We start from the raw sequence: 144,179 nt of genomic DNA, 5'->3' as shown, positions 1-144,179 counted from the left end.
ATTTACTTTATATCCTGCAAGTCTGCCAATGCCATTTACCAGTTCTAACGTCCTCTTGGTGAACTCATTGTACTTTTTATCAATAGAATTAAGTCATCTGGATATATAAATGATTTGAATTTCTTCTTTCCTATTTCTATATCTTTTATTTCCTTCCCTTGTGTACTTGTTTGGCCCAGAACATACATTGCAATATTGATTTCAAGAAGAGAGTGTGTGCATCACTTTATAGTTCCAGATCATAGAGGAAATACTTTCAGTTGTTAGTCATTCAATAGGATTTGGCTCTGGGCTTCTCTAATGTATTTTTTTCCCTGAAGTAGGTGCAGTCTAAAAATATTCTGCTCAATACTTTTCTCATGCATGGATGCATTATTTTATGTGAATATGTTTTCTACATCTATTTAGATGACTATAATGTTTATTTTTTGATTGATGTGAATTATTGGAATTATGATTCACATTCATATTTTCTCTATTCCTAGGTTACATCTGAATTGATTATGATATCTGATCTTGTTTATATGTTTTTGAATTCTAAAATGGAATCTATTACGAGGAGTACGTTGCATCTATATTCATCAGACACTCTGGTCTATATTTTTTATTTGAACCACAGAGAATCAGAGATAAACGTAGATTTTCCAAATGTCAGTTCACTTTAAGAAATGCTGGCCTCATATGATGAGTTTGGAAAGTTTCTTTCCCTATCATTTTTTCAAATAATTTTAGAAAACATGGATTTTTTTTTTAATTTGATAGATTTTAGTAGTGGAGATATTTGGTACTGAACTTTTATTTGAACACTTTTGTGAGGTTTTTCAAAATGAAGAAATTGAACACAGGGGCCTCTATCAGAGGAATGTGCCAGAAGACAACTTTCAGCCAGCACATTTTATTAGAGGCTACAAGCAATTCAACAAGCTACCAAGCATGTAGGCACAGAAATACACTAACCAAAGTACACCATATGAACAGGAAAAGTCGAAACCTATGTTCTGAAGGACAACAGTCATGCAGTACCAGTATCCAGAATCTTATTTACAGTCTTGAGCTCCTGAAACCAGTATTTACCATTAGTTACAGATTACCCACCCTGCTGCCTTCTGCCATCACATTCCATAGGAAGGGTGTGCACTCACCCAGCCTGCACAGGCAAAGACAGAACTGCAGACATGTCCTATTCCAGGGGAATGTGCTCCCCTAAAAACATTTAGGAAGTATCTTCTACACATGTTATTTTTGACTTAATGTTGTTACTCACTATTGGTCTATTCAGGTATTTTATATATTCCTGGCTCAGGTTTGGTAGGTTATATGTATCCACAAAATAAACATTTTTTTTCAATTTTATAATTTACAGTTGCTGTTACTATTCCTTAGTGATCCATTGTATATCTGTGATATGAATTGCAGTGTCTCCTTTTTATTTTATTTACTTCAATCTATTTTATAAAACCTAGCTAAGAACTGTTATTCTATTAAAAATCAGAACTTTAACACACTTATCTTTTTTTTTTACTTTTTTTTTTGACAGGCAGAGTGGACAGTGAGAGAGAAAGACAGAGAGAAAGGACTTCCTTTTTTCTGTTGGTTCACCCCCTCCAATGGCCACTGTGACCAGTGCATTGCGCTGATCTGAAGCCAGGAGCCAGGCACTTCTCCTGGTCTCCCGTGCGGGTGCAGGGCCCAAGGACTTGGGCCATCCTCCACTGCATTCCCGGGCCACAGCAGAGAGTTGCACTGGAAGAGAAGCAACCGGGACAAAATCTGGCACCCTGTCCGGGACTAGAACCCAGGTGCCAGTGCCGCAGGTGGAGGATAAGCCTACTGAGCTGTGCCCCCGGCCAATACACTTATCTTTAATATTAATATTCCTTTTATTTCTGCTCTGATCTTTATTGTTCATTTCCTCGTATATTTGGTTTCTTGTTTTCTAGGATCCTCAAGATGGATACTCTGATTTCATATTTGTTTTCTCTGTTTAGATGTTTGGCCACATGAAACCACAGTTTAAATTTCTGTATTTCTGATAACAATACTGGCATACTAGTTGGCTGCCAAAAATGTACGCAGAGACAGGAGGATATTACCATGCTCTGGTTGCCACAAACCCAATACTGTAGAATGTGTTGTTTGATCAAAGCAACATTTTTCTTGTGGTTTTAGAGAATGAAAATTTAAATGCAAGGTAATAGCAGGTGCAGTTTCTCCTGAAGCTTCTCTAACTATCACACTGCCACTGCCTTGCTGTATCCTTACATGAGATTTCCTCTGTCCATGTACATACCTTTTTATAGGATCTTAGTTCAATTTGAATCAATGCTTCACAATTATAATATCATTTGATGTTAATTACATGCTTAGAGGTCTTTCTGCAAATAGGATCTCATGGATGGTTAGAAATTTATGAAATAAATTTTGGAGACAGCTGCTTTGGGCCATATACACATACACATACTATCATGAAAATGATGGGTGTATATAGATAAAATCAACATAACATTTTATAAATTTAATAAAATTTTATTAAGAATTTTCTTTTAATTGGCTTATAGATAAGATTGTCCATAAATTTAAGCTGCTAAAATGAATCAAAAATACATTTTAATTCATGTGACCTGAATTTGTGTATCATATGTTTTAAACGTGTTGGTAGAAAGAAACTAAAAACATTTTATATGGTTGTGCTTAAGTTTACTGGCTAAACAAACTACACCATGTTAGATATTTAAGAGGTGTTTCCAAATACATGATTCTTAAAATTTATAGAAGGCATTAGACCTTCTGGTAAAAGTTTTCTTAAGTTGTTATCTCATGGTTGAAACTGTTTGCTAAGTATTCATGTGATATTGCTATTGTCAGCAAGCGATCTAGGACTTGCTCCCTCATTTCTCTATTCTAAGCCCAACTTGTTCTTTCATTTCTCTATTCTCCTCAAGGTAGGAAACTAATTCTATTATGAAGGAATCTGTAGGATGCACAATTTAATCTTTAGACGTTATAAAAGAGATGGCTAACATTTTTCTGTAATAGCATAGCCAAAATAAGAGCTTAAATTATAATTTCATAGCTAGATTTACTTCACCATCAGCGAAGTAAACAGTAAGTAGAAAAAACCTCCATTTCAGACCAAAGGGAAAGAAAGTTTTAAAGTGAGAATATAATTTTCCTCATAGGCATTGTCTACCTTAGAAAAAGTACTACAGAACATGCATGTGACTATAGACTTGTAGTTCAGGCCACCGAAGATTAGAGATGGGACATGGGCACTCTCTTGACTTGCATCCTCTGGTCTGCTTTAACACAAACCAGGAGGAAAAGAAAGCTAGGCATCAGAAGCAATGGGTGGCAGGCCTATTAATGGCTGATCTGTACAGTGATCTGCCCTCAAGGAGACCCAACAGGCCAGTCCACTGCAGTGGCTTTCAATGTGGTAAGCCTGGGCTTCAGCAGAAGTCAGCTTGTGAAGTGCCCTGACAGCTCTGCCAAGAGTTGGATCACTGGAAATGGACCTGCCCTGGAGTCAAAGGATGCCCAGGTCAGAGCCACAGATCTTATTGGCTCTAAGCTGAAAAGCCCTTCACTCAGCCCAACTTCCAAAGTGACCACTGCAGCTGAGGGGATGGTCAAGTAGGGTCAGCAACATTGCAGGCAGAACTGTAAATTTCTTGTTAGAGATGCCCCCTGCCTTTACCTGGCCAGCTCTCCTCCCAGGCCAGCCAAGTAATGAAAGTCAACAGAGTGCCTTCCCCTAGGAGGTTCACACTCCCTTAGGATATAGCCCATGTGAAGAGATAGATAGGTCTGGGCCTCTTAACTTACAAGGCCTAAAGCCCACCAGATTATTACCAGGCCCCTTCTGTCAGGTTCTATTTGCCTCTCAATCAGAAAACTTAATTGTAGCTTAGACAGCACCTTTCTTAGCTCCTCTAATAATGACTCTGTCCTTTGTTCTAGACCCTGTCTAGCGCATTGGGCCTCATTCCTTTGTAATCATAACCTCTACTCTACCTCCAATGGCTCTACTCCCAACCTGTGTGTACTGATGGTCCTCTTACCCACTTAATGCTGTATAATTGTTCAGACCTGGTTAACGGCACTCTTAGGATTACTATCCTAAGAGTTACTTAGGTTACTATCCTCACTCTGTCTTTTATGACCTTGTCTAAATATGAGCAGAGTTGGCAAACTTGGAAGGCTTCCATAGCCTTGGCAACTCATGACGACAGCCTAGGGTGGTTACTGGCACCATAAACTAGAGTGTCAATTTGTTGGGTCAACAACAGGAGTCACTGTGCACTTGCTCTTCATGTGGGATCTCTTGTCCTTTTTTTTTTTCTTTTCATTTTCAATTCTTTTTATATACAGAAGTTCAGTTTAGTATATATTAGGTAAAGATTTCAACAGTTTGCCCCCATACAGCAACACAAAGTGGAAAAAAATACTGTTGGAGTACTAGTTATAGCATTAAAGACAGAGATCCTACATAATATTTTTTTAAAAAATTAATTAATTTTCTATGCCATTTCCAATTAACACCAGCTTTTTTTTCATTTACAATTATCTTTATATACAGAAGATCAATTCAGTATATAATTAGTAAAGATCTCATCAGTTTGTACCCACACAGAAACACAAAGTGTAAAAATACTGTTTCAGTACTAGTGATAGCATCACTTCACATTGGACAACACATTAAGGACAGATCCCACATGGAATGCAAGTCCACAGTGACTCCTGTTGCTGACTTAACAATTTGACACTCCTGTTCATGGCGTCAGTAATCTCCCTAGGCTCTAGTCATGAGTTGCCAGGGCTATGGAAGCCTTTAGAGTTCGCTGACTTTGGTCTTATTCCGATAGGGTCACAGTCAAAATGGAAGTTCTCTCCTCCCTTCGGAGAATGGTACCTCCTTCTTTGATGGCCCTGTTCTTTCCACTGGGATCTCACTCACAGAGATCTTTCATTTAGGTCTTCTTCTTTTTTTTTCTTTTCCATGGTATCTTGGCTTTCCATGCCTACAATACTCTCATGGGCTCTTCAGCCAGATCCAAATGCCTTGAGGGCTGATTCTGAGGCCAGAGTGTTGTTTAGGACATCTGCCATTGTATGAGTCTGCTGTGTATCCCACTTCCCATGTTGGATCTTTCTCTCCCTTTTTGATTCTATCAGTTAGTATTAGCAGACACTTGTCTTGTTTGTGTGATCCCTTTTACTCTTAGACCTTATAGAGCCATCGGTTGTGAACTGAAATTGATCACTTGGACTAGCGAGATGCCATTGGTACATGCCACCTTGATGGGATTCCCTTGGAATCCCCTGGCACATTTCTAACTCCATCATTTGGGGCAAGTCTGATTGAGCATGTCCCAAATTGTACATCTCCTCCCTCTCTTCTTCCACTCTGAAATTTAACAGGGATCATTTTTCAGTTAAAATTTAAACACCTAAGAATAATTGTGTGTTTATTACAAAGTTCAACCACTAGTACTAGAACAACAACAACAACAAATACTAAAAAGGATAAAGTATTACATTGTACATCAACAGTCAGGACAAGAGCTGATCAGGTCATTGTTTCTTATAGTGTCCATTTCACTTCAACAGGTTTCCCCTTTGGTGCTCAGTTGTCGCCGATCAGGGAAAACAAATGATATTTGTCTCTTTGGGACTGGCTTAATTCACTCAGCATGATGTTTTCCAGATCCCTCCATCTTGTTGCAAATGACTGGGTTTCATTGTTTCTTACTGCTGTATAGTATTCTATGGAGTACATGTCCCATAATTTCTTTATCCAGTCTACTGTTGATGGGCATTTGGGTTGGTTCCAGGTCTTAGCTATTGTGAATTGAGCTGCCATAAACATTAATGTGCAGATGGCTTTTTTATTAGCCAAATTAATTTCCTTTGGGTAAATTCCAAGGAGTGGGATGGCTGGGTTGTATGGTAGGGTTATGTTCAGGTTTCTGAGGAATCTCCAGACTGACTTCCATAGTGGCTTAACCAGTTTGCATTCCCACCAACAGTGGGTTAGCGTCCCTTTTCCCTCACATCCTCTCCAGCATCTGTTGTTGGTTGATTTCTGGATGTGAGCCATTCTCACGGGAGTGAGGTGAAACCTCATTGTGGTTTTGATTTGCATTTCTCTGATTGCTAGTGATCTTGAACATTTTTTCATGTGTCTGTTGGCCATTTGGATTTCCTCTTTCGAAAAATGCCTCTTGAGGTCATTGGCCCTTCTCTTAAGTGGGTTGTTTGTTCTGTTGTTGTGGATTTTCTTGATTTCTTTGTAGATTCTGGTTATCAACCCTTTATCTGTAGTATAGTTTGCAAATATTTTTTCCCATTCTGTCGGTTGCCTCTTCACTTTCCTGACTGTTTCTTTTGAAGTACAGAAACTTCTCAATTTGATGCAATCCCAAATGTTAATTTTGGTTTTGACTGCCTGTGCTCCTGGGGTCTTTCCCAAGAAGTCTTTGCCTGTACCTATATCTTGCAGGGTTTCTGCAATGCTCTCTAATAATTTGATGGTTTCGGGTCGTAGATTTAAGTCTTTAATCCATGTTGAGTAAATTTTTGTGTAAGGTGAAAGGTATGGGTCTTGCTTCAAGCTTCTGCACGTGGAAATCCAATTTTCCCAGACCATTTATTGAATAGGCTGTCCTTATTCCAGGGATTGGTTTTGGATCTTTGATCAAATATAAGTTGGCTGTAGATGTTTGGATTGATTTCTAGTGTTTCTATTCTGTTCCATTGGTCTATCCATCTGTTTCTGTACCAGTACCATGCTGTTTCAATTTAACTGCCCTGTAGTATGTCCTGAAATCTGGTATTGTGATGCCTCCGGCTTAGTTTTTGTTGTACATGATTGCTTTGGCTATTTGAGGTCTTCTGTGTCTCCATATGAATTTCAGCATCAGTTTTTCCAGATCTGAGAAGAATGTCTTTAGTATCTTGATTGGTATTGCATTGAATGTATAAATTGCTTTTGGGAGAATAGACATTTTGATGATATTGATTCTTCCAATCCATGAGCATGGAAGATTTCTCCATTTTTTGGTATCCTCTTCTAATTCTTTCTTTAAGGTATTGTGGTTTTCACCATAGAGATCTTTAACGTGCTTGGTTAAGTTTATTCCAAGGTATTTGATTGTTTTTGTAGCTATTGTGAATGGGATTGATCTTAGCAGTTCTTCCTCAGCCGTGGCATTGCCTGTGTATACAAAGGCTGTTGATTTTTGTGCATTGATTTTATATCCTGCTACTTTGCCAAACTCTTCGATGAGTTCCAGCAGTCTCTTAGTAGAGTTCTGTGGGTCCCCTAAATAAAGAATCATATCATCTGCAAAGAGGAATAGTTTGAGTTCTTCCTTCCTGATTTGTATCCCTTTAATTTCTTTTTCTTGCCTAATAGCTCTGGCTAAAACTTCCAGAACTATATTGAATAGCAGTGGTGAGAGTGGGCATCCCTGTCTGGTACCAGATCTCAGCGGAAATGCTTCCAACTTTTCCCCATTCAATAGGTTTTTGGCCGTGGGTTTTTCATATATTGCTTTGATTGTATTGAGGAATGTTCCTTCCATACCCAGTTTGCTTAGAGTTTTCATCATGAAAGGGTGTTGTATTTTATCAAATGCTTTTTCTGCATCTACTGAGAGAATCATATGGTTTTTCTTCTGCAGTCTGTTAATGTAGTGTATTACGTTGATTGTTTTGCGAACGTTGAGCCATCCCTGCATACCAGGGATAAATCCCACTTGGTCTGGGTGGATGATCTTTCTGATGTGTTGTTGCATTCTATTGGCCAGAATTTTATTGAGTATTTTTGCATCTATGTTCATCAGGGATATTGTCTGGTAGAACTCAGCAGTGAAATCATCTGGCCCTGGGCTTTTCTTTGTTGGGAGGGCCTTTATTACTGTTTCAATTTCTGTGTCAGTTATGGGTCTGTTTAGGTTTTCTATGTCTTCCTGGCTCAATTTAGGTAGGTTGTATGTCTCTAAGAATCTGTCCATTTCTGATAGATTTCCCTGTTTGCTGGCATACAAGTCCTTGTAGTAATTTCTGATGATTCTTTTTATTTCTGTGGTGTCTGTTGTTACGTTTCCATTTTCATCTCTGATCCTGTTGATTTGGGTCTTTTCTCTTCTTTTTTTAGTTAGTTGGGCCAATGGGGTGTCAATTTTGTTGATTTTTACAAAAAACCAGCTCCTTTTTTGGCTGATTTTTTGTAATGTTTTTTTGGATTCAATCCTGTTGATTTCTTCTTTGATTTTAATTATTTCTCTTCTCCTAATGGGTTTGGGTTTGGTTTGCTGCAGATTTTCTTGATCCTTGAGATGACTTGAAAGCTCATCTATTTGGTGCCTTTTGAATTTCTTGATGTAGGCACCTATTGATATAAACTTTCCTTTTAACACTGCTTTTGTTGTACCCCATAGGTTTTGGTATTTGTGCTTTTATCCTCATTTAGTTCCAGAAAATTTTGATTTCTCTTTTAATTTCTTCTATGACCCATTGTTCATTCAGGAGCATGTTGTTCAATCTCCATGTGTTTGCACGTGCTCTAGGGATTCCTGAGTTGCCAATTTCCAATTTCATTCCTTTGTGGTCTGAGAAGCTGCATGGTATGATTCTAATTCTTTTGAATTTGCTGAGACTTGCTTTATGGCCTAGTATGTGGTCAATCCTAGAGAAGGTTCCATGTACTGCTGAGAAGAATGTAAAGTCCTTAGATATTGGATGAAATGTTCTGTAGATATCTGTTAGATCCATTTGTCATTTAAATCTACTGTCTCCTTGTTGATCTTCTGTCCTGTTGATCTGTCTATCTCTGAGAGTGGAGTATTGAATTCTCCCAGTACTATTGTATTGGGGTCTAAGTCTCTCTTTAAGTCCCTTAACAAGTCTTTTAAATAAGCTGGTGCCCTGTAATTAGGTGCATATACATTGATAATTGTTATATCTTCCTGTTGAATGGATCCCTTAATCATTAAATAGTGCCCCTCTTTGTCTCTCCTGACAGTTTTTGTGGCAAAGTTTATGTTGTTCGATATTAAGATGGCTACGCCCGTTCTTTTTTCATTTCTGTTGGCATGGTCTATCTTTTTCCAGCCTTTCACTTTTATCCTGTATGGATCATTGTTGGACAGATGAGTTTCTTGGAAGCAGCAAAAAGATGGGTTTTGTTCCTTAGCCCAATCAGCCAATCATTGTCTTTTAACTGGACAGTTCAAGCCATTAACATTCAATGTGACTATTGATAAGGAGTAACTTTGCCCTGTAATTTGCCAAAGATATTTTCTAATATCTGGTTTGAGAATCCTGTGATCTTTTGCTGTGAGGTTTCCTTCCTTTACCTTCTTTCATATTGGTGACCGTGTTTCTGTGTTTCTGTATGTAACACATCTTTAAGCATCTTTTGCAGGGCTGGACGAGTGGCGACAAATTCTTTCAATTTCTGTTTGCTGTGAAAGGTCTTTATTTCACCTTCATTCACAAATGAGAGCTTTGCAGGATATAATATTCTGGGCTGGCAGTTTTTTCTCTCTTAGTACCTGGGCTATATCTCGCCATTCTCTCCTAGCTTGTAGGGTTTCTGATGAGAAGTCTGCTCTGAGTCTAATTGGAGATCCTCTGAGAGTAATCTGGCATTTCTCTCTTGCACATTTTAGGATCTTTTCTTTATGTTTCACTGTGGTGAGTTTGATTACGACGTGTCGTGGTGAGGATCTCTTTTGGTCACGTTTATTAGGGGTTCTATGAGCTTCCTGTACTAGGATGTCTCTGTCTTTCTCCAAACCTGGGAAATTTTCTGCTAGTATGTCACTGAAAATGCCTTCTAATCCTTTCTCCCTCTCCATGCCTTCAGGAACTCCTGGAACCCGAATGTTTGGTTTTTTAATAGTATCCTGTGGATTCCTGACAGTATTTTTTAGATTTCTGATTTCTTCTTCTTTTCTTTGATTTGCCTGTTTCCTTTCCTGTTGTCTGTCTTCTAATTCCGATATTCTCTCTTCTGCTTCACCCATTCTGTTTTTAAGGCTCTCTAATGTGTTTGTCATTTTATCTATTGAGTTCTTCATTTCATTGTGGTTTTTTGTCACTATCACAGTTTCATGTTCTACTAGTTGTTTCATTTCATTTTGATTCCTCCTTAATATTTCATTTTTGCGCAAGAGATTTTCTATCTTGTCCATTAAGGATTTCTGTAGTTCAAGAATTTGTTTTTGAGAACTTCTTAATGTTCTTATCAATTTTTTGAAATCTGCTTCTTGCATTTCCTCTATCTCTTCATCTTCATAATCTTGGATTGGGGTGTCTTGTTCATTTGGGGGCATCATAGTGTCTTCCTTGCTCTTGTTACCTCGGTTTCTACATTTGTTTTTTGGCATGTTGGAGATAATTTATGTGTTTTTTTTTTGTCTGTGGTGTTTTTTTTCTCGTTATACTATGCCTCTAAGTGGGCTGTCTGCTTTGATGGACCCTTAGAGGCTGTGATGGGTGTGGCCAGAGAGCTCCGCTTGATTCTTCAGGTTTAAGGCTGTGCAAAAAGCAACTCTCCCAGATTGTTCTCTCCCTTGCTCCTTGCTGGATTGCTCTCTCTCTTTCTTTTTTTCTTGACTCATTTGGGAAGTAATTCAGCACAGGTGAGTGGAATTGAGTCTAGTTGAAATCTTGCCTCTGTGAGTATTTTTTTGATCTATCCCTGGGACCTCACAAAGAGTTTATGCAGCCCTCAATGTGTTCTCATGATTCACCAAATTCCGAAGTTACTGAGTTTGTGGCTGCGCTTTAGATATGTAAAATGGCTCCTGCTCTTTGTTTTGCTCATTGAGTGACAAGAGAGGCCTCTGCTTCCCCCCCCTCCCGCCAATGTCTCGGGTTTCTGCTGTCTTTGTCTTACCTCCCTCCCGTTCCCGCGCTGGCGAGAGTCTGCGGCTCTTCTCCCGCGGTTGAGTTTCCATGCGGTAGGCTCCCTGTAGGTCCTCTGTGTCACATCCACAAGATCAGGAAGCGTTTCCTCTGCAGTTTTTTCTTGAGTCTTTTCCTGAGGCTACAGTAATTCCACTTTTATGAAACTTTATTTTCCCAAACTATGGCGCACGTCCTCACTATCCGCCATCTTGGCTCCGCCCCCTGGGATCTCTTGTCCTTAATGCACTGTACATTTTGATTTAATGCTATAACTAGTACTCAAACAGTATGTTTCACTTTGTGTTTCTATGTGGGTGCAAACTGTTGAAATCTTTACTTAATATATACTAAATTGAACTTCTGTATATAAAGAGAATTGAAAATAATCTTGATGTGAATGGGAAGGGAGAGGGTGCGGAGAGGGCACATTTGGGGGTGGGAGGGAAGTTATGGGAGGTGGAAGCCATTGTAATCCATAAGCTGTACATTGGAAATTTATATTCATTAAATAAATGTCAAAAAAATCAACATAAAAATACATAGGTGGTGTATTGGCTAATGGCAACATGTAAGCAAAGAACGATATGATGAATGTGTTTGTTATCCAATATTTGTAGTTTCTAATATATGAACTCTGCAGTATAAGAAGTAAAGCAATATAATAACTGTATTTTGTAATCCTACAGAACAGCCAATATGGGAATGTTGATCAAATACATTGAATATTTTAAAGTAGTGTACCTCAAAACTAGTACTTAGGAAAGATGCACTTCAAAAGTATATATCCAACAATAATGAAATAAAATTTTTAATTAATGTTTCTTATTTTCTCAAAATTATCCTCTCTTTTCCACATATTGAAAAACTGTTCATTTTCTGCTCTTTAAAAACATGTATAATATTTCAAATATCTTCAAACTTATCATTGGGTATATTTTCTCAACACATGCAATATTACCATTTTAGTGAACATGGGAGTGAGCATTACAGGATTTAAAATAAATGTGTATTGGGGCCAGTGCCGTGGTTCACTTAGTTAAATCTCTGCCTGCAGTGCCAGCATCCCATATGGGCACCGGGTTCTAGTCCTGGTTGCTCCTCTTCCAGTCCAGCTCTCTGCTGTGGCCAGAAAGGCAGTGGAGGATGGCCCAAGTGCTTGGGCCCCTGTACCCGCATGGGAGACCAGGAGGAAGCACTTGGCTTCTGGCTTTGGATTGGCGCAACGCACTGGCTGTAGCGGCCATTTGGGCAGTGATCCAATGGAAGGAAGACCTTTCTCTCTGTCTCTCTCTCACTGTCTAAATCTATCTTTCACATAAATAAAATAAAAATTAAAAAAATAAAAATGTGTATTATAACATATTCTTAGTACCTTCAAAGCCTCCAAGTCACATAAATAAAAAGTTGGGCCACTTATGTAAGATATTTGACTGAGTTTAATTCTTTTTAACTAATATGCCATTATCAAGTGACAATTAGAAATATAAGTAATTCTCTGATTATGTAAGCATTAATTTGTATGTCTCCTAGAAAAAACATTTGACATCACTGTTTGAGTAGCTAAATGGGCCTTCACTGAAATAGAGTTTAAAAATTATTTTTAATACTTACTAATTTAAAAGCCAGAGTGACAATGAGAGAGCAGGAAAGACACAAAGCTCTTCATTCACCAATTTATAGCCATAATGACTCCAGTGGCCTAGGCTTGGGCAGGCCAATGTCAGGAACCAAGAACATCTATAAGAGAGAACCAAATGCTTTTGCCAATGTGTTTCAGGGTTTCCCCAATGTTCTCTTTTAAGTTGTCCATGTCTGTTTTTTACATTGTGATATAGCAGCTTTATCATATTTTTATTAAAATGGAGAAATAAATATGTGATATGGTAAAATTGCCATGATTATAAGACATTAGATCTATCAAAACTTATAGCAAATTTGTTTCCAGCCTTTGTGATTCTATAACATTGATGTATTTATTACATGAGTCAGATTGGAACATAGAGTCTTCTAAACCATTGTGGGATATGAAACTTGAAATTGTCTTTATTGGTCCTATATATGATACTGTGCATTGAATTTAGTACTAACTTGGAAATAAACACAGTATTTTTTTAAGGATTTATTTTTCATTTATTTGAAAGAGTTACAGAGAGAGGTAGAGACAGAGAGAGAGAGGGCTTCCATCCGCTCGTTAACTCCTCAGATGACTGCAATGGCCAGAACTGGGCCGATCCAAAGCCAGAAACCAGGAACTTCTTCCTGATTTCTCATACGGGTACAGGAGCCTGAGGACTTAAACCATCTTCTACTGCTATCCCAGGCCATAGCAGAGAGCTGGCATGGAAGAGGAGCAGCCAGGACTAGAACCCGGTGCCCAAATAGGATGCTGGTGTTTCAGGCCAGGTTTAACCCACTGAGCCACAGCACCAGACCCATAAACATAGAATTTTGCAGTGGAAAGTGTTCACTAGTGCTAAAAAACAAGTTACTGAATATTTTTTTTGTGTGAATTGCTACAATAGTGTGGGTCCTAATAACATTTTGGAGGCTGAATGGGATTCATGGGCAGGACCAGGAACCTGTAGGGAACAGAATCTGCTACAGGTTCTTGTTTTATTTTTGTTGTCTTTTTATAAGGTTATTTGGTTTATTTTCAAGTCAAAGTCACAAAGATAAAGGAAGGCAAGAGAGAATGAATATGAGAATCTTCTATCATCTGGTTCACTCCCCAAATACTCAACAATTGCCAGGGTTGAGCAAGGTGAAAGCCAGGAGACAGGAGATTCATCTAGGTCTCCCACTCAAGGCTTTGGGCCATCTTCCCTTGCAATCCCTGGCAATTAGCAAAAATTTGGGTTGGAAATGGAGTTGCTGGGTTGCTGGGACTCAAACCATGATCCATATGAGATTCCAGCATTGCAGCTGTTGGCTTAACCTGTTAAGCCACAAAGCCAGCTCCCATCACAGCTCTGCACACATTTCTCTCAGCCTGTTTATAGATTCATGTTGTCTTGCAGACTTTCCAAAGTCACATCATACAGCAAATCATTGCATTGTTAATTTTCACTTTATGCTACTCAAAGTAGTTTCAATTAAATTATTCATCAATAATATAAAGTATAGTCAATTACAAGATTTTCTAGTTTTTCCATATGTGAATAGTTTTCCAAATAAAAATAAATTCTATATTTGACAGATAGAAAAACACAAAGTAATCGAGGTAGGCCAAGAATTGTGACAGAATTGTGGCATAATTGATTAACCCACTGCCTACAATGCTGACATTCCATATTTAGGCTGGTTCAAGGTTTATCTTCTTCACTTCAAATTCAAATCCCTGCTAATGCACCTTGGGAAGCAGAAGAAGATGTCCCAAGTGTTTGGGTCACTGACACCCACTTAGGATACCATGATGATGCTCCTTGCTCCTGACTTCAGTGTGACCCAGCTCTGACAATTGAGGCTATCTGGGGAGTTAACCGCTGGATAAAAGATATCTCCCTCTCTTTCTTTCTTTTTAAAGATTTTTATTTATTTATTTGACAGGTAGAGTTACAAATAGTGAGAGAGAGACAGAGAGAAAGGTCTTCCTTCCATTGGTTCACCCCCTAAATGGCTGCTACAGCCGGAGCTATGCCGATCCGAAGCCAGGAGCCAGGTGCTTCCTCCTGGTCTCCCATGTGGGTGCAGGGGCCCAAGCCCTTGGGCCATCTCCATAGCCTTCCTGGGCCACAGCAGAGAGCTGGACTGGAAGAGGAGCAACTGGGACTAGAAGCGGCACCCACATGGGATGCCAGCACTGCAGGCAGAGGATTAACTTAGTGCGCCATGGCACCGGGCCCGTCTTTCTTTCTTCCTTTCTTCCTTTTTTCCTCTCTTTCTTCTCTCTCTCTCTCTCTCTCTCTCTCTCTCTCTCTCTTTCTTCTCTTTCTCTCACTCTCTCTCTCTGTCTCTCTCTCTTTCTTCTCTTTCTCTCTTCTCTTTCTCTCTTCTTTCTCTTCCCCCACTCTCTCTCTCAAGACTGCCTCCTAAATAAAGGAAATAAATCTTGAAAAAGGAAACATAAAAAAATTACTTATAAATTGATTCATTCCTCCCAAATACCTACAGTAGCCCAGACAGACACAAGGCTGAAGCTAAGAGACAGGCCTATATATAGTTCTGTATTCCAAAATGAATGGAAAAGCCCAATTACTTGAATCATCATGAATGCCTCACATCTGTATTTCCAAAAACCTGGAATCAGGAATGAAAGCTCAGAGTTAAATTAGGTACTTTGAAGCAGAAATACAGGATTTTAACTGGTTTTAAACTTAAATGCCTACCTTCTATTTTTTTCTCAACTACTGTACCTGTTCTTCTGAAAATTTCTTTTTTTTAAATTTTTTTTTGACAGGCAGAGTGGATAGTGAGAGAGAGAGACAGAGAGAAAGGTCTTCCTTTTTGCCATTGGTTCACCCTCCAATGGCCACTGCGGTCAGCTCATCGCGCTGATCCGAAGCCAGGAGCCAGGTGCTTCTCCTGGTCTCCCATGAGGGTGCAGGGCCCAAGCACTTGGGCCATCCTCCACTGCACTCCCTGGCCACAGCAGAGAGCTGGCCTGGAAGAGGGGCAACCGGGATAGAATCCGGCACCCCAACCGGGACTAGAACCCGGTGTGCCGGCGCTGCAAGGAGGAGGATTAGCCTGTTAAGCCACGGCGCTGGCCTGAAAATTTCTATCATGAGTTTGTTATGATTTCTTGTCATTCTTCTTGTATTATTCTACTTTCTTCTTAACATAACCCATCCAAATATTCCATACATTCTCCCATTTATCCCATCCTGTAGTTATTCTTTTCAGATCTGACCCTATTGGTTATGACACCCGCACTTCCCTCCAAGGTAGCTTCTCCCACAACCTTCTGAACATAGTTGCTATTTGGTGTTGAATACTTCTGTATAGCTATCCAGGCTATATTGCATTTCAGGCTGAACATGTCTAAAATAAAAGCCATATGATTAATTTCTGAATTTACATGTAGAAGCTATGAGCTAGATTTTGCTAAATCATCATAATGGGATTTTCTCTATTTTCCTTCCACTTTCTCATGTCTAAATTCATCTGGTTTCAAATCCTGATATTTTCTTGTGGTTTTTTTTTGCTGTTAAATATTTATTGTAATATCTGAAACCTATAAAAAGAGTAAGAAAACATATGTATCATTGTATTTATAGAATTGTTTACGAATTACATTAAATCTGTTCTCTTGATATTTGTGAAATAGAATATAATTAATATCATTTTCATTATAAAAATGAGAAATGCCACTTTTGACAAACATCTGAAAATATATATTAGCTCAATGCTGAGCTTTTATTTCTTCCTGATATGGAGTGACAGACCTAGGAGTCAGTGGAGAAAAGCAGTCAGTATTTAGGAGGTCCATGAGAACCAGAGTCAAAAGAAAGATTCATAAATAAAGGATACATAGAACATGAATCTGATAGATTTTATTTGTGTTGAACATTGTCCTGATGACTAAGATGCCTCTTCAGTGGTGAGTCTGTGTCACAAGAGCTTAAGTTGTCAGTTGGAATGCCCACATACCATATCAGAGTTCTTGACTTGATCCCCACTACTCTTCTTTTTCTCCACTTCCTGCTAATGTGCATCCTGGAAGGCAGCACATGATTGCTAAAATATTTGAATCCCTACCTCCCAAATGGGTGACTGAATCAAGTTGAAGTATACTTGCCTAATTTTGGATGAAGTGATTTTTGGACAATGAATTGGAAGGTGGAAGATTTTCTCTCTGCCTTTTAGTCAAAATGAAAACAAATAAATAATAATTTTGAAAATAATGCCTCTGACATCACCTGAATTCCAAATAGATTGTGTGTGTTTAAGTCCTGAATCTGCTTCCAATTTCAGCTTTCTGCTAATGCAGACTCTAGGAGGCAGCAGGTGATAACTCAGTATTTGAGTTTTTGTCGACAACCCAAGAGACCCAGATTGAATTTTAGGCACCTAGAATAAACCTGGCCCAACCTTGGCTTTTTGTAGGCATTTGGAGAGTAAAAAGCTGATGGAATTTCTATGTCTCTGCATGCATCTATCATAGCAAGAGATTATGGATGAGCAATCAAATATTTTGTATGATAAAATGTATAACCTACCATTTGACATTTTAAAATGTACATTTTTGTGGTTATTTTAAAGTGTACATTTTGTGGTTATTTAGTACATTCCATTCATCTAAATTTTTTTTTTTTATTTTCCCCAGGTAAAACTTTGTGTGCCTCAAAACATTAAATCTCTGTCCTCCTCCAGTCACTTCATTATTTTATAACTCTATGAATATGTGTCGTCTGTTAACCTCATATAAGGCAAATCACAAAATAGTTGTCAGTATGAAATGGCATATTTTATGTAGCAGTATTCCTTCACAGTTAGTCCGTACTTCAAGATTCTTTTTAGTAAAGTTTTCTAATAATTCATAGTGTGTTGACATGCTTTGCATATGATTTGTTGGGAACAATTCCCTATTTGAGGCATTAAGAAGGTGGAAGTTTAATCTTACAATGGTGTTCAGATTTAGATCCTTTGAGAGTTTAGTAGGATTAGATAAAGTCATCAGGTTGGGTTCCTCAGGATTGCTTAGATTCTGACACCTTTAAAAGAAGTCAGAGACTATTGGAACAATCCCATACTCCCTGTTTCCTTCTTTGTGATGCCCAACACTGTCTCTAAACTTTCTGAGGCCATTAGCAGGGAGCTGGATCAAAGTGGACACCTGATGCATGAGCCTGTGTCTGTATGGGTTGCTGGTGATGCATATAGTGGTTTCACCCACTGTGCAAAAGTACCAACCTCATGGTTTTAGTCTTGATTTATGGCTTAGCGTGTGTTCTATCTGGGTTCTATAGAGTGATATACAAACATTAGTTAACTACACTGTCATTTATGTTTACAATTGATCATTATCAATTTGTTTTATTAATTACTATAAAATTAATATAAATTGTTTTACACTATTTGTAACTTTTTTAGTACCCATTTAGTTTTATGGACTTTGTTTCTTGTCCTTTGAGCCTTTGTTTTTAGGTTCATTAACATTGATTATATGAATCTGATGTATAATCTAGGCTGTGTAGCCAACTCTGCATGGGTATCTTTTCCCATCTTTTCACTTTCAGTCTGTTTTTGTCTTACTTTTTAAATGTGCCACTTTCAGAAAGCATACAGAAATCTTCTGGTCCTTTAATCAAATTTGACAACTACTGCCTTAATTTTAGTCCATTCAATTCTGAGCTAATTATTAATATAATTGAAATAATTTCTTTAATTTGATGACTTATTTTCTGTTCCTCTGTTTCTCATTTATTACCTTAGTTTTGTTTTGTGAAAGATTTTAATGATCATTAACCAATTATATTATTTATTCATTGGGATACAAATAAAGAAAGTCTCCCTCAATTGGTTTACTTTCCAAATGTGGACAATTGATGGGTCTGGACCTGACTAGAGCCAAAGGCTGGTAGTTCATTCCAAGACTTCCTCAAAGGTGGCTGAGCCCTGGTTTCTTGAGCCATCACCACTTCCTACCAGTGTCTGTTCATGCAGGAAGTTTGTGTCGAGTCAGAGATGGGAATCAAATTTAGGTACTTCAGTATAGTACACAGGAATCTTAACTAATTCCCTAAGTACAAAGCTAAAAGCTTAGGTAGAACAGAAAAAAAAGTGCCACAGAAAAAACTAAACCTGTAATTAGTTCTTGAACTTTCTTTCTGCAGAATTACAAGAAAATAAGTATCTGTTTAAAATGCACTACCTATGGCATTGTGTTATAGCATCTTTGGCAAACAAATGCACTGCATTTTTGCATTAGTTTCCTTTGATTTACAAATAATTATGTACTTGAATTTGTTACTTATTGATGTTTGGATTTGCAATATGAATATCACACATGGCACTCTTTCATATACATTATTGGGATATTTCAATTGAATAGTTCTATTTATGACTGCTATACACTGTACTATTTTTATCAAATAATGACCCAATATATGAATATTTCACATGGTGTTATAAATCTTGCTTCAAATATTCATATACCTGAATAAAATAATAGAATAAGAATGCTTGAAGTTCTTTATATTATCCTACACATATGATTATCCTTTTTAATGATCACAATCATTTCCTGTAAATGAGGAGTGGAGGACATCTGACAGTCATTTGTCTGGACTTGCCAAAAAAATTTAATGCAGTAAATCTATATCAGGTTAATTTTTTAATTTGATACAATTTTATGCCCTGCAAATGTTATAAATCCAAATGGCCCTCACATAAAAGAGGTTCCCCACCATGCAATTCTAAATATTAATCTTGCATCATTTTCTTTCAGACTAGAGGAGTTATTTGATCATCCTATAGCGTAAGTCTGCAATGATTATGAAGCTATTTTATTGTTCTGAAATGTCTTTTACCTGAATCATATATTAATATTTATTTGAAATACTACATAACAAAGAATCTTTTAAACGCTGGTTCATTCCACACATACTTGTAACTGATGGAGCAAGAACAGGGTAAATCCAGGAGACTGGACTCCAATCTAGATCTCCAATCTAGGACCCAGGTACTTGAGCCATGATATATGGCCTTTTGAAGACAGCATTGATACGAAAGTAAAATTTATGCACGGGCAAGTATCTTGACAATGGATGTGAGCATACCAAGTAATAGCTTGATCCATTGTACTCAAGATCCCTGCACCTGTTCATGTAATATTTTATAATAGTACCCACTAGACATAGAATCAGGCATGGAAGGATACTTTCTTTCACTACATTTATGTATTCCCATTGTTTCTGTGGACAAGCCAGCTGCCAAATGTATATGGTTTTGACCTCGTATGTCATTAGCTATTGGGCCTTTAATGATTTAATTGCTTTTTTTTTTTTTGCATTTGGATCCCTTCAATTTGTTGTTATTTGCCTAGAGTAGTTTTCTAGTTATGTATGCTGATATGCTGATTGGAGGTTTATTGAGAATTTTGAATCTCTAAATTTATGTCTTGTAACTTTTGACATGTTTTCTTTTTTCCTTTTTTTTTAACAGGCAGAGTTAGTGAGAGAGAGAGAGAGAGAGAGAGAAAGAGAAAAAGGTTTTCCTTTTCCATTGTCTCACCCCTCAAACCCCCAGCGGGCTGCGCCAATCCGAAGCCAGGAGCCAGGTGCTTCCTCTTGGTCTCCTACGAGAGTGCAGGGTCCCAAGGACTTGGGCCATCCTCCACTGCCTTCCCTGGCCACAGCAGAGAGCTGGACTGGAAGAGGAGCAACCGGGACAGAACCGGTGCCCCATCCAGACTGGAACCTGGAGTGCCAGCACCACAGGCGGAGGATTAGCCTAGTGAGTTGTGGCATCAGGCAGACATGGTTTCAACAATCATCCTGAATCATAATATGGCAAATCACATCAGAGAGATAAAATAAGAGATGAAACACACAGTCTCAGGCCTTTTAACATTGGTGCCAATCCATCCCTAAAAATAGAAACTGCTACTTTGGTTATTAAATTCCCAACACATGCTATTTGGTGATATATTAGCCATATTTCATTTTGTGTTATATATTGTTTTCCTTTTTTTTTTGGACGTGAAATATGTTGATTAGCCTACAAGTAAGTTTTCACTCTAGTAACTGTATTTTAAAATTGTCGGTTTTTTTTGTTGTTTGTTTGTTTTAGTTCTTATCTATCACTCTCAGCTAACTCATGTTATTTTTACGTACTGGAAGAGAGTTGGAAATCATTCAGCTGCCTTGTTTTCTATGTGTAATATCTGTCTTAATTTAATTGTCTTTTTAATGATTTTCCCCCTGGAGTATGAGGCAAATTTTGCTATTTTCTGTGAGTAATTGTTCTAAATATTGCAAACCATGTGTTGTAGAATTTGTGGATACTGTTAGATTCCTCTGAGTGTTTACATTTTCAAGCCTGTAGGCTTCTTTGTTGGCAAATTTTAGCTTTGTAATAATTGTTTTATGGTTCTCAGTGGTCACTTTGATTTTTGATCTACCTTCAAAAATATTATGACTCTTCATGAGGGAGTAATATTATAATACTATAATTCCAGTTACTTTTTTCAATTTCTCTTATATACTTGTAATGTATTTTATTTCTACCACCCAATTCATTTTTTACTATCTTTGGTCATATGGCAAATGACTTTAAAAAGTATGATAATTTGAGAGAAAAATATTAGTACCATCACATTTACAATTCTCAGTGTCTATTTTTATCCAGATGTTTATGAGTTTTTTGATTGGAACTTTTTGTAAATTTTGAAAATGGTAATCCTTGTTATAAGGACTTTCTTGCTTTCTTTTCTTTCTTTCTTTTTTTTTTTTTTGGACAGGCAGAGTTAGACAGTGAGAGAGAGAGAGAGAGAGAAAAAGAGAAGGGTCTTGCTTTTCTGTTGGTTCACCCCCAAATGGCTGCTACAGCCAGCGCACTGTAGCTGGTGTGCTGCACCAATCCAAAGGCAGGAGCCAGGTGCTTCCTTCTGGTCTCCCACGTGGGTGCAGGGCCCAAGGACTTGGGCCATCTTCCACTGTTTTTCTGGACCACAGCAGAGAGCTGGGCTGGAAGAGGAGCAACTGGGACAGAATCTGGCACCCCATCTGGGACTGAAATAGGAAAAGAACCTGGGGTGCTGGCTCCACAGATAGAGGATTAGCCTAGTGAGCCATGGCGCCAGCTTCTTATTTTCTTTTGCTTTGTAAAATTTGGATACCCCCCAAAGTTTTCATTATTCTGATATTAAGGATATCCTCACATTCTTAACATGCCTTTCAGGTTCAGGTATTAATTTAGAAAAGACTTCAAACTCACATTCCAGTTTACTATTGAAAAGAATCCACAAAGAGTTAAATAGTGAGGCCGGCGCCGTGGCTTAACAGGCTAATCCTCCACCTTGTGGCGCCGGCACACCGGGTTCTAATCCTGGTCGGGGCGCCGGATTCTATCCCGGTTGCCCCTCTTCCAGGCCAGCTCTCTGCTATGGCCCGGGAAGGCAGTGGAGGATGGCCCAAGTGCTTGGGCCCTGCACCCTCATGGGAGACAAGGAGAAGCACCTGGCTCCTGGCTTTGGATCAGTGTGATGCGCCGGCCACAGCGGCCATTGGAGGGTGAACCAACAGCAAAAAGGAAGACCTTTCTCTCTGTCTCTCTCTCACTATCCACTCTGCCTGTCCAAAAAAAAAAAAAAAAAAGAGAGAGTTAAATAGTGAGCTGCATTTCGCAAAGACTGATCTATGTAGCTTGGCATTCTACTTGTTTTCCCTTAGTGAACTGGTTCTTTTGTTACCTAGTTCTCCCAATCACAATTCTTGGCAATGCACACAGGAGTTTGAGAGCCAGTGAACTGAAAGACCCTAATCCCCGCTGGGTCCTTTAGATCGGGACCCCAGACTCAAAAATCCTCAGACCAGACGATGCAAATGCAAGAGGCGGCTTTATTTACGTTTTGCGCAAAACGGACCCCTCCCTCCTGAGAGAGAGTGAGGGTCCTGGACAAGGGTTACAGGCAGTATTTAAAGGCAAAAACCACGAAGTTATCTTAAGCAAGTGAATACAAAGGGGAAGGGGGTTTTTGTTTAGAATACAGCATTCCTGCTTATCTCAGTACACATCAGGTTTACTTATCTTAACCATTGCACAAGGGGGGTTTCCAAACTGCTATTCCCTGTTATCTGCTAAGTTGCAGTTTTCCAGAAACTAACTGACCTTTCTTGAAACTTCCTAGTTTTTTAGCAGGTAAATTTCTCCCAATCACAATTCTTGGCAATGCACACAGGAGTTTGAGAGCCAGTGAACCTCATTTGAATCTGTATTAGCATCCTTTTTAACATTTTGTCTCATAGAAGTGAATGAGGAGCCATTTATTGTTGTCTTTTTTCTGCAGATTATTCAGAGTGAGCAGGTACCACAAGAACAAGTACCTGCCACCATAAATCACATTATAAAAGTGCACACAATGTGGCTTAAAGTCATGATGTAGATGAAAACATTGATTTCCAGTGAGACTTTCTAAGTATTGTGAGAACTATCCTGGCTTGGGATCAGCTCAGCTCTGGCTTTTGTGGTCACTTGGGGAGTGAACCAGTGGATGGAGGATTTCTTTCTCGCTCAGTCTCTACCTCTCTCTGCAACTCTGCCTTTCAAATAAATAAAAATAAATCTTTAAAAAATTTGGAATGAAAGATTTTCCTTGGAACAATTGCAGCCTGAATGAAAAGGAACTGATTGGGTGTGGGTTTTTTTTTTCCATCTCAGTGCAGCTAAATTACAGGGATCTTCTGCTTTTACACACCTATAAAGAATTATAACTCTATGCACCCTAGTTTTCAGACTCAGCCATAGAATAATTCTGCCTACTTTGTGAGTCAATTGAGCAACTCAAATATATCTTTAAAAGGCTGAAAGATAAAAATAGTTCTTGTTTTTGATGTACACTTCTCCCTTAATAGAGACTAGGTTGCTGCACATTCCAGCTGATATTCTTTTCCTACTTCTACTTTTCTTGGGAAATATCTATTGACAGGAAAAACCTTTCTATCATAATGTGAAAAAAATCTTAATATTTAACAGGAAGTTGCTCTTAAAAACTTACCCATTGCTTTGAATTACTTAACTCAGGCATTTCCAACACCTACAGCAGTTTCATGGTTCTTTATATTCACTTGCTAAAAGGGTAATTTACAACTGATTAACTCTAGAATACCTGCTGGTATGTAGTTACCTATGACAAAGCCAAATATATACAGTGACTAATAAAACCTGCTGCACTAGCAATAAAGCAGTGAGATCACACAAACACATATCAGAAGGATTTATGATCAAACCAGATAGTTCCACAATCTTCATAAGGGAGCACCCATCACCTCCACCATGTGGGAATTTGTGATAATGATCTGCCTTCTCTTACAGTGCTCTTACCCTTGATCTATTTTTGCCCAATTGCACTTTTCTCTAATGGTGAAATCTACTTCTTCCAGAATTCAACATTTTAATGTAGAATGATGGTGTTAGGTAGGAAGTCAGTTATGAGCTTATGTGTGTGTGACAGGCCTAAAGAGAAGACATCTATATGCATCTGCATCTCAAAGTCATACTAACAATGTTTCAGGGGAAGCCCAGATTTCGCATCCTGCCTGCCCTGCCCCCTTCTACCTGATAACCTGCCAGGTGGAGGCCCTCACCCCTCCTGCTTCCTGCCTGATAAATCTTCCACAATCTCCCAGGTGCAGCCCAGTATCCGCATCTCAAACACCCTGCTCCCTTCCTCAGGTCTGATAACATTTGCATCCATAAAGTCCTTTGTTTCAGACCTTCCACAGGAAGAAGCTTCTTAACATTTACATCCATTAAGTCTTTCTTTCCAGGTGGAAGCATGTGAAGACAAAGACCTACTTCTTTAAAAACCCCAGCCTAAATGTAGACTGGGCACTCTCTCTCAGGTCCTGTCTGGAGAGGTGCCCATCCATTTTTATGGATGTCCCTACCCTAATAAACTTTGCTACTTTTACCTCCCACTACTCTCTGTCTCACGCCTGAATTCTTTCTTGTGCGAAGACAAGAGCCCTGCAATTTCTCCGGTAACAATGGTAATGTGGGAATTCTATCCATTGTCAATGACTAGAAGCTAACCTCTAGCTCCTCAAATGAAATTTGCCAATGAATTAACAAGAAATTTTAATTCCAGGCCTAGGCAGAGACCAAAAACTGACACAGCTTAAAGTTACAGAAGACTGACATTCCTCCCTTGAACTCCCTTAAAAACTAAGTGTTCTGAACATTTTTTCGTTTGTCTTTTGGCCATTTGGATTTCCTCTTTTGAAAAATGTCTATTGACATTGCCCCATCTCTTAAGTGGGTTGTTTGTTTTGTTGTTATGGAGTTTCTTGATCTCTTTGTAGATTCTAGTTATTAATCTTTTATCTGTTGCATAGTTTACAAATATTTTTCCCATTCTGTTGGTTGCCTCTTCACTTTCCTGACTGTTTCTTTTGCAGTACAGAAACTTCTCAATTTGATGCAACCCCAATTGTCAATTTTGGCTTTGACTATCTGTGCCTCCAGGGTCTTTTCCAAGAAGTCTCTGCCTGTGCCTATATCTTGCAGGGTTTCTCCAATGTTCTCTAAAAATTTGATGGTGTCAGGTCATAGATTTAGATCTTTAATTCATGTTGAGTGGATTTTTGTGTAAGGTGTAAAGTGGGGGCCTTCCTTCATGCTTCTGCATGTGGAAATCCAGTTTTCTCAGCACCATTTGTTGAATAGAATGTCCTTGCTCCAGGAATTGGTTTCAGATCCTTGAGCAAATATAAGTTGGCTGTAGATGTTTGGATTGATTTCTGGTGTTTCTATTCAGGTCTATTGCAGTATCCATCTGTTTCTGTACCAGTACCATGATGTTTTGATTCAACTGCCCTGTAGTATGTCCTGAAATCTGGTATTGTGATGCCTCCAGCTTATTTTTTGTTGAACAAGATTGCTTTAGCTATTTGAGGTCTCCCGTGCCTCCATATGAATTTCAGCATCATTTTTTTCTAGATCTGAGAAGAATGTCTTTGATATTTTGATTGGTGTCTCATTGAATCTATACATTGCTTTTGAAGAATGGGCATTTTGATGATATTGATTCCTCCAATCCATGAGCATCGAAATTTTTCATTTTTTTGTTTTCTTCTTCTATTTCATTCTTTAAGATTTTGTAATTCTCATCATAGAGATCTTTGACATCCTTGGTTAAGTTTATTCCAAGGTATTTGATTGTTTTTGTGGCTATTGTGAATGGGATTGATCATCTTAGAAGTTCTTTCTCAGCCATGGCATGGCCTGTGTATACAAATGCTATTGATTTTTGTGCATTGATTTTATATCCTGCTACTTTTCCAAACTCTTCTATGAGTTCCAACAGTCTCTTAGAGTTCTTTGTATCCCTTATAAAAAATCATATCATCTTCAGCCTGGCTGAAGAGATCATGAGAGTATTGTAGGCATGGAAAGCCAAGACACCATGGAAAAGAAAAAAAAAGAAGACCTAAATGAAAGATCTCTGTGAGTGAGATCCCAGTGGAAAGAACGGGGCCATCAAAGATGGAGGTACCTTTCTCTGAAGGGAGGAGAGAACTTCCACTTTGACTATGACCCTATCGGAATAAGATCAAAGTCGGCGAACTCTAAAGGCTTCCATAGCCTTGGCAACTCATGACTAGAGCCTAGGGAGATTGCTGATGCCATAAACAAGAGTGTCAAATTGTTAAGTCAACAACATGAGTCACTGTGGACTTACATCTCATGTGGGATCTGTCCTTAATGTGTTGTTTAATGTGCAATGATGCTATAACTAATACTGAAACAGTATTTTTACACTTTGTGTTACTGTGTGGATGCAAACTGATGAAATCTTTACTAATTATATACTGAATCGATCTTCTGTATATAAAGATAATTGGAAATAAAAAAAACTGGTGTTAAATTGGAAATGGCATAGAAAATTAATTAATTTTTAAAAAATATCATGTAGGATCTCTGTCTTTAATGTGCTGTACACTCTTATTTAATGCTATAACTAGTACTCCAACAGTATTTTTTTTTCACTTTGTGTTGCTATATGGGGGCAAACTGTTGAAATCTTTACTTAATATACTTAATATATACTAAACTGATCTTCTGTATATAAAGAGAATTAAAATGAATCTTGATGTGAATGAAAGGGGAGAGGGAGCGGGAAAGGGGAGGGTTGCGGTTGGGAGGGAAGTTATGGTGGGGGGGAAGCCATTGTAATCCATAAGCTGTACTTTGGAAATTTTTATTCATTAAATAAAAGTTTAATAAAAAAAGAATCATATCATCTGCAAAGAGGGATTATTTGACTACTTCCTTCCATATTTGTATCCTTTTAAATACGTTTCTTGCCTAATGGCTCTGGCTGAAACTTCCAGTGCTGTATTTGAAGGACTTCTAAAAATTTACCTGCTAAAAAACTAGGAAGTGAACAACCCTGACAATGGTCACGCCATCTTAGGGATCTCTAGTAAAACAGTTCCTGGAAATTGGGCCGAAACCATGAGTCAAGGGCAGGCAGCTGCAGTTTGAGATAACGGCACCAGATAAAGGCATGGGAAGCACCCAACCGCCCCTTATCTGTGGGTCCCGGCAGATGGCAAAAGTATGCAAGGTATTTTCTGCATGCCCCCACCCCATTGTCTTATTGAAACCCTGTAACCACGCTTTTTTTCTGCTTCTGTATCCCCCTGCCCTGCTTGCTTAAGAAATTGCCCGAACTACCCCCTTCCCTAGCCCCTTACCCAGTAACCATTAACATATCCAATGAAATTGTAACACGACTAGATATGCTAATGTTGTGGTTTTAAGCTTTAAAAACCCTGTAAAGCTGATGTTCGGGGCCGCTCTCTCTGCACTACACTAGAGGGTGCTGCTGAGATGGCCCATTTGCAAATGAAATAAACTTTCCTCTGCTTTTGCATCGATTGGAGTGGAGTCCGTGCTTCTGGGGTCCGGTCAATTTGTGGGACACCTGCTTAAGGGGTCTTACATTTCTTGGGGGCTCATCCGGGATTTGGAACCCCAGATCCACCCTCCATCTCCCAATCGGAGGTAAGTCTTTTCTGTTCCGTGTATTTTTGTGTGTTCTATTGTTTGTCTGTACGGGCGATAGAGCGTCCGGGCGATAGAGCGCCAAAAGAGTGGGGAGCCAGTAGTAAGCAGGGACAGACGTGTCCGGGACCCCTGGCTTCAGCCCTGGGGGACGCCCCAGCGGTGTATTGGGGGGAAGGGAAGGACCTTGTCTCCCTCCTCCCCCGGGAAAGGCTGATAGAGCGGCCGACCCCATCTGAAGTTCTTGTTTCAGTTTTGTTCCGTTCGGTTGTTGCGCGCAGTGTCTTCGTGAGTCTTGTAATTGTCTTCTGTGTCATAATTTACTTGCCTTTTATCCTCAATATGGGACAGGGACTAACCACACCTTTGAGCCTTGGCTGGACTGCGCGCTCAGCTCTCTGCGTCTTTGCTGGGCTGCCCGCCTAGCTTGGTCGGGTGTGGCCTCTCCGCTCGGGCCTCCCTCCTTCCTCCTCCCCCGAGTCTCTCAGGCTCTGTCTTGAGAGGTGCCCATCCATCCTTACAGATGTTCCTTCCTAATAAACCTTGCTGTTTTGCCTCCCGCTGCTCTCTGTCTCACGCCTGAATTCTTTCTTGCGCGAAGACAAGAACCCTGCAATTTTGAGAAGACATCGGAGGTCAGTATTCCTTCCCTCAAGCGGGACCGGATCTGTGGAAGTGACCGTTGAGTGTCCGGCACCCCACAGCTCTCCGAGAACGCGGAGTCCCCCCGGCCATGGCTTAGCTATGGCCGAAACTCCAGAGGGATTGTAAGGAACGGGAGGGCGATTAGGAAGGGCAGTTGCCTGAGAGCCTGGAAACCCCCTGAGCTCGCTTTGGCTTCCCGGCGGCCGGACTGCGACCTGAGGATCAGGTCTCTCTCTTGGAGGGACGCCTGGTCATGCTGCCTACTGCTACGCGAGCAGGGCTTAGCTTCGGTCGAGGCTAATATTGGCCCTCCAGGTAAACTCAGACAACTAGGTAGTGGGCACACTTGAGCGATAGGAGATTTCAAACCCCGCTCAGCCCCCAGACACCAGGGCCTTTCCCTGTGCTCTCCTCCAGCTGAGATTTGTAGGGAAAGGTGAGGGCAGTCGCTCACATCTTGTCCTCTGTCACTTTCCGCCCTTCTCCCGGGGCTCCCTCCCCCACTCTTTGCTCTCTTCAGGAGAGAGTAGGAGGGAATTCCACCTAGGGATAAGCTGTTACCAGTTAACCCTTTCCAACCTGGTAAAAGGCTGTCCGTCTTTGCAGCTTATGGTAGCTTTGGTGCATCTTAAAGTTTTTGTGAGCTATTACTGTTGCTAGGCTTTGATTGTCTGAGGACTAAATCTGGAAAGGAGCTAAAGTTAACTATCTGTTTTAATTGACTGAGTGTTTACAGTAGTCCTAATTGATCTGGCTTTGGCTAAATTATAGGAGGTTCCCAGCACTCTTGGTGAAATGGCGCACCTACCCAACCCCACGGGCCAGTCCACGTGGCCTGCTGCACCCAGGCAGGCTTAGCCAGATATCCCTATGGAAAGCGCCCCCCCCCCCCAGGGCTGCTTTTTTTTCCTCTTCTGGAGGAATTTCCAATTCAATACTACTGCTGGCCTTACCTAAGGAAGCCAGAACCTTAAGCCATTAACCCTTTCCAACCTGATGGGTTTTTCTCTTTGTAGTTAATGGAAGCCTAAGCAATGGTTCATATGCTGATGTCTAGTTCTTTTCTGTGCCGCTGTCCCTGACTTATCTGATGAGAGTGTTCCTTCACGTGCCATGAAGGTTTCACGTTTTTCTATTGCCATTATGAGTCTTGATTGGGAAAACTGCAACGCAAAGTTGTTTATGTTGTTTATCTGTTTTCAGTGTTTGAGTGATTACCCAACTGATCAGAAGTGTACTAATTGTTGGCTAAACCGCTTGACTCTAACAGCTTAAATTCTAAACCGAGTCTTCCAACTTTGGGCTTCCAGTCGGATCCCTGGAACTCTCAAAGAATGAGACTCTAAAATTTGTTAAAGTAACAGCTGCTTGAGTCAATTCAGATTATGTGAAATGTATTAAAATGTTGTAAATGGTGTCAGACCTATGCTGTATTCATGTTTTTGCTTTCCAGCTAAAGTGGTCTTATAAAAATAAGAGTAAATTTGTGTGTATACAAGCCTTTATGTTGTTAACATTGATTCAGAAAATTAAGTTAATGCCAAAGCCCTTTGGTTTGCTTGGTAGCTCACTTGCTCGGTTTTACATGTCTTTGATATGCTTTAAACATGTTTCTCTTAACGATAAAGATCTTTTCAAAGTTGTGTCCATGTTTGCTGTCCAGGAGGAGTTATTCTTATGTTATTCATTAATAACTCGGTGTCTTAAGCCATCTAGGCATCAATGCTAAGCAAAATGTGGAAAAATGTATTGTACTTTTCACATCTTAAATTCGATAAGAGAGACTGTTTGAGTTTGTTAACATGTATTCTCATAGATTGTCTATACATAACAATTCAAGACTATGTAAAAGTAACTACAGGTGTAAAGTTTCAAAAGGTGTGAGCAAGTCATAAAAAGTTTTAAAAGGTTTACAACTTTAAAATTGTTTAAGTTAAGTGCTAATGCCAAAATTACATTGACCTAAAGTTAAAGTCTAATCTTCTGTTACAACAATGAGGTTTTTTAAAAAAAAAATTGTGCACTAATGTTAGTAAATATCTGGAAATGGTCTAAGTCGTAAATCTTGGAATCTGTTCTTGCAAAAACTGTAATGTCTATTTTAACAGTGTCTGCTTAATTGGTTGCTCTGCCATTTCTAGAGTTAGGTCCTGTAAGCTCTTTTTAACTCTGTTAAATAGTTCTAAATTATGTGAACCCTTATGTTCAAGGTTTTTATTTCTGGTTTATTCAACAAGAGGCATAAAATTCATGTTCTGCCAAAGTAATCTATTGTGTACTCTACTGTCTCTGTTAAGTTCAAATTAATGAAAAGTATTGTTAAGTATTGTGATCAGATCTGGTTTAAAAGTGTAAAAATCACCCTGACTAATGAATGGATATCATTTCAGGATGTTAAGGAATTCTGTTTTGACCAGATACTCTAAGTTCTCTTGGCACCTTTAACAGACTTTCTGAAAATCCAAGTTCTAAATTATCCGGACTTTTGACATCCCCAGAGGGCCCCTGGAGATGTCAAAAAGAGATCTCTCATCTTGCAGAGATAATAACCAATCGGCTTTTTAAATTAGAAGTGGTGCCAAGATGTGAAATGATGCTAAACTTCAGCTATAAACGTGTTTCTTTCTAGCTGCTCCAGTCTCTGGCTCAGAAGCCAGATCCTTTAAAGAGGGACTGATAAAGTCTCCGTCCAGTTAATGCTGAACAACCAGGCATTGCTAGTTCAAATGTATTGCTAGTTTAAATGTGAATCAAATGGGAGGTCTAGCCAAAAGGGAGAGAGTGTTCCAAAAGAGACTTGGAGACGATGGGAGATGGTTATGCGGCAGGTGCTAGAGAACCAGGTTCCAGGAGTCCAAGAAAACTCTAGTGTCCACAGGCTACACGGTGAAAGCCCGGAAGCCCAGGAAGTCAGTCTGGAGATCCGACTCAGCTGCCTCACTTCTCCTCTCTTCTCTTCCAGAAGGGAAGTTACTACAGTTCTGCAGGACTCTCCACTGTGATGTACGGTTTGATCCCCAGACCTTATGTAAGGAATGGTTGACCTTTTCTATAATAATGCCTGGCCACAGTATGGAGGACCAAACAGCATAGCCAGAATAAGAGGTTAAACTATAAAATAATGTGACAGCTAAATTAATTTTTTCAGTATACGTGGTAAATGGGCAGGACTCCCCTTTTTAGACCAAATTGAGGGATAAATAAAAAGTTGTACTGATGACCTCAAAGGATGCAAGCAGGTCACCACAGTTGATCTTACCTAAAAGGTCATAGTTCTCCTCATGGGCACGGTCTTAACTCGCAGGAAAATACTAAGTGTCAGAATTTGCCCATGACCATAGTTTTTTTTTTTTTTTTTTTTAGCTCACCCTAATATTAAAGAAATCAGGGTTGGGTTGAGCACCCCCTTGACTGACATAGAGGCTGCCTCCTTGGTCTACTTTATTAGAGACCAGGAGAACGAGGAGCAAGCTGGCAGCAGGAGCGATATAAGGATAGGCAACAGGCCAATCAATGGCTTTCTGCACGGTGATCTGCCGACAAGGAGACCCAGCAAGGCCAGGGCACCCCAAACAGCACCTGTTGCTGATATAAGGAGCCAGGGCATTGGGCAAGCAGCTGCCGCAACAGAAACTGCCTTCTGTCAGCTCTGCCAAGAGCTTGGTCACTGGACACGGAACTGCCCTGGGTGTCGAAGGACTCCTGGTTCAGAACCGCAGACCTTGTGGCCCCGAGCTAAAAAGCCTTTAGCTCTGCCCAGCCTCTGCCCAGCTTCTAGCTCCAGCCACTGCTATTGAGGGGATGGCCTAGGGTCAGTGAAACGCAAGTTGCCTATTTCTACCAGCCTCCTATTAAAGCTCTCCTCCTAGTCCAGCCAGGTAATGCAAGTCAACAGGGTGCCTCCCTTAAAGGAGATTCACATCTCTTGCAATTCTCTTCCAGCACCCCCTGGATAGGTCTGGGCCTCACACACCCAGCCAGGCCTTAAACGTCTATCCAATAGTATTGAGCTTAGAGAAAGTCCTCCCTGCCAGTCCCAGGGGAAAGTGGTCCCCTCCACTCCTGTACTGAGGCTATAAACTTGATCTATGCCAGCAGAAGGGACCTAAAAGACAGCCCCCTGACTAATGCAAATAAAGTTTGGTTCATAAATGGAAACAGCTTTGTCAGACAGGACCTGCTTCTCAGGGTATACAACAGTTACAGCATGGCACGTTATCGAAACGTGCTCTGCCCCCAGGAACTTTTGCTCAGCTAGCAGAACTGATTGCCTTAACCAGAGCTCTAGATCACACAAGGGATTTTTAAGGCATCTTACTCTACATGGAGACCTTAGTCTTCTGGTAAGGTAAGAAGAGCCAACCAGGCTCTATGAAAAACATCAAGTATAGAAATGTGTGCTTGGTAAAAAAGGTTCAGAAGAAAAAAAGTGTTGTTGGTAAGAAGGGTTAAAAAGAAAAAAGCTTTTTATATAAGGAAAGGACATGGTTTGTAAGAATGACTTTATCCTTATGGCTAGTTTACTCTAGACTGGAATAAAAATGGTAAAAGTAAGTTAAAGAGGGTGTATGAAAGTCACAAAAGGTTAAAAAAAAGTATTAAACATGCTAACTGCTACTCCAGGGGGTATCTGTGCCATGCTCCAGGAAAAATGTTGTTTCTGGGTCAATTCAACTGGACAGGTACAAACCCAAATTTGTACTTTTCCTGGACAATTCCAAACAGCTCCAGGGCCAGGTCGAGCAGGGCTGGGATTTCTGGCCTAACATCTGGTCATGGAAATCTTGGCTATTTCCTCTCCTTGGCCCAATAACTTCTGTAATCTTGCTGCTTCTCTTTGGACTGTGTGTTTTTAATGCCCTTGTTCGTTTTGTCTCTAGCAGACTAAGAGTTGTTAAACTCCAAATTGTCGTCAGATAAGGCTTCCAGCCCATCCCACTGGATGACCTGAGCAGCCCCCTGGACCGAGCAGCACAGCCTTTCTAAGGCTACTGTCACACACCATAAGACAGATAGCAAGAGGAAATACCCAAATCTCCCTCGACGCCCACATGCCAGCTTTGAAGAAGTTACAGAAGACGGAACTCCATCCATAATCCCAAAAAATTTTTTTTGGGTATTCCTCTTGAGGGGAAATGTTAGGTAGAAAGTCAGTTATGAGCTTATGTGTGTGTGACAGGCCTAGGGAGAGGACATCTATATGCATCTGCATCTCGGGGTCATCCTGGCAATGTTTCAGGGGAAGCCCAGATTTCGTGTCCTGCCTGCCCTGCCCCCTTCTACCTGATAACCTGCCAGGTGGAGGCCCTCACCCCTCCTGCTTCCTGCCTGATAAATTTTCCACAATCTCCCAGGTGCAGCCTAGTATCTGTATCTCAATCACCGTGCTCCCTTCCTTTGTTTCAGACCTTCAAGAGAAATTTTAACTCACCAATATCAGAGTCTAAGAACAGAGGATATAACAGAGACAGGGGTTAAGGGTGATCCCTAAAATTTTAAGATTAAAATTGGTCAAAAACAAAAAGGGGGGAATGAAGGACTTCTGAAAATTTACCTGCTAAAAAACTAGGAAGTGAACAACCCTGACAATGGTCACGCCATCTTAGGGATCTCTAGTAAAACAGTTCCTGGAAATTGGGCTGAAACCATGAGTCAAGGGCAGACAGCTGCAGTTTGAGATAACGGCACCAGATAAAGGCATGGGAAGCACCCAACCGCCCCTTATCTGTGGGTCCCGGCAGATGGCAAAAGTATGCAAGGTATTTTCTGCATGCCCCCACCCCATTGTCTTATTGAAACCCTGTAACCACGCTTTTTTTCTGCTTCTGTATCCCCCTGCCCTGCTTGCTTAAGAAATTGCCCGAACTACCCCCTTCCCTAGCCCCTTACCCAGTAACCATTAACATATCCAATGAAATTGTAACACGACTAGATATGCTAATGTTGTGGTTTTAAGCTTTAAAAACCCTGTAAAGCTGATGTTCGGGGCCACTCTCTTTGCACTACACTAGAGGGTGCTGCTGAGATGGCCCATTTGCAAATGAAATAAACTTTCCTCTGCTTTTGCATCGATTGGAGTGGAGTCCGTGCTTCTGGGGTCCGGTCAATTTGTGGGACACCTGCTTAAGGGGTCTTACATTTCGAATAATAATGGTGAGAGTGGGCATCTCTGTCTGGTACCAGATCTCAGTGGAAATGCTTCCAACTTTTCCCCATTCAATAGAATGCAAACAACCCACTGAAGAGAAGGGCCAAGGACCTCAATAGACATTTTTTAAAAGAGGAAATCCAAATGGCCAACAGGCACATGAAAAAATGTTCAGGATCATTAGCAATCAGGGAAATGTAAATCAAAACCACAATGAGGTTTCACCTCACCCCAGTTAGAATGGCTCACATTCAGAAATCTACTAACTACAGATGCTGGCAAGGATGTAGGAAAAAGGGACACTAACCCATGTTGGTGGGAATGCAAACTGTAAAGCTACTATGGAAGTTAGTCTGGAGAGTCCACAGAAACCTGAATATAACCCTACCATACAACCCAGCCATCTCACTCCTTGGAATTTACCCAAAGGAAATTAAATTGGCAATCAAAAAAGCCATCTGCACCTTAATGTTTATTGCAGCTCAATTCACAATAGCTATGACCTGGAATCAACCTAAATGCCCATCAACAGTAGACTGGATAAAAAAATTATGGGATTTGTACTTTATAGAATACTATGTAGCAAAAGTAATGAAATCCAGTCATTTGCAACAAAACGGAGGAATCTGGAAAACATGTTGAGTGAAATATGCCAGTCCCATAGGGACAAATATATTTCCTCCCTGATTGGTAACAACTAACTGAGCACCAAAAAGAAAACCTATTGGAGTGAAATGGACACTATGAGAAACAATGGCTTTATCAGCCCTTGTCCTGACTGTCGAGGAACAACTTAATACTTTATCCCTTTTAATATTTTTTTGTTCTACTTAATACTATTGGTTGAACTCTTTAATTGACACAAAATTATCCTTAGGTGTTTATTTTAACTGAAGATCCCTGTTAAATACAAAAGTGGGAATAAGAGAGTGAGGATATGTACAGTTTGTCAATGCTCAATTGGACTTGCCCCTAATGGTAGAGTTAGAAACGTGCCAGGGGATTCCAATACAATCCCATGTATTGGCATGTACTAATGCTATCTCACTAGTCAAAGTGATCAGTTTCAGTTCATAGTTGACCATAATGATAGGATTAAGAGTCAAAGGGTTCACATAAACAAGACTAATGTATGTTAATACCAGCTGATAGAATTAAAAAGGAAAGAAAGATCCAACATGGGAAGTGGTATACACAGCAGACTCATAGAATGGCAGACGTAATAAACAACACTCTGGCCTCAGAATCAGCTCTTAAGGCATTCGAATCAGGCTGAAAAGCCCATGAGAGTATTTCAGGCATGGAAAGCCAAGACACTCTGTCAAAAAAAAAAAGAAGACCTAAATGACAGATCTCTGTGCGTGAGATCCCAGTGGAAAGAACGGGGCCATCAAAGAAGGAGGTACCTTTCTCTGAAGGGAGGAGAGAACTTCCACTTTGACTATGAGCTTGTCTAAATAAGATCAGAGTGGCGAAATCAAAAGGCTTCCACAGCCTAGCGTGATTACTGACACCATAAACAAGAGGATGGGAGAGGGAGCGGGAGTTGGGAGGTTTGCAGGTGGAACGGAAGTTATGGGAGGGGAAAGCCACTGTAATCCAAAAGCTGTACTTTAGAAATTTATATTTATTTAAGAAATAAATATACTACACTACACTACCTAAGCCCACAACTGCCATTCAGCTACCAGGGTTTTGCTGACCAGAATTATCCAACATGGCTGAAGGCTTGAAACCCTTACTTTATATTGGTCACCTGTCACCTGTCACCTGTTCCTCACTTGGCTCTCTGGTTTCTATTTGGGCATACTAAGCATTTCCTTAACCATAGGTCAAATGTCTACACTGAATTGTGATCAGAGAAAATTATTTCAGTCAATAAGATATATGCTATTTGTGACCTAGCATATGGTTTTCTGTGGAAAATGTTGTGTGCACATTTCAGTAGAATGCTTGTTTTCTTGAATGGTGTGATATCAGTCAATTAATTGTGTCATTTTATAATGCTCAAGTCTTCATTATCCTACTCAGGCTTTTTCATAGTTTTTTTTTAAGATTTATTTATTTATTTGAAAGTCATATTTACACAGAGAGGAGAGGCAGAGAGAGAGAGGTCTTCCCTCCGATGGTTCACTCCCTAACTGGCTGCAATGGCTGGAGCTGCACGGATCTGAAGGCAAGAGCCAGGAGCTTCTTACAGGTCTCCCACACCAATGCAGAGGCCCAAGGACCTGGGCCATCTTCCACTGCCTTCCCAGGCCATAGCATAGAGCTGTATCAGAAGAGGAGCAAAAGGGACTAGAACCGGTGCCCATATGGTATGCTGGAGCTTCAGGCCAGGGCATTAACCCACTGAGCCACAGTACTGGCCCACATTGTTTTTCTGTCCATTATTGAAAATAGGATATTGGCATCTCCAAATACTGTTTTAGAATGACATTTGTCTTCTTTTTCATAAAAAAGCTGGGCATTTTTGTTAACAAAATATATATTTGTAATTTTATCTAAACTTTTGTTACTATGAAGTGCCCACTATATATCTGCTGTACCACCTTTAATTTTAAAGTCCTTGGTCTATTGTTGAGGTGGCCACCAGTATAGCCATCTATTTTGTATGTCTTTGCTTTACCTTTGAACTTTTCAACTCTTTGTACCTGTTTTTCAGATTTTTTTCCTCCTTTATGCACTACATGATTTTATCTTTTTTGTTATCTGAAACCGACATGAAAGCATCTGACTTTTTGTAAGATTTCTGTCTTTTTAAAAATGCATAGTAAGAAATAAGTATGTTGGGAACAGATATTTTTAAATCCATGATTTAATTTCTCAAATCCCCACAAAATAAGACAAGCCACATTAAAATAAGGACCTAGGAATCCCTACCAAGTCTCCCACATGGGTAACCATGCAAACACTTTGACCATCAAGCATTGCCTACCTGTCACATTAGCAGGAAGATTAACCAAACCAGAGAGTCCCATATGGGATTCAGACATCTCAAGCAGTGACTTAACGCACTGTGACAAATTTATCACCCAAATCTTTGCTTTTTTAAAAAAAAAATCTGATAGCAGTTTCACATAGTTAGAGACAGGGTGTAATTTTGTTAGATAAAGAAGCATATTTGTAAATTTAGTAAATATATTTAATTGAGCTGGAAACTTCAATAAAAAAACCACTTGGAATTCCACTTCTTGAAAAATTATTTTCACTGGACATTAATCAAATGTAGCTTAACCAGATATCTTCTTAATGGCAGGGCCCAATAAGCTGGAGATATGTGCTCATCTCACAAAACAAGTTTATACAAAGGTCTATAATATAAACTCTACAATGAAAAAGACCATTTGCATTTTTCCTCTTGCTAGAGTTGAAAAAACCTACCTACAAAACCAATTACAACATAATTAAAAGATGTAATAACTAGCTTAGACTATTAGGAACAGATGATGCTGGTATGAATAACATATATTATTCTGTAACTCTTATAAAAAGAATCTTCCAGTTGGTGTTTGTGTTATCAGCAAGAGGGTTAGTTAACATGTGATAGAATGAGTACTTAGGCAACGTAGAATGCACAGAGCATTTTGCTACTATGAAAACAAATACCATCTATTCACAAGAGAACCAATCAGACTGTTACACAAAGCTTAATGAAAAGACTCACCACACTTGTGAATATAAAACATTTAATTTAAAAATGTTAACACATTATATGATAGTGATTATAAAAGCACAGAGTATACTCTGTATTTACTTATTTATTTAACAAACCTATAAATTCACAATGCTTAAGACCAGTATCTTCAACATTGAAAAACCAGACATTCTGTCATAGTGATATATCATCAGATTTAACAGCCCAAATTATTAAACACTTGATCAAAGTCATAACAAGTTTTATTAGAAAAGGATACTGTACAGCTTTATTTATCAATTCCAGCAGCTAATAGCCACCCACAATGTCATTAACATACAGAAATATTCATCATGTGGAGCAGGAAATATGTATGCCTAATGCATAGTAATAACTTGTCACTCCTGAGCAACAGCTCTGAACACTTTTCACATTCATCCTGAGTGAAAAATGGAATTACTTTTCACAATACAAATACAACACATTATAAAAAATCTGCTGCAAAAAGTTATAATTAATTAAAATGCTTTACAGATTTTACTATAAAATGTCATGAAAAAACTACCTACACTGAAACTCTCTCTCCATATCTAGTGAGCCAATCCAATGTCTTTTTGACATAAGCTGACTCTCTTAGTATGGATGGAACACAGGTTAGTATTTCCAAACAAACCCATCAGGTATGCATCCTGGTCTCCTGAAGCATACAACTCTGAAATCTGTGCTATAAAATTTCAGGTCAGTCAAGAAATCCTGGACAATCTCTCACCAACTTTGGCAAAGGCAGCTTTCAGATGAATAACATAGCTGATTTCTGTAACAATTTATCTCTTGAAGTGCCAGAGTCCCACGTCCATATCAATGAGGTTTCTTCACCCTATTAGTAGAGGGAAAACTTCCTGGCAGCTATAGTTTGCAGTTATCTGCAGGGGGCTTTCCTACCAGTGCACTTATAAACAGTTTTCTTGGTTTTATCTATGTTCTTTTAACTAACACCAAATTCTCAGGCTGCTTCTAGGACTACCATAGCATTTCTGCTGCCCAGGGAAGTGCCACAGTCACCAAATAAAGAAAAGACAAGCTCCCAATGAACACAACCTCGCTGCATTCAAAATGTGTTGTTTTGATGAGTGTATACATTCTGGATTGATCAGCTCAGGAAAATTATCATATCTATTAGTTCTTGTACTTTTAAAAGCAATTCTTTTTAAGAAGCTATTTGTTTACTTATTTATTTGAAAGTTGCAGTTACAGTGAGAGGGAGGGAGGAAGGGGGGGAGAGAGCAAGAATGAGAGAGATCTTGCATTCACTGGCTCAATCTCCAAATGGCTGCACTTACCAGGGCTGGGCCAGGCCAAATCTAGGAACCAGGAATTTTATCTGGGCCTCCCACATGGGTACAGGGGTCCACACACTTGGACTATCCTCCACTGATTTCCTAGGAACCCTAGCATTTGGCTGGGTCAGAAGTGGAACAGCTGCATTCTAACCAGTGCTGCCTTTAATGGTATATAGATGAAGATTGTATCCAAGGATGGTTTCAAACATACAGGCTAGGAATTTCAGTCCGTGTGTTAGAGTGGTTAAGTTGCAATGTTGAATGTTCATGTATAAGATAAAGACTTATGCCCACCCAGACTCCTAAGGCCAGTCAAGGACCCTTGAGTACTCTGTTCTGGAATGTTTCTGAATAACATTTAAGAAAGAACTCAATGCTAGACTAAGACCTGTATGTTCTTGTCCCAAAATAAAGTCTCCTTAGATAAATAAAAACATACACATATAGCTAATAATGGTCCCAATATATATTGCATAGATAGGTGAATGGGTCTGACACAGTGAAACATAGAAATAAGTATTGCAAATAATCATATTTATTTATATATAAAGTCATTTGTATCTAAAGAATGTGCAGTCTCTTGCCATAGGGAATACAGGAAATCCATGAATGACATTTTGTAAGTGTGTCATGCATTGACATATGCATTATTGAAAAAAATGTAAAATATTTACAAATCTCTAAAACAAGAATATAAAAATAGAAGCATACACACAAAAATTACAGAGCAACAACACAAACAAATAATATGTAATATCTATGATAAGCATCTTTTTTCATTCAGGAAATTGTTTTATGGGTCCTGTTTCCCTCTACTGAGCGCCATTGAGGTAGAGAATAACTAGGGTGGGGGTCATTTGTTGTCAGTTCCAGCTGTGACCTGGCTGACAAGACACTCTATGACCCAATCTCTTACCCAAGTCCCATATGGAGATAGTGGAGTTTGTGAACCACTCAGCTGAATCAATAGTAAATCCTTATCCCCCTCCACAGATTCTAGTAAAACTAGTTTTTTGTTTTCTGTTTTTGTGTGAGCCCTAACTTCACATTTCTTTTATATACCCTTATCTTGACATAGAGTCATAAAATCACGCACCCAAGGATTCCCTTCCATGATTAGTTTTTCAGCACAAATCCAGTTGTAAAATGATCTTATAATTCAGATAGCCATTTTATGGTCAAGCTTCCCAAATTCAAGGGGGCCCCGGGGCCAAGCATTGTGGCAGAAATATAACCTTCTTCTTTTATCATAGGTTCATAAGTAATGATAGACCAAATTCTCTAGAATGCAGTCAAACAGCTGTATTCAGGGATAGAGTTATCATTTATCACAATGGCAAACTCATAAAAAACAAACAGGACAATTAATGAAAAAAAGCACTAAAAAGACTAATACTGGGAATGAAACCAATGCTTGATTATCATATCCTAGTTAATTGTAAGCCAAGTAATATGAGTAACCTGGCCCTCTGGTGATGAAAATAATTACATCCAACCAGAAGTCCTTCAAGGAGACAGAAAAAGGCAATTGCTTTTTATGGATCAGTCACTTCCACTGCACTTACTGTAAACACATTAAAGCTACATGGGCCTGACCTAGAACTTGCTGTTAGTTAAGAACACCAGGAATGGGTAGCTAAATGAATCTCTGGGTGTTTCTTTACCCACAGTTTGCAGAAGATCACAGTTTCCTGTAGAGACTTGATGCCTGTGTCAGGTTTTGCATGTTTCCTTGGACTATTTTATAGATATTTTATATAGCTAGATACACATTAACTACATAGTTCTATTTTGGGGATTTAAAAGCTATTTTTACCCATATGATTTATTTGAAAGTAAGACGTGTACTTATCCATATGTACCTATACATAATATAGGTACATATATAGGTACTTATGGGTGTCTTACATAGTATGAATAACCTCATATCCCTGATTCAGAAACATATGTTTGAATAAATTTGTATATTTCATGGACTCCTCTGCATATTTACATTTTATGTATAAATTTATGGTACTTCCATTTATATAAATTTACCAGCATATACAAATATATGCATATCTATAAGTTGTACACTTACTTCTTTATAATTATTTATGTATGAGTTTACACAGTGTGACCATTTTATAGCAAAAGCCCATGCAGGTCTCTCATTAAATCTGAAGCTGTAGGATTGTAGACAAAAGGACCTTTAGAATAAGTCCTCTGCCTATGTGTCTAATTCTTTGTCTTGGGTGTGCACATCAGCATCCTAACACTGATGGAGGATTCAAAATGGTCATATAGAGAAAACTAATGTCTACCTCTTCATCTAGTGGAGAAACTCCAAAGCAGCTGTTTGAACAGATGAATTCCTGAGGAAGATCACCTAAATATAGTAATAAAACTATAGAAATACAGTAGGACTGAGAGTAGTCACAGCAAAACACAAAGAACAGGAAGAGAATGAAGTGAAACTGCAGTGTCTGTAGCCCTTGGCCATGGGACTGGGGAATCTCAGTTGCAGGGGGAAAGGATGATTGGGACAAGATAAGTGGAGCTCATTTGTGTGAATCCCTGACATGAGCATCCCTCCTTAGATTAAAATCCAGTCACTGTAGTCACGTAGTTAGGTAAGGAAGGCCTCCTGAAAAACTCACAGCTCCTTTATTTCAGAGAAGGAATTTTCATTGGCCCTTCCCCCAGCTCTCAGAGCAAGGCAGTATTATTGAGGCACCACCTTGAGAGGAGTCACTGTTATTATCCACGCTGTGCTGGAAGACAGCAGCCCTCCCCTATCCCCTTCCCATGGCCTCCAAGGTCATTCCTCTATTCTAGCAAGGCCAACTGAGCCCAACATGTCCAACTGTGACCAACAGAACAACAGTGCTTCCAGCACCCTAACCTATACAGTGATATGCAGTGCTTCAGACAGTGTGGGGCAGAATATCTAAGAAAGGCAGGCTCTGAGACTCTGGAAGTAGAGAAGCCTGCTCCCTCAGACCTGGGCTCCATCTCCTTCCACTGATTCCTTCCCACGGCCACTTCATGTTCTTGCTAAAACCAGGAATTCGATCAGGGTTCTCATGTATGGATCCTCATAGCTCTCTGCACACTGAAGTCTGATCTGGTGGCAAGAGTTCAGTGTACAATAGGGAATTGTCAGTGCTGTGAATGGTGTGCACAGCTGGGTGCTCATCCATGGCATTGTGTGCTTACTCTGAACAGTGAAGCAGCCTATTCCTATTGGTATGGTCAGTGGCTTGAGAATAAACTCCACATGTATCACCTCCAGCAGCCCTCTCAATTGATAGTAAACTGGGATGCTGCCCCTTCCTCTTTTGGGTGTCACTTTGTAGCCCTGCCTCTCATGTAGTGACTGGAGTTCTCTGCTTTATGCAGAGAACTCATGTTCACATTCAGTTACCCACTGCATGTCCTTGTTGCCCTGGATTATGCCTTCTGTGCCTTTAATTCCTTGTTATCTGGGATTTGAAAGTTGGCTCTCCAGACCATGATTAACACAGCTTATCACTACAGTTTGCTAGGTTCTATAACCCACTTTCTGTACTCTGCCAGGCACAACACAGCACAAGTAAGGCCTGCCACCAACACCTTAGACATTCTTCACACCAGTCCCCCCTCATGAGACAGTGTGGCATCTATGTAACATGGGTCTTAGTGACAGCACTGAGACACAGAAACAACCAAGAATACTATATAACAACAATCAACTGTAGCAAATAAAGGCATAAGGAGATTATACCACAAAATCTACCAAGAACTAAAGTTAAAACAGTGTACCAAATCAATACTTAGAGACACATCTCCAGGAAAAGCCTTCAACCAGCAAAATACATTCTCTAAAAGCAATGGAAACAACAACGCCCCAGATACATAAAAATCAATGTAGAAACACAAGGGTCATATCCTGCTGCAGTAGCCAACCCTGTGTAAAAATGACTATCAGGGGCCAGCACTGTAGTGTAGAAGGTAAAGCCACTGCCTCCAGGGCTGGCATCCCATCTGGGCCCCGGTTTGGGTCCCAGCTGCTCCATTTCTGATCCAGCTCCCTGCTATGGCCTGGGAAAGCAGTAGAAGAAAAATGTTCAGATCAGGATTCAGATTTAAGTCTGTCCTATGCCAGCAATATGCTCTATTGATTACTTCATTTATGTAGTCTGTTTTGAAATCAACTTTATTTTTTTAAGGTTGTTTTGGTTGTTCTTGGATTACTTTGCCAATTTCTGTAAAAAAATCTTAACAGATTTTAAAGATACTGTATTGAATCTATAGATTAATATCATCTTAACAATGTTAAGTGTGTAAATCCATAAACATGGTCTTCATTATTTATTTATTTAGTTCTTCATTAACATTTTTTCAGAAATATCTTGCAGTGTTCATTATTTTTCTTGTACTTTTAATTCCTAATATAACTCATTTGGTGTTCTACTAAATCCAACTGTTTTAATTCCATATTTCAGAAATTTCATTGCTAATATATGGAGATGAAATTCATTTTTGTATCCTCACTGAAACTTATGACACGTAGTTTTAGGAGATATTTCCCAATCTGAATGTCTTTCATTTTCTTGCTCTATTGTGTTGGATAGTACTTTCAACATAAAGTTGAATAAAGGTAGTGAGGGCAAATATCCTTGTCAAATTTCAGACTATACAAGATAACTACTCAGTGTTTCAGCATGGAAACTTAATATTGGCTTGAGGGGAGGGGGTTGTTGTTTCTGTTTTGCTTTGTTTTGTTTTTGGTATCCCTCATCAGATTGAGGAAGCCCCTTTTTATTTGTCATGAATACAACATTTTTTATTATGAAGGATATTAAATTTTGATAAATACTTTTGTGAATCAATTAAGATAGCCATAGATCTTTTCAAAATCATTTTTATATCTATATGGTGTATTCCATTTTCAGATTTTAAATCATGACCTGAATGTAAATCCCGTGTAATGTACAATTCTCATTGTATATTGCTAGGTTTCATTTGCTAGCTGTATTTAAGATTCTTTAATCTATATTCAAAAGAGATGTTGATCTAAATTTACTTATGAATTTTTGTCAAATTTTGACATTAAAGAAATGTTGGCATCATCCAATAAAGTTTGAAAATATTCCCTTCTTTGGGCCAGCTCTGTGGTTTAGTGGATAAAGCCACTGTCTACTGTGTCAGCATCCCATATGGGCACAGGTTCAAGTCCCAGCTGCCCCACCTCTAAACAAGCTCCTTGCTAATGAGACAGGGAAAGCCGTGAAAGATGATACAAGTTTTTGGGCCCCTGCACCCACATGGATGACCTGGAAGAAGCTCCTGGCTTCTGTCTTCATATTGGCTTAACTCTGGCCATTGTGTCCAGCAAATGGAAGGCCTCTCTCTCTCTCTCTCTCTCTCTCTTACTGCCTCTGTCTGTAACTCAGTCTTTCAAATAACTAACTAAATAGATAAATCTGAAAAAAAAGGAAAATGTTCCCTTCTCTCTGATCTTCTTTATTTTATAGAAACTTAATTATACTTACATATGGAAATCTTTCTCCTATGAAGTTTTACTTCTTCTTCACCATGTTGACACTATTCTTGCTATATTCTTAATAGTTCTATTCATATTACTAACCCCAAAATACATTGTTAAGTCTATTTGTGCATTATGTGTATATTAAACATAATAAGAACAATTATGTTTAGAGTTTGTTACATTAGACTTATTACTCATGATTTTTGTCTTCTATATGTATTCATTAGATTCAAGTTACCACCTGATGTCCTTTTCCTAGTCAAATAAAGCTTTACTCCTGCCCTCCTTCCTAAGACTGTTATTGTTGAATAGATCACATTTCTGTTCTGGTCGAACAATGCAATTAAATACATGATATTTTAGACAACTGTATTTAAAGCATCAGTAAAGAGATGAGATGGAAACAAATGTGGTTTTATACTTTAATAACAAAATTTATTATAATTTAGGCCGGCGCCGCGGCTCAATAGGCTAATCCTCCGCCTAGCGGCGCCGGCACACCGGGTTCTAGTCCCGGTCGGGGCACCGATCCTATCCCGGTTGCCCCTCTTCCAGGCCAGCTCTCTGCTGTGGCCAGGGAGTGCAGTGGAGGATGGCCCAAGCCCTTGGGCCCTGCACCCCATGGGAGACCAGGATAAACACCTGGCTCCTGCCATCGGATCAGCACGGTGTGCCGGCTGCAGCGCGCTACCGCGGCGGCCATTGGAGGGTGAACCAACGGCAAAAGGAAGACCTTTCTCTCTGTCTCTCTCTCTCTCTCACTGTCCACTCTGCCTGTCAAAAACAAAAACAAAAAAAAAAACAAAAAACAAAATTTATTATAATTTATAATTTAACTATAGTTAAACAATTCAGGCAGAGATCATTTTTGAATGATTCATTCTGACTTCAAGAAGGCATTTGTTTTTTATTCATTTGAAAGGCAGAGTTCCAGAGAGGCAGAGGGAGAGAGAGAGAGAGAAAGAGAGAGAGGTCTTCCATCCACCAGTCCACTCCCCAAATGGCTGCAATGGGCAGAGTTGGGCCAATCAAAAGCCAGGAGTCAGGAGCCAGGGGCTTATTCTGGGTCTCCCATGTGGATGGATGCAGGCATATAAGGACTTGGACCATCTTCCACCACATTCTCAGACACGTCAACAGGGAGGGTGATCAGAAGTGGAGTAGCTGAGATTGAAACTGGCTGCCCACATGGGATGACAGCACTGCAGGCAGTGGCTTTACTTGCTACACCACAGCCTTGGAATCACACACTTCTAGCTTTTCTCCATTGATTCTTTTTAAGTTGGCTGGCCTATAACCCTGCACATTGTTCTTAACTAAGAACTATTTTTAGGGACGATATTTTGGTACCATGGGTTAAGTCATTGTTTGCAATTCTGATACCCCATATCAAAGTGCTAGTTTATGCCCCTACTGCTCACTAATAAGTAAATGAATAAAAGTTAAAACAATAAATTACTTATCAGATTGTAGAAAATCTAGAAGTATGACAAAACATGTTTTTGGCCAATTTGCGAACAGATATATACAATCTTTTATATTGCTAGTAATGCAAACCAGAACAAACCTGGATGGGTAATTTGGTAAATGGTAATAATGCTTTATATATATTTCTGCCCACATAAGAGAGTGTTTCAATAGCTATGGGACATACAGTAAAGTACTGTGCAGCAGCATAAAGAATAAAGGTATTTTTATTTTGGTGCAGTGAGTTAAGTCACAATGTATGCCATCAATATCCAATATTGGAATCCCTATTTAAGCCCCAACACCTCTCCTTATGATCCAATTTCCTGTCACTGTGCCTGGGAATGCAGTGGAAGATGGCCTAAATATTTGGGACCCTGCCACTCAAATGGAAAAGCAGAATCATGTTCCTGACTCCTGACTTTAGTCTGACACAGAGCTGGTTGTGTTGTTGTGGCTATATGTGTGTGTGTGTGTATATGTATATGTATATACACACAATATTATATATAACAATATATAACATGTACAATATATAATTTATTTATAATATAATATATTATAATATTATATATTACAATCTATAACATAATCTATAACATATAATCTATAACATATATATATAATCTATCGCTGTCTATACTTTTCAAAAAAGTTCTATAAAAATAAGGACAATAACTGACATATAAGGTGATTTTCAGGATTTATTGCTAAATACAGAAAATTTATTGCAAAAGATTATCCATAATGCTCTTGTTTTCATTAAGAAATCAAAGGGGAGCAGTTGGTTAGCTTAGCAGTTAAGACAATAATTATGATGCCTTCAACCCATATCTGAGTACCAGGGTTTGATATCAGAGATATCATCCAAGTTTGGTTTATTCCCTAAATATCCATAAAAACCAGAGCTGACCCAGGACAAAATCTGGTGTGAGGAACTCATCCAGGCCTTCCATGTGGGTGGTAAGGACCCAAATAATTAATTTGTCCCCTGATGTTTCACAGGGTACAATTATTAGGAAGCTAGACTCAGGAATACAACCAGGACTAAATTTTTAAACACTCTAATATGGGATCAAGGTATCATAAAGGCATCCTAATTGCTAAACACAATACCTGCTCCAAAGTTTCTTTCTTTCAAAAACATAAGGAAAATTAATGAATTCTTATCCAGAGTAACAGTGAAAAATGTGTGAAAAATGAAAAAAAAATCATAGTGAAAAGGGAGACATTACAACTGATGCTACAGGGATACAAAAGATCATAAGAGAATATCATAAATGAATATAAACCAACAAAATTGATAATCTAGAGGGAATGGGTGTACCTCTAGGAACATGCAGCCTAACAAAGCTGAGTCAGAATGAAATAGAGAACATGAACAGAACACCACCCTTGTAAGAGACTAAACAAACAATAAGACTAAAGTAAATCTAGAACCTGTACACTCTGTACTGGATTCTATAAAATATGTAAATAAGAAATTATAACAATCCTGTAATTTTTCTGAAAGAGCCAGAGTAGAATGTAATTACACATTCACTTTTTGAGATCAGCTATTCTGATTCAAAGGCCAAGTGACAGGGCTGACATTTCCAGGTAGTAAGTTAAGCCCACACTAGCTGTGCAGGCATTACTAAGAGAAGAAAGCTGCAGGCCAGCTTCACTGACACAGATGGAACATTTTTTACAAAGGCTGAACAAATTCAACAGCACGTTAAAAAACATGCTCAAATCAGATTTTCAGAAACGCAACAATTACTCACCATCTGTAAATCAATTAACATAAACATTAACATAGTAAAGAGCAACACACATGATTACCTCAATAAATGCACAAAATACATTTGACAGGACTAATTTTACTCATAAGAACTTCTTTAAAAATAGCTGCAGAAGGAACTTGACAGATTCTGCTAGCTTCACCTCCTCCATCTCTGGACACCCATTCCCACACACTGACAATTTCATGGCTTCTGAGTCCTCTTGCTTCCGCTTCACAGAGCAAGGGACCCTGAGCCACTCCAGAGTGCCCTGTGCAATTGTCTGGATACTTCTGTTATATGAAGATCTAGCATGGTTACATATGGAGGCCCAGCACACTTGATTGTAGTTTAAAAACTCAGTGACAATTTGTAACATCCCAGCTGCTGTAGTCAATGCACAACCACCTTCACAAAGTGGGGAGTAGTCAATAAGAGTTGTGCCAGGTCACAGGAGTCAGCTACCATGGCTCAGGTCTGAAGCAGGCTCCTCCAAAGATGGATTCTTCTGACTGTGGGGAGCTCTTCAGTTCTATGTTCCTGCAGGGATATTCTTATGCAGAGTTTGCAATGCATTTGCAGAAATTCTGCTTCAGGTGTGTTACAATGTACTGGCCATAAATATTTTCTAATTAATTATATTGGTGCACATATATTGGCGCTTTAGGAATTGCTTAATCATAAGATTTGATATTCAGCTTTAACAGATATTGTCAACAGTTTCCCAAATGAGTTTCACCAATTTACTCTCCTATTAGCAGCATTGGGTTATTCCAGTTGCTTCATCCTTACTATTTCCATGATTATTTTGTATGCACCTGCTGTCTAATTTTTCTGTTGCCATATTTGTGTTATTTTCCATACAATCTAAAAATACAGAAGTTTGCATAGGCAACAATTGAAATGTTAATGCCATTTTAAATTTTTTCACTTAAAAATATAAACTAGAGGTTATTGCTCGGTAGTTTAAATGTTCCTTGTTTCTTACTTATGTCTTTGAATTAGCAGAAACTCCTAATTTTAATAAAATTCAGTTTATTGATACTTTCTGTTTAAAAAAAACTTAGTATTCTGTATAACCTTTTACAAAGTTGTAGCCCTCTGTGCAAGATGTACTAAGTAATTTTCTCGAACACTGCTGTTCAATAGAACTTTCTGACATTGGAAATTTTCATAAATAAGATTTAATGTTCAAATATGGCTAGTGAAATGGAGGGATTTTATTTCAAACACTGATAATTTTAATTAATTTAAGCTTAAATTTAGATAGATACATTTGGTTACTGCCTGCTGTAGGTTTAGAACCTTTCTTGTTTTAATTTACACAGTTAGATATTCGATCCCTTAAATAGGGTTTTTTTTTTTTTTTTGGACAGGCAGAGTGGACAGTGAGAGAGAGAGAGAAAGGTCTTCCTTTACCGTTGGTTCACCCTCCATTGGCCGCCGTGGCCCGTGTGCTGTGCTGATACAAAGGCAGGAGCCAGGTGCTTCTCCTGGTCTCCCATGCAGGTGCAGGGCCCAAGCACTTGGGCCATCCTCCACTGCACTCCTGGGCCACAGCAGAGAGCTGGCCTGGAAGAGGGACAACTGGGACAGAATCCGGCACACCGACCGGGACTAGAACCCGTTGTGCCGGTGCCACAGGTGGAGATTAGCCTATTGAGCCACGGTGCCAGCCTCCTTAAATAGCTTTTTGAATATTGTATAACATAGGAGTCAGTATTGATTTTCCCATTTTTACATCTAGTTGAATTTTCCATATATACATCATTATTTAATAAAAAGACTACCGTTATTTCACTATGTACTGTAAGTGACATCTGTGTTACAAAGGAAGTGACCATATACATTTTCTCTGCTTCTCAGCTACTGTATTCCTTAGGTCCATGTGTCTATTTTAGTACCAACTGCATTCTCTGTTAACTACAGCAACTTTCAATCTGAAATCACTTGCACTTGTGTAAGGTCACTAGTTTTCTTCTTCTGCTTCCTGGTTATCATAGGTATTTTGTACCTTTGTACTGTAGAAATAACTTGTCATTTTTTCCCAAAATTCCTTTTCTGATTTTAATTGGCACTATATTGAATCTGTAGAAAATCTTGGTTTTAACTACAATGTTTTAATTGCATTTTATTGAATGTATAACATGGGCTTTACTGACATATTGCTAATATTCTTCCATTTATTATATTCATTATTTTCTCTCAATTATTAAATATGCTTGCAGGAGAATGTTGTAGAAATATTGTAAGATTTCATTAGCTATCATATTTAGTACTACTTTTTAAAATTTTTATTTATTTATTTATTTATTTTATTATTTGACAGGTAGAATTATAGACAGTGATAGAGAGAGACAGAGAGAAAGGTCTTCCTTCCATTGGTCGACTCCCCAAATGGCTACTATGGCTGGTGTTGTGCTGATCCAAATCCAGGAGCCGGGTGCTTCCTCCCAGTCTCCCCAAAGGGTACAGGGACCCAAGCACCTGGACCATCCTCCGCTGCCCTTCTGGGCCACAGCAGAGAGCTGGACTGGAAGAGAAGCAACTGGTACTAGTACCCGACACCCCAACTGGGACTAGAACCCGGGGTGCTGGCGCTTCAGGCAGAGGAGTAGCCTAGTGAGCCACGGCGCCGGCCTATTTAGTACTACTTTAAAAGGAATTTTTAAATATTTATTATTTCAAATATCTGAAAGACAGAGACAGATCTTCTATCTGTTGATTCACTCCTAAACTGCCTGCAACAGGCTAACCTCAGAAGACTGTAACTCATTTTGGGTCTCTCACATTGGTGATAGGGACCCATATACTTGATCCATCAACACTGCCTCCCAAGGCACATGTTAGCAGGCACCTGGAATTAGAAAAGGAGCTGGAATCTGAATCCATACACTTGGATATAGTGTATGGGTATCATAACTACACCACTAAATCTCTCTTCATTATTTGGCAATATAATCATAAAATTTGTATTGTAGGCATATAGAAATAAAATTGAGTTTTTATTAATTTGTATCCATGGTACCTGCTAAACTTCCTTAAAATATTTTAGCTTATTATTTTATTTTTAAAATATTTTATTTATTTATTTGAGAGGTAGAGTTACAGATAGTGAGAGGGAGAGACAGAGAGAGGTCTTCCATCCTTTGGTTCACTCCCCAGATGGCCTCAATGACCAGAGCTGTGCCGATCTGAAGCCAGGAGCCAGGTGCCTCTTCCTGGTCTCCCATGCGGGTGCAGGGGGCCAAGGACTTGGGCCATCTTCTACTTTATCCCCAGGCCACAGAAGAGAGCTGGATCTTAAGAGGAGCAGCTGAGACTCGAACAGGCACACATACGGGATGCTGGCACTGCAGGTGGAGAATTAACCTACTGCACTACTGTGCCGGCTGTTAGCTTATTATTTTAGATTTGCTACATATACTGTCATGACATATCCACATGATTTTAATTTAACTATCATTGTTTTTACTTTCTTACCATATATTTTCTTTGTTAAGGGCTCTGTATTATAATATAGAATAATGATAATGGGTAGTCATGTAATATTCTTGGCTTTAGAGAGGATTTTTTAAATATTTAAAATAAAATATTAGGTTAGGTTTTCTTCAAAGTTATTTTACAACATTAGGGATCCCTGTCCTATTCTAGTTACTAAAGACTTTTTTTTTCAATTTATCATGTTTTTCTGTTAATGGAAGTGGCTGTATGATTTTGTTCTTTTATTAATATCATGATTTATACTGGTTAATTACAAATTGTAAAATATTTTGTTGGTTAATATTTAAACCCATCTTCTAATATATCCACGTTGATTGTTACTAAGTAACCTTTGTGTAGTCGTCATTATGGCATACTTGGTAAAGCCAGTGCCTATGATGCCGGCATCCCATATGGGCACCAGTTCCTACCCCAGCTGCTCTACTTGCAATGCAGCTCTGGGCTACTGGCCTGGGAAGAGTGGTGGAAGATGGCCCAAGTTCTTGGGACACTGCCACATGAGTGGAAGATCCGGATGAAGCTTCTGGCTCTGAGCATCAGCTTGCTCCAGCCCTGGTTGTTGTGGTTGTGTAGGGAGAGAACCAATGGATGAAAGATACCTTTATGTCTCTTCTTACCTCTCTGTTCCTCTTACTTTCAAAATAAATAAATAAATATTAAAATTAACCTTTGTATCATGGAATTTAGTTTCCTAATGTTTTGAATTCTAAAAATCAATGTTGGGCCCAACACTATGGTATAGTATGTTAAGAGTCCACCTGCAGCACTGGCATCCTGGATCAGTGCCAATTTATGTCTTGATTGCTCCACTTCCAATCCAGCTGTCTGCTCTGGTCTGGGAAACAGAGAAGATTGGCTCAGATACTTGGGCATCTGCACCCACATAGGAAACCAGGAAGAAGCTCCTGGCTACAAATTGGCTCACCTCCAGCTGTTGTAACCATTTCTGAATGAACTCACAGATGGAAGACCATTTTTTTCTGCCTCTCCCTTTCTCTGTGTATAACTCTATCTCTAAAAATAAATAAAAATAAAACATGTATACAATACAAAGTGGCTTATAATTGCTTGCTCATCAAAATTTGGTATCAAGGCTCTGTTGACCTCATACAATAAATTAAGAAGGGCTGCTGCATGTTTTTAAGATTTATTTATTTGAAAAGTAGAGTTCCAGAGAGACAGAGGCAGAAAGAGAAAAATAGAGAGAGAAGAGAGAAATAAAGAGAGACAGAGAGATATCTTCCATTCACTGGCTCTCTCCCCAAATGTATGCAAAGGCCAGAGATAGGCCAACCCAAAGCCAGGCCCGGGAGCTTATTTCAGGTCTCCCACACAAGTTCAGGGGCCCAAGGACTTGGGCCATCTTCTACTGCTTTTCCAAGCCATAGCAGAGAGCTGGATGGAAGGGAACAACCAGGACTTGAACCAGTGCCCTTATGGGATGCTGGCACTGTTGCTTTACCCACTATGTCATAGCACCAGTCCAATGGCTAATGTGTTTTTGATTGATTAGAACTTTCCTTGTTGTGGGGTGCACAGATTAAAAACACATTGAGACTTTTGAGGTCAAACTAGGAGTTTTTATTAGCCATCTGGCAGCTGCCTTTTTAGAGAACAAGTCTGGAGAAGACAGCACTGAGTTGGAGTGGCAGGAGGTTTTTAAAGGCAAAACCTACTTTTTATCAGTCATTTAATCATGTATCTGGGCTTGTGCAAGCAGAAAGAAGGCATACAGAAGCCAGAAGTAGTTAGCCAATCAGCCAGTTTCTTTGTAACCTTATTGAAAAATTTAACAATTCAATTATTCAATTGTTCCTGGTCAGGGTCAGGCATGGTGTCACTGACCTTGGTGCTACCTGTGTTATCTTGTGGCTTTGTCATTATAAAGCAAGCAGATGTACAGAAGCCTGAACTGGGCCAGTTACAAAGTAACATTTATTTTTATGAAGTATAGGCCCTGTTTTTAAAACAACCAAGCAAAATAACCTAGAGTCTATAACCTCTCAGGTGAGCTATACCTTGTAGAAAGTTTAAACTTTTGAGTCACCTGTCACAGCCTTGGTCCATGTCGATGCCAACAGCCAAATGCTACAAACTGGGAGACTTAAACCAGCAGAAATTTATTTCTTAGAGCTCCTTTTTCTTAGAGTTGGGATGGCAACAACCAACTTTGGCAGGTTCCTTTATAGTGAGGGCTTGTTGCTAGGTTCTTCTTAATGTGCTGTCCCAATGTGAAAGAATCAAGGTAGCTCTTAAAGCATCTTAAATCAGGCCATTAATCTAATCCATGATACCTCTGTACTTGAGACCTTATCACCTCACTAAAACCTAAACTCTTCCTACTGTAATAGTGGGAGGTTAGGATTGCAGCATATAGAACATACTGCAAAATGACAGCTACTTTGTGTAAATCACTATTTGGTTTTCCTCCCATAATCTGGAAGAACTAAGAGTAATGTAGCTTTAGAATTCTCTTCTAGAAATGTTTTAAATTTAAATTTCAATATCTGTAATAATTATACAACTAAATCAAATTACGTTTTTTATATTTGTTTTGTAGTATTTTCCTATAAGTTTGTGCATTTAGTCTAAAGTATAAAATTCATGGGTTAAATATGTCCATATTTCTTATTGTGTTAATGTATTCTTTTTGTTTACATATGAGGTATTGAAAAACTTATACTGAAGTGTTCAGCTATCAAAAGTGACTTGATTATTTCTACTTGGAGTCTTGCTTCATATGTTTGAGGCCTATTTTATCTACAGTGTTACTCAAATTTAAATTTGTAATAGCTTTCTGCAAAATATAAAATTATGAGATTATTCATTCATTTCTGCTTCTGCTGATAGTTCTTGTTTGACTTAAATATCATTCTTGAAAAGCATTTTCCGTGGGTCAAGAACTATAGGATGGCATTTATTTCTTTTTTATATATTGAAACAAAATTATCTGTATTTCCATTTTGCCTTAATCAGCTGCTATATAGGTAATTCTTTTTATCTTCCATTTTTACTAATTTTGTTTTCTTGTATGTCAATATTCTGTTAAATGTATCCTTTCAGCTTTAACCTTTGGTTACCTGATTTTTATTTAAAATATACTAATTAGTGTTCTGCATTTCCATTTTTGTCTCATTTTGCCAATTTATCAGTAATTTCTTTTAAAAATATTTTATTTATTTATTAGAGAGGTAAACTTACAGAGACGGAGAGAGGTAAACTTACAGAAAGATGGAGAGACAGAGAGAAAAGTCTTCCATCTGCTCCATTTGCTGGTTCACTCCCCAAAGTGCCACAATGGCCAGAGCTGAACTGATCCAAAACCAATTGGTAGGAGCTTCCTCTGGGTCTCCCACTTGGGTGCAGGGTCCAAAGCACTTGGGCCAACTTCTACTGCTTTCCCAGGCCTTAGCAGAGAGCTGGATCAGAAGAGGAGCAGCCAGGACCCAAACCAGAGCCCATATGGAATATCAGTGATGCAGGTGGAGGCTTATCCTACTATAGAACCGCATCAGCCCCTCAATAATTTCTTTTTATCTCCTAGTTTGAGTAATTTTGTTTTCTTGTATGTCAAGATGCTGTTAAAGTATCCTTTGAGTTTTTAAATTTGATCATGTTTTCTATTTAAAATGTTCTAATTAGAGTGTGTTTAGCATAGTGAATATGATACCTGTCTTCCACATTGGACTACCTAGGTTTTATTCCTGACTCTAGCTTCCTTTTCTTTAGGATTTATTTATATGATGGACAGAGTGACAAACCAAAGGAAAGATACAGAATCTTCCTTCTACTGGTTCACTCACCCAGATGATTCCAATGGCTAATGCTTTGTCCAGGCTGAGACCAGGAGGCTGGAACACTATCCAGGTCTCCAATATGGATGGCAGGGATCCAAGCCCTCGGGCTATCTTCTACTGTTTTCTTGGGTGAATCACCAGGGATCTGGATAGGAAGAGGAGAAGCTTAGGTTTCAATCAGCACTCAGATATGAGATGTGAGCATTACAGGCAATCACTTAACCTGTTGCACCACAATGGCTTGTCCCCTTGGCTCCAAATTTTGAATCCAGCTTCCTGGTAATGCAGACCCTGAGATGCAGAGGTAATGGTTCACATAATTGGGTTGTAAGCTCTCAAACTTTTTAAACATAATTGGGTTGTAAGCTCTCAAACTTTTTAAATAGAAACCTTAATCATTCAAAGTTCTATATATTTAGTTTTTTTTTTGTTTCCTGCAAATACTTTTAAGACTGCTTTTTTATTTTTTAATCATTTTAAATGTCCATCTGATAATTTCAGTCTGACTTCTACCAATGTGTTTCTGCTGGGCATTGTTGTGACTCAGTCTGCTCATGTGTCCATATTTTCATATGTGCCAGGTTTTCTTTGACTTCTAATGGTCATTACCCTGAACATAATGTTTTGGGATGTCCTGATATCTTGTATGAATAGTGTTTGCCTTGGAGATAGATTTTTGTTACTTATGCCAGAGCTTAAATCCTACTTCTTGTACTCCACTTTGGTTCAACTTCAAGAGTTGATGATCCTTGGATGCTTAGGCTATGTATTCTCAGCTGTAAATATGTAGGGGCTCAGTATCCAGATACCAATTTTTGAAACTCTTTTACCAATTCAAACTTCTCAGGAGTTACTTAGGCTGAATAATAGATGAGCTTACTATTGGTATACCTTTACCTGGAGAGCTTTGTCCTTTAGGTTTCCAAATGAATGTGGTTTGGGAATTCTGTTAGACTCCTCACCTTAGGTACATACTACTACTTAATTTCCATCTTCCTTACCCAACATGTTATCTGAATGTATGTCCAAGTGTGTGTTGACAAATAGTTTCAAAACAAAAAGTAAGCTCTATATTCATTCCTTTTTTAAAAGATTTATTTATCTATTTAAAATGCAGACTTATCCAGAGGGAGAGAGAGAGAGAGAGAGAGAGAGAGAGAGAGAGAGAGAGAATCTTCAATCTACCGGTTCACTCCCTAGATGGCTCCAACAGCCATAGCTGCACCATTCCAAATCCAGAAGCCAGGAGCTTTTTCCATGTCTCCCACATGGGTACAGGCGCTCAAGGACTTGGACCGGATCAGAGGTGGAGCAACTGACACTTGAACAGGTGCCCATATGGGATGCCAGCACTGCAGGCAGTGGCTTAACCCACTGTGCCATACTGCTGGCCCATCTATATTCTTCTAATCTGAGAGCTACATTACTCCAATCCTAGCAGTTCCCCATTCTCTTGTCAGATTTTTCTATGGTTTAAGGCTGATTGTTTTATGGGGCCAGCACTGTGGCATGTTATGCTAAGCCTCTGGGATGCCAGCATCCCATATCAGGTCCTATACTGTTTGTTCCTCTTTCAATCCAGCTGTTGACTGATGGCCAAGTACCATCAGTGGAAGATGGTCCAAATGTTTGGGCCCCTGTACCCACATGGGAGATCCAGAATTAACTCCTGTCTCTTGGCTTCAGATCATCCCAGTTCTGGCAGTTGTGGCCATTTGGGGAGTGAATAACACATATGAAGAAATTGGCAAATGCTAGCACTTCTTAGGTTTACAGTGTCTTGAATATACATGATATGTAAAAGGAATAATGGGTACAGATTTTAGAATCTGTAAATACCATCTCCCACTAAAAGTAATCAAGAATCTTCAAAGAAATAACTGACTCTAGGTATGGACAGGAAGTACACTAGAACATTGTGTGATTTCTGAAACCAGGGAAACTTTCAAAAACCTCATGGCTTGCTTGGGGCCACCACTGTGGTGTAGCAGGTAAAGCTGCTGCTGCCTGCAGTGCAAGCATCCCATATGGGTGCTGGTTTTTGTCCAAGCTGCTCCACTTCTGATCCAGTTCTATGGCCTGAGAAAGCAGTAGAAGATGGCCCAAGTGCTTGGGACCCTGCACCCAGAAGAATCTCCTGGCTCCTAGCTTCAGATCTGTCACAGCTCTGGCTGTTGTGGCCAGTTGGGGAGTGAAATAGTGGATGGAAGAATTCTCTCTCTCTCTCCCTCTTTCCGCTTCTCCTTCTCTCTGTGTGTAACTCTGACTTTCAATTAAATTAATAAAAATCTTTAAAAAAAATCCTCATGGCTCGTGACAAATAATAGACAGAAACCAACTATAAGAGGTTCCAACTGGTCTGAGAATTATGCAAATAAGGAGAATAATGATGACAATGAATTAAGATACATTATATATTCATAAATATCAGTTATATAATTTCATAATGAGACTGTATAAAAAACACCACCACCAAAACAACTCAAAGGTACCTGCAAATGAAATTAGATATCAACTTAAAGTTTTGTCGCTTAATAAATAAATAAAACCTTTTCTCATGTATTTTTTGCTGATAAAGGAAAAATTAGCTAAAATAGAAATGTAAAAATTGGACAGCTATCCTTTCATAATCCATGCAATAATTCTTTTTTTAAAGAATATTTATTTTACTTGAAAGTAAAGAGTTACACAGAAAGAGAAGGAAAGGCAGAAGGAGATAGAGGTCTTCCATCCACTGGTTCACTCTCCAAATGGTCACAACAGTCAGAGTTATGCCGATCTGAAGCCAGGAGCCGGGAGCTTCTTCTAGGTTTCCCCCAGGGGTGCAGGAGCCCAAGGACTTGGGCCATTTTCCACTGCTTTCTCAAGCCATAGCAGAGAGCTGGATTGGAACTGGAGCAGTTGATTCTTGAACTGGAGCCCATATATGATGCTGGCAATGCAGGTGGTGGCTTTACCCACTATGCCACAGCACCGGCCCTAGCAATTAATTCTTAATGGATTAATTCTTAATGGATAACATTAAATGAAAGGCTGTGATAGAACTTTATGATAGTTGGATTAGAATGGTTCACAAACCCACTGGTCCATGTTAATATCACTAATATTCAAACAACCTGTTATTGCATTACTTTAACAGTAATATAAGGGACTTACACAACACTGTACCTGTAATCCTTTTGAAAAAAATAACTTGAATCATATTGAGTCTCTATGTCTAAATATTAGATTACAAGAATTACAGACTACAAGGGAACATTAAAGGACACAATCAACCAAGATCAGCATATGAGAATTCCTACAAATGATCCAATTTGATTAATAAATAGAATGAAAAATAAGAGAGGGGCATGCATTGTGGTGCAGTGGGTTAAGCCACTGGCTGAAATGCCAGTATCCCATATGGATGCTGTTTTGTGTACCAGTTGCTCTACTGCCATACTTCTGATCTAGGACCCTGCTTATATGCCTCAGAAGGAAGCAGAAATTGGCCTAAGTTCTTGGGTCTCTGCCACTCATGTGGAAAATCTGTATGGAGAACTGGGATCCTTGCTTCAGACTGTACTAGCCTTGACTTTGCAGCTATTTGGGGAGTGAACCAACAGAAGTGTTCTCCCCCCCCCCTCATTAGTCATCAACAGAGGCTAAACTCTATATAAAACATAGAATTCAAAATCATATTCCTGATTCACCAGTTTTGAAATAAAACTAGATCAATAAGAAAAAATGCAGGATGGCTTAGGAGAACATAAGAAGTAAGGTCACCAAATCTGGTAGATATTGCTTATAAGCACCTTCATTCTAGCAGAACACTCTCTCTCCCTGTAGCATTGAAAGCCTGCCATCCTGTAATTTGTAACTATCATGATGACTTACAGTACAAAGGCAGAAATATTTTCTAACAAAAACCACCAACATGTCCTGGAATACAAAGCAGACAGACCACTAAGTCAGGACTTACACTGGGGAGAATACAGAAGGAGATTAGGAATTAAGACTATAAATTCTACTGTAACTTAAAAAGACTTACTCTCTAGTCATGATTTGTTTACTTAAGATCATGACTGAGTCTGATTTTGAGCCTGAAAGTGGCGGTTATCACAGCCAAACCATTAAGGCTGCCCAGTTTGTCTCTGACTCCCTGAGAACAGTCAGGCTGGCAGAAAAGAGAGTTGGATAGTAATCAGATGAAACCACCATTCCCATCAGTGGAACTCAGGAGAATGCCTATGATAGAGAATACCATTAACAATTGAATGGGGAAGAATCATTCCTGCTTTGACTCTGATTTCATTAGTATAGAGATACTGGTTCCATGAGAGAGCCCAATATAATCAAGTGGTGGGCTAACATGGTGAAGCTGGAACCTAAGCATGGGACCCTGGGATTTTTTTCCAAGGTCCAAGCAGAGGTTGTAGTAATAATATGTCTAATAAGGGGGAGAAAGTGAGTGAAAAGCAACAGTTGGTTTTTCTATGCACTGAGCTGATAGCACCAGGTTCTGTCGATTACCTGAGGTTTCTTTACTTTAATGATACAGGACTACAACACCAGCATGGGCCCCCAGTGTGCAGGGTTCCTTAAGTTGATGCAGCACAAAACAAGTCACCTTACAGTGAAACTGAGGAGAAAAACAGGTCAATAAATAATTCTAGGCAAAGGGTAATGTTGAAACAAGAAGTACAGTTACACATGCACACATCCCTGCATGTGCTAACACATGCATATCCCAGGCACACATTAAGGACACAACCAGCCCTCTGGGAGCCCCTTCTGGGAGCTCAGAGACAAAATTTTGTATTTATTGCAGTTTACAAACTTGTAAGACTTCAAAATAACAGGAAAAGATCTGCTAAACTTTCTGTATAAAGGAATATATATATACACACACATATGTCAGAGTCTTGGAGGGTTTTGTTAATACTAACTGCATACATTGGCTTTTCTCTTCACTTGATACTGGACATAGAGTCAGTTGCTTAGAATTCTCATCAAAAGGAAAATGAAGCCAAGCAAAATGGCAATGCCTACCATCTTCTCCTTCTTTCCCTATCACAGATGTAAATCCTTCCAGGTAGTCTTTCCAGTTCATTGAAGCCAGGAAAGAAGGAGGATGTCTCTTCTGGAGAGTGGCTGATTTCAAAGGTAACAAAGGATAAGGAAAACAAAGAACAAACCTCTTGGCTGACGCTGCAGCTCACTAGGCTAATACTCTGCCTGTGGCGCCGGCACCCCAGGTTCTAGTCCTGGTCGGGGTGACAGATTCTGTCCTGGTTGCTCTTCTTCCAGTCTAGCTCTCTGTGGCCTGGGAAGGCAGTGGACAATGGCCCAAGTGCTTGGGCCCTGCACCCACTTGGGAGACCAGGAGAAGCACCTGGCTCCTGGTTTCGGATTGGCGTGATGCGCAGGCTGCCATTTGGGGGGTGAACCAATGGAAAAAGGAAGACTTTTCTCTCTGTCTCTCTCTCTCACTGTCCACTCTGCCTGTCAAAAAAAAAGAACAAACCTCTAATGACTTTGACTAAAAATTAAAATGGTACTTTTACACTTGGCAAGTCTAAAGTGCTTTTATTTGTTTTTTGATAGGAAGGAAGTAAATATAGACTAATGACTAAAAGAAACCTCCATATTGGGAGATTAATTCCAAACCTGACTATAATCCTCAATCTTCAGACCTAACCTTTTGTTAGGTCAATTATGTTTTCAATCACGTTTTGTGGAACTATAAAGTGATAGGGATGGGCGGGACTGTTTATTTTTAGCACACTATGCAGTAATAAAGGGCCTTCAGTTTTAATCATATTTAATCATATTTTTAAAATTACTATCAGGTTCTACTTGGATTGTACTTAAAGTGGCCACATAATTTATCATTTTCACTGCAACAATTTTAAGAATGAAAGAGATCCATGATAATAATTATGTTGGAATCAGAGTCATAAATTAGTATTGTGTGAGGAAAACACTTATATTAATTCCCTAATTAGCATTATTGGCAGAAGGATATTTGTTCCTGCATATCTTCAAAATCTATGGTGATCTAGTGGCTAGTTACCTATGAAGTACAAAATACTAATATATTCATTAATAATTTTACTTGCCATCAGTTCTTTGTGATCTGCAATTAAATATATGAGGGAAATGCTATTTGAATGACCTTTTTAAAACATTTATTTATGTATTCGAAAGTCAGAGTTACACAGAGGGAGTAGGAGAGGCAGAGATAGAATCTTCTATCTGCTGGTTTATTCCCCCATTGGATAAAATGGCTGGAGGTGCACTGATCTGAAGCCAGGAGCCAGGAGCTTCTTCCAGGTATCCTATGTGGATGCAGGAGCCCAAGGACTTAAGCCATCTTCTACTGCTTTCCAAGGCTATAGCAGGGAGCTGTATCTGAAGTGGAGCAGTCAGGACTATAACTGGTGCCTATATGGGATGCTGCATTGAAGGTGGCATCTTTACCCACTACACCACAGCGCCAGACTCAAATATATGCCATTTCATTTCTAAAATGGTAGACGTCTCTGACTGCATATATCAACTCAAATTACACTTTAGTAACTTCTAAACTATAGATTGAGAAGTATGTCTGAGATAACACAGCATTTAAATGGTGGAGTCAGGTCCAGAAAACAGGAAACCAACTTCCTAAACCTAGTGTTCTTTCTCCTGCCTCATGGAAGGTCACTTATTTCTTTCTTTGACCTTAAATCTCCTAGAAAGAATTGCTTGTATTGTTGCAGAACATCACCACAGTAATCTGTGTTAAAACATTTTGTATTTATAGTCTTTGAAAAATTGCTTTCTATATTTGGAGAACTCAAAAACATGTGGAATTGATCAAAGTTCTGCCACAAGGTTCAAGTGGAATGTCGAGGAAACTATTTTTTTTCTTAATGAAAATAGGACTGGGAATGGTAGAGGGAGGAGGGGGTGGGGTGAGAGTTGAGGTGAGAGGGTGGGTATGTTTGGAAGAATAACTACATTCCTAAAGTTGTACTTATGAAATTTGAACTCATTATAAAAAAGATTTTTTGGGGGAAAAATGCAAAATTGAAGCTTCAATCTCTACAATGATTAAATTTAATATCAAACAACCTAAAATATTGAACAAACTCAGTAAAACTGTGAAACTAATGAAAGTCTGAGTCCTGATTGCACATATAGGATCATAGCTTTTTTTTTTTTTTTTGACAGGCAGAGTGGACAGTGAGAGAGAGAGACAGAATGAAAGGTCTTCCTTTGCCATTGGTTCACCCTCCAATGGCCACAGCGGTCAGTGCACTGCGGCCAGCTCACCACACTGAACTGAAGGCAGGAGCCAGGTACTTCTCCTGGTCTCCCATGCACGTGCATGGCCCAAGCACTTGGGCCATCTTCCACTGCACTCCCGGGCCACAGCAGAGAGCTGGCCTGGAAGAGGGGCAACCGGGACAGAATCCGGCGCCCCGACCGGGACTAGAACCCGGTGTGCCAGCACCGCTAGGTGGAGGATTAGCCTGTTGAGCCATGGCACCGGCCCAGGATCATAGCTTTTTAGGTTTATTTGCAGATAGTGTGATCCATGTGACTGTAAGAGATTATATCAACTTGCCCCAAGTTTAATCTTTCCCTCTGTCTGTTTATAACCTGTTGCTTATGGAATTGTCTTCTAGCACAAAACACAGGCTCTAGAACCCAGTGAGTCACCTCAATTTTTTTATTCAATAAACTATTCAGTCACTAATAAATATAGGCTATAGGTTAATGAAAAGAGAGTAAGTGTATTCATTCTATGGTGTAAATGAGTTTCCAGAATAAGTGATCCTTGACAAACTATCTCACACAGTCTGATTGCTACAACAGCAGGAATAAACTCAGTGTAAGTGCTGAGTACATTGCCCATGAAGCTGTCCCACCATTGAGCTCTCATCAGGTCAGGGAAATTAGCAGCATGGATATTGTTAGAGATATCTGGACACTTAATCTGCTTCTTCCTCCCCAGGTGGATATATTGACTTGATATTAAGAGTTCCATTCGAGAACTAAGAAGGACATGTATGTCAACATGTTCTTAAACAGAAGTGCAAAGACTATTATCAACAATCTGAAGAGAGATGGAAATGCCAATAATAAAACCTGTCGGAGGATGCTGGCACTGAGCCTTGCAGACCAGTGAGTCCCTATCAGTGACAGCAGGTTCTTCCGACAGGTGAGAACATAAGAAAATTATGTGAGGTGGATTACTGTATTGAAACATAAAGAATTGCATAAATCAAATGATATTGACCCACAAGAAGTCAAATTCATATGCTTCCAATAAAACTGTTTCAGCCTCATTGCCCAGATAGTGAGTTTAATCTGATGTGTATAGAGGGATTAGGTTTCCTGAAAAATCTTAACCCTGCTGAAACACCATATCCATTTCTTTTTCATCTTTTGTTCAATGAAGGGTTGATATAAACTAATTCACAAACTTAAAAGTAAAATAGACTAAGATACCAGAACAGAGCTTAGCAATCATTTTCTACATTAGGTGTGTGGGTCTATCTGCCTGTGTTATGATTTCTCACTCTGCCATAGTAACCTGAAATCAGCCATAATTAGTCCTAAGCAATACATAAATAGGTGTGCAATGTTCTGTTCTGATAAAACTTTATTAATAAAATAGGTGCTAGTCAGATCTAAGCTACAGGCCACTGTTTGCCAACCCCTAAATTAGAGTTTACATGATTCAGCAATAGAGAGCAGATACATCATCAAACATGTGGGGAAACGTAACATTTGGTTGTGACAGAGGAGTTAGATAATAAAAAAATGTGGGAATATAGATAAAGGGGAAAAAGTGAGTGGGAGTAATTATCATCAAATTCTAATGAATACAAATGTTCAAACCTAATAACTACCTTCAATAATCACACAGATGCTTAGTTACAGCTTACAAACTTACAAACGGACAGTCACCCTCATTTTAAAAGGTCACCTACATCAAAGATGAAAGAACCAAGATGCTTGGATGCTTGTGTTAGAGTGTTCTCACATATTGCTTTGTTCCTAAAGTTGTACCTTCCCACCACAGGAGGGGTTCTCTGCCATCTTGAGGAATAGGAAAAACAATATGCCCTGGGAGTGAGAAACCCTCAAGTAGAGTCCTACACTTAGGAACGGAAGATAATTTTCTAGTCCATGATTCCAAGTTTCCATGTAAAAAATGAAGGGGTTAATTAATTGCCATAGTTTCTCTCAGCTCATATACACTACTGTTTGGTAGTCTGTCTCTCTTTCTTGTTCCAGGAATCCTATATGAGAAAAGCAACACTAAATTAGGATAATTCCCACTTCCAAATAGGAACTCAAGCAATGAAATTCTTTTCGTTTTTTGATAAAACATAAGCCCACATTGTTTTATTGCTTCCCAAACATATTATCTGCTGGCACCAGGAAGAACATAGCCACAATCTCTTTACTGTGTAGGGAGAAATTCTGCTGGAAGCCTGGGACATTATGACAAGAGACAGAATTTAAAACCACATTAGTCACAGCACACATTGGCCCTCCTGAAGTTCAACTAAGGGAATAAGGACAGAATTGCCACCCAGCACTAGAGATGATTAGAACTCCAAATGTCACATTCAGAAAACTTGCACCAGGATCCTTGTGTCATGCAATGAATTTCCATTGTTGAGCCAATTGGAGTGACAGAGAGGGGGCACTAGAATTTTCTACACTACTCAGCCACAGAACTTTCTTTCTTTAAAAAGATTTATTTATTTGAAAGGCAGAGTTACTGAGAGGCAGAGGCAGAGGAAGAGAACTTTCATCCATTGGTTCTCTCCCCAAATGGCCAATAGCTCAAACTTGGCTGATCTCCCACATGGGTACAGGGTTCCAAGAACTTGGGCCATCTTCTACTACTTTCCCAGGCCATAGAAAGAGCTGGATCAGAAGTAGAGCACCTGGGTCTCAAATGGGTACTCATAATGTATACCAGCACTTCAGGCATTGCCACTATACCATAGCACCATCCCTAGAACTTTCTTGAAAATAATAAATGTAAGCAAAGGAAAAGTTGTTTTTGATCCATATGGTCCTATATACACTGAGACTTCAAGAAGTTCATAGAAAAAAATGGACTTATTTTGGTGCAAAATTTTTGAAATCCATGCATAGCTTGTACTTCATTCTATTTGAGCACTACTGCTAGGTAAAATGGTGCTGTTTCTGGTCAAAAGCTAGGAGAATCTTCCAGGTATCCCATGTGGGTATAGGGGCCCAAGCACTTCAGCCAAGCTCTGCAACTTTCCCAGGCACATTAGCAGGGGGACAGATCAGAAATGGAATAACTGGGACTCAAATGGGCACCCATATGAAATGTCAACAATACAGGAGATGTCTTTACATGCTGTACCACAGTGTCAGCCCCCACTTTTTATACATTTTATATTTCATCTCTAAAATGTTCATTATAAGTTTAATCATGGGGTGGCACTGTGGCATAGCAGGTAAAGCTGATACCTGCAGTGATGGCATCCCATATGGGCACCAGTTCGAGTCCCAGCTGCTCCACTTACAATCCAGCTCACGGCAATAGCCGGGAAAAGCAGTAGAATATAGCCCAAGTACTTGGGCCCCTGCATCCATGTGGGAGACCTGGAAGAAGCTCCTGGCTCCTGACCTTGGATCAGCACAGTTCCAGCTGTTGTAGCCAAATGGGAAGTGAACCAGCAGATGGAAGACCCCCTTTCTCTCTGCCTCTGCTTCTCTGTCTGTGTAACTCTCTCTGTGTAACCCCTGTGATTTGGTGCTTATTAATGTAAGAGGAATTTTTCCACTTTGATTAGCAGTTTTTGAACTGGCTATATTGTCTATTGAGTTTAATTATTATACACTTTATGTGATTTTTTTAAACTTTTATTTAATGAATATAAATTTCCAGTGTACAGCTTATGGATTACAATGGCTTCCCCCTCCCATAACTTCCCTCCCACCCACAACCCTACCCTCTCCCGCTCCCTATCCCCTTCCATTCACATCAAGATTCATTTTCAATTCTCTTTATATACAGAAGATCAATTTAGTATAAAGGTTTCAACAGTTGGCACCCACATAGAAACACAAAGTGAAACATACTGTTTGAGTACTAGTTATAGCATTAAATCAAAATGTACAGTACATTAAGGACAGAGATCCCACTTGAGGAGCAAGTGCACAGTGACTCCTGTTGTTGACCCAACAAATGGACACTCTAGTTTATGGTGCCAGTAACCACCCTAGGCTGTCGTCATGAGTTGCCAAGGCTATGGAAGCCTTCCAAGTTTGCCGACTCTGATCATATTTAGACAAGGTCATAAAAGACAGGGTGAGGATAGTAACCAATGATCCTAAGAGTGGCATTAACTTGGTCTGAACAATTATACAGCATTAAGTGGGGAAGAGGACCATCAGTACACACAGGTTGGGAGTCGAGTCATTGGTGGTAGAGTAGAGGTTATGATTACAAAGGAATGAGGCCCGAGTGCACTAGACAGGGTCTAGAACAAAGGACAGAGTCATTATTAGAGGAGCTAAGAAAGGTGCTGTCTAAGCTACAATTAAGTTTTCTGATTGAGAGGCAAATAGAACCTGATAGAAGGGGCTTGATAATAATCTGGTGGGCTTTAGGCCTTGTAAGTTAAGAGGCCCAGACCTATCTATCTCTTCACATGGGGTATATCCTAAGGGAGTGTGAACCTCCTAGGGGAAGGCACTCTGTTGACTTTCATTACTTGGCTGGCCTGGGAGGAGAGCTGGCCAGGTAAAGGCAGGTGGCATCTCTAACAAGAAATTTACAGTTCTGCCTGCAATGTTGCTCACCCTACTTGACCATCCCCTCAGCTGCAGTGGTCACTTTGGAAGTTGGGCTGAGTGAAGGGCTTTTCAGCTTAGAGCCAATAAGATCTGTGGCTCTGACCTGGGCATCCTTTGACTCCAGGGCAGGTCCATTTCCAGTGATCCAACTCTTGGCAGAGCTGCCTTGGCTCTTCACAAGTTGACTTCTGCTGAAGCCCAGGCTTACCACATTGAAAGCCACTGCAGTGGACTGGTCTGTTGGGTCTCCTGGAGGGCAGATCACTGTACAGATCAGCCATTAATAGGCCTGCCACCCATTGCATCTGATGCCTAGTTTTCTTTTCCTCCTGGTTTGTGTTAAAGCAGACCAGAGGATGCAAGTCAAGGGAGTTCCCAAGTCCCATCTCTAATATTCGGTGGCCTAAACTACAAGTCTATAGTCACAGGCATGTTCTGTAGTAGTTTTCCTAAGGTAGAAAATACCCTTGGCCGGCGCCGTGGCTCAACAGGCTAATCCTCCGCCTTGCGGCGCCAGCACACCGGGTTCTAGTATCGGTCGGGGCACCGATCCTGTCCCGGTTGCCCCTCTTCCAGGCCAGCTCTCTGCTGTGGCCAGGGAGTGCAGTGGAGGATGGCCCAAGTGTTTGGGCTCTGCACCCCAGGGGAGACCAGGATAAACACCTGGCTCCTGCCATCGGAACAGCACGGTGCGCCGGCCGCAGTGCGCTACCGCGGAGGCCATTGGAGGGTGAACCAACGGCAAAAGGAAGACCTTTCTCTCTGTCTCTCTCTCACTGTCCACTCTGCCTGTCAAAAATAAAAAAAAAATAAAAAAAAAGAAAAAAAAAGAAAATGCCCATGAGGATAATTATATTCTCACTTTAAAACTTTCTTTCCCTTTGGTCTGAAAGGGAGGTTTGTTCTACTTACTGTATACTTCACTGATGTCAAAGTAAATCTAGCTATTAGATTATTACTTAAGTTCTTATTTTGGCTATGCTATTACAGAAAAATGTTAGCCATCTCTTTTATAAGGTCTAAAGATTAAATTGTGCGTCCTACAGATTCCTTCAGAATAGAATTAGTTTCCTACCTTGAAGAGAATAGAGAAATGAAAGAATAAGTTGGGCTTAGAATAGAGAAATGAGGGAGCAAGTCCTAGATCGCTTGCTGACAATAGCAATATTACATGAATACTTAGCAAACCGTTTCAACCATGAGATAACAACTTAAGAAAACATTTACCAGAAGGTCCAATGCCTTCTATAAATTTTAAGAATCATGTATTTGAAAACACCTCTTAAATATCTAACATGGTGTAGTTTGTTTAACCAGTAAACTTAAGCACAACCATATAAAATGATTTTAGTTTCTTTCCACCAACAAGTTTAAAACATATGATGCAGAGATTCAGGTCACACAAATTAAAATGTATCTTTGATTGATTTTAGCAGCTTAAATTTATGGACAATCTTATCTATAAGCCATTTAAAATAAAACTCTTAATAAAATTTCCCCATGTGAACATACAATATATACACACATATAACATAGCATAATAGACCAATATAACAATTTTAATACTAGCTTTTAAAATCTTTAACTCTTTTTGTAGATTGCCAATTGATTTCAATTGCTTTTTGTTTTTAGTAACCTCAGTTAACCATACTTTCTCTCAGTTGGTACTGTGAATACATTATTGGCTTCATCTGTTTGCAGAGCCATCCCCAAGTACTGAATACAATAGAAGTGGCTGGAAAAAGTCCATAGGAACCTATAGGAGGACAGCTAAACACAGAACCAACAACACATTAGTTTTATGAGCAGCAAATCATATATAACTGTGGATGACAAAAGACTTTAAGTCGCCATGTTTAAAATTATAAACTCATCAACCAACAAGAGGCACTTGTTTACTTCACAGTATTTTTGAAAGCACCTGTAGGATTTCACAAGTATTTAACCCTTTAGGCCTCTGGGGCTTTCTCATTAAGATAACTATCATGTCTAGTAACACAAGATCATTAGACTTTTTAATTCTCAAACATTTGTATTAATAGCATTTTCCATTATAGAAACTTAAAGTCTGGTACCACATCACAGCTTCACAGTACTTCTAATATAATCCAAATAGCCTGATGAGTTGGTGTCTCTATAAGATGAGAGACATAGGTCCTTTGATTTTTTCAGTTGGGCCCTAACTGGAAAAACCAAAGTCCAGGATTTACTGGAAATTTTAGAGACCAGATTGTTTGGAACTTTGATTTTTTGAATGCCTGTCAAGAATGCCAAGAAGGCTCAAAATCCAAAATATCTGGTTGAAATAAGATTCCTTAAAATCATGACATAACATAGACCAAATTTGATCTTGTTACAAGGTGATTATTCAAATCTTTGAAAATAAGCACATATTTAAATAACCCATAGCTCTTAATAAAAATTCAACTGTTTTTGAACAATTAGAATTTATCAACATGAAGAGAACATAATAGATTACTTTAACACATTGCTTTAACAGAGCATCAGAGTTTAATTCTGTGTCAAAGAGAAATTGAGCTTCCTGTGATCTTTTGCTCTGAGGTTTCCTTCCTTTACCTTCTTTCATATTGGTGACCATGTTTCTGTGTTTCTGTGTGTAACACATCTTTATGCATCTTTTGCAGGGCAGGACGAGTGGCAACAAATTCTTTCAGTTTCTGTTTGCTATGAAAAGTCTTAATTTCCCCTCATTCACAAATGAGAGCTTTGCAGGATATAATATTCTGGGCTGGCAGTTTTTCTCTCTTAGTACCTGGGCTATGTCTCGCCATTCCCTTCTAGCTTGTAGGGTTTCTGATGAGAAGTCTGCTGTGAGTTAATTGGAGATCCTCTGAGAGTAATCTGACGTTTCTCTCTTGCACCTTTTAGAATCTTTTCTTTATGTTTCACTGTGGTGAGTTTGATTACAATGTGTCATGGTGAGGATCTCTTTTGGTCATGTTTATTAGGGGTTCTATAAGCTTCCTGTACTAAGATGTCTCTGTCCTTCTCCAAACCTGGGAAATTTTCTGCTAGTATCTCACTGAAAATGCCTTCTAATCCTTTCTCCCTCTCCATGCCTTCAGGAACTCTTAGAACCCGAATGTTAGGTATTTTAATAGTATCCTGTAGATTCCCAACAATATTCTTTAGATTTCTAATTTTCTCTTCTTTTCTTTGGTTTGCCTGTTTCCTTTCCTGTTCTCTGTCTTCTAAGCCTGATATTCTCTCTTCTGCTTTTCCCATTCTGTTTTTAAGGCTCTCTAATGTGTTTGTCATTTGATCTATTGAATTCTTCATTTCATTATGATTTCTCGTCACTATCAGAGTTTCTTGTTCCACTAGTTGTTTCATTTCATTTTGATTCCTCCTTAATATTTCATTTTCACGAGAGAGATTTTCTATCTTGTCCATTAAGGATTTCTGTAGTTCAAGAATTTGTTTTTGAGAACTTCTTAATGTTCTTATCAATTTTTGAGATCTGCTTCTTGCATTTCTTTGATCTCATCATCTTCATAACCTTGAATTGGGGTGTCTTTTTCATTTGGGGGCATCATATTGTCTTCCTTGTTCTTGTTATCTCGGTTTTTGCGTTTGTTGTATGGCATGTTGGAGATATTTGGTTTCTTCACTGTGGTGTTTTTTCTTGTTACACTATGGCTCTATATTAAGTGGACTGTCTGCTTTCGGTGGAGCCTTAGAGGCTTGAGATGAGTGTGGACTGAGAGCTCTGTTTGGTTCCTTAGGGTTGAGGGTGTGTTAAAGATGACACTGCCAGGTTAGGCTTGGTAAATCTCTCTCTCTTTCTTTCTTTCTTTCTTTCTTTCTTTCTTTCTTTCTTTCTTTCTTTCTTTCTTTCTTTTCTTTTTTTTGATTCAAAAGGGAAGTAATTCCACACAGCTGAACGTAATTGGAGGTAGTTAGCAGGCAAATGATATACCACAGGAGCCAGAGATTGGAAGCTCTTTCCCAAGGACCACACATGGAATCTCTGCTGCCCTCGGTGTGGGCTCCAATTCTCCTGCAGTCTCCCACTGGGTTGCCAAGTTAGATCCTAATCTCTTGTTATTTCACCCCTCCCCCCAGAGTCAAGTTTTTCTGCTAGGCTCAGGGCTGGTGCAGACCTGAGGTCGCCCTGCTTATGAAGTATGTCCAAAATGGCGCCTGCTCTTTGTCTTGCTCGCCTTTGAGGGTTGAGCAGAGAGAGAGAAACTTGTGTCCATATCGGTCACTTTTTTTTTTTCCTCTCTCTCTTCTAGTTAGCCTGGTGAACTTTTCCCCACGGAGTTTCAACCCTCGTTCCCTCTAGTCTCCTCTTTCTGCTTGCCCGCTGGTGTCTCGGGCTATTGAGGTTCGGCTCACCTCGCGTTCCAGCGCTGGTGCATTGAGTCTGCCGCTGGTGTCCCGAACTTGGGCTCCCACGCTCTCCACGCAGGTCCACTGTGAATCACTAGTTCTGGAAGAGTTTCCTCTGCTGTTTCTTCCCCTACTCTTCCTTGACCCTGCAGTATCTCCACTATTATTAACCTGTTTCTTGCCGAACTATCAATGTGCTCCCTTCCTATTCTGCCATCTTGCCTTCACCCTAATTATTATACACTTTATGTGATTAATTGAAAACTTGCAAATATGTTGATGCTCATATTGTCCACAACATGTTCCACCACCAGGGATTCACTGAGATACATCCATGAATTATTACTCCTCAACAGAGCATTGAGTTCTCCATTTTAGTGATGTTTATGATTGGAATATGTTAATTACAGCATGTTTTATCATATTAAGATTATTTATGCTCTATGCAGAAACATTTTGCTACCAGCAATCAATTAAAAATAGAGTATTTGAAAGGGGAATAAGTAGTAAGTTTAGAGTGTAGGTTTCTTAGGAAGTTTGACACTGTTAGCACAATTCCAGCAGAGTATATAAACAGTCTAGGACATCATGTACAGGACTTGTTCTCTTCTGAATCAGATGACTTGCTAGAGTTGTATAGCATAACTCAGATCCTTGAAATTCAGATAGACAACTGCACCAATGAATACTGACTTATAGTTTAATGTATATGTTAAGCACTTTTAGTTGTAATATTTATATTGCACATTTTTATGATCATCCTGTTTCTAGGACATAACACACTTTATGCACATTGTTATATGCAATAAGGACAAAACTGTATATTAAACTTTAATTTTTGGTTATATAAATTTGTCCTAGATGAGCATAAAGCTTCGAAATGATTCAGCTAGCTACAATTGTGATAATGCACACCCATGAAAGTTAGTTTACATCTCAGATTAATCTGAAATTAATAACTGACTATAAAGCATTTTAACATAACTATGATTTTAATGTTGATAATATTAACTGAACAGGTGGTTATGGGGGTAAAGCAAGAAAGGCTATTAAAAAAAGACTAAATTATGATAGTACTCCAATGAAGCCTTATAATATACTCACATAATCCTGATGATAGTATAACCTGCTATGCTCTTTTCTCTTGAGGGAAATGGTCTTTGGCTGGTAGAATTAACTATACTCTCTTGCCTAACTAGTCCCCAGACAATGGACTTTCTAAAATTGCTCAAATTGTGGCCATTCTTAATTTGTGAACTTATGTCAATATAGTATTATAATATCACATATGTCTTAGGGATAGAAAGGAGTTTGCTACCCAGAAATAGATTTCATTTTGGGATTTCACTGCATCTACTCTTCCTAACAGTAGCTTTCAAGACCAAATAATCTTTTCATGCTAATGGGCCCAGCTATGAGAAAAAGTGCTCTGTCTCAAAAGAAATAGTTGCAAGGCCTAGCCAATATGTATTATCAGGAGTGGCAGAGTGTGCATGAGACTGAGTCTGGAGGGTAGAGGAAAAAAGTTAGAAAAGGGAGGATTTCTCAATGTGAGAACACTCATCCACAACAAAGGTTTTAACCCATTATCAAAGGTCCCAAAAGGTGATGGTAATACTAGGATGACATTTGAAAACTTGAACCAAAAACACTCCATGTTAAGGGAGGTGGAAATACCTGAATTTCTGTGATAGAGAAAGAAACAATCAAAATCTCACAGGAATTATGGTACAGTTCCTAAATTGAGACAGCTGAAAATGTCATAAAATGACTATGTTCTACAAGAGGCCCAAAGACATTCCATTTACAAAAGCAATAAAATTGGCCAGTGCTGTTGCTCAATAGGCTAATTCTCCACCTGTGGCGCCGGCACACTGGGTTCTAGTTCCGGTCGGGGTGCCGGATTCTGTCCCAGTTGCCCCTCTTCCAGGCCAGCTCTCTGCTGTGGCCTGGGAGTGTAGTGGAGGATGGCCCAAGTGCTTGGGCCCTGCACCTGCATGGAAGACCAGGAGAAGCACCTGGCTCCTGGCTTCAGATCAGCGTGGTGCGCTGGCCGCAGCGTGCCAGCCACAGTGGCCATTGGAGGGTGAACCAACAGTAAAGGAAGACCTTTCTCTCTGTCTCTCTCACTGTCCACTCTGCCTGTCAAAAAAAGGCAATAAAATTGGTGTTGGTGAGAATGGCACTGTTACTGCTGAGAATCACAGAGGTGGATATTTTCTGTGGGTCATTCCTCATGGTAGGGAACATCATAAACACTGGGAACTCAAACAGCAATTTGAATGTTAAGATTCCAAAATAATAGTGACTATGGTAGAAAACAGTGCTCTAGTCCAAGGTAAGTTTTTAAAGAGTCTACTGGTTCCCCTAACCCAACATGGTTAACCTCTTTGCTCTCAAATTGTAAAATGGAGGCAAAATACTTGGTAATGGGAAGGACCACAACATTGGTTCTGTGGCCTCCAGTGTTAAGAGTAGCTACAAATGAAACCCTCTAACCATCCTTCCAACTATACCTAAGTCAGAATCTATGTTACATGTCAGAAGCAATGGATATTAGATAATATTATCAATTTTGAAAGTTGGTAAATGATACTGGGTTTATATTTTAAATAGTATTATCTGTTTGAGGTCTTCTCTTAAAAATAAATGAAGCAGGAATCAGAGATTGTGAACTCCATCATATCTAGATTTAATTCAACAGTTTAGATAGGTAAAATCAGACAAATACTGGAGAATGATGTTAGACTATCACAAATTCAATGCATGCCAAGGATCAGAAATGGTAAATGAGAAGTGAGGAGGAACAATGCCAGATTTCATGGGAAAACATGGGTCCTGCATTAATAATGTTGACCATGAAATTATCCTAAGTCTGTCAGTGACCCAGCAGGGCTTATGTACTGCAATAATGAATTGAAGAGAGCATGCTCTATAATTCAGTGCCCAATCAGGCCACAATTATCTATGTCATGAGTCAGTAAAAGGTAACTGTCATCCAGAGGAGTGCCTGTGGGGTTTCAGACCTAGTATGCCAGTGGGACTACCACTGGTGACTATCTGGTGATTATATGGGTGGATGAGCCTAATCAGTGTTAAGGAAGATCCAGAGGAACCCATGAGATTTCCCTGAAATGCATCAACTTAGGAGCCTCCTTCAGGACAGCATCAAGTAGAGTTTTCTGCTTTTGTTGTGCATGGACAGATTGGGTACCAGCTGGCGGATAATGGATAAAGGGAAGTCAGGGAGAACATCATGTGGTACACTTAGTAATGTGGCAGAAAGCTGCTGCTGTGAACACTCCTTGAATGCTTGTGCTTGGGGATTTTCCAGGGCAGTGAGATAGTGAGAGCTTAATTTCAGGGGCTATTAGACATCAGAGCCAGGAGATTTGGTTTGACCTGCAACGAGGGTTCTTTTAAAAATAATAGCTAAGTCAGCATTTTGGCATAGCACTTAATATAGCTCCTTGGAGGCCAACATCCTAAGTCTGAGTGCACAGGTTTGAGACCCCACTCTACTACCAATACAGCTTCTTGCTAAAATGTACCCTAGGAGGCAGCAGATGATAGCTCTACAGCTTGGGTCTCTGCTACCCAGACTGAGTTCTGGGATCTTCACTTCAGAATGGCTCAATCCCAGCTGTTGTCAGCATTTGAGGATAGACAGTGGATGAAAGGTGAGGGAATGAATAAAATGAGCTTTTTAAAGTTTTAATAAACCCCCTGGGCCCTTTCTTGTGATAACTAATAGATTACCTAAAAGGCAATGTACCAAAGGGAAATATGAGTTTGAGAACCAATGACTTTGAAAAGCCCTTGTCTTGACTGTTAAGGGAAAGGTCTTTTTATACTATTTTTTGAAATCTTTACTTAACATAAAATATAAATTAAAAATCACTTTGTAATCTAAGTTATGCCTTATATATTTGTGATTGTGAAGGTTATCACAGAACAGAAAATAATTTTGAAACACTTATAAATTTGACTAGCTAAACTTTTTATTTTGAAAGTTCCAATACAGATGACACCCTGTCAAAGTAATGTGTAAGGACCATGATGACATCCCAGTACCAAATTACAGAGTCCTCCTGTCCCCCTAAGACTTGCACCAAAAACTTTGATCCTAATAAAATGCTTTGTTGTTTGCTTGCCTAGTCTCTAACACTATTATTGGCAACAGAAAATGGAGTCAGACCCCCAGAAAGAGGTATGCTGAGAGGTCAAGGTCTACGCACTGAGACCTTGCTTCCAACAAAATCAGAAAACTCAGAGGAATAAGGTCAACTCTTGGAAGAAAAGAGGAACCAAGGACCACATAAGCAACAGCTCCCTGCCTGCATGAACCATCTGGCCACCAGTCCGGATCCTCCCCATTGCACAATTTGAAAAGCCAAGTGACCATAGCCACACAGCTGCCTAAAGACAGCTCCTGGGCTGACAAGTCCCTGCAAGAAAGCACAGGGAGCCTGGAGTCCCAGGTGCCAGTCCAGGCCCCACACTGCAGACCAGAGCAGGGTGAAGGAAGTGAGGAGCTAGTAGTGAGAGGGGGCCCAGAGAGGACCTCTGTGAGCTCTGTTAGTCTTATGAGGCTTTTCCATCAAATTCTGCCGACTTTGCCTTCCCCCACCCCGCACTCCCTGTCCCCCAGACTCACCATTGCCACGTGTCCTAAGGTGAAGGGAGATCAGGAAACGGCAGACTTCGGTTACCTTGGGAGTTTCCCAGCCATGGAACCTTCTCCCTGGACCTCTCTTTTCAGCCGAAACTGGAAGACTACTCTGGCGCCAACATCCTGCCTGATTGTGTATTGTTCTCCCAATTGCTCCTGAGTGGACAGTTTGGATAGCTGTGGGCAAGCACAATGTCATAAAGAGCACAGCCAATCAGCATCCTCTGTAGGGCAGACATGTACCTTTAGGGCAGGATAGGTGGGAAAAGCAGGGTTGAGTCCTGGGTTCAGTTTCAAAGCTGTGTCCTCCAGGATGCCACCCTCCCAGCTGAGGGAGGGATTTTCACCTGCTGGTCCTGCCACCTGCTGGGCTCCCTTCTTCCTCCTGGGTCTGTGCTCCTGAGAGGATCCTTCCTGAAGGTTGCAGCAGCCTACTTCAGGTCAGTTACAATTTGGTAGCTGTTTCTCGACTTCTGAGTCTTTTTCTTATGATATATTGACACGTTTTTCTTTTCAGTCATGTGTTTTCATTTTGATTTGAAGAATATTTAAGGATGTCACATATTTTAGTCCTTTTTTCCATTTCTCTTGCAGATTTTCCTTCTAGTCTGCCTATTGCCCTTTAATATTGTTTTCTATTAGTTCCCTGCTGCACTTAGTAATCCAATGGATTTTATATATTTTGTGTATTATGAATATGTTGATCTTTTTTCATCATCAGTTTGTTTTTAGATTTCATGGATCATCTCTGCATATAAACATAATCCAATATATTCTTATTTTGTTGCAAAGAAATTGATCTTTGAGCCATAGAATTTCTTCTTACTGTTATAGCTCTCTTACTCCTGCACTAGAAAGTTGAAGAATGATAGTGCTGGTATTGTGTTCTAGGCTTATTCCCAGGATGGGGGAGGGGGCATCCAATGATCCTGTATTAGTTACATTGTCCATTGTACGTTCCTTTCAGTCTTGATCAGAGTAAGGAAGTCACTGGCTTTTATTTTCTTAATGTTCTGCTAGCAGTTTATTTTTTTCCTAGAATCTGAACGTTATTAATGGTTTACATGATCTTATGATTTTCCTCTTGTAATTTTTACCTATCTGGATGACTTGCCCAAGAACCTTTACTATTGTTGCATTTTTATTACATTTCTCTTGCTATTGACATATTTTCTTATGTAATTTAATTTATTATGTTAATATGTTGCTTAGGATACTTATAGCTTGGCTTATGAAATGGATGCTTTTAAAAAACTTGATTTTTATTTCATGTCCTGGTCAGCATCAATGTTATGCTGATTTTCCAATAGAAATTTTAAAATGTTCTCTGATTTTCTACTTTGTGTAGGTCTGGGAAATGTAGATTTTTTTTTTCCTGAAAAGTTTGGATCATTCTGTAAGGCTGGGCCTGAAAACTTGATTGTGTGTTTTTCTTGGTTGGTTGTTTGGAATCTTCAAAATGTGACTCAAGTTTCTGGGTTTAAAAAGGGGTTTTCCTGTTTTATGTTGTGCTTGTGTTTTGTAAATTTGATTTTCAAAATATGGTGGATTTTCATCTTTTCAGTCAAAATTTATTTTCAAGAATTTCACACATTTCTCCTAGTATCTCTATAAAACAGTGATTCTGTTTCAATTACTCAAACTAGTTATTGGTATTACTTTTGTTTTTCTTTCCTCAATTTTATTACTAATGATTTATTAACTTTGTTAACATTTTTGTTAAAAAAATCATTGGATCCTATTTATGTGTGATACTTTTTGATGCCATTTCATAGATGTTTGTTTTATTTTTCTTGCCTCTGTTAAATATTATTTCATTGTTTTAATTCATTTTTAGACATTTATTTATTTATTTGAAAGGCAGAGGAACAGATAAGCAGAGGCAAAGAGAGAGAGAGAGAGAGAGAGAGAGAGAGAGAGAGAGGTTTTCCATCTGCTGGTTCACTCTCCAGAGGGCCACATACCATACAGCTCTTATGCTACTACAGAATTTGTTGTCAGTTTTTCTTTTTTTTTTTTTACTTTTTGACAGGCAGAGTGGACAGTGAGAGAGAGAGACAGAGAGAAAGGTCTTCCTTTTGCCGTTGGTTCACCCTTCAATGGCCGCCGTGGCTGGCGCACCGCACTGTTCCGAAGGCAGGAGCCAGGTGTTTCTCCTGGTCTCCCATGGGGTGCAGGACCCAAGCACCTGGGCCATCCTCCACTGCACTCCCAGGCCACAGCAGAGAGCTGGCCTGGAAGAGAGGCAACTGGGACAGAATCCGGTGCCCTGACCGGGACTAGAACCCGGTGTGCCGGTGCCGCTAGGCGGAGGATTAGCCTGTTGAGCCACGGCGCTGGCTGTTGTCAGTTTTTCTATTGCTCATCATTTTTAATGTTTTCTAATATCCCATCTTATGTAGACTATATTAAAGATGCACACAAGCATCAAACAAATTCATTCTAGTGTGTATGTGTACACAGCTGTGTGTGTCTCTGTGCATGTCCCCATGCTTGGCAGAGATAATAATAATATGAGAACTTCATTTTCATGCATAAGTGTATATGTAAAACTGAACTATGCAAATCTCATGTCTTTCCATAAACTGTCAAATATATACTTATATTCAAAATCCAGTATTTATTTATTTATTTTTTATTTGACAGGTAGAGTTATAGACAGTGAGAGAGAGAGAGACAGAGAGAATGGTCTTTCTTCCATTGGTTCACTCCACAAATGGCTGCTATGGCTGGTACTGCACAGATCCAAAGCCAGGAGCCAGGTGCTTCTTCCTGGTCTCCCATGTGGGTGCAGGGGCACAAGCACTTGGGCCATCCTCCACTGCCCTCCTGGGCCACAGCAGAGAACTGGACTGGAAGAGGAGCAACTGGGACTAGAACCTGGGGCCCAAATGTGATGCCAGCGTCACAGGCAGAGGATTAACCAAGTGAACCATGGTGCCAGCCCCAAAATCCAATGTTTAAATTGGTTATATTTTGAATATCTATTTTGCACAGTTGTCCATTCAATAAGTGGTTTCTGTTTCCTTGTTGCAGGGAAGGCATTGTTCATGGTTATGGCATTTGTATGTAACATTAGCATTTTGTTTTGAAAAATCTGAAAGGACACTGCAGCAGTACTGATCGTGAATATCTGTGTGATTTCTCAGCTCATTGTCCACCAACTGACTTTCAAGCCAGGCAGTAATTCTCAATATATTTGCAACAGTGAGACAAATATTGCAAACCAATTCAGAATTTTAGCCTCCAGGAATTAGGGGTGAAGTCAATCTGTATAAAGGAATAGAGACACAGGTGTCCTGGCATGGCTATATGGATCAGGGAGGTCAGCATGTGAAGGGAAGATAATGGCTTCATGCAGAGGGGCTGGAGACTCATGAGGATTGGCATAGGATGCAAGCACAGTAGGAGCCACTTGAGGAAAGATGGGTGTAAACAAAAGAGATGGAGCCTTGCGGCGCCGGCACACCGGGTTCTAGTCCCGGTCGGGGCACCGATCCTGTCCTGGTTGCCCCTCTTCCAGGCCAGCTCTCTGCTGTGGCCAGGGAGTGCAGTGGAGGATGGCCCAAGTGTTTGGGCTCTGCACCCCATGGGAGACCAGGATAAGCACCTGGCTCCTGCCATCGGAACAGCGCGGTGCGCCGGCCGCAGCGCTACCGCGGCAGCCATTAGAGGGTGAACCAACGGCAAAGGAAGACCTTTCTCTCTGTCTCTCTCTCTCTCTCACTGTCCACTCTGCCTGTCAAAAGAAAAAAAAAAACAAAAGAGATGGAGACCCTGTAGCCAGCCCTTGCTGCAGGCACAAGGATAGGCTTCTAAGAGAAGGCTTGGATGTCAGATTTTTAAATGACAAAATTACAAGGATGAACATCAGTCCCAGCCACATAGGATGGTAAAATTGCTGATAATATATGGGTTTTAGGAGCAAGATCAGAGATACATAAAATCTGGCATAGCTGGAAGGCACATGGAGCTTGAGACATCACGAGGCAGGTAGTTGGCAGGGTGTTGGTACAGGACTGGCAAACACAGAAAGGAATAGGGGAGATGCAATATAAATCAGTGCACAGATAAATTTATAGACTCAAGAGACTATGTGGGAAGACAGAGACCTAATCATTGTGACACCTTTCTTAAGAACTAAGATGAACTATACAGTAATATATGGTAGTGAAAATGGAGAATATCATCAATATAATACCTTTAGTAAGACTGTATGACAGAAACAAATAAAAAAGGAAAAGTGTTTTCAAAACATATGAGCAGAGGGGTTGGCACTGTGGCATATCAGGTAAAGCTGCCACCTGCAGTGCTGGCATCCAATACGGGTGCCACTTCAAGTTCCAACTGCACCACTTCCAATACAGCTCTCTTCTATGGCCTGGAAAAGCAGTAGAAGATGGCTCATGTCCTTGGGCCCCTGCACCCACATGTGAGTGCCAGAAGAAGCTCCTGACTCCTTGTTTCAGGCTTGCACAGCTCTGGCCATTACAGCCATTTGGGGAATAAACCAGAGGATGGAATACATCTCTCTCTCTGCCTCTGCTTCTTTGTAACTCTTCCTTTCAAATAAATATTTTTAATGAATTGAGTAGAATTAATGAAGACTAGTAAAATCTTAAGAAAAAGTAAAAATATGCATTACAGATAACCAGTGACAGTAATTCAAACAGCATTGTTCTTGATAAAATTTAGCAAGACAGTTAAAGGATATTCTGAAATGCATATAAATAAGTTTTTTTAAAACTTAAACCCAGAGCCACCACATTATTAAATAAATTTATCAAAAATCTCGCATAACATAGGAATCTGCTACAAAAACAAAATAAGTTGAATCAGTGTTTGAAAAATCAAGGGGGACAGCAAGATGGCAGAATAGGGAGGGAGCACACCGATAGTCCGGGAAAAGAAAGTTCAATAAAGGTGGAGATGATGTAGTTTTGGGGAAAAGTTAGAGAAAAAACTGCAGAGGAAACTTTTCTGGAGCTAGGAGGACACGGTGGACATGCAAGGACACGGGCATCCATGGTGCAGGAACCCAGCTGACGAGTCTATGCACCAGCGCTGGAGAGGGATGTGAGACAAGCCAGCCCCCACAGCTGCAGCAGCCGCCCGCAGCCACCACTGCACTCACTGCCGCCCCCCCAGCCCACCCTGGGTTGGACAGGTGAGACATGCACAAATGAGCAGGGGAGGAAATTGAAATCAAAACAAAGTGAACAGTGCCCACGGGAAGAAGGCACAATCTAGGGGGATGAACTGAGGAATTGAACACACCAGGATCCTTTGGTGTCACTGCCCTCCCCCCAATCAGAGCTGCAGCAGGTGGAAAGCAGCCATCTTATTTGTTTACATTTGGGCATAAAGGAGAACTCTGAAGGAGGAAACTTCAGGGGTGGAGTCCAAAGGTGGTTGGGAGCTACTCCTCACTCCTTGTGCGGGGGACACAGTGAGGGAGAACTGCTGACCAACGAGACCCAGGCACAGACAGGTATATCAGGGTGAACAAAGGAACAGGGAAACCGGCCACAAGGGGCAGAGCTTGGCACCTCAAAGCCCTGACACCAGCCCACTCAAGTTACCAAAAAGAAAATAACTAACTAAATAAAAATAAATTAATTAATAAACAAACACTAGAAGGTAGAGCAGCCTGCTTACACTGGATTTTGGTACAGACCCACAGCAGCACATAGCAGAGGGAAATCAACCTGAAAATCAAGACAAACGAAAATATCAAAGAACAAAGGAAAAAAACAGAATAAGTATATAAAAGAACCTATAAACATGCCAATGGAGCAGGTTAAACCATCCATAATAGAGGCTGAAGAAGAAGAATTTGAAACCATGCCAGAAAAAGAATTCAGAAAATTAATAATCAGATTACTTAGAAATAATGAGAAACAGTTTCAAGCTCTGAATGAAAAGCAAGTCCAAGGATTAGAGATCCTAAAGAGAAGCCAGAATGAAATACTGGAAATGAAAAACTCAATTGACCATATAAAAAACACCATGGAATCCCTCAGAAATCGAACAGATGAAATAGAAGAGCGAATGTCAGAATTCAAAGACAAACTTCCAGAAATAATACAATCAGTTCAAACACAGGAAGAAGAAATTAGAAAATTAAAAAATATGGTTGGAGACCTATAAGATTCAATCAAGCATTATAATATTCAGATAATAGGAGTCCCAGATGATGTGGAAAGAGAGAATGGATTGGAAGGCATTTTCAATGAAATAATATCAGAAAATTTCCAACAGAGGCAAATGGATAATAACAGACAAATTCAACTAATAGCCAGGAGCCCCAACAGGTTAGACCAGAAGAGAAATTCACTGTGACACATTGTGGCAACACTCAGCTCAGTGACACACAAAGAACAAATCCTAAAATGTGCCAGAGTGAAATGACAAATCACATTCAGGGGTAAGTTAATCAGACTCACCCAAGACTTCTCAGCGCAAACACTACAGGCAGGAGACAATGGCATGATATATTCCAAGTTTTAAAAGACAGACAATGCCAACCTAGAATACTATATCCTGCAAAGCTATCATTTATGAATGAAGGGGAAATAAAGACCTTCCATGACAAATAGAAACTGAAAGAATTTGTATCCTCGTGTCCAACCCTGCAACACTGGCTCAAAGATGTGCTGCACACAGAAATACAAAAACAAGAACTTCACTACAAAAAAAAGCAAAAGTAGAATAAGCTACAAATGAATTTCAAAATACATCAACAGCTCATTTCAGGAAACATGACTTGGAAAAGAAAGTACCTAACAGTAGTCATATTGAATATGAATGGCCTTAACTCTACTACCAAGATGCAGACTAGCCGATTGGATCAAAAAAGAGAATACATCTATATGCTGCCTTCAGGAAACACACCTTATCAGCAAAGATGCACGCAGACTGAAAGTAAAAGGGTGGAAAAAGATACTCCAAGCTAACAGAAATCAAAAAAGAGCTGGTGTGGCCATTCTAATATCAGAAAAAATAGACTTTAACATAAAAACTTTTAAAAGAGACAAATAAGGCATTATACAATGATTAAAGGATCTATCAAACATGAAGACATTACTATTATAAATGTATATGCACCTAATTACAGGGCACCTGGCTACTTGAAAGAATTACTAAAGGACTTAAAGGGAGATATAGATTCAAATATAATAGTAACAGGGGACTTTGACACCCCACTCTCACCAATGGACAGATCAACCAGACAGAAAATCAAAAAGGAAACAACAGAGCTAATTGACTATAGACATAGTAGATATCTTCAGAACCTTCCACCCCACAGCCACAGAGTTCACATATTTCTCCCCAGTACATGGAACATAACCTAGGATTGACCATATGCTAGGCCATAAAGGGAGCCTCAAAAATTCAAAAAAATTGAAACTATACCATGCAGCTTCTCAGACCATAGCACAGTGAAACTCGAAATCAACAACTGAAGAATCTCTACACCATATGCAAACACATGGAGAATGGACATGATTCTGAATGAACAGTGGATCATCAAAGAAATCAAAAGATTTCTAGAAACAAATGAAAATGATAACACAACCTATCAAAACCTGTGGGATACAGCAAAAGCAGTGCTAAGAGGAAAGTTATAGCAATTGGTGCCTATATCAAGAAACGGGAAAAGAACCAAACAAATGAACTCTCCATGCACCTCAAGGATTTAGAAAAACAGCAGCAAATGAAGCCCAAACCCAGCAGAAGGAAAGAAATACCAAGATTAGAGAAGAAATAAACAGAATCGAAACAAAAAAAAATACAAAAGATCAACAAAACCAAGAGCTGGTTCTTTGAAGAAATATACAAAATAGACACACCATTGGCCCAACTAACCAAAAAAAGGAGAGAGAAGACCCAAATCCATAAAATCAAAGATAGTAATGGAAATGTAACAACACACAACAGAAATAAAAAAGAATCATCAGAAACCACTACAAAGAGATGTATGCTAACAAATTGGGGAATCTGGAAGAAATGGATAGATTCCTGGACACATACAACCTTCCTAAACTGAGCCGTGAAGATATAGAAGACCTAAACAGACCCATAACCATGAAAGAAATTGAATCAGTAATAAATGCACTACCAGAAAAGCCCAGGACTGGATGGCTTCACCGCTGAATTCTACCAGACATTTAAAGAACAACTAACTCCAGTCCTTCTCAAATTATTCAAAACAATTGAAAGGGAGGGAATCCTCCCAAATTATTTCTATGAAGCCAATATCACCTCAATTACTAAGCCCGGAAAAGACACAATAGAGAAAGAAAACTACATACCTATCTCCCTGATGAACATAGATGCAAAAATATTCAATAAAATTCTGGCAAACTGAATCCAACTGCATATTAGAAAGATCATTCTCCCAGACTAAGTGGGATTTATCCCTGGTATGCTGAGATGGTTCAATATTCAAAAGTCAATCAATGTGATACATCACATTAACAAATTGAGAAACAAAAATCATATGATTATCTCAATAGGTGCGGAGAAAGCATTTGACAAAATACAATATTTTTTCATGCTGAAAACTCTCAGCAAATTGGGGTTAGAAGGAACATTCCTCAACACAATTAAGGCAATCTATGATAAACCAATGGCCAGCATCCTATTGAATGGGGAAAAGTTGGAGGCATTTCCATTGAAAACTGGCACCAAACAGGGATGCCCACTCTCACCATTGCTTTTCAATATAGTCCTAGAAGAGTTAGCCAGAGCCATTAGGCAAGAAAAAGAAATTAAAGGGATACAAATGGGAAAGGAGGAAGTTAAACTATCCCTATTTGCAGATGACATGATCCTGTATATAGGGGATCCAATGAATTCCTATAAGAGACTATTGGAACTCATTAAAGAGTTTGGTAAAGTAGCAGGATAAAAAGTCAATGCTCAGAAATCAACAGCCTTTGTATACACAGACAATGCCGTGGCCAATGAAGAACTTCTAAGATCAATCCCATTCACAATAGCGACAAAAACAAGTATCTTGGAATAAATTTAACCAAGGATGTCAAAGACCTCTATGATGAAAATTACAAAACATTAAAGAATGAAATAGAAGAAGACACAAAAAAATGGAAAAAATTGCCATGCTCATGGATTGGAAGAATCAATATCATCAAAATGTCTATTCTCCCAAAAGCAATTTACAAGTTCAATGCAATACCATCAAAATACCAAAGTCATTCTTCAAAGACCTAGAAAAAAATGATGCTGAAATTCATATGGAGAAACAGGAGACCATGGATAGCTAAAACAATCCTTTACAATAAAAACGAAGCCAGAGGCATCACAATTCCAGGCTTCAAGACATACTACTGGGCAGTTATAATCAAAACAGCCTGGTACTGGTACAAAAACAGATGGGCAGACCAATGGAACAGACTAGAAACACCAGAGATCAATCCAAGTATCTATAACCAACTCATATTCGACAAAGGACCTAAAACCAACCCCTCTTCAACAAATGGTGCTGGGAAAACTGGATGTCCACATGTCGAAGTATGAAGCAAGACCCCAACCTTACACCTTGTGCAAAAATCCACTCAGCGTGGATCAAAGAACTAGAGATATGCCACAACACAATGAAACTAATTGAGAGCATAGGGGAAACCCTTCAAGATATTGGAACAGGCGAAGAATTCCTGGAGAAGACCCCAGAGGCACAAGTGATCAAAAATAAGATAAACAAATGGGATTACCTCAAATTGAAAAGTTTCTTTACAGCAAAAGAAACAGTCAGGAAAGTGAAGAGGCAACCAACAGAATGGGAGACGTTATTCACAAACTACACAACTGATAAAGGATTAACAACTAGAATCTATAAAATAATCAAGAAACTCCACAGCAACAAAACAAACAATCCAATAAAAAGATGGGCCAAAGACCTTAACAGACATTTTTCAAAAGAGGAAATCCAAATGGCCAACAGGCACATGAAAAAAATGCTCAGGATCATTATCAATCAGGGAAATGCAAATCAAAACCACAATGAGGTTTCACCTCACTCCAGTTAGATTGGCTTAAATACAGAAATCAACTAACAATAGATGCTGGTGAGGATGTGGGGAAAAAGGAACACTAATCCACTGTTGCTGGGAATGCAAACTGGTAAAGCCAATATGGAAGACAGTTTGGAGGGTCCTCATAAACCTGAATACAGCCCTACCACATGACCCAGCAATCCCACTCCTTGGAATTTACCCAAATAGAATTAAATGGGAAAAAAAGAGCTGTTTGCACCTCAATGTTTGTTGCAGCTCAATTCACATTAGCTAAGACATGGAATCAACCTAAATGCCCATCAATGGATGACTGGATAAAAAATTATGGGATATGCACTCTATGGAATAATACACAGCAGTAAAGAAATCTGGTCATTTGCAACAAAATGGAGGAATCTGGAAAATATCATGCTGAGTGAAGTATGCCAGTCCAAATGGGACAAATATCATATGTTCTCCCTGATCGATGACAACTAACTGAGCACCTAAAAGGAAACCCGTTGAAGTGAAATGGACACCATGAGAAACAATGACATGATTAGCCCTTGTCTTGACTGTTGAGGAACAACTTACTATTTTATTCCCTTTAGTATTTTTTTTGTTGTTGTTCTGTTTGTTCTACTTAATACCACTGGTTGAATAATTAATACACAATTATTCTTAGGTATTTAAAATCAACAGAAAAGTGATCTCTGTTAAATATAAGAGTGGGAATCAGAGAGGGAGGAGATATACAGGTCGGCACATGCTCACTCGGACTTACCTCCAAAGGTAAAGCCATCTCACTTGTTAAAGTGATGTTTAAGTACATAATTGATCAAAAAGATAGAGTAAGCACCAAAGAGATTTCACAAATAAGACCAGTGTCTGCAAATAATGAAGGATAGAACTAAAAGGGAGAGAATGATCCTGCGGGGGAAGCGGGACACACAGCAGACTCATAGAATGGCAAATGCCCTAAACAGCACTCCAGCCTCAGAATCAACCCTTGGGGCATTCAGATCTGGCTAAAAGGCCCAAGAGAGTCTCACAGGCATGGAAAGCCAAGACACTGTGGCAAAAACAGCCTGAATGAAAGGTCTCAGTGACCAAGACCCCAGCAGAAAGAACAGGCCATCAAAGAAGGAGGCACCTTTCTCTGAAGGGAGGAAGGAACCTCCATTGTGATATGTCCTTGACTAAACAAGTTCAGGGTTGGGAAACTCAAGGAGCCTCCATAGCCTCGACAGCTCATGGCAAGAGCCTTGGGTGATTACTGACATCATAAATAAGTGTCAATTGTTAAATCAACAACGAGAGTCACTGGGCACATGCTCCCCACGTAGGATCTCTGTCCTAAATGTGTTTTGCTATGAGAGTTAATAATAACACTACTAGTTGAACAGCATTCTATATCTTGTGCAGTTGTGTGGGTGCAGTCTGTTGAAACCTTTGCTTAGTATATACTAAGTTGATCTTCTGTATATAAAGATAATTAAAAATGAAACTTGATGAAGAGCAGGATAGGAGCGGGAGTGGGAGATGAGAGGGCTGTGGGAGAGAGGGAGATTGGGGGGAAAGCTGCAACAATGCAAGAGTTGCACTTTGTAAATTCACATTTATTAAATAAAAAAGTGTACTATGAAAAAATAAGTGCCGGTGCCGCGGCTCACTAGGCTAATCCTCCGCCTTGCGGCACTGGCACACCAGAATCCGGGGCACCGGATTCTGTCTCGGTTGCCCCTCTTCCAGTATAGCTCTCTGCTGTGGCCCGGGAAGGCAGTGGAGGATGGCCCAAGTGCTTGTGCCCTGCACCCCATGGGAGACCAGGAAAAGCACCTGGCTCCTGCCATTGGATCAGCGTGCTGCGCTGGCCGTGGCGGCCATTGGAAGGTGAATCAACGGCAAAAAGAAGACCTTTCTCTCTGTCTCTCTCTCACTGTCCACTCTGCCTGTCAAAAAAAAAAGAAAGAAAAAATAAGAAAGAAAAATCAAAATAATCAATAAACAAATTTGAAAAGCAAAATTTCTGGCCTAGATTTATAGAATTTCTCAAATATACAAGGCAGTAAGAGATGCTGAGGAGCGGCAAGATGGCAGAACAGGAAGGGAGCGCACTGATAGTTCGGGAAGACACAGGTTAATAAAAGTGGAGATACTGCAGGATCAAGGAAGAGTAGGGGAAGAAACTGAGGGTTTGGTCAAGTAGGGTCAGCAACATTGCAGGCAGAACTGTAAATTTCTTGTTAGAGATGCCACCTGCCTTTACCTGGCCAGCTCTCCTCCCAGGCCAGCCAAGTAATGAAAGTCAACAGAGTGCCTTCCCCTAGGAGGTTCATACCTCCCTTAGGATATACCCCATGGGAAGAGATAGATAGGTCTGGGCCTCTTAACTTACAAGGCTTAAAACCCACCAGATTATTATCAAGCCCCTTCTGTCAGGTTCTATTTGCCTCTCAATCAGAAAACTTAATTGTAGCTTAGACAGCACCTTTCTTAGCTCCTCTAATAATGACTCTGTCCTTTGTTCTAGACCCTGTCTAGTGCACTTGGGCCTCATTCCTTTGTAATCATAACCTCTACTCTACCACCAATGGCTCGACTCCCAACCTGTGTGTACTGATGGTCCTCTTCCCCACTTAATGCTGTATAATTGTTCAGACCAAGTTAATGCCGCTCTTAGGATCATTGGTTACTATCCTCACTCTGTCTTTTATGACCTTGTCTAAATATGAGCAGAGTCGGCAAACTTGGAAGGCTTCCATAGCCTTGGCAACTCATGATGACAGCCTAGGGTGGTTACTGGCACCATAAACTAGAGAGTCAATTTGTTGGGTCAACAACAGGAGTCACTGTGCACTTGCTCCTCATGTGGGATCTGTCCTTAATGTGCTGTACATTTTGATTTAATGTTATAACTAGTACTTAAACAGTATGTTTCACTTTGTGTTTCTATGTGGGTGCAAACTGTTGAAATCTTTATACTAAATTGATCTTCTGTATATAAAGAGAATTGAAAATGAATCTTGATGTGAATGGAAGGCGAGAGGGAGCTGGAGAGGGGAGGGTTGCGGGTGGGATGGAAGTTATGGGAGGGGGAAGCCATTGTAATCCATAAGCTGTACACTGGAAATTTATATTTATTAAATAAAAGTTAAAAAAAATATACAAGGCAGTAAAACACTTCTCAATTTCCCAGATTCATGAAAAGTGGTAGTAAATAGGGAATATGATTGAATTTCTTTTCTGAATGCAGTATTACATTGATGCCACAGTCAGATCAAGACATGAACTAAAAAGGAGCTTAAAGAACATATCTTTGGGCCGGCGCCGTGGCTCAACAGGCTAATCCTCCGCCTGTGGCACTGGCACCTCAGGTTCTAGTCCCGGTTGGGGCGCTGGAATCTGTCCCGGTTGCCCCTCTTCCAGTCCAGCTCTCTGCTATGACCCGAGAAGGCAGTGGAGGATGGCCCAAGTGCTTGGGCCCTGCACCCCATGGGAGACCAGGAGAAGCACCTGGCTCCTGGCTTCAGATCAGTGTGGTGCGCCGGCCGCAGCATGCCGACCACAGAGGCCATTGGAGTGTGAACCAATGGTAAAGGAAGACCTTTCTTTCTGTCTCTCTCTCTCACTGTACACTCTGCCTGTCTAAAAAACAAAAATAAAAACAAAAACAAAAAACACATCTTTATAAAAAGAGGTATAAATATTTTAAGCAAAATATTAATATGAAGCAAAATATGAAATCACAAGACATCAATAAAAAGCAAAAATGCCAAGGTGTTTAACATTTCTAAATAAATCATGTAAATAAATCATGTGGAAGAGAAACAAAAAAATCACATGGTAACTGCAATTAAAATATAAAAAGCTTTGAATAAAACTAAGCATCTAATCACAAAAATAAATTGTGAGTAAAGCAGTAAAATAGCTATTATTAAAATTAAGATGGGCTGCAAGGCACCTCGAATATAAAGCATAATTGTCATAGAACACTGAAAGCTATTTCCCTGGGAACACATCTGTACAAGCCACTCTTCTTTTTACTTTCTGACTCCAACAATGTCCTGGATGTGCAGTAAGGAAATTTGAAAAACAAAAGAAAATTTTATGTATAAGGATATGCTTTTAAGCAGCAAACCCATCAATAAATGTTAGTTAAACTATTATATACAGAAATAATCCCATAAAATTCAAAACAAATAAAAACTGACCAGAGAATTATGCAGGATTTCTGTGTGTAAGATCAATATAAAAACCCAGTGTGTTATGACATACCAGTAAGAACAAAAAAGACAAAAGTATTTAATTACAGAATACAGAACTACAAGTAAATATCTGTAAGAGAAACAAGATAAAGAGAGGTCAATCTATGTAATGTAATTTTTAGTATCTTAAAATAGTCCTGGAATCAATATTTTTTTAAAAGTCAAATGAGCTTAAAAAAGAGCCAAGAATATAAATAATATAAAGACCCAGAATACCGGAAAGATTCAGCACTTTGTTACACATGAGAAGATTATTGAAAGTCCAAGGGTCACAAGATTTTAATAGGGTCCTGGAAAAAAGAGGGAGGGGCAGTGCTCTGAGGTGATCATCAGGAAGGTGAGAGCGGCCCCTGCTGTTGGGAAGATCAAGCTGCAAAGATGAGGCAGTTTCAGACATGAGACCACATAGAGCTCCTCTCTTTCCCCACCTGCCACAACCCCAAGCTACTTCCCTCATGCTAGGAGCATTTTGATTGGCTGTGTGTTCTCTGACGTAATTCGTGCTCATGGTTAGGGCAGACTTTAAAATCAGGTGTTCACAGGCAACACTGCTGAACCACATAGCATCTTTTCTGGCGTCCCAATACTAGGCTTTCTGGGTTTGTTCCTGAGAGAGGTCTCAGGTGTTTCACCCATTGCTGCTCTGTGAACTTCCCTCACCACCCTCAGGATCCCTCAGGAGGACGCTGGGATGCCTTGGACGTTGGAAAGTGGTGATTGTCACAGACCAGTAGTCTGCGGTCACAGGATGTGAGCTGGGCCAGTAGCCAGGACCCTGATGTCCTATCTTGTGTCTAAATGAAACCTGGGGTGTCACATCTTTCCAAATTGATGGTTATTACAGAAGCCCCATGGAGAAATGAACTTCCACATATGATCTGATATCCTTTGGTTGAGAAATGAGGTCCTGTCAGCACAGCTCTTCCTAGGTTCTGAGTCAGGGTTTTTTTTTTTTTTTTTTTTTTGATGCTAATAACAGAATAGTACAGACTCAGTAATTTAGAAAGAAATGGTATTTCTCATGGCTTTGGTCCAAGGTCAGAGGGCAGTATCTATTGATGGTCACTTTGTTGGTGGAGGCTTGGGTGGCACAGAGACCATATGAGCAAATAATGCATTTGCAGGAGATTCAAATATGAAGTAGTTTCTATAGCACACACCTGGGAATAAGCAGTAACTCAACAATCACATGAATTGATTTAGCCTAATCACTTCTATAGGGTCCCACCTGTTCCCAATGATTAATCTCTCCTAATTGGGATTAAATGTCTCCACACCCTTGCATGGAGAGTAAAGTCTTTGTAAAGGCCAATCATCCTTCACTGCTCAACCCAAGCTAACAGGTGTGAGAGCTGAAAATCAAATAAACTGTTGAACACATAGTGGTTTCATTGTGCATCCAGATTTGGTTTAGTCAAATGATAGTTTGTAGCATTTGAGAATATCTCAGAAGAACAGATCCTGCTGGCTATAAAATGGTTTATAAATTTGAGAGTTTATTTGTGACTGGTAAAAGAAAAAAAATTCTTTTCTCCTCATTTCCTGTCCCTTTAAGACTCAGATATTTCATGGGCAATATGAGTGGCTATGATTCTGTTGAATACACAAATTTCAGGCCATAGCTAAGTTAATGCTAATAAGATAGCTTTAGAGGGGGATCTCTGGATAACTTCATAACTTTGGAGCCAGAAAATCAAATATGTTCTTTCATTGGTATATAGCTGGGGTGTGTTTAGACTAAGATCTTAATCTCTTATGTCTACTAACTCTATATAATGTCAGAATTGAACTGTTGGAAAATCATAGGTGTTATAGATGTGTTGTTTGAAATTAAGCAAACAAACACATTTGGTGTTATGATGAAAATAACCACAGAGGTCACATACTTAAAGTGATTTTAAGTGTTTGATTTCTGGTGAGAATTAGGATCCTGGAGGAGGGAGCCAGTGCAGACTATTGGGAGGGAAAAGTAAAATGTTTAGAACTCTCAGAATTAAATTTTCTGGCTGCTGAGGTTTGCTTTATTCAGTTCCTGAGAGTGAATCCCCTTAGTCTGCATCTCCTGAAAGTGATCCCCAAAGTCTGCGAACCTGGGTAGCCTTCTGAGTTTGGGGTCCCTTGTTACTTTGGGATAAACCGGTTGTTTCCAAGAGCTGAGGTTTTTTAATATCTTTGTCAAAACTTATTGCCTTTTAATTGCACTTAGTCCACCAATTTAGAAATTGTGTGCCATGATTTCATGTTAGACATATACTCTTGCATAGATCCCTACTATACAGTAATAAAACCTGAAAGGAAAATGAATTGTTGACATCTTTGTTTTCTGCTAAATTTGAATAAGAATGTTAACATCCATAGAGTCAATATTCAGGAAAATATAGGGGCCTTGGTCAGTTCAGGTGTTTTCCCAATCTCTTATACTTCTGCCCCCAAGAGCACCAGTACTGGTTCTTTGATGGTTTTGTTTGCTTACTTTCTGTTTCTCTAAACCATGAGTTTTGCTAGCTTTGTTTGGTATTTGCTTCAGTAATGAATCTTCCCATCCTGATTAAAAACACTTATGCTTATATCCACCATTTTTTTAGAAACCCATATATCAGAGAACATGTGAGATTTCTTTCTTCCTTTGCTAGACTATTTCACTTAAGGATCTCCAGTTCCACCCATTTTGAAGCAAATAATATTTCAATCTTTTTTAATCACTGAATTAGGATTGGAAAACCTGTAACCCATTGACAGATACCTAGGTTGGTTCCAAATATTTACCACTATGAATAGTGCTATAGTCAAAACAGGAAGAAGAAACCTCTTGTATGCAGATTTCATTTCCTTCTGATACATACACAATGGTTGGAGAGGTGTATCCCTTTTCATTTTTTGAAAGATGGCCATGCTAGTCTCCATAATGCTCAGGCTAACTTGTATTCTCATAAATATCTTATTTTTAAAATGTTTATTTATTTGAAAGTCAGAATTACAGATAGGCAGAAGCAGAGAGAGAGAGAGTGAGTCTTCCATCCACTGGTTCACTTACCAGATGGCTGCAATGGCTAGAGCTGGGCCAAAACAAAGCCAGGAGCCAGAAGCTTCCCCCCAGATCTCCCAGGTTTGTGCAGAGGCATAAAGACTTGGGCCATCCAGTGCTTTCCCAGGCCACAGCAGAGAGCTGGATCAGAAGTGGAGCAGCTGGGACTCAAGTTCCCATATGGCATTTTGGCACTGCAGGTGGTGGCTTTAATTGCTATACAACAGTGCAGGCTCCAATACATTAAGGTTTTCTTTGCTTCATATCCCATCAGCATTTATTTTATGGAGTGAGATGACAACTAGTGTATTCTGATTTGCATTTTCCAATATAATAATTATATTGCATGTTTTCCCATTTTCAATGACCATGGGTATTTCTTCTTTACAGAAAATGCCTGTTCAGATCCTTTCCCAATTCTTAGATACACTTGTGCATAATTTCATCAATTTCATATGTATTCTGAATTTTAGTTCTTCATAAAATGCAGAATTGGCAGATATTTTATCCCAGTTTACTGGGGTATTAAAATGATTTTATTCATATAAGGTGAACAAATTTCTTGTATTTCATATATTCAGACTTAAGAGCATGATATTTCCCACCCTAACCTCCCTCTTGCCCATGCTCCGACCCTCTTTCCTCTCTTGTTTTTTTTTCTTTTTATATCTATAATAAAAAATTTCAATTTATTTTATAATCACAAGCTTAACTCTCCACCGAATAAAGAACTGAACAAGGAACAAGTAGAAAAATCACTGTTTATCAAGAGTATAGACAAGGATTGTAAGCAATAACCAAATCTCAACATTGCATTTTTGTGCTCTGTATATTAAATACCACAAATCAGAGAAAACATGTGGTATTACTCTTTTGAGGACTGGGTTTATTTGACTGAGTATAATGGCTTCCATATGCATATATTTTGTTGTAAAAGAAAAGATCTTATTAATTTGTATAGCTGAGTATTTTTGCATAGTGTATATATACCACATTTTCTTTAACCATTATTCAGTTGATGGACCTCTAGGTTGATGTCATAACTTAGCTATTGATCTACAATAACATGAAGTGCAGACAAGTCTTGCTTATGCTGATTTCATTCCATTTGGGTAAATTTTTAGGAGTGGGATGGCTGTGTATACAGTAGAACAATTTTCAGATTTCTGAAAAATTAACAGACTGTGTTCCATAATGGTTGTACTCTTTTACAATCCAACCAGCAGTGAAATATAGTATTTTATCTCCCATATCCTTGCTAACATTTATTGTTTTATAATTTTTGAAAAACAGCCACTCTAACTGGGGTGAGGTTTCACTCTCATCCTCCTTTTGATTTGCATTACCTGATGGCTAATGATCCTGAGCATTTTTACATGTTTCTGTTGACCATTTGAATGTCATCCTTCAAAAATGTCTGTTTTGTCCTTTGCCCATTGCTTGCCAGGATTTTTGTTGTTCTGGATTACTTGAACTCTTTGTAGATTCTGCATATTAGACCTTTATCCATTGCATGATTTGCAAATATTTTCTCCTGTTCTCTTGGTTGCCTCTACAATTTGTTGAGTGATTCCTTTGCAGTGCATAAGTATCTTAGCTTAATGCAATCCTATTTGTTTATTTTTGCTTTGATTGCCTATGTTTCTGGGGTATTTAGCAAGAACTCCTTGTTTATGCCAATGTCTTGCTGTGTTTCCCAATGTTTTCATCTAGTAATTTGATGTTATCAGGTTATTGCTTTATATCATTATTCATCTACAGTTCATTTCTGTATAAATTGTAAGGTGGTGGTCTTGTTTCATACTTCTACATATAGAGTCCAAGTTTTCCAGTAACATTTGTTGAAGAGTACATTTTCTACAGGCATTGATTTTGGCTCTTTTGTCAAAAATCAGTTGGTTGTACATGAGTGTATTAAGTTCTGGAATTTCTACTCCAGTCCATTGGTCTACCTGTCTATTTTTATGCCAGTATCAGGCTTTTTTGATTCTATCTAACCTGTAGTTTGTCATGAAATCTGATATTGTGATGCGTCTGGCTTTGTTTTAGTCTTTAATATTGCTCTAGCTATTCAGGATCTCCTGGGCTTCCATATAAATTTTATCATCTTTTTTTCTATCATTTTTTTTCAGAAGAATGTCGTTGTTATTTTAATTGGGATCATATTGCACATGTAAATTGCTTTCAGTAGTATGGTCATTTTGAATATATTAATTCTTCTAATCCATGAACATTACACATAAATTTCCATTTTTATATGCTCTTTTATTTCTTTTAAAATGTTTTATAATAGTGAAAGATATTTGACCTCTTTAGTTAAATTTACTCCAATATTTCTGGCTATTGTGAATTGAACTGATCTTGCATGTCCTTTCTCAGCCATAGCATTGTCTTTTTGTACAAATGCTATTGAATTTTGTGTATTGATTTTATATCTTGCAACTTTACCAAACTCTCTTGAGTTCCAATAGTCTCTTAATGGAGTCTTTTGTCTTCCCTATATATAAAATCATATCTTCTTTTTTTTTTCTTTTGACAGGCAGAGTTAGACAGTGAGTGAGAGAGAAACATAGAGAAAGGTCTTCCTTCCATTAGTTCACCCCCCAGATGGCTGCTATGGCCAATGCACTGCACCAATTGGAAGCCAGGAGCCAGATACTTCCTGCCAGTCTCCCATGTTGGTGCAGGGCCCAAGCACTTGGGCCATCCTCTTCTGCTTTCCTGGGCCATAGCAGAGAGATGGACAGGAAGAGGAGCAACCAGGACATAACCAGTGCCCCAACTGGGACTAGAACCTGGGGTACTGGTGCCACAGGTGGAGGATTAGCCTAATGAGCTGTGGCATCAGCCATAAAATAATATCTTCTATCAACAGTAATAATTTGACTTCATCCTTTCTAATTTGTATCCCTTTGATTGGATTTTGCTTGCTTGGTGGCTCTCAGTAGACCTTCTAGAACTACACTGAATAGCAATTATAGAGGCGGGCATCCTTGTGGATCTTAGTGGAAAGCTTCCAATTTGCCCACACAATTTTATGGTGGTTCTGTGTTTGTCATAAACTACCTTGAATGTGTTGATGGATATTCCTTCTATTCCCAGTTTAAGGTTTTTATCAAGGACATATTTTATCTAGTGCACTCCCACTTGGTCTGGGTGAATTATATTTGCAATGTGTTGTTATGTTTGATTAGTAAGCATTTTGTTGAGGATTTTTTTGCATCTGTATTTATCAAAAATATTTGTCTTCATTTGCTTTGCACATTTACCTGGTTTTGGAATTAAGGTGATTCTGGCTTTGTAGGAGTTAAGAGGGGTTTTATCTTCAGTCTGATGATTGTCTTATTTGTTGTGAATTATCTTCTTAGTTTGATATAAGGTTTCTCTATTAGTTTTTTGTTGCCTGCTCTTTGGGTATCTTATTAAGAAGCCATTGCTTATGTGAATGTCTTATAGTTTTCTCTATATTTTGTGTTTCAGTTCTTACATTTACATCCATGACTCACATTCAGTTGACTTTGTATAGGAAAAGAGGGGTGGTCATATGGGTTTAGTCATGTCCATATGTATATCCCATTGATTCTGGACAATTTCCTGAGTAGACTATTACTTTTCCAGTGTATTTTTGTTACCTTTGTCAAAGATCCATTGTCTGTTAGGTTCTGTATTTCTTTTTGGGAGCCTCTATCCTCTTACACTGGTCTATTCATCAGTTTTTATGACAGGGTTTACCATACATCTGTAGAATGTATTGAATTCAAGTGTTGCGATCCCAGACTTGTTCTGTTTCTCAAGAGTTATTTTTCTATGTGGGACATATTTTAATCTATATGAAGATATGAGGTTTAGGTTTGTTTTTCTAGATATATGATGAATTCTATTGATTTTGATGGAAAGCATGTTGTATCTGTACATTAGAGAATATGGAAATATTAGGAAGTACTTCAATCTGTGAGTATGAGAGGTCTTTTTTATCTCAGCTTCTTTTATCATGGTTTTACAATTGTTGTTGTAGAGGTATTTTACATCACAAGCCAAATTTATTCCAGGTTATTTTATTTCTTATTGTGAATTTAATTTCTTCTATAATTTATTTTTTCAGTGGGTTCACAATAGTATTGGTATATAAAACTTATTCTGATTTTTTGTGCTTACTTTATATCCTACAAATCTACCAGTCATTTACCCGTTCAGGTGGCCTGTTGTGGCACTCATTGCGTTTCCATATAAATAGAATCAAATCATATGGAAATACAAATAACTTGAATTTCTTCTTTTCTATTTGTGTGTCTTTTATTTCCTTCCCTTGTCTACTTGTTTTGCCTAGACCTTACATTGCAGTATTGAATATAAAAGTAGAAAATGTGCATCATTTTATGGTTCCAATTATAGGGGAAATGCTTTCATTTTGTTGGCATTCAATAGAATATGGCTCAGGGATTCTTAAATGCAAGGATTTTTTAATTGAGGTATATGCAATCTATAAATGTTCTGCTCAATTTATTTCTCATACGTGAATGCATAATTTTATATAAAATGTTTTCTACATCTACTTAGTTGATTATACTGTTTATTTTTGATTGATGTGAATTATTGGAATTATGAATTACATTCATACTTTCCCTATTCCTAGATTACCTCTGACTTGATTATTATATCTGACATTTTTATTTTTGGGGGATTCCAAACTGGATTCAATTATGATCAGATTTTGCACCTATATTCTAATATCAATTCTATTAGGATGAGAATGTTGCATTATATATATATATATATATATATGAAGACTATATATATATATATATATATATATATAGACTCTGATTTAGGAAAAGCTAGCCTCATATGATGAGTTTGGAAAAGTTACTTCCCTAACTTTTGGAAAAATTGGTGTTTTCTTTTTTTAATATTGTAGATTTTAGTAATGACGATATTTGTTGCTGATCTTTCATTTGAACACATTATTCCTGATTTGATGTTCTTACTCAGTATTGCTCTATTCAGATATTATTATTATTATAGAAATTTTATTTAATAAATATAAGTTTCAAAAGTACAAGTTTTGGATTGTAGCAGTTCTTCTCCCCATAACCACACTTCCACCCACAAACCATCCCATCTTCTACTCCCTCTCCTATCCAATTCTTCATTAAGATTCATTTTAATTATCTTTATATACAGAAGATCAACTCTATACTAAGTAAAGATTTCAACAGGTTGCACCCACACAGAAACACAAAGTATAAAGTGCTGTTTGAAGATTAGATTTTCTGTTAATTCTCATAGTAAAAAACATTAAGTACAGAGGTCCTGACATTTGAGTAAGTGCTCAGATGTCCAGATTTAATTTTTTTACCACTGTATAGAATTACAGAGTACATATCCCATAATTTCTTTATCCAGTCTTCTGTTGATGGGCATTTAGGTCAATTCCATGTCTTAGCCATTGTGAATTGAGCTTCAATTAACATTGAGGTGCAGACAGCTCTTTTATTTGTCAATTTAATTTCCCTTGGTTAAATTCCAAAGAGTGGAATTGCTGGATCATGTGGTAGGGATACATTCAGATTTCTGGTGTATCTCCAAACTCTCTTACATAGTGGCTTTTCCAGTTTGCATTCCCACCAACAGTGGAATATTGTGCCTTTTCCCCACATCCTCACCATCATCTATTGTTGGTTGATTTCTGTATATAAACCATTCTAACCAGAGTGAGGTTAATCCTCATTGTGGTTTTGATTTGAATTTCCCTGATTTCTAGTGATCTTGAACGTTTTTTCATGTGTTTGTTGGCCATTTGGATTTCCTCTTTTGAAAAATGTCTATTGAGATTCTTGGCCCATCTCTTAAGTGGGTTGTTTGTTCTGTTGTGGAGTTTCTTGATTTTTTTGTAGATTCTGGTTATTAATCCTTTATCAGTTGCATAATTCGCAAATATTTTCTCCCATTATTTTGGTTGCCTCTTCACTTTCCTGACTTTTTTTTTTGCAGTACAGAAACTTTTCAATTTGATGTATTTCCAATTAATTTTGGCTTTGGTTGCCTATGCCACTGGAGTTTTTTCTAAGAACTCTTTGCCTGTGCCCACTGCTTGCAGGCTTTCTCTGATGTTCTCTAATAATTTTATGTTGTTGGGTCATATATTTAGATCTTTAACCCATGTTGAGTGGATTTTTGTGTAAAGTGTAAGGTAGGGGTCTTGCTTCATGCTTCTGCCTGTGGAAATCCAGTTTTCCCAACATGATTTTTTGAAAAGACTGTCCTTCCTCCAGGAATTGGCTTTAACTCCTTGATCAAATGTAAGTTGGTTGTAGATGTTTGGATTGATTTCTGGTGCTCCTATTCTGTTCAATTTGTCTATCCATCTGTTTCTGTACAGTACTATGCTCTTTTGATTATAACTGCCCTGTAGTATATCTTGAAATCTGGTATTGTGATGCCTTCAGCTCTGTTTGTTGTATTAGACTCTTTTACCTATTTGAGGTCTCCTGTGCCTCAATATGTGTTTCTATATGAATATCAGCATTGATTTTTCTAGATCTGATAAGAATGTGTTTGATATTTTCATTGGTGTCACACTGAGCCTGTAAATTGCTTTTGGAAGATTGGACATTTTGATGATAGTGATTCTTCCGATCCATGAATATGGATGATTTTTCCATTCTTTTGTATCTTCTTCAATTTATTTCTTTAAAGTTTTGTAATTCTCATCATAGAGGTCTTTGACATTCTTGGTTAATTTTTTCCAAGGTATTTGTGGTTTATTTTTTTGGAACTTTTATGAATGGGATTGATCTTAGAAGTTATTTTTCTGTGGCAGTGTCTGGGTATACAAAGGCTGTTGATTTTTGTGTATTGATTTTATATCCTGCTACTTTGCCAAAATCTTCTATGAGTTCCAATAGTCTCTTAGTGAAGTAATGTGGTCTGAAAAGAGGGATAGTTTGACTTTTTCCTTTCCTTTTTGTATCTCTTTGATTACTTTTTCTTGCCTAATGGCTTTGCTAGAACTTCAGTGCTATATTGAACAGCAATTGTGAGAGTTGGCATCCCTGTGTGGGACTGGATCTCAGTGGAAATGCTTCCAACTATTCCCCATTCAATAGGATGCTGGCCGTGGGTTTTTCATGAATTGCCTTAATTGTATTGAGGAATGTTCCTTCTATATACAATTTGCTTAGAGTTAATGACATGAAAGGGTATTGTATTTTATCAAATTCTTTCTCTGCATCTATTGAGATAATATATGATTTTTCTTCTGCAGTTTGTTAATATGGTGTATCACATTGATTGATTTGTGGATGTTGAACCATCCCTGCATACCAAGGATAAATCCCACTTGGTCAGGTTGGATGATCTTTCTAATGTGTTGTTGGATTATTTTGGCTTGAATTTTATCGAGTATTTTTTTCTCTATGTTGTTTAGGGAAACTGGTCTGTAATTCTCTTTCTCTGCTACATCATTCTCAGGTTTAGGAATTAAGTGGTGCTGGCTTTGTAGAAAGAATTTGGGAGGATTCCCTTTCTTTCAATTGTTTTGAATAGCTTGAGGAGAATTGGAGTTATTTCTTCTGTAAAGGTCTGATAGAATGCAGCACTGAATGCATCTTGTCCTGGGCTTTTCTTTGTTGGGAGTGCCTTTTTTTTACTGATTCAATTTCTGACTTTGTTATGGGTCTGTTTAGGTTTTCTATGTATCTTGGTTCAATTTTTGTAGGTTGTATGTGTCCAGGAATTTATCCATGATGACTCTTTTTGTTTCTGTGGTGTCTGCTGTTAAATTCCCTTTTTCATGTCTAATTTTATTGATTTGGGTCTACTCTCTCCTTTTTTTTTTTTTTTGGTTAGTTGGGCCAATGGTGAGTCAATTTTGTTTATTTTTTTCAAAAAACCCACTCATGATTTTGCTGATATTTTGTAATTTTTGGATTCAATTTTGTTGATTTCTTCTCAAATTTTAATTATTTATTTTCTCCTAATAGTTTTGGGTTTGGTTTGCTATAGTTTCTCTACATCATTGAGATACATTGATACCTCATAAATTTGGTGCCTTTCCAATTACTTGATGTAGGCACTTATTGCTATAAACTCTCCCCTTAAGACTAATTTTGCTGTAGCTCATATATTTTGGTAGGATTTGTTGTTATCTTCATTTGCTTCCTGAAAGTTTTTGATTTCTTCTATGACCCACTGTTCATTCAGGAGCATGTTGACAGTCTCTATGTGTTTGCTTATGCTCTAGGGGTTCTTGAGTTGCAGATTTCCAGCTTCACTACATTGTGGTCTGAGAAGATGCATGTTATGATTTTGATTTTTTTTAATTTGCTGAGACTTGCTTTATAGTCCAGTATTTGGTCAATCCTAGAGAAAGTTCCATGAACTAGAGAGAAGAATATGTATTCTGTAACATTAGGGTGAATATTTCTGTACATATCTCTTAGATCTGTTTTTTAATTTTAATTTTTTATTAAACATTTATTTAATGAATATAAATTTCCAAAGTACAGCTTATGGGTTACAATGGCTTCCCCCTCCCAAACTTCCCTACCACCTGCAACCCTCCCCTTTCCCGCTCCCTCTCCCCTTCCAATCATATCACGATTCATTTTCAATTCTCTTTATATACAGAAGATCAGTTTAGTATATATTTGGTGAAGATTTCAACAGTTTGCCCCCATATAGCAACACAAAGTGAAAAAAATACTGTTGGAGTACTAGTTATAGCATTAAATAACAGTGTATAGCACATTAAAGACAGAGATCCTACATAATATTTTTTTTAAAAATTAATTAATTTTCTATGCCATTTCCAATTTAACACCAGGGGTTTTTTTTTTTTCATTTCCAATTATCTTTATATACAGAAGATCAATTCAGTATATAATTAGTAAAGATCTCATCAGTTTGTACCCACACAGAAACACAAAGTGTAAAAATACCATTTCAGTACTAGTTATAGCATCACTGCACATTAGACAACACATTAAGGACGGATCCCACATGGGATGTAAGTACACAGTGACTTCTGTTGCTGACTTAACAATTTGACACTCCTGTTCATGGCGTCAGTAATCTCCCTAGGCTCTAGTCATGAGTTGCCAGGGCTACGGAAGCCTTTAGGGGTCGGCAACTTTGATCTTATTCTAACAGGGTTGGCCCCATTCTTTCCACAGGGATCTCACTCACAGAAGTCTTTCATTTAGGTCTTCTTCTTCTTTTTTTTTCTTTTCCATGGTATCTTGGCTTTCCATGCCTACAATACTCTCATGGGCTCTTCAGCCAGATACGAATGCCTTAAGGGCTGATTCTGAGGCCAGAGTGTTGCTTAGGATGTCTGCCATTCTATGAGTCTGCTGTTTATCCCACCTCACATGTTGGATCTTTCTCTCCCTTTTTGATTCTATCAGTTAGTATTAGCAGACACTTGTCTTGTTTGTGTGATCCCTTTGACTCTTAGACCTATCAGAGCTATCAATTGTGAACTGAAATTGATCACTTGGACTAGTGAGATGTCATTGGTACATGCCACCTTGATGGGATTGTATTGGAATCCCCTGGTACATTTCTAACTCCACCATTTGCGGCAAGTCCGATTGAGTATGTCCCCAATTGTACATCTCCTCCCTCTTGTTTCCACTCTTAAATTTAATAGTGATCACTTTTCAGTTAAAATTTAAACACCTAAGAATAATTGTGTGTTAATTACAGAGTTCAACCACTAGTACTAGAACAACAACAACAACAACAACAACAAAAACAAATACTAAAAAGGATTAAGTATTACATTGTACATCTAGAGTCAGGACAAGATCTGATCAGGTCATTGTTTCTTATAGTGTCCATTTCACTTCAACAGGTTTCCCTTTGGTGCTCAGTTGTCACTGATCAGGGAAAACAAATGATATTTGTTTCTTTGGGACTGGCTTAATTCACTCAGCATGATGTTTTCCAGATCCCTCCATCTTGTTTCAATTGACCGGGTTTCATTGTTCCTTACTGCTGTATAGTATTCTATGGAGTACATGTCCCATAATTTCTTTATCCAGTCTACTGTTGATGGGCATTTGGGTTGGTTCCAGGTCTTAGCTATTGTGAATTGAGCTGCAATAAACATTAATGTGCAGATGGCTTTTTATTTGCCAAATTAATTTCCTTTGGGTAAATTCCAAGGAGTGGGATGGCTGGGTTGTATGGTAGGGTTATGTTCAGGTTTCTGAGGAATCTCCAGACTGACTTCCATAGTAGCTTAACCAGTTTGCATTCCCAAAAACAGTGGGTTAGTGTCCCTTTTTCTTATATCCTTGCCAGCATCTGTAGTTAGTAGATTTCTGAATGTGAGCCATTCTCACCGGGGTGAGGTGAAACCTCATTGTGGTTTTGATTTGCATTTCCCTGATTGCTAGTGATCTTGAACATTTTTTCATGTGTCTGTTGGCCATTTGGATTTCCTCTTTCGAAAAATGTCTATTGAGGTCCTTGGCCCATCTCTTAAGTGGGTTGTTTGTTCTGTTGTTGTGGATTTTCTTGATTTCTTTGTAGATTCTGGTTATCAACTCTTTATCTGTAGTATAGTTTGCAAATATTTTTTCCCATTCTGTCAGTTGCCTCCTCACTTTCCTGACTGTTTCTTTTGAAGTACAGAAACTTCTCAATTTGATGCAATCCCATATATTAATTTTGGTTTTCACTGCCTGTGCTCCTGGGGTCTTTTCCAAGAAATCTTTGCCTGTACCTATATCTTGCAGGGTTTCTCTAATAATTTGATGGTTTCGGGTTGTAGGTTTAAGTCTTTAATCCATGTTGAGTGGATTTTTGTGTAAGGTGAAAGGTAGGGGTCTTTCTTCAAGCTGCTGCACGTGGAAATCCAATTTTCCCAGCACCATTTATTGAATAGGCTGTCCTTATTCCAGGGATTAGATTTGGATCTTTGGTCGAATATAAGTTGGCTGTAGATGTTTGGATTGATTTTTGGTGTTTCTATTCTGTTCCATTGGTCTATCCATCTGTTTCTGTACCAGTACCATGCTGTTTTGATAACAACTGCCCTGTCGTATGTCCTGAAATCTGGTATTGTGATGCCTCCGGCTTTGTTTATGTTGTACAAGATTGCTTTGGCTATTCGAGGTCTTCTGTGTCTCCATATGAATCTCAGCATCATTTTTTCCAGATCTGAGAAGAATGTCTTTGGCATCGTGATTGGTATTACATTGAATGTATAAATTGCTTTTGGGATAATGGACATTTTGATGAGATTGGTTCTTCCAATCCATGAGCATGGAAGATTTCTCCATTTTATGGTATCCTCTTCTATTTCTTTCTTTAAGGTTTTGTCGTTTTCATCGTAGAGACCTTTAACGTCCTTGGTTAAATTTATTCCAAGGTATTTGATTGTTTTTGTAGCTATTGTGAATTGGATTGATCTTAGATGTTCTTCCTCAGCCGTGTCATTGCCTGTGTATAGAAAGGCTATTGATGTTTGTGCATTGATTTTATATCCTGCTACTTTGCCAAACTCTTCGATGAGTTCCAGTAGTCTCTTAGTAGAGTTCTTTGGGTCCCCTAAATAAAGAATCATATCATCTGCAAAGAGGGATAGTTTGAGTTCTTCCTTCCCAATTTCTATCCCTTTAATTTCTTTTTCTTGCCTAATAGCTCTGGCTAAAACTTCCAGAACTATATTGAATAGCAGTGGTGAGAGTGGGCATCCCTGTCTGGTACCAGATCTCAGCGGAAATGCTTCCAAATTTTTCCCATTCAACAGGATGTGCCAGTGGGTTTTTTATATATTGCTTTGATTGTGTTGAGGAACGTTCCCTCCATACCCAGTTTGCTTAGAGTTTTCATCATGAAAGGGTGTTGTATTTTATCAAATGCTTTCTCTGCGTCTATTGAGAGAATCATATGGTTTTTCTTCTGCACTCTGTTAATGTAGTGTATTACGTTGATTGTTTTGCGAACGTTGAGCCATCCCTGCATGCCAGGGATGAATCCCACTTGATCTGGGTGGATGATCTTTCTGATGTGTTGTTGCATTCTATTGGCCAGGATTTTATTGAGGATTTTTGCATCTATGTTCATCAGGGATATTGGTCTGTAATTCTCTTTCAATGCTGCATCTTTTTCCGGCTTAGGAATTAAGGTGATGCTGGCTTCATAGAAAGAATTTGGGAGGATTCCCTCTTTTTCAATTATTTTGAATAGTTTGAGAAGAATTGGAGTTAGTTCTTTTCTAAATGTCTGGTAGAACTCAGCAGTGAATCCATCTGGTCCTGGGCTTTTCCTTGTTGGGAGGGCCTTTATTACTGTTTCAATTTCTGTGTCAGTTATGGGTCTGTTTAGGTTTCCTATGTCTTCCTGGCTCAATTTAAGTAGGTTGTATGTGTTCAAGAATCTGTCCATTTCTGATAGATTTCCCTGTTTGCTGGCATACAAGTCCTTGTAGTAATTTCTGATGATTCTTTTTATTTCTGTGGTGTCTGTTGTTATGTTTCTATTTTCATCTCTGATCCTATTGATATGAGTCTTTTCTCTTCTTTTTTTAGTTAGCTGGGCCAATGGGGTGTCAATTTTGTTTATTTTTTCAAAAAACCAGCTCCTTGTTTGGCTGATTTATTGTAATGTTATTTTGGATTCAATCCTGTTGATTTCTTCTTTGATTTTATTATTTCTCTTCTCCTAATGGGTTTGGGTTTTGTTTGCTGCAGATTTTCTAGATCCTTGAGATGATTTGAAAGCTCATCTATTTGGTGCCTTTCCATTTTCTTGATGTAGGCACCTATTGATATAAATTTTCCTCTTAACCCTGCTTTTGTTGTATCCCATAGGTTTTGGTATGTTGTGCTGTTATCCTCATTTACTTCCAGAAATTTTTTGATTTCTCTTTTAATTTCTTCTATGACCCAATGTTCATTCAGGAGCATGTTGTTCAATCTCCATGTGTTTGCACGTGCTCTAGGGATTCCCGAGTTGCTAATTTCCAATTTCATTCCTTTGTGTTCTGAGAAGCTGCATGGTATGATTCTAATTCTTTTGAATTTGCTGAGACTTGCTTTATGGCCTAGTATGTGGTCAATCCTAGAGAAGGTTCCATGTACTGCTGAGAAGAATGTGAAGTCTTTAGATGTAGGATGAAATGTTCTGTAGATATCTGTTAGATCCATCTGGGCTATAGTGTCATTTAAATCTACTGTCTCCTTGTTGATCTTCTGTCCTGTTGATCTGTCTATCTCTGAAAGTGGAGTATTGAAGTCCCCCAGTACTATTGTATTGGTGTCTAAGTCTCCCTTTACGTCCCTTAACAAGTCTTTTAAATAAGCTGGTGCCCTGTAATTAGGTGCATATACATTGATAATCATTATATCTTCCTGTTGAATGGATCCCTTAATCATTATGTAGTGCCCCTCTTTGTCTCTTCTGACAGTTTGTGTGGTAAAGTTTATGTTGTCCGATATTAAGATGGCTACGCCCGCTCTTTCTTCATTTCTGTTGGCATGGTATATCTTTTTCCAGCCTTTCACTTTCAGTCTGTATGCATCATTGTCGGAAAGATGAGTTTCTTGTAAGCAGCAAAAAGATGGGTTAGGTTCCTTAACCCAATCAGCCAATCGGTGTCTTTTAACTGGACAGTTCAAGACATTAACATTCAATGTGACTATTGAGAAGGAGTAATTTTGCCCTGCCATTTGCCAAAGATATTTTCTAATACATGCTTTGAGAATCCTGTGATCTTTTGCTGTGAGGTTTCCTTCCTTTACCTTCTTTCATATTGGTGACCGTGTTTCTGTGTTTCTGTATGTAACACATCTTTAAGCATCTTTTGCAGGGCAGGATGAGTGGTGACAAATTCTTTCAATTTCTGTTTGCTGTGAAATGTTTTAATTTCACCTTCATTCACAAATGAGAGCTTTGCAGGATATAATATTCTGGGCTGGCAGTTTTTTCTCTCTTAGTACCTGGGCTATATCTTGCCATTCTCTCCTAGCTTGTAGGGTTTCTTAAGAGAAGTCAGCTGTAAGTCTAATTGGAGATCCTCTGAGAGTAATCTGGCGTTTCTCTCTTGCACATTTTAGGATCTTTTCTTTATGTTTCATTGTGGTGAGTTTGATTACGACGTGTTGTGGTGAGCATCTCTTTTGGTCATGTTTATTAGGGGTTCTATGAGCTTCCTGTACTAGGATGTCTCTGTCCTTCTCCAAACCTGGGAAATTTTCTGCTAGTATCTCACTAAAAAGGCCTTCTAATGCTTTCTCCCTCTCCATGCCTTCAGGAACTCCTAGAACCCGAATGTTGGGTTTTTTAATAGTATCCTGTAGATTCCTGACAGTATTTTTTAGATTTCTGATTTTTTCTTCTTTTCTTTGATTTGCCTGTTTCCTTTCCTGTTCTCTGTCTTCTAATTCCGATATTCTCTCTTCTGCTTTTCCCATTCTGTTTTTAAGGCTCTCTAATGTGTTTGTCATTTGATCTATTGAGTTCTTCATTTCATTGTGGTTTTTTGTCACCATCACAGTTTCATGTTCTACTAGTTGTTTCATTTCATTTTGATTCCTCCTTAATATTTCATTTTCACATGACAGATTTTCTATCTTGTCCATTAAGGATTTCTGTAGTTCAAGAATTTGTTTTTGAGAACTTCTTAATGTTCTTATCAATTTTTGAGATCCGCTTCTTGCATTTGCTCTATCTCTTCATCTTCATAATCTTGGATTGGGGTGTCTTGTTCATTTGGGGGCATCATAGTGTCTTCCTTGCTCTTGTTACCTCAGTTTCTACATTTGTTGTTTGGCATGTTGGAGATAATTTATGGTGTTTTTTTTTTTTTTTTTTTTTTTTTGCTGTGGTGTTTTTTTCTCGTGATACTATGCCTCTAAGTGGGCTGTCTGCTTTGATGGATCCTTAGAGGCTGTGATGGGTGTGGCCTGAGAGCTCTGCTTGATTCTTCAGGTTTAAGGCTGTGAAAAAAGTGACTCACCCAGATTGATCTCTCCCTTGCTCCTTGCTGGTTTGTGCTCTCTCTCTTTCTCTCTCTGTCTTTTTTTTTTTTTGACTTAGTTGGGAAGTAATTCGGCACAGGTGAGTGGAATTGAGGGTAGTTGAAATCTTGCCTCTGTGAGTATTCTTTTGATCTACCCCTGGGACCACACAAAGAGTTTATGCAGCCCTCAATGTGTTCTCAAGTTTCACCAAAGTTCCAAAGTTACTGAGTTTGTGTACTCGTTGGCAGTGCTTTACATATGTAAAATGGCGCCTGCTCTTTGTTTTGCTCGGTGAGTGGAGAGAGAGGCCTCTGCCTTTCCCTACCAATGTCTCGGGTTTCTGTCATCTTTGTCTTACCTTCCATTCGTTCCCGCACTGGCAAGATTCTGTGGCTCGGCTCCCGCAGTTGGGTTTCCATGCGGTGGGCTCCCTGTAGGTCCTCTGTGTCACATCCACTAGATCCGGAAGCATTTCATCTGCATTTTTTGTCATGAGTCTTTTCCTGAGGCTGCAGTAATTCCACTTTTATGAAACTTTATTTTCCCAAACTACAGTGCACGTCCTCACTAGCCTCCATCTTGGCTCCGCCTCCCAGATCTGTTTGTTTTATAGTGTCCTCTAAATCTGCTGTTTCCTTGTTGATTCTGTCTGGTTGATCTGTCTATTGCTAAAATGGAGTGTTGAAGTCCCCCAATATCATTGTATTGGAGTCTAAGTCTCCCTTTAACTCTCTTGATATATCTTTTAAATAGCCCAGTGCCCTGTAATTAGGTGCATGCATGCTTATAATAGTTACATCTTCCTGTTTATTGGATCCCTTAATCATTATATGGTGCCCCTCTTTGTCTCTCTTTACAGTTTTTATGTTAATGTCTTTTATGTCTGATATTAAGACGGCTATACCAGCTCCTTTTTGGTTTCTTTTGGCATGGAATATCTTTTTTCCAACCTTTCACTTTCAGTCCACATGCATCTCTGTTAGAAAGATGTGTTTCTTGTAAGCAGCTAATAGGTGGGTTTTGTTTTTTAATCCATTCAGCAAGTCTGTGTCTTTTAACTGGAGAGTTGAGGCCATTAACATTCAATGCAACTATTGATACGTGGTGACTTTGCCCTGCCATTTTCCCCAATTTTTTTTTTGACAGTCAGAGTGGACAGTGAGAGAGAGACAGAGAGAAAGGTCTTCCTTTGCTGTTGGTTCACCCTCCAATGGCCACCGCAGCCAGCGCACTGTGGCCAGCGCACTGTGCTGATCCAAATCCAGGAGCCAGGTGCTTCTCCTGGTCTCCCATGGTGTGCAGGGCCCAAGCACTTGGGCCATCCTCCACTGCACTCCCTGGCCACGGCAGAGAGCTGGCCTGGAAGAGGGGCAACCAGGACAGAATCGGCGCCCTGACCAGGACTAGAACCCAATGTGCTGGCGCCGCAAGGCAGAGGATTAGCCTATTGAGCCACAGTTCCGGCCCAAAGATATTTCTAATATATAGTTTGAACATCCTGTGACTTTTTACTGAGAGGTATTCTTCCTTTATCCTCTTTCATGTTGATGACCGTGCTTCTGTGTTTCTGTTTGTAACATATCTTCAGCATCTTTTGCAGGACTGGACAAGTGGTGACAAATTCTCTCAAATTCTGTTATGAAAGGTCTTTATTTCACCTTTATTCACAAATGAAATCTTTGCAGGGTATAATATTCTGGTATGAGAGTTTTTTAATCTAAGTCTTGGGCTATATCTCACCATTCTCTTCTAGCTTGCAGGGCTTATGATGAGAAGTCTGCTGTGTGTCTAATTGGAGATCCTTGAAAGTAATCAGGTATTTCTCTTTTGTACATTTTAGAATCTTCTTTTTTTTTTTTACACTTCACAGTGGTGAGTTTGATTACAATGTGTTGTGTCGAGGATCTTTTCTGGTCATGTCTATTGGGAGTTCTGTGTGCCTCCGGTACTTGTGTGTCTCTTTCTTTCCCCAAACCCAGGAAGTTTCTGCTAGTATTTCACTAAAAAAGGCCTTCTAATCCTTTCTCTATCCATACCTTCAGGAACTCTGAGAACCTGAATTCTGTTTTTTTTTTAATATACATAGTATCCTGCAGATTCTCAACAATGTTTTTTAGATTTCTAATTTTCTCTTCCAGTCTTTGGTTAGGCTGTGTACTTTCCTGTGCTCTGTCTTCTATATCTGATATTCTCTTCTGCCTCACTGATTCTGTTTTTAAAGCTCTCAAATGCATATTTATTTGTTCTGTTGAATTCTTCATTTTGATTTCTCTTCAATGTCTCAATTTCATGTTCTTTTTTATTTTTAAACTTTTATTTAATGAATATAAATTTCCAAAATACAGCTTATAGATTACAATGGCTCCCCCACCATAACTTCCCTCCCACCCACAACCCTCCCCTTGCCCCCACATAGCAACACAAAGTGAAAAAATACTGTTGGAGTACTAGTTATAGCATTAAATAACAGTGTACAGCACATTAAAGACAGAGATCCTACATAATATATTTTTAAAAAAATTATTAATTTTCTATGCTATTTCAAATTTAACACCAGGTTTTTTTTTTCATTTCCAATTATCTTTATATACAGAAGATCAATTCTGTATATACTAATTAAAGATTTCAACAGTTTGCACCCACACAGAAACACAAAGTGTAAAAATACTGTTTCAGTACTAGTTATAGCATCACTGCACATTAGACAACACATTAAGGACGGATCCCACATGGGATGTAAGTACACAGTGACTTCTGTTGCTGACTTAACAATTTGACACTCCTGTTCATGGTGTCAGTAATCTCCCTAGGCTCTAGTCATGAGTTGCCAAGGCTATGGAAGTCTTTAGGTTTCGCCGACTTTGATCTTATTCTGATAGGGTCATAGTCAAAGTGGAAGTTTTCTCCTCCCTTCAGAGAAAGGTAAGAAAGGTACCTCCTTCTTTGATGGCCCCGTTCTTTCCACTGGGATCTCACTCGCAGAGATCTTTCATTTAGGTCTTCTTTTTTTTTTTCTTTTCAATGGTATCTTGGCTTTCCATGCCTACAATACTCTCATGGGCACATCAGCTAGATCCGAATGCCTTAAGGGCTGATTCTGAGGCCAGAGTGTTGTTTAGGATGTCTGCCATTCTATGAGTCTGCTGTGTATCCTGCTTCCCATGTTGGATCCTTCTCTCCTTTTTATTCTATCAGTTAGTACTAGCAGGTACTAGTCTTGTTTGTGTGATCCCTTTGACTGTTAGAGCTATCAGAGTCATCAATTGTGAACTGAAATTGATCACTTGGACTAGTGAGATGGCATTGGTACATGCCACCTTGATGGGATTGTATTGGGATCCCCGGCACATTTCTAACTCCACCATTTGCGGCAAGTCCGATTTAGCATGTCCCAAATTGTACATCTCCTCCCTCTCTTTTTCCCACTCTTATATTTAACAGGGATCACTGTTCTATTGAATTATTCATTTCATTTTGATTCCTCCTTAAGATTTCAATTTCATGAGAGAGATTTTCTTTCATGTCCTCCATGGATTTTAGTAGTCCATGCATTTGCTTTTGATAATCTTGTCAATTTTTTGAATTCCATTTCTTGCATTTCTTCTATCTCATCACCTTCATAAACTTGTATTGAAGTATCCTGTTCTTTTGGGAGCAGGATGTTGTCTTCCTTATTTTTGTCTCTTTGGTTGTTGCATTTGTTGTTTGGCATTTGTGGAGGTAGTCATTGGTTGTTTCTTTTTTCCTTCCACTTTGGTGGCTTTTATCGTTGTATTATGATTCTGTAGATAAATGGAATGCCTGTTTTCAGTGTACCTATAGAGGCTTGTAGTGGATGTGGCCAGAGAGCTCTGTTCAGTTTTCAGGGTTAAGGGCATGCCTAAGGTGATACACTCACATTTGGCATGGTAAATCTTCACTCTATTTTTTAATAAGGGAAATATTTCTGCTCAGCTGAGCTCTTTGATGGAGACCAGTGCCTGAGTGCTAGCCAAAGTGGATGTAATATTCATCTACTCTGTCCCAAGGACCACACAAAGGATCTGTGCAATCCTCAGTGTAAGTTCAGATTTTACAGCAATGTCTCTCACCAGGTGTCCAGGACTTCTCGAGCTTATGGTGTTTCCCTTGAGACTGCTCAAAGTCTCATCCACACCATGAGTTCTCCCACACACCCTCATTTTTTTTCACAGTCCCAGTTCAGAAGCTTCACAAATTCACAAGCTCCTAGCCCTCTGTTATTTCTCCCTACTGGAGTCAGGAATATCCTGTTGGCTGATTGCTAGGCACAGAAATGAGCCGGTGCAGCTGTTATGTATTTCCAAAATGGCATCTGCTCTATTGGCTTGTATGGCTTTATAAGGTGATCAGAAAGATATGTGTTCATACCCTCCTTTTTTTTCTCCTCTAGTTAGGCTGGTACACTTTCCCCCATGGAGCTTCAAGCCTCATTTCCTCTAGGATCTTCCTGTCACTTTTTCACCAGAGTCTCAGGCTACTGTGGTGTTGTCTCACCTCACTTTCCAGTGGCGGTGCATAGGCTCTTGGATATTGGAGTCCTGAGCCATGGGTGCCCATGCCTTCCACATAGTAGAGTTTCCTCTGCCATTTTTTCCATGACTCTTCCCCAAGACTACACAATCTCCACTTTTTTAAACTGTTTTCCTCTGGGCTAGAGAAAAAAGCTACATTCCTATTCTGCTATTTTGTTACTGCCACCGGCTTGCTGATAGGCTTTTTCCAAAGGGCATTTGTAGATCAGCAGCAACATCAAGCAGAAAGTAAGGTCACCATGTACTTCCTATACCGCCTGCTATCAGGCGGCTTCCTCCATGACCAGTGCACATTGGCTCCAGCTGAATAACAACATTCATACATGATCATCACCCAAAGCCACACCCCCATGGGAGACCTGGATTCTCAGATGTGTTATATCTTCCTGGCTCAGTTTTGGTAGGTTATATGTATCCACAAATAAATAATTTTTAACTTTTCTCATTTATACTTGTTACTATACATTAGTGATGCATATTATATCTGTGCTATGCATTGTAGTAACTCCTTTTTTAATTTTATTTACTTGAACCACTTTTTAAAACCTAGCTAAAGGACTGTTTCTTCTATTAAAATCAAAACTTTATTTCACTAATCTTTAATGTTAACATCCCATTTGTGATCTATGCTATTAATTTCACCTTGCATTTGGCTAATTCTTATTTTCTAGGATTCTTGAGATGGATATGTAGGTTGTTTATTGAAAATCTTTCTGTTTAGATGTTTGGACATGGCATTGTCTGTGTATAGAAAGGCTATTGACTTTTGTGTATTAATATTATATTCTACTACTTTACCATACTCTTTTACGAATTTCAATCATCTATTAGTGGACTCTTTTGGTTTCCCTATATTGAGAACCAAGTCATTTGCAAATAGGAATAGTCTCAATTCCCACTTTTTAATTTTTATCCCTTTGATTTCTTCTTCTTATTGAGTGGTCCTGTCTGAAACTTCCAGGAGTACATTGTTTGTGTTTTTAAGCAATAAAATTATGAGCTGAATTAATACAAAATTACATGATGATACAACAGATGTGTATGACTAAATATTCTTAATGATGGATCTGAAATGACTAGTGTTTGTGGCAGACATTATTTTGCGATGGGATTGGCCACTGCTTGCAATGCTGGCATCTCTTGTAGTGCAATTTTGTGTCTATTCTATTAATGTACCTGTGAAGGCAATGGAACATGACCTAAATTCTTTGATATGTGCCCATATAGTAGATGTAAATAGAATTACTTGCTCCTGGCTCTGTCTTCACCAAGACCTGTTTATTTTAGCAAGTTGGGAAGCGAGCCAAAAAAAAGATGCTTCATGTGTCTGTCTCTGTTTCTTTCATTTCTCTGCCTTTAAAATAATTAAATATTTAAAAAGAAAAGGGTAAATTCAGTTCATAATCCTTGAGGTTGTCTTAATTAGCTAGACTCATTCTTTGCTCATCACTCCCCTTATTTATACCACTTGGACTATATAATCTTCTATATTTAGTACAAATTAGTCACTATAGCTTGCTTATTGACTCAGAAGAGTCGACAAAGGAGTAGCTTATGCCAATTATTGGTGAGTATGGTGTTCACAACTTTTCTCATATTGGAATTCCCCATGGAATCTATATCTCCATTCCCAGAAGGAACAACTTCTGTTGGCAGAGGTGTGTGATGATCAGAAAAAACAATTCCTAGGAAATGACATGTAAACTCACAAAGTCCATGGTGCTGAGCTAGCTCATTGATCCCTGAAATTTCATTTTTATCTCAAGAAATATGACATTGAGACCTATTTTTTCATCATGTACTTGTTTCTGAGATCTGAGATGAGGGAACCTAGGCTTGTAAGCTCAAATTTAAGGTTCCCACCTTTGAAGAATATCACTTAGGATAATGGCAGTATAGAGAAAACACAGGAATTTGAACAGGGCAAATCATATCTGAGAAATAGAGAAAACCAGGGAGAGGTTGCGGGCCTAAAACCAGTTTGCTGTCTTACTCCCACTGAAGTTCACATTAGCCATAGCCATTCCCCTTTGGAGAGGAACAACATTGGCAGTAGGGGCTCTATGTAATCCTTGTGTTTATATCTTTGCATAATTTATAGAAGAAACTAGCAATCAGAGAAAAAAGTTTAGATCCCCCTCTCAGAACTGTAAATAAAGATTTGATAGATCATCAGATGAATGTGTGGACAGACAGATGGATTTCAAGAAGTTTGAACTAATTCCCAGAGACTGGGAGTTTTGTTTTGTGCAATGAATTTAAATACACCCACATTAAGACTCATTATTTTATTTCAGTAAATGTACTATAGTAGTTTTCTGAACCCTAAAATGTGTCCCATAAATGGCACACTAATTATTTGATTAGATAATAGCAAATATCTTGATGGATTAGATATAAGTTGCCATAGGAATATTAGCTTTTTATGTGTGGGTGCAAACTGATGAAATATTTACTTAGTATATACTGAATTGATCATCTGTATATAAAGATAATTGAAAATGAAAAAAAAACCTTGGTGTTAAATTGGAAATTACATAGAAAATTAATTTTTTAAAAAAATATATCATGCAGGATCTCTGTCATTAATGTGCTGTACACTGTTATTTAATGCTATAACTAGTACTCCAACAGTATTTTTCACTTTGTGTTGCTATGTGAAGGCAAACTGTTGAAATCTTTATATATACTAAACTGATTTTCTGTATATAAAGAGAATTGAAAATGAATCTTGATGTGAATGGAAGGGGAGAGCGAGTGGGAAAGGGGAGGGTTGTGGGTGGGAGGGAAGTAAAGGGGGGGGGCATTGTAATCCATAAGCTGTACTTTGGAAATTTATATTCATTAAATAAAAGATAGGCCAGCGCCATGGCTTAACAGGCTACTCCTCCACCTTGCGGTGCCAGCATACCAGGTTCTAGTCCCGGTTGGGGCGCCAGATTCTATCCCAGTTGCCCCTCTTCCAGGCCAGCTCTCTGCTGTGGCCCGGGAAGGCAGTGGAAGATGGCCCAAGTCCTTGGGCCCTGCACCCACAAGGGAGACCAGGAGAAGCACCTGGCTCCTGGCTTCGGATCAGCGAAATGCACTGTCCGCAGTGGCCATTAGAGGGTGAACCAATGGCAAAAAGGAAGACCTTTCTCTCTCTCTCTCTCTCTCTCTCTCTCACTAGCCACTCTGCCTGTCAAAAAAAAGATAAATAAAATGAATAAATAAATAAACAAATAAATATCTTAAAGTAGAATAGCAGCATTTTCCTCTATATTTTATATCTGCATCTGTAACAACCAGATGTGTGTTTAGAAATACAGTATAATTATCAGAACTTAAAGGTAAAGCAAATAAGGATCATCATAAAAACCTGTACCCACATTTGAATTTATCCATTTTTAACACATGCCTTTCAAATATGAGTTTGTCACCCTAAGATTTAACCACCAGAGTTCCACTTGGTTAGTGTGTGATTGAAGATGAATTCTTTTGTATCATTCATTTTGTCCTGAGAGTGAAGCTGATTACCGAGGAAACATACAAATCATTTTTTTGTTTCTTTATCTCAAAGAATCATTTTATTTAATGAGTACAAATCTCATCAGTACAACTTTAGGAATATAGTGATTCTTCTTACTATACCACCCTCCCTCCTCCATTCTCACCCCACTCTTCCTCCCTTGCCCATTCCCAGTTTCATTATCCATTAAGATACATTTTCATTTAACTTTATACATAGAAGACCAACTTTTACAAAGTACGCATTTCAACAATTTACATGCACTCACAAATTGAGAACTGGTTTTACAGTTAATTCTCATAATACAACTCATTGCAGACAGAAGTCCTGCATAGGGAGTATGTATACAGTGACTCCCGTTGTTAATTTAACAAATAACTCTCTTGTGTATGATATCAGTTATCACCCAAGATTCTTATCATAGGCCGGCGCCGTGGCTCAACAGGCTAATCCTCCGCCTTGCGGCGCCGGCACACCGGGTTCTAGTCCCGGTCGGGGCACCGATCCTGTCCCGGTTGTCCCTCTTCCAGGCCAGCTCTCTGCTGTGGCCAGGGAGTGCAGTGGAGGGTGGCCCAAGTCCTTGGGCCCTGCACCCCATGGGAGACCAGGAGAAGCACCTGGCTCCTGCCATCGGATCAGCGTGGTGTGCCGGCCGCAGCGCGCCTACTGTGGCGGCCATTGGAGGGTGAACCAACGGCAAAAGGAAGACCTTTCTCTCTGTCTCTCTCTCACTGTCCACTCTGCCTGTCAAAAATAAATTTAAAAAAAAAGATTCTTATCATAAGCTGCCTAGACTGTAGAAGACTTTTTAATCCCAATCTTTGTCAGTATCTAGACAAGTCTGAAAGCAAAGTGAAGTACTCTCCATCTGTCAGGCAAAAGTACATCCTTCTTTTATGGCCACTTTTTTCCATTGGGGTGTCTCTCACAGAGATCCTTCATGAGAACATTTTTTTACCACACTGTCTTGGCTTTTGATGCCTGAATTGCTCTCATGGGACTTCAGCCCAACCAGAATGACTTATGGGGTGATTCTGAGGACAGAGTGTTATTTAATGTGATTCTCATTCTATGTGTCTGCTTTGAGGACTGCTTCCCATGTTGGAATATTCTATCCTTTTTAATTCTATTATTACTACCAGACATTTGATATTATTTATATGATCCATTTAACATGTAAGCCTATCTAAATTATCACTTTAACATTTAATATGTTCACTTTAACAATTAAGATGGCATTTTTACCATCCAGTTTAATGGGATTTGGGCTCCCATGCCAAGATTTTAAACTGCACCCTTAGAAATAATCTGTAGATGGCTGGCGCCATGGCTCAATAAGCTAATCCTCCACCTGCAGTGCCGGCACACCGGGTTCTAGTCCCAGTCGGGGCACTGGATTCTGTCCCGGTTGCTCCTTTTCCAGGCCAGCTCTCTGCTATGGTCCAGGAGTGCAGTGGAGGATGGCCCAAGTCCTTGGGCCCTGCACCCCATGGGAGATCAGGAGAAGCACCTGGCTCCTGGCTTCAGATCAGCGCATTGTGCCAGCCACAGTGCGCCGGCCACGGCGGCCATTGGAGGGTGAACCAATGGCAAAGGAAGACCTTTCTCTCTGTCTCTCTCTCTCTCACTGTCCACTCTGCCTGTCAAAAAAAAGACTCATCATCCCACTCGGTCCCTGAGCTCCACAGGCTGACCCTGAGGAGCTCTATCGGACCTGCTGCCCCGTGATGAGTAGCATTTCTCTACAGATCTGTATCCATGCAACTGTGTAGAAATGAGATAACACATCTAACCCAGCACTCAAATAAGCTTTCTTGTGAAGGAGAAAAAGAGATGATGCCCATCAGATGTTAAGCAGGACCAGTCTCATGTCTTTCACCAAATCAACATTCATTGTGTGGGATCCTGGACAATGCATTTCATACGTACATGATCAAAATGACACTTAACAAACGTACAAGCAAAGTAATCCGAAGAGAACAATGACTTTTGTCAGTAACTGATTTCCTGTCACCTAATTTAGTCTGTCCCCTAATTATCCAATTATCTTCCTATTCAAGGCAACAAGAGGCACCAGTTCTATAGGGTCAGAATAAATGTGTCAAATCATTGGCTTTTGCCACTAGCATTGTGAATTCCATCTGAAACTAGTGTCTCAGAGCACTGAGACCTGCACACTTCTCAGTCTCCATCTAGAATATCTCTTGACTACTTTATACTGCCTACGCCCAGAAAATGTGTAAATTTTCCTTTCACTAAGTATGAAATAATTTCCGTCCACTGTTCAAAGACAACTATTCTGGACTTGAGACACTTTTTGGTTCCCAACAAAATGAGGGGTCTTCACCACCCGCTTCCCTACCTCCAGTATGGGTAAAAGTAGGGTCTTAGACCCATGCTGGTGCACTGGTACATCTTTGTTTCCTTATTTTTTTAAAAAAGGATTTATTTCTTTATTTGAAAGGCATATTTACAGAGAGAGAAAGAGAGATCTTTCATCCACTGGTTCACTCCCTGAATGGCCTTCCAAAACTAGGAGCCAGGAGCTCCATCTGAATTTCCCACGTGTATGGCTGGGGCACGAGGACTTGGGCATCCTCTGCTGCTTTTCCATAATATTAGCAGGAAGTTGGAACAGAAGATAAGCAGCTGGGATTCAAACCAGCAACCATATGGGAATCCGGTGTCCAAGGCAGTAGCTTTACCCACTGTGCCATAGCAACAGTCCCTGGTTGGTCTTTCTAAAGTGATGCTAGACAAATAAATTCAACTTTTTTTTTTGAGCCTGAAGTGCAGCGCCCATTACCAGCCCTTACCCAGCTCTCTCTTGGATGGAACTTCTCTGTGATGTGAATGTGGTTTTTGCTTCTGAGATTTCAGTTCCACTATGCACACACCTGCTCTGTCTGCAGTGACTTGTGCCTTTCCACAATGGAAAGAGTAATTTTACTGTGGCTTGAAATTCTTGTTTATTTGATTAGCACGTTTACAAGTAAATAGCTGGTAATTAGCAGGTAAACTTTGGAAAGAAGCTATAAGGTCCATTGGATACATTGCAGAAATCTATTTTTCTGATATAGTAACTGATTGGCTGGTTATGGCACATTGGTCTCTGGAAAGTTTCTCAAGAAAAATGTGGAGGTTATCTACATTAGTGCTCTTTTAATGATGTTGCCTAAATAAAGGCATTCATTTTGGAGCAATGAGGTGGAATAAGCATTTAAAGGATAAATCTTTTTTTACCTTGATAAATAGGATTAAGTACGGATGGTTGGATCTGAGAGGCAGCACAGTGATCACATTGGGAAGAGTTTTAACTCCTAAGGGTAGATGCTGAATACAGTGTAGTGAGATGGTCAGTGGAGTGAATGGGTAAACACACTATAAGACTATCTGGATTTTATTCCAATCTAAATATCTGCATCATATCTAGCATATAACTTAATAGCTCTTTTCCTCCTTTTCTTTACAAGGAGGACCATTAGTAGAAAGATCTAGTCACCAAAGTGATTTTAGGGTTGCCAGATAAAATACAGGGTACTAAATTACATCTGAATTTGAAACAGTTATTTTTAGTACAAGTATGCCCCATGAGGGCATGAGAAATACTTATCATGGAAACAAAAATATGGTTTATATTAGACTCTAGCGTTACTAAGAATCCCAACTTTTATTTGCTTAATCTGGAAATCATAAGTATCAGATGACAAAGTGAATGTGAAGTCCTTAAGGGAAGTAGAGGAAGTACAAGGTGAGTATGGTTGATCTTTTTGTGTTAGCTTTCAGGCTGTCTACCTAAGATGAGGGATAGGTAATAATCTAGATGCATCACTACCATAAGACCTCATTTCTTCATATTACCAGTTTTTAAAATTGTCTTCATCCTGGATTGAAACAGAGGACAAATTTCTTTATACTTAGTACCATCTATTGACCTGTAGAAGCCTTACAAAAGACAAGCACAATTTTATTCTGAGATTTGAAAAGAATATTAGATGAAAGCGATATATACATCAATACACCCACAAAAATAGGATGCTTCAAATCCTGTATGTGATTTGTGCTTTATCTGCTTTAAGCAGGTTATTGTCTGACATTATCCCTATTTACCAGCTGGAGCAAACAAAACTTGATTATAAGTAATAGCCCCCAGAAGCAGTTATATCCCATTTACTCGTGTTAGAAGATTATTTTTAATTCAGATGCTTTAGTCATCTAGTATAATTGCATCTGATATATTAATTCCATAGACCTGGCATTGTGCTGCAATAATAGCATCTCCTTTCTTGTCTCTTAAAAGACAATCTACAAGGAAACCTAGAGTAGCAAAAAATTATGAATGTGGATAACATAAGTCAAAATACTTGGGTTGGATATACAGAAACATAGAGCATTGGAAGGAGAAAAAGATGAGTATGCATGACAGGAGAGAAGGAACTGTTTGGGCTGTGGAAAGAAGCTGATGTGTGTCCTATTCCCTACTCTCCCCATGGCCTCGGAAAAGGAGCCTTTCTCCATTAAGAGGAAGGAGACTGGGATTGGCCCAGGAAAGTACTTGTGGGATTCATGTTGTTGAGCAGGAAATGAAGTTATGTAAAATCATTTTGTCTTGGGAAAGTCATGGGGTTCCTGGCCTGTAAGTCAGTATTCAGTTATACTGCACATGTTGGGGGAACCAGAGGGGCATGTGGTTTTATTGTCCTGAGTGTTGGAGTTTACTTACATTAGGGAAAAAAGTGGTAAATTTTGTGTAGAGGCTGATGTACAGTAAATGGTCAATGTGAATTAGGTCCCATTTCTTTTCACTTATTTCATGTAATAGAAAAGAAGCTCATTGAAAAATATTTTCCTGTTACAATTTTATCATATGTCATCTAATATTTATTGAATGTATATCCAAAACTGTTGTCTGTATTTTCACAGATATTCTCATTGCCACAAGATTTTTCTAAATTGATATTGTATCTTCGATTTCTAGATGAGACTTGTAATAATTGTCAGCATCATTAACGGATTCAAGTTCTCTCAGCCAGAATTTGAAAAGCGAGACTCATTGGTGGGCCTGTCCCACTCCACACTTTACCCTTTGCCACTTCATCAGCCCCCACTACCTGTTTTATGCAATATTAAAAACGAACTAATGTGGCTCAGATAAGAAAAAAATACATTCTTAAATTTTTATTATATATTTTCATGGTATTTGAAAAGGAGAGTGAGATACTCATACATACAGAGAGAGAAAGAGAGAAGAGAGGAGAAGAGAGGAGGGGAGGGAAGGGGAGGGGAGGGGTGACCCGTACATGATGGCTCACACCACTTACGCTGGTGTATGTGGTGGGAGAGTACTTCATGCTACTCTACAAGAATCATTCTATCATGTACTTTCCTCATTCATCTTATCCTGCACTACTAAGTAATTTTTATCTTAAGGAAACTGTTGGGAATGATTCAGAGGATAGCACAGAATGTCTTTATTCTTCATTTCTTTGTCAGCATTGTAGTTGGCGTACATCAGTGGTGGAAAAAAGCCAAGAACCTATTTAACTGTGAATAACTCCACTCCCTCACTATTGAAGTATTGAAACTGTCTGATTTTTTTCCATTTTCTACACCATCTAAACTATTTTGGGAAAAAATACTCTATGCACTTATCTGAATGACCAAGAATCAGAAGCAACTTAACCTGCAAACTAGCCTTTATGTACAATTTCAAGAGAACTTGAATCAGTTAATGATGCTGACAATTATTTCTCTGAAGAATGAAAAAACATTAATACCATTTCTTTCTATATGGCAATTTAAAATGAGGCACTAATGTGTAAATGTAAGAGAGAACACATTATTTATATGTTCATAAAACTTTTAAAACTTTGTGCACAGGTAATATAACTCATGGGGGCTCTGGGTAAATTGATTTTGTGAATTCTGTGTCACCTGATGGTGGTGCCCTCAGCTGTGAAGAAAGCAGTTCTGTCACCTGAGCTTGAGTCTTGACTTCTCCAGCCTTCTATGACTCGGACACTGCTGGGGATGACTGGGCACCCCCTCTTCCTGCCATCACCAGCCTACCCTCATCTCTTCACCCTCTTCCTAACATACTCTGTGTCCTTGTGCCTTGGATCCAGGACTCCGACCTTAACCTCTCACTTCTAACTGGAAGAGGGACCCCTGGAGATGCTGAATTCAAGCACCCTATGATGGGTATGAGGATTTCCATGAGACTTCATGCAAAAAGCAACATGCATTTCAATGTAAATTGTTCAGATCTTTGCATTGGGTAGCCTCTGGCTTCTCTTGGGGATGGCACTCTTGACCTCCACTTCTGATAGAAAAGAAATAGCAAAACAAAATGACAACTACAAAGTAATAAATCTTCAAGCACCTAAGACTGATAAGCCTATGTGAACCCTATCACAAACAATGACAATGAAAGTCTTTAGCCAGAAAACTAAAAAAAAAAAAAAGGAGTTTAGCTTTAATTTTTAACTCCACAGCTTTGTGTAATGTTCCACAATGTTTCCTTTAATATGATAATATCCCACATCATTACAGATTCAAACCCAAAATGAGGAGGTTTATAAAAAGAAAAGTAGAATAACAATTTAAGTATAATTGTTCTCTATTTAAAAGATATTCAAGAAAATAATCTTTAAATAAACATTTGACTGTTTAACTGTACATTTCCCTAATCCTTGTTTTGTTTGGAATAAAGCTTACACTTGATAAGTCAAGAAAAAAAAATAATCTGTAGGAATGTATGCGGAACGATAGAGCTTCACAAATTTCCTCCTTCCTGTCTTATTCTCACTGTTATATTTAGTGAAGTCTATTTTCAATTGACTTCATACACATATGATTAACTGAATAGTAAGAAAAGAGTTCAACAAATAGTATGATGTAGAGAAAAAAAATTCCTCAACAGTCAAGACCAGGGCTGTTCAAGTCATTGCTTCTCAAAGTGTCAAGCTCACTTTTACAGATTTCCTTTTAGGTACTCTCTTAGTTATCACAGATCAGGGAGAAAAAAATATATATATATATGTATGTATATATATATATATATATATATATATATATATATAATTTTACTTTGGGTCTGGCTTATTTCACTCAGTATGTTTTCCAGATTCATTCAATTTGTTGCAAATGACCAGATTTCATTGTTTTTAACCATTGTGTAGTATTCGATAGAGTACATATCCATAATTTCCTTATCCAGTCTTTAGTTGAAGGGCATTTAGGTCAATTCTATGTCTTAGCTATTGTAAATGCAGCTTTAATAAACATCGAGGTACAGATAAAATTTTTCATTTGCTGATTTCATTTCCATTGGGTAAATTCGCAGGAATGAACTGGCTGGTTGGTATACTAGGTCTATACTCAGATTTCTTAGGTATCTCCGAACTGTCTTTCATAGTGGTTTTACCAGTTGACATTCCCAACAGCAATGGGTTGGGGTACCTTTTGCCCCCCATTCTCTTCAGCATTTGTTGTTTGTTGATTTCTTTATGAAAGCCATTCTAACTGGAATGAGGTGAAACCTCATTGTGTTCTTTTTAAAGATTTATTTAATTTATTTGAAAGAGTTACAGAGAAAGGTACAAAGGTAGAAGTCTTCCACCTGCCAGTTTACTCTCCAGAGGGCCACAATGCCTGGAGATGTGCTGGTCCAAAGCCAGGTGGCAGAAGCTTCTTCAGGGACTCCCACATGGGTATAAGGGCCCAAGGACATACGCCATATTCTACTGTTTCCCAGGCCATAGCAGTGAGCTGGATTGGAAGAGGAGCAGCTGGGACTAGAACCGGCACCCATATGGGATACTATACTTCAGGCCAGGGATTTAACCTGCTGTGCCACAGTGCTGGCCCCATTACTGTGGTTTTAACTTGCATTTCCCTGATGGCTATTGATTCTGCACATTTTTTCATATGTCTGTTGGCAATTTGGAATTCTTATTTTGAAAAATGTCTATTTAAATCCTTGGTTCATTTCTCCACTGGGTTGTTTTGTTGTTGTGGAGTTTTTTTTTTTATATTGTAGTACTTGTTTCTTTTTATTTTTTATTTCATAAATGTGAATTTACAAAGTGCAACTTTTGTATTGTTGTGGCTTCCCCCCCAACCTCCCTCCCTCCCGTGGCCCTCCCCTCTCCCTTTCCCATCCCGCCCTTTATCGAGTTTCATTTTCAATTACCTTCATATACTGAAGATCAACTTAGTATGTACTAAGCAAGGATTTCAACAGGCTGCATTCACACAACCGCACGAACCGTATTGTTCGACTAGTAGTGTTTTTAAGTTTCATAGTAAAACACATTAAGGACAGAGATCCTACGTGGGGAGCATATACCCAGTGACTCCCGTTGTTGATTTAACAATTGGCACTCTTATTTATGACGTCATCAATCACCCGAGACTCTTGCTATGAGCTGTCTAGGCTATGGAAGTTCCTTGAGTTCACCGACTCTGAACTTGTTTAGTCAAGGCCGTGTCACAGTGGAGGTTCCTTCCTCCCTTCAGAGAAAGGTGCCTCTCTCCTTGATGGCCTGTTCCTTCTGCTGGGGTCTTGTTCACCAGGGTCTTTCATTTAGATTGTTTTTTGCCATCGTGTCATGGCTTTCCATGCCTGTGAGACGCTCATGGACCTTTTAGCCAGATCCAAATGTGTGGAGTTTCTTGATCTCCTTATATATTCTGGTTATAAATCTTTCATCAGCTGCATAATTTGCAAATACTTTCTCCCATTCTATCAGTTGCCTCTTCACTTTCCTGAGGGTTTTTATTTTTTTTAGTAGAGAAGCTTCTCCATTTCATGTAATCCCATTTGTTAATTATGGCTTTCATTTCCAGTGCCTCTGATTTCTTTTCTAAGAACTCTTTGCCTGAGCCAATTATCTTGCAGGTTTTCCCCAATGTTCTCTAATAAGGTGCTGTTATCAGCTCAAAGATTTATGTCTTAGATCATTTTGAATGGATTTTTGTGTACAGTGTAAAGTAGGGGTTTTGCTTCATATTTTTGCATGTGGAAATCCAGTTTTCCCAGCACCACTTGCTGAAGAGACTGCCCTTGCTCCAGGGATGTGTTTGTACTCCTTGGTTGAATATAAGTTGGTTGAAGATGCTTAGATTAATTTTGGTGTTTTTGTTGTTGTTGTTGTTCCTTTTGTCTATCCATCATTTTTTCCACAATTACTAGGCTGCTTTTATTATAACTGTCTTGAAGCGTGTCTTGATATCTCATATTATGATGCCTCTGGCTTTGTTTTATAATATTGCTTTAGCTATGCAAGGTCTCCTGTGTTTCTATATGAAGTTCAGCATCATTTTCCTAGATCTTAGAAGAATGTCTGCTATTTTGATTGGTATCACATTGAATCTGTTAATTGCATTTAGAATAATGGACATTTTGATGATATTGCTTCTTATGAACAGGGAAATTTTTTTCCATTTTTTATCTTCTATTTCTTTTTTAAAGTTTTATAATTCATATCATAGTAATCTTTGATAACCTTGGTTAAATTTACCCCAAGGTATTTGATTTTTTGTAGCTATTGTGGACAGGAATGATATTAGAAGTTCTTTCTCAGCCATGGCATTGTCTGTTTATACAAAGGCTGTTTTAATTTCTGTGTATTGGTTATATATCCTCCTATATTACCAAACTCTTCCATGAGTTCAAATAGTCTCTTGGTGGAATCTTTTGGATCCATCTGCAAATAGAGATGTCATCTGAAAATAGAGATAGTTTGATGTTATCTTTACCAATTTGTATCCCTTGATTTCTTTTTCTGGCTAATGGCTCTGGTTAAAACTTCCAGGATTATTTTGGATAGCAATGTTAAGAGTGTGCATTCTTGTCTAGTTCCAGATCTCAGTGGGAATGCTTCCAACTTTTCCTCATTCAATAGGATGCTGGCTATGTTTTTGTCATAAATTTCCTTGATTGTGTCAAGGGATTTTGTTCTATACCCAATTTGCTCAGTTTTCATCATGATAGGGTGTTGTATTTTACCAAATGCTTTCCCTGTGTATATTGAGATCATCATTTGGTTTTTGTTCTTAAATTTGTTAATGTGATGTATTATATTGATTGATTTGTAAATATTGAACCATCCTTGCATACCAAGGATAAATTCCACTTGGTCTGGATGAATGATCTTTTAGATGTGTTGTTGGATTCCATTGGCTAGAATTTTATTGAGGATGTTTGAATCTGTTTCCATCAGAGAAACTGGTGTTTAGCTCTTTTTCTCTGTTGTGTCTTTTTCTCGGTTTAGAAATTAAGGTGATGCTGGCTTCATAGAAAGATTTTGTGATGATTCCCTCTCTTTCAATTCTTTCGAATAACTTGAGAAAAATTGATGTTAGTAATCTTTTAAATTTCTGTTAAAATTCAGCAATGAAGCCATCGGGACCTGGGCTTTTCTTTATTAAGAGGGTCTTTATTATTGATTCAATTTCCATCTTGGTGATTTGTACATTTAGGTTTTCCATGTATTCATGGCTCGATGTAGCTAGGTTTTATGTTTCCAGGAACCTGTCAATTTCATTTATGTTTCCAATTTTTTCGCATGCAGCTCTTTGTATTAATTTCTTGTTATTCTTTTTATGGTGTCTATTGTTACATTTCCTTTTTCATCTCTAATTTCATTTATTTGCATCTTTTTTCTTTTTTTGGTTAGTTGCTCAATTATGTGTCAATCTTGTTTATTTTTCAAAGAAAAAAACCAGGTCATTATTTTGCTGATCTTTTGTGTTGTTTTTTGGATTCCTTTATTTAATTTATTCTCTAATTTTGATATTTCTTTTCTCCAGTTAGTTTTGGGTTTGGTTTGCTGTTTTTCTCAATCCTTGACATGCATGATAGCTCATTTATGTAGTGTATTTCCAATTTCTTTATGTAGGCCTAGTTGTTACAAATTTTCCTCTTAACACTGCTTTTGCTGTACCCCATATGTTTTGATATATTGTATTGTTGTCTTCATTTGTTTCCAGGAATTTTTTATTTCAATTTTGATTTCTTCTATGAGCCACTGTTTATTCAGGAGCATGTTGTACAGTCTCCATATGTATGCACATGCTTTACAGATTGTTGAGTTGCTGATTTCCAGTATCATTCCATTGTCATGTGAGAAGAAGCATAGTGTGATTTTGATTTTTTTGGAATTTGCTGAGGTTTGCTTTATGGCTTAGTATGTGGTCAATCCTATAAAAAGTTTCATATAATCCTGAGAATAATATGTAACCTGGAACTGTAAAATAAAAATTTTTGTAGATATCTGTTAGATCCATTTGGTCTATAGTGTTGATTACCTCTGCTGTTTCCTTACTGATTTTCTGTCTGGTGGATCTGTCCATTCCTGAACATAGGGTATTGAAGTCCCCATTACTATTGTATTTGAATCTATGTCTCCCTTTTGATCCCTTAATGTTTATTTTAAATATTCAGGTCCCCTGTAATTAGGTATATATGCATTTATAATAGAGACATTCTCTCCTAGGCTGTAGGATTTCTGATGAGAAATCAGCTCTGAGTCTAACTGGAGATCTATGGAAGTAATCTAGTGTTTCTCTTGTGAAGATTTTAGAATCTTTTCTTTATGTTTTACTGTGGAGAGTTTGATTATAATGTATCATGGTGAATATCTTTTTTGGTCTTAAGAGTTCTATGTACTCCTTGTATTTAGATGTCCCTTTATTTCTCCAAATTAGGGAAGTTTTCTGTTATTATTTCAATAAAAAGGCCTTCTAATCTGTTCCATGTTTCCAAAACTTCAGGAACTCCTAGAACTTTTATGTTCGGTCATTTGATAGTATCCTACAAATTACCAACAGTATATTTTAACTTTCTAATTTCTTTTTATGTTTGATATTTCTGTATGATTTCCTTGTCTTTGTCTTCTAAGTCAGATATTCTTTCTTCTGATGCACTGATTCTGTTGTTAAGGCATTCCACTGCATTTTCTAATTTGCTCTATTGAATTCTTCATTTCCAAGATTTCATTTTTATTTCTCCTTAAGTTCCCAATTTCATGGGAGAAATTTTCTTTCATGTCATGTGTAGATTTCATTAGTTCATGCATTTTCTTCTGATTATTTTTAAGCAATCCTGTGATCAATATTTTGAATTCAGTTTTGGATATTCTTCAATCTTATCATCTTCACAATCTAGTATTGTAGTGTTGTGTTCTTTGCAGAACATCATGTTGTCTTCCTTATTCTTATTTGGTTCATTTGTTACTTAGCATTTGTGGAGAAACTCACTGTTTTCTGCTTTTTTTTTTTTTTTGCTTTGGCTGCTTTTATCTGTGGACTATGTCTGCATTCACTACTGGAGTGTCTGCTTTCAGGAAAGACCTATAGGCATGTGGTGGTTGTAGCCAGGGAGCTCTGTTCATTGCTTCAGAATGAAGGGTGTGTCTGAGGTGACACACCCAATTTTGGCATCTTAAATCTCTTTTTCTTTTTTTTTTATCAGAGGAGAGGTTTCTTCTTGTATGTTGGTGTAGATTCATCTGAGCTCCTCTCCTCAAAAGAGACCAGTTCCTTGGTGCTAGCCCCAGTGGGTATGTTATTTGTTGACACCGCTACAAGGACCACACAAAGGATCTGTGCAGTTCTCAGTGTAAGCTCTGATTCCCCAGCAATGACCCTCACCTGGTAGCCAGGGAACCCTGATTGTGTGGAGCTTCCCATGATGACTGCCCGAAGACCCCAGTGACACCCTGAGTCCTCCCACACAGCCTCAGTCTTCACAGAGCCCTGGCACACAAGCCTCACACAGTCTCAAGCACCACGCTCCCCTTCCTGATCTTCCCACCAGATTCAGGATTCTCTGCTTGGCTGCTTTCAAGATGCTGTCACAAGCTAGCACAGCTGTGGTATGTGTCAAAATGGCATCTGTTCTATATCAGTTTCTTACCTGATGCAGTTGCAGGTTGATATGGACAGAGAAAATGTGCCCCCTCTTTGTTTTTTCTCCTCTACTTTGGCAGGTACACTATTCCCCAATTGGCTCCAAGTCAGATTCTCTCTATGTTCTTCCTGTAGCTTTTTCACCCATGGATTTGGCTTCTGAAGTCTTATCTCATTATACTCTCCTCTCTTATGCAGAGTCTCTTGGCTTCTGGGGTCCTGAGTTGTGAATCCCTCCACATAGGTCCACTTTGTTCCTCCAACTTGTGTAGCGCTTCCTCTGCTCTTTTCCCCAAAACTCTTGCCTGAATATTCACTCTTTCCACTTTTTAAAAACTATCTTCTCCAAGAACAGAGCATCAAGCTCCCTCCTTACTCTGCAATCTTGCCCTGATCCCTATTGTTTTCTAATGGGAGAGCTTACACATATCTGTTGGTTTGTTCAACATCAAATGTTAATATACCTGATGAGTAGAGAAGAATTAAATTCCATGCCAAGTTAAATCAGAAGTTAACATATATATTTTCAGGTACAGGACTCCATCCTTTATTACTGTGTGAGTGGTAGGAACCCAAGTGCTTATGCACCACCCATTGCCTCACTCACACCTAAGCAGGATGCTTCCTTGAATATGTGGAATACAAATCGTGCAACTGGGCATGTTGGTATTAGATATGGTATGTCACAAGCAGCAGACTAACCTGCATCACAACATTTAACATTCCCAAGTCTGATGGCTTGCTATGAAATTTTGCCTGGGTCCTGTATCTCCAACAGGAAGTTCTCAGGCTTCTTCATAATATAACTTTTCAAAACATATTGGTGTTATATTCACTGAATGCCAAGGAGCATTTTAGAAAAGAACTATGTGAATATTTGGAAACTGGGAGGTGTCTTTTGCAATAATTACTATAAAATATAGTATAATAAATGTGTATTATATTCATTTTCTACACAGCTGTGGAAAAAATACCCTGGTTGCAAGAAGAATATATTCTATAGAATTTTCAGTGTATATCCCATCAAGGTGGCATGTACCAATGCCATCTCACTAGTCCAAGTGATCAATTTCAGCTCACATTTGATGGCTCCGATAGGTCTAAGAATCAAAGGGATCACACAAACAGGACAAGTGTCTGCTAATACTAACTGATAGAATCAAAAAGGGAGAGAAAGATCCAACATGGGAAGTGGGATACACAGCAGACTCATAGAAGGGCAGATGTCCTAAACAACACTCTGGCCTCAGAATCAGCCCTTAAGGCATTCGGATCTGGCTGAAGAGCCCATGAGAGTATTGTAGGCATGGAAATCCAAGACACCTTGGAAAAGAAAAAAAAGAAGAAGACCTAAATGAAAGATCTCTGTGAGTGAGAGTCCAGTGGAAAGAACAGGGCCATCAAAGAAGGAGGTACCCTTCTCTGAAGGGAGGAGAGAACTTCCACTTTGACTATGACCCTATCGGAATAAGACCAAAGTCAGCGAACTCTAAAGGCTTCCATAGCCCTGGCAACTCATGACTAGAGCCTAGGGAGATTACTGAGGCCATGCACAGGAGCGTCAAATTGTTAAGTCAGCAACAGGAGTCACTGTGGACTTACATCCCATGTGAGATCTGTCCTTAATGTGTTGTCTAATGTGCAGTGATACTATAACTAGTACTGAAACAGTATTTTTACACTTTGTGTTTCTGCGTGGGTACAAACTGATGAGATCTTTACTAATTATATACTGAATTGATCTTCTGTATATAAAGATAATTGGAAATGAAAAAAAAAAACCTGGTGTTACATTGGAAATGGCATAGAAAATTAATTAATTTTAAAAAAATATTATGTAGGATCTCTGTCTTTAATGTGCTGTACACTCTTATTTAATGCTATAACTAGTACTCCAACAGTATTTTTTTTTTCACTTTGTGTTGCTATATGGGGGCAAACTGTTGAAATCGTTACCTAATATATACTAAACTGATCTTCTGTATATAAAGAGAATTGAAAATGAATCATGATGTGATTGGAAGGGGAGAGGGAGCGGGAAAGGGGAGGGTTGTGGGTGGGAGGGAAGTTTTGGGAGGGGGAAGCCATTGTAACCCATAAGCTGTACTTTGGATATTTATATTCATTAAATAAAAGTTTAATTAAAAAAAAAGAATTTTCAGTGTATAACATCAAAATATGTTCTAGAGAAACTAATAATATGAAGTGCAATGCAGTATATTTGTAGTAATAGAACAATAGTTAACATTACCCAAGTGTTTTTCTATAGGGTAGATTTTAGGGACAGCATTTGTTTCTTTCTATGGTATTTGCAACTTGACTCAACAAGCATTCTTAAAATTAAATTACTTCTTGACAGTACATTTTAAACAAAATAAGTGTCAAGTACATGTTTCTTTTAAAATAAGGATTACTTGTTCCTAATCACTGCCAATCAGTATAATTGTTGGTGTTCTTTCCAGGAGGTCTTCCTTGGCCCTTGTCTTGTATAAGGCAGTATTACTACTGAGGGAAGCTGACTGGTTTTTTTTCTACAGCTAATGAATTTGGTATTTTATATTCACTTCTATCATGACATTGCTCTGAGTCTAGGAGCAAATCACATCAGTTCTCTCATATTTCCATTTTTCTTCTCATCCAGGTACAGTCCTAACGCCCATTGCATGTTTCCAAGGCCAAAGAAAATGAACACATCACCAGTAAGTTGTTTATTTCTGTTTGTATTATATTGTAATATAGCAGCTTTATGAGTATATTTTATAAAAATGGTGAAATAAATATTTGATAACATAAAATTGTCATGATTATAAAGCATTAGAGATATCAAACCTGATATCAAATTTGTTTCCAGTATATGATGATACTATAACAGTGACATGTTTATCACATTATTCAAATTGGAACATAGAATATCCTAAATTATTGTAGAATATGAAGCGTTAATTTGTATTTATTGGTCTTATCAATGATATAGTAGAGGTGGTTTAGTACTAACACAGAAATAAACACTGAACTAGGAAAAAGTTGGGGCTGGCTCTGTGGCACAGTGGGTTAAGGCCCTGGCCTGAAGCACCTGCGTCCCATATGGGTGCCAGTTTGAAATCTAGCTGCTCCACTTCTGATCCAGCTCTCTCCTTTGGCCTGGGAAAGCAGTAGAGGATGGCCCAAGCTCATGGTCCCCTGCACCCACATGGAAGATCCAGAAGCTCCTGGCTACTGGCTTCTGATCAGCGCAGCTCCGGCTGTTGCGGCCAATTGGGGAGTGAACCATCGGATGGCAGGTCCTTCTCCCTCTCTCTCTCTCTCTCTCTCTGCCTCTCCTCTCTCTGTGTAACTCTGATTTTAAATAAATAAATCTTTAAAAAATTAAAAAAACTAGGAAAATTTACCTAATGTTCAGAAAACAAATTACTGAATATGATGTTTTTTTTTGTGGGTGAGATGCTTGAATAGTGGGGTTCATAATAGTGTCTTGGAGGCTGAATGGGATTCATGGGCAAGAACAAGAATGCATAGGGAACATAATCTGTAGAAGCTTCTGGTTTTTTAAGGATTTATTTCTTTATTTTCAAGACAGAGTTACAAGAATAAAAGAAGGGGAGAGAGAATGAATCTCAGAATATTCCATCTGCTGGTTCACTCCCCAAGAGTCATGATGGCCATGGTTGAGCAAGGTGAAAGCCAGGAGGCAAGAGATTCATTTGGGTCTCCCACCCAAAGACATGGCCCATCTCCCAATGCTTACCCTGGCACATTATCAGAGCTTGGCTTTGAAGTGGAATTGCTAGGACTGGAAAGCACCATCCATATGAGATGCCAGCCTTGCAGGTGGTAGTGTAACCTGTTATTTCTCAATGCCAGCTCCCATGGCAGGTCCTAAAAGAGCTCTCCATACATTTCTCCTGGCCTGTCTATAGATTCATGTTGTGTTGCAGTCTTTCCAAACTAATATCTTAAGGCAAATTATTCCATACTTAAATTATTACTTTATGCTACTGAAGGTAATTTTGATTAAATTACTCATCAATATTATAAGATGTAGTCAAAGCCAAAGATTATTTTATAATTTTTCTGAAGTTGAAATTTTGTTTTGTTTTGTTTTGCTTTTATTTATCTGAAAAATAGAGTTAGACAGTGAGAGAGACAGAGAGAAAGGTCTTCCTTCCATTGGTTCACTCCCAATATGGCCACCATGGCCAGCACTGTGCCAAACAAAGCCAGGATCACATTATCAGCTTCCTCCTGGTTTCCCAGGTGGGTGCAGGGGCCCAAGTACTTGAACAATCCTCCACTGCCCTCCTGGGCCAGCAGAGAACTGGACTTGAAGAGGAACAACTGGGAATAGAACCTGGTGCCCATACGGGATGATGGTGCCGCGAGTGGAGCATTAACCAAGTGAGCCATGGCACCAGCCCCTGTACTTGAATTTTTTAGGCAATAAAGTAAATTATGTATTTGGCAGGTAGAAAGACACAAAGAGAGTGAAGTAAGCTAAGAAAGACAATAGTGGGGACAGCACTGTGGTATAATGGGTTATACCACTGCCTACAATGTGGACACTCCATATTTAGGCTGGTTCAAGTTCTTTCTGCTTCAATCCAATCCAGTTCCCTGCTAATGCACCTTGGGAAGTAGAAGATGGCAAAATGTTTGGGACCCTGCCACCTACTTGGGAAGCCTGGATGAAGCTCCTGGCTCCAGACTTCGGTCTGGCCAAGCCCTGAACTTTGCAACCATTTGAGGTTGAACCAGTAGCTAGAAAATCTCTCTCTCTCTCTCTCAACCTCAACACTGTCTTCCAAATAAATAAAATAAAATAAACCCCACTAAAGAAAAAAAAACATTTATAAATTGATTCACTCCTTATAAATACCCAAAATACTCAAGCAGGAACTAGGCAGAAGCCAAGACAGAAATATAGACTTGGATTCCAACATGGGTGCAAAAGCAAAATTAATTGAGTCACCACTAATGCCTCACATCTGTATTAACAAGAACCTGGAATCAGAAATGAATGCTGAGAGTCAAACTAAGTAATCTGAAGTAGAATTAGAGGATTTAAACTTTTACATTAACCTGAATGCCTGCCTTCCATTTTTTCTCAACTACTGTATGTGAACTTCACCTGAATATTATTTTCTATTTCTATCATGACACCAGGGATGGTTTATTGTCATTTTCTTGTATAATTCTACTTTCTTCTCAGTATTACCCATCCAAATATTCCGTACACTCTCCCATTCACAACATACTGTAGTTCTTTGCAGATATGACCCTCTCAGTTATGATATTCATGCTTCCTTCCCAGACTAGCCTTTCCCACAGGTTTCAGAACATAGTTTCTATTCCTTGTTTAGTACTTGTTTGTATCTATCCAATTTGAATTTATGCTGAACACATCTAAAATGAAAACCACATTATTTATTTCTCCATTTACTTGTATAAGATATTACTATGAGCTAGCCTTGGCCAAATCATCAAAATGAGATTTTTTTTTCTAAACTCCTCCCACGTTCTCATTTTCAAAGTTACCTGTTTTCAAATCCTGGTACTTTTGCTTTTTTGTTTTAAAATATTTTATATCTGAATACACTCTGTAAAAATGGAAGTAAACACATATATGTTGTAGTCTTAGAATTGTCTGAGAACTATATTAAATCTATCCTCTTGATATTTGTAAAATAGAATATAAATAATAACTACTGCTTTCAGTTTAAAAATTGAGAATTATTAATTTTGGCAAACATCTTGAAGAATGTATTAGCTCAGTGCTGAGCTTTTATCTCTCCTCAGAGGGGGTGACAGGCTTAGGAGTCAGTAGGGGAAAGCAGTCAGTAGCTAGGACATGTGAGTGAACCAGACTCAAAATCAAGTACATAAATAAAGGAGACATAGATCATGAACATTTCCCTGGTTACTAAGATGGTGAGTCTTTGTCATTAGCTTAAGTTGCCATTCCAAATACCCACATTTAGAGTCTCACTACTCTACTTTTTCTCCATTTCCTGTGGAGTGTGTCCTGGGAGGCAGTAGATACCTAAAATATTTGAATCCCTACCTCCCAAATGGTTGACCAAGTTAAATTGTGGTACCCTGGTATATTTTTGGATGAAGTGATTTTTGGAGGAATGAATTAGAAAATGAAATATTCCCTCTCCCTCTTCTTTCTCTCTCCATTTGAATCAAAATGAAAACAAATCAATAACATTTTAGCAAATATACCTCTGTCATCTCCTGAATTCCATATAGAGTGTGTGTGTTTATGTCATGAATCTGCTTCTAATTCTAGCTTCCTGGTAACACAGATACTAGGAGACTGCAGGTGATAATTCAATGCTTGAGTCTCTGTCATCAATGTAAGATACCAAGCCTGGCACAGCCTTGGTTGTTTGTAGACATTTGGGGAATAAAGAAGATGATGGGATTTCTATGTCTCTGTGTCTATTTCTCTCTCTCTCTCTCTCTCTCTGTGTATTTAAAATAAATTAATAAGGATATTTTTAGATATGCCTTGTGTATTTTGCATACACATATATATATATATGATTCTTTCTGTATTTTGAAATAATATAAAATTGCATATTTCTACCCTGTCCCAATAAAATGGCTTGTCATGTTTTCAAGCACTTTCAAATGTTGTATCATATTTCATTGGTTACATCTAAATTTACATCTATATTAGTATTAAAATAGATGTATTTATCTATAATTGCAAGATTATGGATGAGGACTCTTGTTAATAGTTTTTTAAAATCAAGTATTATATGATAAAGGTATAACTACCATTTAACATTTTAAAGTGTGAATGTCTATGTCAGTAAGACTATACACATTCTTCTGTAATAATAAACACCATACATCTAATTTTTTTAATCTCCCCAGGCAAAACTTTGTGTGCCTCAAAAACTAAATCTCCATCTCTCTCCACCACAGACCATGACAGTCAATTCTCTACTTTATATATCAATTGTCTCCGCTTATAACCTCATAGAAGTTGAATCACAAAGTAATTATCATTTTGTAATGGCTTATTTCATGTACCAGTATGCATTTATGGTTAGTCCATATTGTATTACATTGTACCATATTATACTTCACTGTATGCTGAAATGGTTTGAATATCATTTATTGTGAATAAATCCAACTTGAAACATGAAGAAGTTGGAAATTTTAATCTTACAATAGTGTTCAAAGTTACAGCCTTTGCTAGATGAGTAAAGATTAAATGGGGTAACCCTGTTAGGTCCTCAGAATTGCTTGGATACGAACAGTTTTAAAAGAAGATGGAGGCCATTGAAACATGTCCACACTCTATCTCCTTTCTGATGTCCTGCCCTGCCTCTGAACTTTGAGTGAGAAAGTGAACGCCGTCAGCTGGTCTTCAGTACTGTCAGCCATATTATCTGAATCATTTTACATTTATACCAGTAATGTATGAGGATTTCATTTCTCTAATATTGTGGGCACTTGTTTTATAGTGGACATTGGATACAAAAAAAGTGGTATTTCACTATGATTGCTACTTGCATTCGCCTAATGATAAGTAACGTTGACAATCTTGTGTGGTAATTAGTCATTTGTAAATCTTCTTTGTAAGAATGTCTATTTATTTCTCCATTTTGGAATATGGTTTATTGCTTTTTATTTGTAGGATTTTCTTATATATTGCCCATAATATTCTCTATGCAATATAAATCTTTTTCATCATGATTGATTCCCTTTTTTTCTGTTTTTGTGAGTCTTTTGATATCCAAAATATTTTAATTTCATAGTTACTCTTAACACTATCTTCTGTTATGCATGCTATCTTAAATTCACAATCTATCTTTATAAGATAAAATATAAATTGTTATTTAGAAACTGATACAGAAATTAAACTTAAGATGTCTGGTAACTGAGTATCCTTTGAGTATAATGACTTTTTAATATTCCTAAAAGTGCTAAATGTTCATGGATAAGTTCCTAAGACCATACTATACTGAACTTGCCCTTAGATTCTACCTCAAAGGTGGGAACAGGAGAGAAGTTTGGATGACCACAACTCTATCTAAAATGCCATTGTTATGGTAAAATGTGTCAAATATATTTTTAATTTCTCTTGATCATTTTTTATCTCACAGATTGTTTAGGAGAATGGTTATCTCATTTTTAAATATTGAAAGCGCTTTTTAAAATTTTATTTATTTATTTATTTATTTTTTGACAGGTGGAGTGGACAGTGAGAGAGAGAGAGAGAGACAGAAAGAAAGGTCTTCCTTTTCTGTTGGTTCACTCTCCAATGGCCGTTGCGACCAGCGTGCTGTGGCCGGTGTACCACACTAATCTGAAGCCAGGAGCCAGGTGCTTCTCCTGGTCTCCCATGTGGGTACAGGGCCTAAGCACTTGGGCCATCTCCACTGCACTCCCGGGCCACAGCAGAGAGCTGAACTGGTAGAGGAGCAACCAGGACAGAATCCGGTGCCCCGACTGGGACTAGAACCCAGGGTGCTGGCGCCACAGGTGGAGGATTAGCCTAGTGAGCCACAACACCAGCTGAAAGCTCTTTTTTTAATTTAAAAAATCTGTAATAATTCCATGTGGTCATAGACTATGTTATGATTTTAATCTCTTTAAAAAATATTGTAGTTTTTATGTTATCTCTTGAAACATTATTCTTTTTTTACATTTTATTTAACTTTTATTTAATGAATATAAATTTCCAGTGTACAGCTTATGGATTACAATGGCTTCCCCCTCCCATAAATTTCCTCCCACCCACAACCCACCCCTCTCCTGCTCCCTCTCCCCATCCATTTGCATCAAGATTCATTTTCAATTCTATTTATATACAGAAGATCAATGTAGTATAAAGATTTCAACAGCTTGCACCCACATAGAAACACAAAGTGAAACGTACTGTTTGAGTACTAGTTATAGCATTAAATCACAATGTACAGCACATTAAGGACAGAGATCCCACAAGAGGAACAAATGCACAGTGGCTCCTGTTGTTGACCCAACAAATTGACACTCTAGTTTATGGCACCAGTAACCATCCTAGGCTGTCGTCATGAGTTGCCAAGGCTATGGAAGCCTTCCAAGTTTACCGACTCTGATCATATTTAGACAAGGTCATAAAAGACAGAGTGAGGATAGTAACCAATGATCCTAAGAGTGGCATTTACCAGGTTTGAACAATTATACAGCATTAAGTGGGGAAGAAGACCATCAGTACACACAGGTTGGGAGTCGAGCCATTGGTGGTAGAGTAGAGGTTATGATTACAAAGGAATGAGGCCCAAGTGCACTAGACAGGGTCTAGAACAAAGGACAGAGTCATTGTTAGAGGAGCTAAGAAAGGTGCTGTCTAAGCTACAAGTAATTTTTCTGATTGAGAGGCAAATAGAACCTGATAGAAGGGGCTTGATAATAATCTGGTGGGCTTTAGGCCTTGTAAATTCAGAGGCCCAGACCTATCTATCTCTTCACATGGGGTATATCCTAAGGGAGGTGTGAATCTCCTAGGGGAAGGCACTCTGTTGACTTTCATTACTTGGCTGGCCTGGGAGGAGAGCTGGCCAGGTAAAGGCAGGGAGCCTTTATGTAGACTTCAGGAAGCTGAAGACTACCCTCACTTCTTCACTTCTTTTTTAATTTTTATTTATTTGAAAGACAGAATTACAGAGAGAGGTAAAGATGGAGAGAGAGGTCTTCCATCCATTGGTTCATTCCCCAGATGGCCGCAACAGCTGAAGCTGCGCCTATCTTAAGCCAGGAGCCAGAAACCAGGAGCTTCTTCCAGGTCTCCCACATGGTTGCAGGGGTCCAAGCACTTGGGCCATCTTCTACTGACTTCCCAGGCCATAGCAGAGAGCTGGATAGGAAGTGGAGTATCTGGGTCTTGAACCGGTGCCCACATGGGATGCTGATGCTTCAGGTTAGGGCTTTAACTCCCTGCCCCACAGTGCTGGCCTCAACTACCCTCACTTCTGGCATCGACTGCAAATTCAGGAATATCCGGGATTACATTCAGGTTCAATAATATACCAACAAGACTCATAGAACTTACTGAAAGTTGTTATACTCACATTTGTGATCTCACATTCCTCTTCCAGTTTCTGCAGAAACCATGTTTGACAACACACATGGCATGCTGCCAAACAAGGAAGTTCATCTGAGCCTCACTGTCCAGGATTTTAATTGGAGGTTGGCTGTATCACAAAGTTGACTGACCAGCCTCTCACTACTCTGGAGGTCAAAGCCCCCAAATAAGGAAAACATTCTTATCAGGCAGGCAATTCCAACTACCTAGAAATTACTTTCTTGGAGCTCAAGGCAAGAGGTAGACCTCTCCATAGGTAAGTTTACTTCTTTACTTGACTTTGTTGAACATCAAACAAGGCAGGCATAAAAGACAAGGGTAGGATGGAGGTAAATGTAGTCTAGCAAAATGTTATGTTTCATCTTTTTATTGCATGTATCTTTTTTTTTCATTTATTAAACTTTTATTTAATGAATATAAATTTCCAAAGTACAGCTTATGGATTACAATGGCTTCCCCCCTCCCATAACTTCCCTCCCACCCGCAACCCTCCCCTTTCCCGCTCCCTCTCCCCTTCCATTCTCATCAAGATTCATTTTCAATTCTCTTTATATACAGAAGATCAGTTTAGTATATATTAAGTAAAGATTTCAACAGTTTGCCTCCATATAGCAACACAAAGTAAAAAAATACTGTTGGAGTACTAGTTATAGCATTAAATAACAGTGTATTGCATGTATCTTTAAAGACTGCTTTTCTTCCTAATTTAAAAGACTACCATGTCTTTATTAGGCACCCATATTTCTCACTGTTTTTTCCTCTGTACTCATTGGACTATGGCATATAGTGATGTTAATTCATTCATTTATTTAGTGGTTTTTAGCCTTCTATCATTTTAGTTCCAAAAATTTAATTATCTACTATTTGCCAGGCACCATTTAGGTAGGTCCTGGATATTTGTTGTCCTAATATATCTTAAAATCTAGAATAAAAATAAAATATTCATGCCAAGATATGAATAACTACCAACTTGGATAAATGATGGGAAATGTGTATTGTGGGAGAAACTAGCAAATAAATTCACTTAGATTTTGGGCTTAGTATCACTTGAGGAAGTGTCACTTGACAAGATGAATAAAGTGTGAGTTAACATTAACCATTTAGAGACAGATTGGAGAGTTATAAGCAATTTGGGTAAGGAAATAATATTCAGTGAATCATCTTTGATGTGGGGACACTTGAACAGACCTGAATGAAGTTAGAATTGCACAATTCTGGTATTCAGTGGAAGCCAAGTTTTAATGGAATTGAGGATTGAAGCAATAGCTTCCTTAAACTGTTTGAGAAGTATCAAGGAGACCAGGGCAACTCTAAGACAATTACTGAGTGTAAGTGTAACAGAAGATGAGGTAAAGGAGATAGGAAATGATTTAGAAAAAGGACTTAGAGATGTACCCAGAAACTAAATAAATAAAGCCTTAGGATTCTCCCAACAGTCTAAAAAGCCACTGAAGAATTTTTTAAAAGTTTTTATTTTATTTATTTGAAAGTCAGAGTTAGAGGAGAGAGAGAGAGAGAGAGAGAGAGAGAGAAAGAAAGATCTTCCATCCACTAGTTCACTCCACAGATGGCCACAACAACCAGAGCTGTGTCGATCTGAAGCCAGGAGCCAGGAGCTTTTTCTGGGTCTCCCATGTGGGTCAGGGACCCACTTCCATTGCTTTCCTAGGACATAGCAGAGATTGGAAATGGAGCAGCTGGAACTTGAACCAGTGCTCATATGGGATGCTGGCATTGCAGGCGCAGCTTTACATGCTACGCCACAGCACCGGCCTGCCACTGAAGAATTTTGAGAGTGACTTGACTATATCTACACTTTAAAATAATTACTTTGGTAGCTATTTGGAAAACAGTTTATAGGTTGTCAAGAAAGCAGCAGGGACACAAGTTGAGAGGATATCATGATATTAAAAGCCAGAGAGGATGGGAACAGTAGAGGTGGTGAGAAAAAATTGAGTTTCATAAGCATTTTGAATCTGGAATAAATAAGATTACCTCATATATGAGTTGAGAAAGAGGATGGCTCTTCTGTGTATCTAGAAAGACTACAATTATCTTATGTATTAAGAATGGAAATACTATTTACTGAAAATTAAGGGAGAAGATTAGAGTAAGAGTAGATCTAGGGAGGACATCCAGAGTTCAGTTGTGAGAAGTTTATTAGATACTTTAATAGGATTGAACAGGTATGTAGGCATTTGTAGATTACATATTTTTCTTAAAAAAGAAAAGTTCATCTAACACAGCTGTTGGAGAAGGCTGAAGTGATTTCAGGACGTATGCTTAAATTTTCAGTTTTTTATCGTAACCAGCACAAAGAATATTTTGACTATATTCGAGAACATCATGGGAGCGCCATGCAGCCCTCTGTCAAAGATAACAGTGGCAGCCATGGCTCTCCTATTAGTGGAAAACTAGAAGGCATCTTCTTCAGCTGCAGCACTGAATTCAATACTGGGAAGCCACCCCAGGATTCACCTTATGGAAGATACAGGTTTGAAATTGCAGCAGAAAAACTTTTTAACCCCAATACTAACTTATACTTTGGGGACTTCTACTGTATGTACACTGCTTATCATTATGTGATTCTTGTTATTGCCCCTGTGGGATCACCAGGAGATGAATTTTGTAAGCAGCGTCTTCCTCAGCTCAATTCCAAGGATAGTAAGTTTTTGACCTGTACAGAAGAAGATGGGTTGCTGGTCTACCACCATGCCCAGGATGTCATTTTAGAAGTCATTTACACTGACCCTGTGGATCTTTCTCTGGGAACCGTAGCAGAAATCACTGGTCATCAGCTGATGAGTTTGTCTACTGCAAATGCCAAGAAAGATCCCAGCTGCAAAACCTGTAACATCAGTGTTGGACGTTAATGCCCCCTTTTCTTATTCTTACTCAGCCCTTTTTCTTCCCTTAGGAGAGTCAATCTACTCTTGTCCATTTTCATTACCAGATGTTTCCACTGAAGCATGCACATGCCGCTATCACCAAATGCCAACTATCACTTTCCAAATTTCATTCAGAACCATTTTAGTGTTTCCTATTTCCCACCCTTCCCACCACTTTCAATGATGAAATAGCCTAAGTTCTCCTTCTGACACTTTATTTGCCTAGATGCTGCAATTTGTTTTTGTTTATGCCAAACATAACAAAACAATTATATAGACTGCTTTAGCAAAAAACAAAATAATGGCTTATAAATGGTGTTTAAATATGCATTCATTTTAATCTACTGAACAAATATTGGGATAAGTCCAAATCGCATGAAAGGGTGTAATTGCAGCATGAGTGAAACCTAGAATTGTCAGCACTTCCAACTTGTTGTTTGACAGTGTTATTTATGTTATTTATATTAGCTAACAGGAAACAACTACTGTATTTCAAACATAATAAATATAATAGAAAAATAAAAAAAAATTAATTTTTTTAAGGGCTAGAACCAATTTAATATAATTCAAGATTAAAACTATCTTTAACAATCATTGCAGAGGACTTCTAAGAATCAGGGCAAAATGCAGCACAACTCCCTGGGGAAGCTTGGGAAGTAGCTTGGCTTAGTTACCGTCCATGCCTAAAGCTGCTCCTTGGCTGAATCCCCACATTTATGGCCTGGAGGCTGGACAGACACTGCTGCAGGAGACCCGCTGGGTTTCCTCACTATCTCAGGCCCAGCGAGGCTGAGATGCCAGCGGGTAGTCAGTGCTAAGAGCCGACCATTCCAGCCCTGATGCTGGCCAGCCTCTCTGTACTTGCCAGAAGGTGAAGAACAGAGTCCAGGCCAGTGCTCAGTGCCCTCGCACCAGCTGAGGGGTACAGCCCCTGGAGATGACCAGCCAGCCTCTGAAGGAGACATAACCTAGCAGAGGGCACAGCTCCCTGGAAGAGCAGCATGGAAAGTACTCAAGGACCCCCACTGCGAGAGGGAGCCTGAGCCCCTGGGGACAGAAACGGCGAGGGTGGCCAAGCGTGCACCAGTTTATTGACCAAACCTCACGTTCCAGACAACTTGTTGACCGGCCAGGAAACTCCTCCAGGCCTCTGGCAGCTGAACATAGTTCCTTGGTGGACAAGTTTACTGGAACACAGTGTAGGCAGGGTTTATAAATAGGAGGCCAGCCTTGGAGGGGTCCTACATGGGTCTTCCGAAGAAAATGATTGCATCCCCCAAAAGAACCTCACGATCAAATGGTGCAAAAGATGAAGAGACTCAGTGCGGCCTACAACAGGAGAGAGTTCTGCAGCAACTGTGGGATGAGGGCTGTTCCTCTTTGGGGCCGAGCTGGGCTCTCAGGGCCTCGGCTGGCCTGCCAGTGAAGGCCTGAGGGTGGTGTCTTCTCGTCTTTATTGCTTTCCAGGGAGAAGGGTGGGATCCGGACATCAAAGTGGGAGCCATCAGGTCTCTCAAAGTGGAAAAAAAAGATTTTTATTTATTTATTTTGAAAGAGTTACAAATAGAGAGGAAGAGACAGAGAAAGGTCTTCCATCCTCTGGGTCACTCCCCAGATGGCTTTAACCAGTGCTGGGTCAAGCTGAAACCAAGAGACAGGAGTATCATCCAGGTCTCCCACATGCATGGC

At 38.9% G+C, this 144,179-nt stretch overlaps 1 protein-coding gene across 1 annotated transcript; it reads left to right on the top strand.

Moving 5' to 3' along the window:
* Nucleotides 1-59,464: 59,464 nt before the first annotated feature.
* LOC133755099 (phytanoyl-CoA hydroxylase-interacting protein-like) lies at nt 59,465-142,717 on the top strand. Its single transcript, XM_062185383.1, has 6 exons — nt 59,465-59,575; nt 121,585-121,662; nt 122,732-122,857; nt 129,085-129,172; nt 139,616-139,706; nt 141,830-142,717. Exons 1-6 carry the CDS (start codon nt 59,465-59,467, stop codon nt 142,473-142,475), a joined length of 1,140 nt encoding a protein of 379 aa, XP_062041367.1. The 3' UTR covers nt 142,476-142,717.
* Nucleotides 142,718-144,179: the final 1,462 nt, after the last annotated feature.

Source organism: Lepus europaeus, unplaced genomic scaffold (genome assembly GCF_033115175.1).
Source record: "Lepus europaeus isolate LE1 unplaced genomic scaffold, mLepTim1.pri SCAFFOLD_3_1, whole genome shotgun sequence".
In the NCBI taxonomy this organism is placed as follows: Eukaryota; Metazoa; Chordata; class Mammalia; order Lagomorpha; family Leporidae; genus Lepus; species Lepus europaeus.
Note: the sequence above shows the minus strand (reverse complement) of the source record. Positions and strands in the feature narration are given on the sequence as shown.

Coding starts and splice junctions, on each gene's coding strand:
- LOC133755099 (XM_062185383.1), top strand. CDS start 59,465: ATGACTGAGTCTGATTTTGAGCCTGAAAGTGGCGGTTATCACAGCCAA. Junction 121,663..122,731: donor TTGAAAAGCGAGACTCATTG/GTGGGCCTGTCC, acceptor CCTTGGATCCAG/GACTCCGACCTTAACCTCTC. Junction 139,707..141,829: donor GTCCAGGATTTTAATTGGAG/GTTGGCTGTATC, acceptor TTCTTAAAAAAG/AAAAGTTCATCTAACACAGC.